Source organism: Ambystoma mexicanum, chromosome 4p (assembly GCF_040938575.1).
Source record: "Ambystoma mexicanum isolate Mex_15411 chromosome 4p, UKY_AmexF1_1, whole genome shotgun sequence".
NCBI lineage: Eukaryota > Metazoa > Chordata > Amphibia > Caudata > Ambystomatidae > Ambystoma > Ambystoma mexicanum.
In genome coordinates, this window is record NC_090927.1 from 84,182,222 (window position 1) to 84,326,400 (window position 144,179).

A 144,179-nucleotide genomic window follows, 5' to 3' on the forward strand; every position below is an offset into this window, starting at 1 on the left:
GTGCTAATAATAAACCATTGTAACATGGAAAATTAATACAAAATATTGATGATCTGGTCACCTCAAATGGGATGACCATCTACTGGAAAAAGATCAGGGGTCATTCTAAAGTAGAGGGACCAGACAAACCTGGAAATGATCTAGCTGATCAGCTGGACAAAACCAGAGCCATCCAAGGGGATCTACTTGAGATCGAGTGCCTGTTGTGGGAAATCCAGGTCACTGTGATCACTAGGTCCCAGACAAATGCTCACAATGAACTCTCAACTGCACAATGGAGTAAGGAGACCCCAGATGCTGATTTGATTACGGCTCAAAAAGGGGATCCAATAACTGGTAAGTTTTATCAACCCATTGAGGACCCTGAGAACTTTCCCCTGACGGATACCGATTACATTGGGAAAGAGGACCTCAGAGTGTTGATGAAATGTCCAAAAATGTTCTGAATCAAAGACTGTTTGTTGGTGAGGAGATCCATAGCTGGCCATGACCAGTGGGTGGTCCCCAACTCATTCCGAAGCCTGATGCTAAGTCACACCCATGATGTGGCCACAGCCGGTCATAGGGGGTTTTATACGACACTAGAAATCTTGTGAGAGGTTGTATACTGGCCACACATGGGGCAGGACCTTGACCAATACTTGAAGGGGTGTCTTGTGTGTTCACAATTTCAGCCAACATCACTCACACACTGTGCTCCCCTCCAAAAGAGATGGATGATACTGCCTTGGTCAGATTTTCAAGTCGATTTTATCAGGCCCGTGATTCGCTCCTCTAGGGGGAACAAGTACATGTTAAGCGTGACATGCTTGTTCACTAAATGGTTAGAATGTCTCCCGGCCCCAAATTGCAAGGCAGAAACAGCAGCTGCCCTGATGATCAATCACATCTTCTCGCGTTTTGGACTACCCCAGAGGATTGAGTCAGACTGAGGTAGCCACTTAACTAGCAAAGTGTTGACAAAGATGTGGGAGATACTAGGGGTCAAAAGGAAACTACACATTTCCTACCGGCTAGCCTCTAGTGGTGGAGTTGAGAGATACAACAAGACTATTGTGAGCATATTAAAAAAGTTTGTGACAGATTGTGGGCCAAGTTGGGACATTAGATTACCACTTGTCCTGATGGCCATCAGATCTACCCCTTCTTCTGCAAAAAAAATGTCTCCATTTGAGCTGATGACTGGACGAAGGATGGTGCTACCCCAGCATCTGCTCTACAGAACCCAAGAGCAGACCTTGATAAATGCCTCCACAACTCATGAGTATGTTGAGAATCTGAGAAAACACCTTCAACATGCTTTTGCCTATGCTCAGCGGAATCAAGAAAGATCTGCAGACAGTATGAAGACCCACTATGACCTTAAGACAACTAAAAAAGAATATCAAGTAGGAGACCGGGTCTACTTGTACAATTTCCAAAGGAACCAAGCCAAACAGTGCAAATTTCTCCCAAGTTGGTGGGGTCCTTTTGAAATTGAAGACAGAATCTCACCAGTCGCCTACAGAATCCACATCCCCAAGGGCAGTTTGGCAGAAGGGGAACACAAGTGGGTCCACAGAAACAAGCTGAAGAGTTGCCATCCCAGGTATACTTTGCGGCAAATAGAGGAGCCAACCAGAAACGCAGAGGGGGACATTCCGGACACCTAGAAGAATCCAACTGTTAAAACCATTCCACCTGTTAAAACCATTAGTAAATATAGGCAGGGAATATTGTAAATTATATTCAATGTATGCATCTGCCCCACTACATGAATAGTAGTGGGGACATTTCCATAACCATGCTCTGTTCTGTCTCATAGAACTGGAACCAAGAATTTCTAAGTACCAAGGAGGACCACTCGGGCCCAAAGTATCGCTCCATACTCCCATCCAGAACCGGCAAGGAGAACATGTCGATCCAGCACTGATGAAACAGATGACTTTCTCCACCCGGACCAAAGAAAGAACATCCCAATCTCCCAACTTCCCCTTAACGGGGGTTCAAACTCAAGTCGTGAGGGGGGCTCTGTGGGATGTTTTGACCCACTTTTGCTCTGCCATGCGGCACCATTGTGTTCTGATGGTGCCAAAAATAGTAAAATGGCTGCAAAAAACTTGTGCGCGCCGAAACCTCTGAAAATTGCGCTTTGCAAAGCACAAAAAGATGGCTGCCCAATCTGCCATTGTTAGGCAGAAACCTGTGCAGTTCCCTTTGGGAACACTGCAAAAGATTTAGGACTACAGGTGTTAGCATTAAACCCACTTGGTAGCAGTCTGTAAAACCCAGATTTACCTGGTAGCTGTGGCTGAGCAGTCAGACTTCTCTCAATAAGAGTTAGGCAGTATGCAAAGTATCCACAATAGGCACTCAGACACAATAGCACAAGCAAACACTGACCAGAGCTTTGGTATCAAAGTATATAATTATTTATTTAAACACACACTGTTTGAAACACTCCAGCACTCTTATTTGTAAAACACTCTAAACATAGTTACTATTATAATATATACAACCCTTATTCCTTATCAGACAAGCCTTAGTTAACACCACTTATTTCCAGACAGAGGTGAGAGCTTAACTATAGATGGCACTCCAATACATTCATGAAAAAGGGAGGGAAAAAAGACAGAATATTTGAAGATACACCACTCTAGGATTTAGGAACACTTTTAGCAAGGCAGAAGAACAAATGTCACTGGGGAGCCAAAGTCCATAGGCTAGTCCCACTCTTAGAGAGAGCAGAGCACAAATCCGCCCAAGATCACACAGTTACACTAGGCTTTGAAAGTCTTGCAGAGAGTTCAAAAAGAGTATAGAGAGGCTTTGAAAAGTTTAGCCAGGGTGTCCCAGGCTAACCCAGGTTCGAAAGCCGGGGGCTAAATCTACCCCGTACAGTCGGTGGCAAGGGAAGCCAGGCGGAACACGGTACCTTAAGTGGGAAGGATCCTCCAGCGGTGGCAGTTGTTCCTGGCAGCGGGTGCAAGTTTCGGCGTCGTCCAGAGGAAGAGAAGATCTCGACTTGGAGGAAAGTTGAAGGTCGTTGCACTGCCAGGGAAGAAGTTTTTCGGTTAAAGGTATTACCCTTTATTTTGCGGTCGTGGTAAAACGTGGTATTCCGGTTGCCGGGGTGCTTGGCACAGGCAAGGCGGCCACGAGATGCGTCGGGAAGGCGAAAAGACAGTGAAACTGGTTTTACCCACCAGTCAAAGGAAGAAGACTCTCCGGCGGGAGATCTCCTCTGTCGTTGGGAAAAGTGGTGAGACGGTCCAGCAGGGCTCCACCGGTGGTGTCGTCGTAGCAGGTCGGCTCAGCTTCTCCCTCGTCGGATTCTTAGGTCCTGTGGCGACTTCTGAAGTTCCAGTCCCCAAAGCCCTGCTGTTATGCAGAAAAACCCCATTCACTCAGCCTAGCTGTCACTCAAACATGCTAAGTGGTGAGCCGGCCGGCTCACCACTTGGGCCAATCAGGACGGAGTGCGACTTGAGTTGCCTAGGCAACTCAGTCCAGGGTGCCTAAATCCCCCTCCACTCCTCCTAAGTACCCCAGACAGAGTGGCACCACTTTGGAGGGCTTCTGTGGAGAAGCCTGCCAAAAAGTGGAACAAAGGGCTCGGCTTGGGATGGAGTCACAGAAGAGAACACAAACGCCAATTTAGAACCGAGTTTTGGAAAAAAATACCAACCGGAGAATTAATAATAATTAAATAAACCGGCGGTATGTTCGAGGCTATCGTAATTAAATAAATAAAGATAGTAGCCTCTAACAATGGGAAAATCCCATAGGGAAATATTTGCGGTTTAATATATAAAGTAGTATCCACTGCCACCAGCCAAAACCCGATCAGGGGGGACGGAGATGTGCCCCTTCGACTAACAGACCCCGGTGCAATCGAATTGCCCCAGCCAGTACGTCCACAATATGATGGTTTGCACTGGTTCTGTTCAGAATTCAAGACTAGTAAAGTCAATGGTGACTTTACATGCCCTGGGAGACAATAGTCAGTCCCAGGGTATGGAGTCTATACTGGGGGGTCACTATGACACCCCTGTGTTACTGCACTGAGGGTGCTGTGTAACACACATCACAAAAACACATGAAGCCCTATGGAGTAAAAGACCCCATAGCCCATTAAACACATCTAGAGTCAAAGGAATACACTCAAATCATGTCCAAGAGTGAGGGTAAGAGAGTCTCACTCTTGGCAGGAGAAATAAATAAGCCCCAAAAATCCAGCAAAGCTGCTGGGGGACTCACTAGGTTAGGAAATTCAGCCTAAACAGAGAATTCTCCCTAACAGCCATGTATGTTGTCAGTGGTGGAACAGAGATCTCACTCCTGAAACATGTCACTGGGCTCCAAAACATGTGAAAATGGAGTACAGAAGGAAAGAGCAGTGCTTTGCTAGAGGAAACCCCAAAACCTTGCTTTAAATTATTTTTCTTTGTTGCTGAAACTACAGAATGCCGGTACGAAACACCCTCAAACATCCAAAATTCTTGCTGGGTGCTACAATTGACTTAGTGTAAGAAATCATTGTGAACTTACAATGTCCTGAAAAGCTGAAAGCATCAAGGGATTTCCACAGCAAAAGTGGCCTGTCTGTGAATCTGTCAAAATCTGGGTGCAGTACCCTGGGCTGCCTGAATGACAGCTGTCAGTAGCCTGCCTGATTAAACTTTAAACATGTATAAACTGAAATCAAATGTTTGCAATCTAAGAGGCCTGTTATTGAGAGTAACCCATCTTGTAATTTCTCCAGCGTTGGTATCTTTCATGGATTCACATGCTTAGAATATTCCCCGTCATCAGGCTGGGAACCCTCGGTATATTTATTAAGACGTTTTCCATAGGAAAAGGTTTTGACACTTCTGTGTCCCATCTACGTCATTTTGGGCTGCGTACGACTGATCCAATAGGATGTAGGGGTATAAATAGCCCCGCCCCCGCGGCTCCCTTCAGATTTTAACCCCCAAAGTATAGGGGACATATAGAGTTTGTATTCAGGGGGGGCCGGCGGGCGCATCTGAATCCATGAAAGATACCAACGCTGGAGACATGGAGTTACAGGTAAGGAACTACTCCCTTCTCCAGCATTGGATCTTTCATGGATTCACATGCTTAGAATAGATCATAAAGCAGTACCCCTAAACTTGGAGGTGTACAATGCAAACCAAGACTATCCAAGCCACACATGCAGTTAGGTATACCAAAAAATCCCCATCACGGTACATTGACAATAATCAAACATATGGCATATTGACAAGAGCATACACCCCTTTGTGGGGCTTACCTTACTGAAACAGGTGCCGAAGGACTGCTAGTCCCATCTGCATATCTGCTGCATGCGGTTGCTCTAGGCAATAATGTCGAGTAAATGTGTGCAGCACCAACCAAGATGCCGCTTCACAGATGTCCACCAATGGAATTCCCGACCATAACGCCGCCGATGACGAGGTGAATCTTGTTGAATAGGCTTTTGGGCGTCTTTCCAGAGGCTTTCCTGCTTTAAAGTGACAAAAAGCAATAGTCGACGACACCCATCAGGCCAGTCCATGCTTAGAGATCTGCTTTCCCTTCACCAAAGGCCCATAAGCTACAAACAGCTGCCTCGAACGTCTAAAACCTTGAGTACGACTGAGATAGAACTTCAAAGCTCTTTTTACATCCAACGTGTGGACAGTTTTTTCTGCCACAGAAGAGGATGCTGCAAAGAACGCTAGTAGAACAATAGAAGAATGTTTGTGGAATGTGGTTGGGGCTTTAGGAATGAAGTGAGGATTGGTTGCCAATTCTACTTTGTCTTTGTAGAACAGCAAGTATGGTGGATCAATGACCAATGCCTGTAATTCCGAAAGCCTTCTTGCTGATGTAATGGCTACTAAAAAGGCCATTTTCCATGATAGAAACTTCAACGACGACGATGACATTGGCTCGAAAGGAGCCCTCATTAGCGCTGACAGTACCAGATTGAGAGTCCAGTTAGGTGGAAACTTTTTGGCTGGAGGAAAAGTCCGAAACAGGCCTTTCAGGAAATGTTTACCAGTCGATCGCTGAACAGCAGCGTTGAATGTCTTTTCCGAGTAAATCTCGAGATGGCCGCCAAATGAACTTTAATGGAGGAAAAAGTCAATCCTTGCTCCGCCAAGTGTAGCAAATATGGAAGAATCTGTTCTGCTCCGACGCTTAAGGGGTCTACCCCCGGATGATCCCTACACCACACACAAAACCTCTTCCTGGAATTAGTATCGCGAATTGTATGCACTTTAGGAAAAGTTCTACTGGCACGAGTAATCTTTTGCTTCAAATTTTTACTTTTTTTGAAAGCAAATAGAGGTCTGGGTATAGATATTCCTGATGTGTTAAGGATTCGCCAGTTTTTTAAGATGATACCTCTAATAGCATTGCTATGTTGACAAAAGGTTGAAACACATACTAATTCATCTTTCTTTTCAATGTCTCGCTTAGGTGTCAATAGAAGATCTCGGTTGGTATATCGAGCTCTCTTTTTGGAATTTTTTATAAGTTTCTTTGGATATCCCCGTTCTAATAGTCTTTTTTCCAAAATCGCTGCATGTTTAGCAAAATCTGCGATATCTGTGCAGTTACGGCGTAGCCGTAAGAACATCCCATATGGTAAATTACAAAGTAAACTAGCTGGATGTTGGCTCTCGTATTTCAACGTAGTATTTCTCTCTGTGGGTTTCCTATGTAATTCTGTGCAGAGATGCCCTTCTTTGACAAAGATAGACAAATCCAAGAAAGGAATTCTGTATGCTGAATATTCGAAAGTAAAATGAATATCTAAGTCTATCTCATTAAGCCATTGAACAAATGAAGTCAATGATGTTGATGAGCCTTCCCAAATCATAAATATATCGTCGATATATCGACGGTACACTTTGATTTGACCCCTAAATGGATTGAATGTTGACAGGATTTTTTCTTCCTCCAAAAGTGCCATGAAAATAATGGCAAGGTTGGGTGCAAAAGTACACAGAAGAGGATGCTGCAAAGAACGCTAGTAGAACAATAGAAGAATGTTTGTGGAATGTGGTTGGGGCTTTAGGAATGAAGTGAGGATTGGTTGCCAATTCTACTTTGTCTTTGTAGAACAGCAAGTATGGTGGATCAATGACCAATGCCTGTAATTCCGAAAGCCTTCTTGCTGATGTAATGGCTACTAAAAAGGCCATTTTCCATGATAGAAACTTCAACGACGACGATGACATTGGCTCGAAAGGAGCCCTCATTAGCGCTGACAGTACCAGATTGAGAGTCCAGTTAGGTGGAAACTTTTTGGCTGGAGGAAAAGTCCGAAACAGGCCTTTCAGGAAATGTTTACCAGTCGATCGCTGAACAGCAGCGTTGAATGTCTTTTCCGAGTAAATCTCGAGATGGCCGCCAAATGAACTTTAATGGAGGAAAAAGTCAATCCTTGCTCCGCCAAGTGTAGCAAATATGGAAGAATCTGTTCTGCTCCGACGCTTAAGGGGTCTACCCCCGGATGATCCCTACACCACACACAAAACCTCTTCCATTTACCTGCATATGAAGCGTTTGTGGACGGAGCTCGTGCTGCCTGTAAGATTTGACGACACTCCGAGGGAATGTTCAGGTCCCCAAACTCAAAGAAGTCAGGAGCCAGGTTGTCAGGTTGAGGGAGTCTGGATCGTGATGCCAAACTGCTCCTTTGTCCTGAGATAGAAGGTTCGAAATCTTCTGGAACTTCACTGGTTCTGCTATCGACAGCTGGAGAAGGTCTGAGAACCACGACTGTCTCGTCCAGTAAGGATGTGTTTCTCTGAAAGAGACAGGAGACCCCACACTTTGGATGGGAGTATTACTTTAAATTTGGATAACGGAAAGACATCCAAAGGAAACGATTCAAGAAATGTGGTATCAAGGATTTTATTAAACCTGATACTAATTTAATATATCAAACAAATCATGATTGAATCTGCACTTGTGAAAACAATTTACATAGCAGGAAACAACTTTTATTAAAAAGAACACATCTATATAATAAAATTCATCTTATTCACTCATCCAAGCATACAACCTCATCCATCCATTAGACAAACCACTCATACTAAACACCAATCAATATACAATGTAAAATCTATAAGAAAATTCATCACAGTTAATTCATCTGAAAAATTTATAGAAAGAATATGAAATCAGAGCCACAACAGGTAACATCAGTGGCATAGGCAATTAAGATGGGTCCCAGAGTTTTTTGACCACGACCTCATCTTAGTCCAAACTCAACCGGTTTCGACGTATATACTTTAGTGTAGTGACGTCTTCATCAGGAGTAACAAAAGTATATTCTAACATGAAAAAGAAAAAAACAAAAAAACACAGATGGGACACATCAATATATGAAACCCCTAAACTTGGAAAGAGAACATATAACATCAATAATAAAATTGATATATATAATGAAAAAATTAAATAGAACAATGGATAATCATATACAAAAGCCTGCTACCCCCCCGGGATAACTCTGGGATGGGCCTGAGGTGTCTGGTAGAAAGTAGTGCAACCATCTTATTTCGGTGTCTCTGGGAGGCAGATACGATGTAAAACCAGGTCATAGGCAGAGTCACAGATATACACACAAATGACAAGGCCAATGTATAGAACCTTCACTATTGCGACCCGTAAACAGAGCACAAAAGTCACATACTTGAGATTCTACTAAAAAAGAAGGGACCTATCAATGGCTGACAATGGACCAGTGGTGTAAGGCCATGACCGCAAAGAATATAAACTAACCTTCATTCATATAGTAGAAGGCTGTACGTCTCTGCCTTTAATTATACACTGGGTCCACTTGTATACACTAGATAACAACGTCCCAGTCGAAGTTCCTGCAGATAACGGAATGCGTGAACACCAAAGTTCTTCTCTGCAAAGTGTAAAAGAGCATTTACACATCATCCAATTGGCTCCCACTGTGCAGATCATAAATTTAAATTTTTAAAAAATATATACAAGGGTAAGCTAACAGGTCTTACCAGGAATGTCCAAACACTCGTTCAACCCGCGGCCATAAGTGTGAAGATGAATCCCCGGATCCAGGGAGGGCTGCGCCTGATATTATATGGGCCTAAACACGACACAAACATTTAAGTGTGTGAAAAAAGAGCCCAATTGTTCTTACAATTATATCATTGACTAGACCCAAAGGAAGCTACTGCAAATTAATAAAATAAATTCATAAACCAAAGCCAGCTGATATGTGCAATATCTAATTATTTACACAAATGCGGTTAATCGAATTTAGCTTACTGAAAAGATTGCTTTTTTAGAAATTTCAAAAACGAAAATTAAAATAAAACTAAAAATGCTCAATCTATCTAACTCCACACAAGTTTACTTTGCTGGGGTATCGCCTATAGAAGACCCAAAGATATGGGGCTCCCTTCTATATGCAGTAAAGGCAAAAAACGATTCGGAAAAACACCCACGCAGCTGAGTATTTACCTTAAGCGAAGGAACTCTCCAGTTCTCGCGGCAGCTAGTCACCCGTATAGCAGCTGGGTCCAATTGAAAGTAGCGTGCAACAGAGTATCACCGTTTCAAAGATGTTAATATACGCGTGTAAAACATCATGTGATCACGTAATCAACCACGTGACCACAAACTGAACTGGCCTACGTTCTACGTGGCCATACGATCTTAGAAGAAAGACGCGCGTAATTCAGCAGAAAAATAGTGTACTACACGACGTGTCCACACGATCGTGAGGAAAAGACCGTAATTAGAGCACGGCAGATATGGAAATAACGCGCGCTGTAGCAAAACACTTAGAAAAAGACAATCTCTGTTATGTATGGGCAAGATTTTAGTTTATGCACATTATAATAAGTGCTGAAAATATTATAAAAACAACATTTAATGTCTTTTCTCGAAGACAATATCTCATTTGCCCACACATGATAGATCAAATAGATAACGTAATAACTGCTGCCGATGGGCAAAATACAACTAACCAGGGGTAACTGTGGGAAAGCCCCACAGGAAGATTGTAGAAAGAGTGTGGGCCAAAAGGGTAATCAGTGATAAGATAAACCTCCACAGAAACCTGTTTGTGCAGTACTCTGGAGATTACAAATATATAAGTTCGCATTGAGGGACTCACGGTCCAAAGATGCCAAATATTATGACGAGTAGTGTTTAGTTACTCGAGTTCCATGGTTCCAGGGTATTAAGGCCCAATGTTAATGTTTTTAGATTAAATATCCACATTTGTTCTTTGTAATCTAAGTTTTTTAATAGTTGGGATTGATTTTGTGCATATACTTTTTCTATGCAAAACCATTCCACCTGGTCAGCCGTATGACCCATCTCAATAAAGTGGATTACCATTGGAGCATTGAGATTTCGAGTTCTAATCTTAGAACGGTGTTCGTTAATACGGGTACTCACTTCTCTAGTTGTTTTGCCTACATAAAGCAACTGACATGGGCAGCGAATGGCATAAATAACATTCTTACTTTTACAAGTGGTAAAAGTGCGGAGGGTCCACTTTCTGGTCTGTGATTCAAATGACATAGTTTTTTTGGAAAACTTACATGCGACACATGAAGTACAAGGGTAGTGTCCCACCACTGGGTTGGAATTAGTATCGCGAATTGTATGCACTTTAGGAAAAGTTCTACTGGCACGAGTAATCTTTTGCTTCAAATTTTTACTTTTTTTGAAAGCAAATAGAGGTCTGGGTATAGATATTCCTGATGTGTTAAGGATTCGCCAGTTTTTTAAGATGATACCTCTAATAGCATTGCTATGTTGACAAAAGGTTGAAACACATACTAATTCATCTTTCTTTTCAATGTCTCGCTTAGGTGTCAATAGAAGATCTCGGTTGGTATATCGAGCTCTCTTTTTGGAATTTTTTATAAGTTTCTTTGGATAACCCGTTCTAATAGTCTTTTTTCCAAAATCGCTGCATGTTTAGCAAAATCTGCGATATCTGTGCAGTTACGGCGTAGCCGTAAGAACATCCCATATGGTAAATTACAAAGTAAACTAGCTGGATGTTGGCTCTCGTATTTCAACGTAGTATTTCTCTCTGTGGGTTTCCTATGTAATTCTGTGCAGAGATGCCCTTCTTTGACAAAGATAGACAAATCCAAGAAAGGAATTCTGTATGCTGAATATTCGAAAGTAAAATGAATATCTAAGTCTATCTCATTAAGCCATTGAACAAATGAAGTCAATGATGTTGATGAGCCTTCCCAAATCATAAATATATCGTCGATATATCGACGGTACACTTTGATTTGACCCCTAAATGGATTGAATGTTGACAGGATTTTTTCTTCCTCCAAAAGTGCCATGAAAATAATGGCAAGGTTGGGTGCAAAAGTACACAGAAGAGGATGCTGCAAAGAACGCTAGTAGAACAATAGAAGAATGTTTGTGGAATGTGGTTGGGGCTTTAGGAATGAAGTGAGGATTGGTTGCCAATTCTACTTTGTCTTTGTAGAACAGCAAGTATGGTGGATCAATGACCAATGCCTGTAATTCCGAAAGCCTTCTTGCTGATGTAATGGCTACTAAAAAGGCCATTTTCCATGATAGAAACTTCAACGACGACGATGACATTGGCTCGAAAGGAGCCCTCATTAGCGCTGACAGTACCAGATTGAGAGTCCAGTTAGGTGGAAACTTTTTGGCTGGAGGAAAAGTCCGAAACAGGCCTTTCAGGAAATGTTTACCAGTCGATCGCTGAACAGCAGCGTTGAATGTCTTTTCCGAGTAAATCTCGAGATGGCCGCCAAATGAACTTTAATGGAGGAAAAAGTCAATCCTTGCTCCGCCAAGTGTAGCAAATATGGAAGAATCTGTTCTGCTCCGACGCTTAAGGGGTCTACCCCCGGATGATCCCTACACCACACACAAAACCTCTTCCATTTACCTGCATATGAAGCGTTTGTGGACGGAGCTCGTGCTGCCTGTAAGATTTGACGACACTCCGAGGGAATGTTCAGGTCCCCAAACTCAAAGAAGTCAGGAGCCAGGTTGTCAGGTTGAGGGAGTCTGGATCGTGATGCCAAACTGCTCCTTTGTCCTGAGATAGAAGGTTCGAAATCTTCTGGAACTTCACTGGTTCTGCTATCGACAGCTGGAGAAGGTCTGAGAACCACGACTGTCTCGTCCAGTAAGGAGCCACTACAATTACCCGACATGGGTACTTGTGAATCCACTGGAGTGTCCCCCAAATGAGTGCAAACGGAGGGAACGCATAAGCGAACCTGTTCGTCCATGGGAAGGAGAACGTCTCCCTCATCAATCCAGGTTGTGGCCACCTGCTCGCGTAATGTGTGCACTTCTTGTTCTCTCGGGTTGCAAACAGATCCAGGGATGGATGACCCCATTTTCTGAAGATGCTTGCTAGTTGTCGATCGTCCAGTTCCCACTCCTGCAGTTGATTCATTTCCCTGATGAACGAGTCTGCTTGTATATTCTTTACCCCTGGAAGATGGTAAGTCATTATGCTCATATTCTGTTCGGGGGCCCAATGCCATATTTTTTTAACTTCGCTCGAGAGAGCCCTGGAACATGTACCCCCTTGATTCTTGAGATAGAACATCGTTGTATTGTCCGTTAGTATTCTGACAACAGATGCTCATATGTGCGGTAGAAAGGACTTCAGAGCCCAATGCACCGCTCTTAACTCCAGCACGTTGATGTGAAGAGTGTACTCTGCCATGGACCATTGACCTTGAACTTGCGGGGACCCTAGATGGGCTCCCCATCCTTTCAGCGATGCATCCGTTACCACAGTCGCTTGAAAATCCGGTTCCTGTAGGGACACCCCTCTCGTCAAATTGTCCTAGAGCTGCCATCACTGAAGTGCCCGCAGAAGGTCGTTGGTGATGCTCACCTTGTCTGACCACAAGCCTCGACTCTGGGACCATCGGTCTGCCAGAAACTCCTGTACGGGCCTCATGAAGAGACAGCAATTGTTTACCAACGGAATACAGGACGCCAAGGCCCCCAGCAGTGACATGTATTTTCTGACTGACACCCTGGTTGTCACATCCCGTTCTTGTTGGAAATTGCCGTGGCATTTATATGAGCGCTCTTCAACACACAGAACCCGTTAAACTACAATTCCCATCTTCCTGCTACGTTAGTCACCTGACACGCACGCACCACGTTGCCGTGTCTTCTGAAGACCGTATTTAGTACTGTCTGTTCGAGTGCCCAGCGCTCCTAAACTGTGTTAGTTTCGAGCGTTGTTTCCTGACTCCTGTTTGATCCTGAATCCTGTGCTAAATCCAAACCTTCGCCCCTGCCTTCCCTTCCGTTTTCCAACACCCGCCCCTGTTCGACTGATTTCCCCGGAATCCTTGAACTCGGCTTGCATCTCGACCTCCACTTGTTAAAGTCCTTTGGCTGTGACGCTTAATATACTCGAACACGAAAATAAAGGAACTAGCGTGAAGTAACGCTTATTTCCTTTGCCCTTCATTTTGTTTACTTCAACATTCATTTTTTTTTACACTGTTTAATTTGGACGCTTTGCTGAATCTACAATTGGATTGCTTTGGACATTTTGGGACGCTTTGCTGAATTTGATTTGGATCACTTTAGGATATTCTTTGGGACGCTTTGCTGAGTCTATTTCGGAACACTGTGGATATATTGATTTGGAACGCTTTGCTGACTCTACTTTGGAACCCTGTGGATATCTTCTTGGGACGCTTTGCAGCACTGAAGTCCTGAGACACTGGTGCACTCCTCCTTCACCGTTGATATAAGAATCCCCCTTTGTGTCCATTACTAGTAGGTTACTGGTACATTTTGCTACGGAACAGGTAAGAGTGGGTACTTGGGGGGTGTTGTTTGCTGTTAATTCGGCAATACCTGGCTGCATTCTGAACATCTGCTCTGTTCTTCCCTCCTTTAGCTCTGCTGAGTCTGCTCCTGCCTTTTCATTCAAGCCCTCAGCCTGACAGGTGGAATAGATTCATTGTAGGCTGAGCTCTTAGGAGGGAAGTCTTTGGCATATCACGTTAGAGACTTTCGTGTTCGAAGACAGAAGGATACTTTTCCGGAACTGGGAGAGTAGTATCTGCGGCAACTGGGATACCATACCTAGGTTGTGACAGATTTAGGAGCCTCAATTATAAACCGTCTCTCGGTTATGGAGGCTGCGTCAGACCCATTGGCAGCCCTCATGCAGGCTTTTTCTGCTCTTCGTACCGATATGGCATCAGCACATGCGACATTACATCAACGCATGGATGTTTTACAGAGCTTTGTGCAGCCCTTACCCCATGACGAGGAATTCGGTGACGCCGCGGCTGCGGCGCCTCCTCCTGTACCACCTCCGGCTCCAGTTCCAGTAGTCCTCCCTGGGCCATTCCCTTTGGCCCCGCCAGAACGCTTTTTGGGTGATCCCAAAATGTACCGGACCTTTGTGAACCAATGTCGCTTTCATTTTCTTTGTCGTCCCTTGGCATTTCCAGATGCTACTACAAAGGCGGCATTTGTTCTTTCCCATCTGGGTGGCACTGCTGCAGCATGGGCTAATCCATTGCTAGAAGCAGATGACCCGGCTCTGTATGATTTCGATAGATTGATCCAAGCCATGAACAGTGTGTTTGATATGAGATATAAAGCACAGTCCTCGGATCTGGAATTCTTGGCTATCAGTCAAGGCAAATCGGATCTCTTGACTTATCTTGCCCGTTTTAATCAATTAGCGGCTGAAACCACATGGCCAGAACAGAAGAAATCGGCTGTGTTTTATAAAGGTCTGTCAGATGACCTGAAAGATGCCCTATCAGTGGTACCTGCTCTTCCTTCTGGCTTCCCTGAATTGCTAGACTTAGTCTTACAAGTCGATGCTCGACTCCGGCAAAGACGAGGCGAACGTCGCTATCCCGATATTCGCAACACCCCTCGACCAGATGGAAGTACCCCTGTTTCTCAGGGGGAAGTTGAACCTATGCAAATCGGGGCGATTAGGGGTCCATTGTCCAAAACTGAACGAGAAAGGCGGGTGGTGAATAATCTATGTTTCTATTGTGGACAGTCAGGCCATTACATCCGTCTGTGTCCTAAAAGACCCGCTAAGTCGTCGGGAAACGCCAGGACTCGCCCTTGAACCGGGCCTTCCGGACGAGTCAAATGATCCCAGGCCCGGGTGAGTGTTTTCCGTCTTCGCATGTTTACCTTGCCATGTCCTTTGCGGCTCCCGGCGTCATTACCTTTTCCAATCCGGTAATGATAGACTAAGGGGCTAGCGGGAATTATATGGATCTTAAGTTGGCCAAACGTTACGGGCTACCTATATTACCTTAAGAAAGACCTGAGGAAATACATGCGGTAGATGGTTCACGTTTAATATCCGGACATGTGACGGATCAAACAGGACCACTACAAATGTCTACATTACAAGGACATTCGGAATCCATCACTTTCGACCTTATCACGGCCCCTCAATTCGGCATCATTCTGGGGCTTTCTTGGTTGCAAAGTCACAATCCTGTAATTGACTGGGTTGAACAAACCGTACGGTTCTCCTCCTCTTTTTGTATACAGAGGTGCTTTACGTCCCGTAATGTAGCGTTATTGTCCCCTTGTTTGGCGATGGTAGATTGCCTCCCATCTATCAATGCCACGTCATCTAACCCCGTTTCGGTCCTCCCTTTGGAATACCAGGAATTTTCTGATGTGTTTAACAAAGGTCTTTCGGAAAGACTGCCCCCACACAGATGCTATGACTGCCCCATCGACCTGATACCTGGAGCAGCAATTCTCCATGGTCGAATTTACTCCCTTACACAGAAGGAGGAAGAACATCTACGGAGCTATATTGACAACGCCTTACGTTTTGGACACATACGTCCGTCCCGTTCACCAGCGGCCTCCCCAATATTTTTTGTGCCAAAGAAAGAAGGGGATCTGCGCCCCTGTGTTGACTACCGCGCCCTTAATAAAGTCACGGTGAAGAACCAGTATCCGTTGCCACTTATTACTGAGCTCCTCGATAAAATGACCTCCTCCACTATCTTCACCAAGTTGGACTTGCGGGAGCATACAATTTGGTGAGGATGCGAAAGGGAGATGAGTGGAAGACTGCCTTTAAGTCAAAATATGGGCTTTATGAATATTGTGTGATGCCCTTTGGGCTTTGTAATGCCCCTGCGACATTCCAGCATTTTGTAAATGACATCTTCAGGGATATGCTGGATTGCTATGTTGTTGTCTATTTGGATGACATTCTAATCTTTTCAGACACTTTGCCCCAACATATACAGCATGTGCGCTCTGTTTTACTTCGTTTAAGGGAATACTCTCTCTTTGCAAAACTGGAGAAGTGTGTGTTCCATGCATCATCTGTAGAGTTTTTGGGGTTTCAGATTTCCCAAAAAGGAGTACTCATGTGTACCTCCAAGGTTCGGGCAGTTTTGGATTGGCCCGTTCCGAGCTCAGTAAAAGCTCTTCAATCCTTCTTGGGTTTTGCCAATTTTTATAGGCGTTTCATTGCCTCATTTTCTGAAATAGTAGCCCCATTAACTCGATTGACTAGTCCTAATGTTCCTTTTTTGTGGGATGAAGAAGCGCAAACAGCATTCCGGAACCTGAAGGACGCTTTTACCACCGCTCCTGTATTACAGCACCCCAATCCAGCTCTCCCATTCATCGTGGAAGCGGATGCTTCAGCCATTGCAGTAGGGGCCATACTTTCGCAGGTTTGCCTCGCTACTCAACGCCTACACCCAGTAGCTTTCCACTCTCGAAAACTTACCCCAGCTGAACGTAATTATACGATTATGGAAAGAGAACTCCTTGCAATCAAGGTGGCGTTCAAGGAGTGGAGGCATCATCTCTTAGGCGCAAGACACCCGACAACTGTGTATACAGATCATCGAAACCTTCAGGCCTTGTCGCACGTGAAATGCACCAACGCCAGACAGATACGTTGGCATTTGTTTTTTACCATGTTTGATTTCACGGTGACATATCGCCCTGGTCCATTACATGGAAAGGCAGATGCCCTATCCCGCATTGGTACTGACACGGAAACTGTCAAACATTCCACCCCGGTATTACCATCAGGGGCTGTTATATGTGTTTGTTCGGTCTCTCCCTCAATTGTAGTCAGTTTACGGAGATGGGCCAAGGATCATGTTTCTGTCCTGAAGGAAATGGACGCTGAACTGATCTCCGGACTTCCCTACGTTAAAGGTCTGCTATACCTACCTGACAACCAAACCAGACGGAAGGCCCTTGAATGGTCCCATGACCTCCCGTTAGCAGCCCATCCTGGCCAGGCAAAAACCTACGATCTTTTGCACCGTTGGTGCTGGTGGCCTGGAATGAAGAAAGATACCGAACAATACGTCCGTAGGTGTGCCGTTTGTACACAATGCAAAAGACCACCTGGTAAACCTGTTGGTCTTCTAATGTGTATGCCTTTACCACCGCACCCATGGCACACGGTGACCCTGGATTTTGTGGTAGAACTCCCCTGTATCGGGGGTATGTACACAATTCTTGTGGTAGTGGACGTCTTTACCAAGATGGCTCGGTTCATACCATGTTCGGGAATACCAACTGCTCCCACATTAGCTAACTTATTCTTTGACCATGTGGTACGCTTTTTTGGTCTACCTACGATTCTGATTTCCGACCGTGGGTCTCAGTTTACCTCGCGCTTTTGGCGCGTTCTCACTTCCTCATTGGGTGTTGATGCCCGCTTGTCCTCGGCCTACCACCCCCAAACGGATGGCCAGACTGAACGTACCAATGGCACCATGGAACAGTTTCTTCGATGTCTGTGTCTACAACATCAATCAAATTGGCTGTCGGTTTTAGGTGCCGCGGAATTTGCCTATAACAACTCCCTGCACTCATCGGTTGGCTGTTCTCCGTTCTATGCATTATATGGGTTGCATCCAAGGACCCTTCCACCTGTTTTGCCTTCCCTACGGCAAGTTCCTGCAGTCAATGCAGTTAGGGATTCATTGATTGCCATCCGTAAATCTGTATTGGCACATCTACAAACTGCGCAACATCGCACCAAGATACAGGCGGACAAGCGGCGTGCTCCGGCTCCTCCTTATTCCTGTGGGGACCGTGTATGGCTCTCAACAAAGCACCTGGCCATTCGGGGTAAACGGAAACTTTTACCATGTTTTGTGGGTCCTTACACGATCCTGCGGTGTCTCAACCCCGTTGCTGTTCGTCTGGACATCCCAGCACATTGGAGAGTGCACCCGATCTTTCATGTCTCCTTGCTTCGGCCTTTTGTACCTGGCACCCGATTGCCTCCCATCCCGGCCCCACTTACCGTCCGTGGTGAGGATGAATACGAGGTGCGTGCCATTCTAGACACCCGCCTCTGTCGTGGGGTTCGGTCCTATTTGGTTGACTGGGTGGGGTATGGCCCAGAGGACAGGTCCTGGGAGCCAGCCTCTAATCTGAGTGCACCCCGTTTGTTGCGTGCTTTCTGGTTACATCGCTTGTGTGGGCACAGGAGTAATCGCCCTTTGTGGAGGGGTACTGTCACATCCCGTTCTTGTTGGAAATTGCCGTGGCATTTATATGAGCGCTCTTCAACACACAGAACCCGTTAAACTACAATTCCCATCTTCCTGCTACGTTAGTCACCTGACACGCACACACCACGTTGCCGTGTCTTCTGAAGACCGTATTTAGTACTGTCTGTTCGAGTGCCCAGCGCTCCTAAACTGTGTTAGTTTCGAGCGTTGTTTCCTGACTCCTGTTTGATCCTGAATCCTGTGCTAAATCCAAACCTTCGCCCCTGCCTTCCCTTCCGTTTTCCAACGCCCGCCCCTGTTCGACTGATTTCCCCGGAATCCTTGAACTCGGCTTGCATCTCGACCTCCACTTGTTAAAGTCCTTTGGCTGTGACGCTTAATATACTCGAACACGAAAATAAAGGAACTAGCGTGAAGTAACGCTTATTTCCTTTGCCCTTCATTTTGTTTACTTCAACATTCATTTTTTTTGACACTGTTTAATTTGGACGCTTTGCTGAATCTACAATTGGATTGCTTTGGACATTTTGGGACGCTTTGCTGAATTTGATTTGGATCACTTTAGGATATTCTTTGGGACGCTTTGCTGAGTCTATTTCGGAACACTGTGGATATATTGATTTGGAACGCTTTGCTGACTCTACTTTGGAACCCTGTGGATATCTTCTTGGGACGCTTTGCAGCACTGAAGTCCTGAGACACTGGTGCACTCCTCCTTCACCGTTGATATAAGAATCCCCCTTTGTGTCCATTACTAGTAGGTTACTGGTACATTTTGCTACGGAACAGGTAAGAGTGGGTACTTGGGGGGTGTTGTTTGCTGTTGATTCGGCAATACCTGGCTGCATTCTGAACATCTGCTCTGTTCTTCCCTCCTTTAGCTCTGCTGAGTCTGCTCCTGCCTTTTCATTCAAGCCCTCAGCCTGACAGGTGGAATAGATTCATTGTAGGCTGAGCTCTTGGGAGGGAAGTCTTTGGCATATCACGTTAGAGACTTTCGTGTTCGAAGACAGAAGGATACTTTTCCGGAACTGGGAGAGTAGTATCTGCGGCAACTGGGATACCATACCTAGGTTGTGACACTGGTGCCCACTTTCCATTCTTTCGCCTTTTGTGTTAGTTTTTGAATTCTTTCCAAGGAGGGCTTCACTAGCCCTGATTGAGTTTGGAATTCTGCGCCCAGAAGTACCAAGTTCTTTGAGGGCGTTAATGAGGATTTCTTGATGTTGATTGCAAAACCCAAGCGTTTCAGAAGTTGCATGGTGACCTTTAGGCTTGACTGTGTTATGGTCGGAGACGAGCCCCTTATCCGCCAATCGTCTAGGTAAGGGTAAACGTGGTGACCTTTTCTTCACAGCCAAGCTGCCACTGGAGCCAAACATTTCGTGAACATCCTGGGAGATGACTTTAGTCCAAAAGGAAGTACTTTGAACTGGTAATGGCTCCGACCGACTACGAACCTCAGAAACTTTCTGTGTCATCGACGCATAGGTATGTGAAAATATGCGTCTTGAAGGTCTAACGACGCCAGAAAATCTCCCGGCTGTACGGATCGAATGACCTCCTGAAGGGTCTTGTTGAGAGCCCAAAGGTCCAGAATGGGTCGCCACTTTCCGTTGGGTTTCTTGACCACGAAGTAACGAGAGTAAACTCCCCTGCCTCTCTCGGCCACCGGGACGAATTCTACAGCCCCTTTTTGCAGCATAAGCTCCACTTCTTGTTGTAATATGCAAAGATGAGGTTGCACCGAATACACAGGTGGAATTTGTGACAGCGTTTCCTTGAACTGCAACGAGTGGCCTAGTTTTATCGTGTCCAATACCCAGTGATCTGTTGTTATACTTTCCCACTCGTCGACACGACGAGATACCCTTCCTCCCATGACGTCCTGAAACTTGTCATTGTTGAAACTTTGACTGTCTGTCTTTTGCTGACGAGGAATATCCCCTTTTTCTCGAAGCCTGATAGTTTCAGCCTCTTTGTGTTGCCTGGACCGCATGCCTATAATTCTGGGAGGAGTGTGATGGCCTACTGAAGTTTCGGTCTCTAGATGCGGTAAAGCAGGAATTTCCTGATGCTGCGCAGAAGGGACGAAAAGATTGAAAGTTTCTTCCACTTTGCAGGGCTCCTAGCGACCTGGCCGTGTCCGTATCTTCTTTCATACCTTTTAAGGCCTCATCCACTTTCTCTCCGAACAGTTGGTCACCCTCACACGGCATATCGAGCACCTTATACTGGACCTCTGGTCTAAAGTTGGTACATTTCAGCCAGGCTTGCCTTCTCAAAATCACTCTGTTGTTTATTTGTTTGAACCCGGACTGCGCCAAGTCCACGGCAATATTAATCGAGTGGTTCGATGCCTCTTCCCCCTCACGGACCAGTAACATAGCTGACTTTTGTTAGGGAGAATTTCCTAACCTAGTGAGTCCCCCAGCAGCTTTGCTGGATTTCTGGAGTTTGTTTTTTCCTCCTGCCAAGAGTGAGACTCTTTTTCTCCCACTCTTGGACATGATTTATGGTATTCCTTTGACTGGTAATGTGTTTTATGGGCTATGGGGTCCTTTACTCCATAGGGTCTCATGTGTTTTTCCTATGTGTGTTACACAGCACCCTCCATGCAGTAACACAGGGGTGTCATAGTGACACCCCACCATAGACTCCATACCCTGGGACTGACTACTGTCTCCCAGGGCATGTAAAGTCACCATTGGCTTTACTAGTCCCAAATTATTAACAGAAACCAGTACAAACCATCATATTGTGGATGTACTGGTCGGGGCAATTCGATTGCCCCGGGGTCTGTTAGTCGAGGGGGCACGTCTCCGTCCCCCCTGATCGAGTTTTGGCTGGTGGCAATGGAAACGACTTTTTATATTCGACCGCAAATATTTTCCTATGGGATTTTGCCATTGTTCGAGGCTACCAACTTTAATTATTTAATTCTCATAGCCTCGAACATACCGGCAGTTTATTTAATTAATATTAATTCTCCTGTTGGTATTTTTTGCCAAGACTCGATTCTAAAATGGCGTTTGTGTTCTCTTCTGTGACTCCAACCCAAGTCGAGCCCTTTGTTCCACTTTTTGGCAGGCTTCTCCACAGAAGCCTCCAAAAGTGGTGCCACTCTGTCTGGGTACCACAGGGTGTGTTGGAGGGGGTTTAGGCACCCTGGACTGAGTTACCTTGGTAACTCAGGTCGCACTCTTGTGTGATTGGCCCAAGTGGTGAGCCGGCCGGCTCACCACTTAGCATGTTTGAGTGACAGCTAGGCTGAGTGAATGGGGGTTTTCTGCATAAAAGCAGGGCTTTGGGGACTGGAACTTCAGAAGTCGCCACAGGACCTTAGAATCCGACGAGGGAGAAGCTGAGCCGACCTACCACGACAACACCACCGATGGAGCCCTGCAGAACCAATTCACCACTTCCCGACGACAGAGAAGATCTCCCGGATGGAGAGGCTTCTTCCCCTGACTGGTGGGCACAACCAGTTTACCTTCTTCTCGTCGCACCCCAGACGAATTGCCCGTGCCAAGCACCCTGGCAACCGGATAGCCACTTACCACTGGACCGCGAACTAAAGGACCGTTCCTTTTAATTGAGAACTCCGCGGCTGGTTTCTTCCCTGGCAGTGCAACGGACTCCTGTCTTCCTCCCCGACGAAATCCTCTCTTCCCCCGGACGAAGCACCAACTTGCATCTGCTGCCAGGAACAACTGCCCCCGCTGGAGTATTCTCACCACTTTAAGGTACCGTGTCCACCAGGCCTCCCTTTCTAAAGATTGCTACAAGGTAATAATAACCCCTTAACCTTCTGGACTGGGCTGGCCGCCTTGACCTTCTAACTGGTCCCTTTCTTTGGGCCAACTCCTTTTTGAACCGTTACAAGACTTTTGTGCACTGCAACCGTGTGACCTTGGACACATTTCGTTTTGATCCTCTTAAAGTGGATCCGGCCTACTGACTCTAAACTCAAGGTGTTACTTTGCCTTCCTCTCTTGTTGTGTTCGTGAAAAAGTGTTGGGATCTGTTTCAATTTATTCTCTGCTTTTCTCTCCCTTTTAAAACACATTATTAGAGTGCCATCTACGTTAAGCGCTCACCACTGTCTGAAAATAAGTGGGGCTTTACTTAAGACTTTTCTAATATTCTTTGAAGGGAGTGTGTATCTTTTAGTGACCGTGTTTTTGAATTGCTTACTATTAGTGCCTATGTGTTTTTCTAGATGTGGTTTTAAATAAATAATTATATCTCTTTTACACCAAGCCCTGGTCAGTGTTTACTTGTTCTACTATGTTCTTTTGACCTATTGTGAATACTCTGTATACTGCCTAACTCTTCTTGAGGGAAGTCTGACTGCTCAGCCACAGCTACCAAGTGAATCTGTGTGGTACAGACTGCTACCAAGTGGGTTTACTGCCAAACACCTGTAGTCCTAAATCTTTTGCAGTGGTCCCAGAGGGAACTGCACAGGTTTCTGCCTAACAACTTTCTATGCTCCTCAGGAAGGGGGCCAAACGATGCTACATCACCCTGTTGTACCTTGCCATAATTGCCAGCGAGTTAGCTTCTTCAACCGTCGTCGCTCCTACGGATAGAACCTTCTTGCCAAACGTGTCCTGTCTCCTAGCCTCGTTATCCGGAGGACTAGAACATTTGTGCTGCGAGCTGGCCTTCCTAGCTGCTGCCGTCGCACTACCAACTCTGGAGAATGTTGAACGGTCAAGCATTTAGGCGTAGAGTCTGGAGCTTTGAATTTCTTTTCTAATCTGCCCTTTATTGCTGGTTCGGAAAACAGGTGGCGCATGGTCCTCAAGCCTTCTTGCCAGACGTGGTCCAGAATGGGAACTGAGAAGACTGGCTTCCTTCTTTTCCCCATATGGTCGAACAAGAAGCATTCCTTCTTTTCTTCTTCAGGGGTCAGACCAAACTCAATACAGGCTTTGCCCATCATCGGGTGAAAAGCGCTGATGTCGTCTGGCGACGACGCTTGAGCCGGGCTTCTAGGTGTTTCCATCTCCGCCTCTGACTCCCATGTAGGATCCCTCGAGGGGGATGATGAAACATCCGAAAAAGAGTCTCTAGGTTCTGACTCTGAATCTTGTAACTCCCCTTCCTCCGGGTATGTGCGTGGTGGTTCCTCGCTAAGTGGACGGGAGGGTGGATTCCCCGTCAACCGCGTAGAAGGACCCGGTTGGTCATCGGTAGGCATCGCCGGCATCCCCGAAGGTGCACCCACGAGGGGTAGCCTTGCATTCAACTGCTTCAGAAGGGACTGTAGCGTGGACAACACTTGCAAGGATAGTACAGATTGAGGGTTCAATAAAGATGATGAATCGGGGGCACTTTGCCCTCCCGAAACCGTCAACAAACCAATCCCTTGCAATCCTAGATCTGCTGGACCAGCGATCTGCTCTCGATCCTCCTCCATGGATGATATTGAGAAGGCCGCCTCTGGCTGTAATAAGGCCTCTGGCAGAACCACATCCTACACCTCCGCCTGCCATGCCTTTGGAGTGCCCACCGTTGACGATGTCAATGTGGAGACGTCTATTGTCGCTGTTGTATTCACCGGGGCCAATGCAGGTGTTACCTGCGTCGACGGTAACAATCTCGTCAATGACAGAGCCTCATTCGACGATGTTGTAGGCTGTGACGCAGCTTCTCTTGGCGATCCCGCCTTTTTTGATGAAGATCGATGCCTCGCCGAGTCTCTTCTCGAGGAAGACCTATGATGGTCTCCTGAGGAGGAGGTCTTCAGAGGATCTTTTCCTTTTTTCCAACGAAGATGAAGAAGAAGACTTTCTTAGATGGCGATCCTGCCCATGTTTTGACGAAGATTCCTTCGCCGGGTGTTTCTCTGAGGGTCGCTTTTCCATAGATCGCGTTTTTTTCGTCAGAGGTTCTGCCAGCACCGACCGGCAATGGGATTCTGCCTTCGATGACTTAGGCCTGGATGCTAGGCTGTGCGCTGATCCTACCTCCGATGAAGGGTAGGTTCCTTCATTTAGCCACGTCACCAGACGTCTAGTCCGATCCTTTAGCGTTTTCTGTGAGAAACCTTTGGAGATCTCACAACTGTCCGCCGAGTGGTGTGGGTGTAGACAGTACAAGCAATCCATGTGCCCATCTCCTTCATAGACTTTTTTCAGTCCGCACGTGGCACACGGGTGGAACAGCACCTTTCCTGACATTTTAACGAAAACACTCTCAAAAGTAGAATTCAACCTTGTACAGAAGTAGAAACAAAAACGAGGTGCTCCCGCTACTTTGGAGACGGTTGAAATCTGAAGGGAGCCGTGGGGGCGGGGCTATTTATACCCCTACGTCCAATTGGGTCAGGCGTACGCAGCCCAAAACTACGTAGATGGGATACAGAAGTGTTGACATTTTTTCCTATGTAAAACATCTTAATAAATATACCGAAGATTCCCAGCCTGACGACAGTGAATATTCTAAGCATGTGAATCCATGAAAGATCCAATGCTGGAGAAGTAACAATTAAAGTAAGCTGGCTAAAGCTACCAAACTGGAATAACAGCTTTCCTCACAGAGGCAAGGCCTCTCCTTCCACCAGGAAATCACACCAAAGCGATAATTATAGGGTTTGGGAAGACCCTGGCCTGCAGTGGGGAAGGAAACAATGGCAAACTACAAAGCAGGAAATGCTAGGTGTGAGGACAGTCATAAAATGGCCTCTGCCAAGAGAACAGGGAGCAGACTGCTTCTGAACTGCAGGGAGACAAAAAGAGGCGGACCCGAACAGCTTCTAACTTACCACTTAAAATTGTCAAAAATACACAAGTAACAGAATTGTAAATCTAAATTTTGGTTGCACATTTCAAGAGGCAGAAAGATCGTGTGACATGTTCTGGAAAGAAACGTCAGAAAATGTGATTTTACACCAAATGTATTTCTGCTAGAAGTATGAAACTTTATAATTTGTACACTTATGCCCATGTTATTGTCACGATCTCCTTACCTTCCACCTTGCACCACACGCAGGCATCTAACAAATCCAGGGGTCACACTGAATTCACACTACCTACAGCCTCCCTTCCTGCCATTCACGAGAGGAGGGTGTCACGTGAGCAGCAGGTTCACCCACAGGGCCACTGCATCTGTATTCAAGCGCACAAATGCAACATTCGTTCATGGAACTCTCCGTTCCTTCGTTGGTGTCTCGCATGGTGCCTGCGGGACGGCATTCCCGGACAGCCGCTTCCGCAACGTGAGATGCTGAACTCGCGATCATGTGTCTCCCTCGAGGGTCACGTGATGCACTCACCTGTTCCTCTTGCGGTTCACGTGACACGGAGGCGTTCTCTATTTTAACACTGAACTGCTCGCAAATCCTTGCTTCACAGCTGTTCTCAAGAGCTCTGTACGGCGATCTAGACTTACCTGTTTCACGGATTTACAACTCGGAATTCTTCACAGACTTGCTCTGGTTTTTGTCCTTTGGTTGTTTGCTACCTCAACGGATCATCAGACCTTGGATTGGTAACTTAAACTGCTTTGGATTACCCTTCTTGGATTTGGCGCTTTTCTGTTCTTGCTAACTCCGAACTTCTGGTCTCTGGTTTTGGTCCGTTCAAAGACTTCACTACAGGCGAGTCGGCTGGGGTTGGTTCCCAGGCCATTGTTCCTCGCCCATCTGTCATCGGGGAACCAGCTCACGTGCCCCTCCCACGGAACAATATACTAAGCCCCTGGGGGTACAGCCACACCATCTCCCTTGCTAGGTAAGCTGTTCTTGTATATTCAAGTGATCTTACTGGTACCGTGCTCATCTGGTGCTAATTAACGCTTTCCTTTGCAACGGCCTTGTGGCTATCAACGTTCCACGGTTCCGGGCTTCGAGGATCACCCACCTGTGGCCTCAAGACTGGATAGGGAGTAATCTTGTATTCTCTCTCTGCAGTACTTGTGGACGGAGGTATTCATACTCTTCACGACAATCAAAACCTGACAGTTATACGCGCACACTTATAGAAATTTGCTGATAAATTGGACATTGGGCCTCATTACGAGGTGGGCGGTAAGGGATCCCTTACCGCCCTACTACGAGTTCCCTTTGCGGGTCCTCCCTTAACTCCTGTTTTTTCCAGGCATTAAGGACGGGACCTGCAAAGGGACTCTGGAGCTAATAACATTACCGCAATTTGCAGTACCGTTATTAGCGCCTTCCCCATTCCCATTGAGCCCTATGGGGGCTCAAATGGGAATGGGGAAGGGCCCTGGTGAATGGGGAATTACCGGTCCCGCCAACCTTGGAATGGACCGGTAATTGCTCCATTCACCAGGGCGGAGTCGGTAGGGTTTTGGAGGCAGCCATGGAGCTAATAGCTCCATGGCTGCCTCCAACCTCGTAATGAGGCTCATTGTGTTCCTGATGAAAAGGGCGAAATTCGGTGAAAAGCAGACACAATATCCCACAGCGACGGGGTTTTGAGGAGTAGCTGCTATACAAAATATGTAATCTATCTATGTGATTGTTATAGAGGTTACTCACGTGTAAATATGTCTTGTGTCAAAAGTAGATTTTGTGTTCAAGAGGCTAGGGGTGGACTCTAAGCCTCATAAACCCACACCATAAAGGTGACACACTGTTTATCTCCTCCTATCAAGGCAGAGAGGAGACTCTGACCAATCTCCTGTCAAAGGGGCGAGCTTAGGCTAAACCAGCACACACACCCCTCATAGCATAAATAGAGACAGCAGAGGGCAGATAAGGACACACAGATTCACTCACTATCCCGATGCTGGCGGAGCACCCTGCTGCTGAACATTACATCTTCCTTGCTTCAGACTCCAGAAACTTGGCAAAGCAGGAAGACCCATTGCATAGCTGAACCACATTCAGCTAGGCCTCAAACTCCAGAACCAAAATCCCACAATTCTAAGGGGAACCAAAAGACAGCTGGGCTGTGCTGTACTGCTTACCTGCTGAAAATAATTTCCATCATAACCAAGAAGGGCAGATCCAATCCAATCCTGTGCCGTGCTGTGACCAGAGTGCCAATACAGATCCAATCCAGTCCGGTGCTGTGCGGTGAACAGAGCGCCTTGATGCTGCCCAATCCGATGTGCCCAGCAGTCTGTCCTAAAACCAGATCCAGTTCCCTGACCAGAATCCTGACGGTTCCTTTTAAAAACATATCTAGTGAGTATCTATAGAAAGAACTGTGTCACTAGCATATGTACCTTCCATAGTCAATCCCTATCTTAAACCCATCCTATCTTGTATTCCATACCTGTGTTGTTAGGAGTATTTTTGAATTGTCTGAACTCTCCATCCAAACCATCCTATCTTCCTCCTGTACTAGTATTGTTAAAACTATATTTGCGCTGAAAGTTTTTCATCTGAAGAAGGCAAGCTCCTCTGCAGGCAGTCACCCTGATCAAGTGGCTGTGTTCCTGTGTGGTATTCATGTATTCATAGTCATCCTCTAGTGTAAGAATAACCAGTTTACTGTAACGCTCACCTGGTATCCAGGGGGACGTCAGTCAGCCTGTCTGACCTCTTACGACCTCAAACCCTTCCCTGGAGTCCACTCAACTGGAGACTGGGCCTTGTTTTCTTGGAAAGTGTGCTCTCCGTCCTGCTTTCAGCGCAGGGGCGCGTTGATTGATGCGGGCTTGTTGCTGCCTAGTTACTTCACTGGCAAGAGTCCGACAGGTAAGTATAATGAGTCTTTTAAACAGTTCTCTAACTTCGTTGCTTTACTTCCTTAGATGATGGCCGGCGTCCGGGGATGCCGACGTGCTGCTAAGATGAGTAGCGCTGAAAGTGAGTGAGAGCACAATGCGCGATGCAACCCTTTTGTATTTGTATTGAACTGAGTTCTTTTTCTGTGTCTTTTAGGTGCCGCGACGTTTTCAGCTTGGATACTGGTTATGAAGAAGAAATGCGGTGAGTAAGCGCGGTATGCGGCGCCTCTAGATGATTCAACGCTAGCTTGGAGTGTCTTTTCCCTCTTGCAGATGGATGAGAGGTTCCAGAAACAGAGTTCCCCCAGAGCGGCTGGGATTCAGGTAAGCGTTTGAAGCTCGTACAGTCTTTAAAAATAAGCGAAGATTTGCTGAATACTTACTAATGCCTTTTTTCTGTTCTTTTCCCTTTTCCTTAGGAAGCGGCGTGCCGGGATGGGAATGACACCACCAAAGATACCCGCAGAACAGAAGAAGCGATGAATGATGGGCAGCAGAAGAGCCGCAAGGTAAGGCTGTTCCTAACAGTGTTCTTGTTCTTGCAGGAGCTGAACGCAGAAGAAAGATGCAGGCCTACTGGAGACAGATCCGAACACGGTGAGTGTCATGCTGCAGGTGCAGAAAACACAAAGCATGGGCATGGCTTAAATAGTCTCTGGGTATCCCAGGTGTCTCTGGGCTGAACCACACCCAAAAGACTAGAGTGCACATGCAGTTCTGGAAACTGAAATATGTGGGGGCATCCATCTTATCCCCATCAATGCACTAGAACTCCAATCCCCAATGTTATCCTATGAGACTGAGTGAGTCTGGTGCCACAAGCGCCAAGTCTGACTCCAAGTGGGTCTTTGGAGGGATGGAGAGGCCCTTGAGGGCCATGTAGGTGATGGTGGCCTGGCTCCAACCTGACATCTTGGAGTGCTGGGGACATGAGGGGCAGGAATCATGACAGCACTCCCCCCCCCAAGGCCCCCCTCAAGGTGGCTCTTCTGTCTGGTCCTGGTTTGTTTGGATGGTTTTGATGAAATCGTCTAAGCAAGCAAGGTGCATGGATGTACCCACAAGGCTCCCATGTCCTGTCTTGTGGACCATGCCCCTTCCAGTCTACTAAGTAGTATAATTTGGATCTGACGTAGTTTGAATCCAGGATGTCCTTGACTTTGAATTCTGGCTCCCCGGCGACTACTACTGGCTGCGGAGGCGTTGCTACCCGGGTCCCAGGTTGAACAGGTTTAAGGAGAGACATGTGGAACACAGGATGAATCTGCATGTTTGTCGGCAAAGCTAGTCTGACCGCCACAGGATTTATCACAGAGGTGACGGTGAATGGACCCAGGTATCTTTTCCTTGGACGGAAAGTTCAGGTTCCTTTAATGGACACGTGTTTAGAAGCCAGCCAGACTTTGTCTCCCACTTGGTAGTTGGGGGTCTTTGCGCGGTGTTGATCAGCAAACTTCTTTTGGCGATTCTTAGCTTGAAGTAGGTGTTCAACTGCCCTTTTAAAGGTTTGAGAAATGGTCGTGTGCAAGGTTTTGACTGCTGGCATTTCCAAGGTTGTAGGAACGTCCAACTCAGAAGTACGTGGGTGCCTGTGTCACACACCGCCGCGGTTGGCGTGTGTGGAGCCGATGGTGTTGGAACGGCCATTAGCCGCCCCGCCACGTCTCCACACAACGCCCCGCGGTGGTCTAGCTTCTCTGACGGCCGCTGGGGAGGAACCTTTTTCAGCAGATCCAACCCGGAAGCCGGCGCGTTGCAACCTACTTGCGTCAGGCTTTCGGGTTGGATTGCTCGCATGTTTTCCTCTCGGCTCGTGTTGAGCCTTTTTTCCCTCGCATTACACTTTGTCTCTCCACTCCTGCCTTGCATATTTTTCTGCCTTTCCCTCCTCTCCTGTAGGTCCTAGGACTCCCCCTTTATTCCTGGGTTTCACCTTGACCTACAGTATTCTCTAGGCTATTTGCATCGGCAGTTCTAGTTCCTACAGATTGGCTCTCTCTCTTACTCTCTCCTATCCATTCTCTCCGGCTGTTCCCCAGACTACTTACCATCCCATAAACTGCATCTCACCAAAAGAACCCATCAGGAAATATCGCCAAAGACTACTAGCCAGGTTTTATTTATGCCTAACAGCTTTTTCCCCTTTTTGGTCTGAACCGGAGGAGGGGCCCCTCGGACCATCTCTATTGGGGGTCAGGGTGGCTTCCTTTCGGGGCAGACCCTATCTACAAAAAAAAGAAAAGAAGGAGGAACTGTGGAAGAAGAGGTTCGGCGGAACTTCGGAGCTAGAACTCACAGGTGAGGAGGAAAGGGTTTGGAGTGACTTAGAACCGGGGGCAGAGGAGGCGGACCCTGATAGTTTGCGACGCCAATGGCTACTCCCGAGCAATTTCAGGAGCTGGTAGCCGCCGTTCAGGCTATGAACGTGGACTTGCAGAACGTTAAAGCTGAGAACGCTGCACTCAGGCAGCTGGTCTCCAACCGCGAACCTCAAGAATAAGACTTACCTCCCATGGCCTTATCCTCGGGCAAATTTGACAGAACCCCAAAACGTTTAAAGGAGTTTCTGGTAGCCTGTTCCGTCTACTTTGCCTTTCGCCCTCAGACCTACTCCACGGACCATACTAAGGTGGGTTTCATGGTGTCAAATATGACCTGAAATGCCCTAGCATGGGCTACCCCTTTATTGACATCCAACAACCCGGTCATCCGCGACTATGTCTTTGCTCAAGCAGACATTCGAACAACCTGATATTACCCATGTAGCAGCCGAAGAGCTCCTTGAAGTACAGCAAGGATCCAATGACCTACTTTCCTACATATCTACCTTCAAGCGACTGGCTACAGAAGCAGGATGGCCGGAACAGGCCCAGAATACTATATTCCACCGAGGTCTAAAGGAGGAGATTAAGGACGAGCTAGCACGTATCGCTCGTCCCTCAACTCTATCGGATCTGATGTCGATTGTATTACAGATAGAACATCGGCTGTCAGAGCGAAGAGCAGAAAGGAGGAAGCATAAGACCCCAGTCACCCATCCCCTTGGGACCTCCTCTCTACCTCCTGTGCCGTCCTTGAGCAGTAAGGAAGAACCAATGCAGATTGGATCCACCCGGCCCCCTCTGACACCCGAGGAGAGAAAACGAAGGAGAGATACCGGACTTTGCATGTATTGCGGATCCAATTCACATCTCTAACGGAACTGCCCAGACGTACCTCCTAGGCAGGCGGGAAACGACCAACCTCGGATTTAATGGGGACTAGTATCCGAGGTCTAACTCCCAGTCCCTATGTTACTGTAACTGTTACATCCCAAGTCACAACGATGGATTCACGCCTCATGACAGTGGCTATTCAACTCAAGACATGACACGCGGAACTTACCACTATGGCACTGCTTGATTGTGGGGCCGCAGGGGTGTTCTTGGACACGGTATGGGCCCACAAACAAGAACTCACCCTTCTGCAACGTGAAGATGCCCAGAAGGTTGAAGGAGTTGATGGCACCCCCCTTTCCTACGGACCGATCACCCAGTCTAAGGAGGTTCTAACTGTGACCATCCTTCAACATTCTGAACAGATGCAGTTTGATCTTATTCAAGCTGCTCATTGTCCTATTATTCTTGGAATTCCATGGTTTAGAAAACACAATCCGACCCGAATTTTTGTCAACAGAGTTGTCTTACACAACCGTAAGTGGAATCCGTACAAATACTTACTCCAGAACATAAGGAAGTATGTGAAGTCTATTGTATCCCTTCTGAACTATACGAATACCAAGAAGTATTCAAGGAAAGCTCCGTTATGGACCTGCATCCGCACCGTCCGGTGGACTGTGCCATAGAACTGCTACCCGATGCTTTGGTGTCCTTTGGGTGCATGTTTCCTCTATCCTTGGTAGAGAAAAAGGTCCTTCGCACCTACCTGGACTCTCATCTAACTAACGGTCTCATACGACCATCAAGATCCCCAGCAGGAGCTTCGTTATTTTTCATACCCAAACGGGATTCATCAGAACTTAGACCGTGCATTGACTATCGAGGCCTGAATAAGGTCACTATTCAGGACTGCTACCCGATGCCACTCATCTCCGACATCTTAGAGGCAGTTCAAGGCGCCTTAGTCTTCTCTAAATTGGATCTACGGAGTGCCTACCATCTCCTCCGTATTAGAGAAGGAGATGAGTGGAAAACGGCATTCAGGATGCCTTTTGGCCTGTTCGAGTGTCGGGTCATGACCTTTGGATTAGTCAACGCACCAGCCATCTTTCAACGCTTCATGGACCGTCTTTTTTCGGATGTACTTTTTTTAAATACCATAGTTTACCTTGACGACATTCTGTTGTTTTCACACACACCACAAGAACACACCCAGCACCTAAAGACAGTATTCAATCGTCTTCAATCCCAACATCTGTTGGTCAAACCGGAGAAATGTCTCTTTAATGCCACATCAGTTCTGTATCTGGGTTATATTCTTTCACCAGAAGACATTACCATGGACCCGAGGAAGGTCTCGGCTATCTTGGAGTGGCCCACTCCTGCTTCTCTTAAGGAGGTCCAGGGATTTATGGGGTTGGCCAACTTCTATAGGAGGTTTATCGGACAATTTTCTCAGATCGTTTTACCCATCACTGCCCTACTCAAGAAGGATTCACAACCCTTTCTCTGGACGGAACAAGCAAACCAAGCCTTTATGACACTCAAAGAGAAGTTCTGTACTGCTCCGGTCCTGTGCCAGCCAGACCAAACCATGCCTTTCATAGTAGAGGCAGATGCATCGGCTAGGGCCTTAGGAGCAGTTCTTCTTCAGGTCAGAGATGGGAAGGAACATCCAGTGGCATACCTCTCTAAAACCCTTACTACCAGTCAAAGAAATTATTCTGTGATAGAGAAGAAATTGCTAGCATTGAAGGCTGCCTGTGAGGAATGGAGACACCTACTACAAGGAAGCTCTCATCATTTTACACTACGCACGGATCATGAGAACCTACAAATCCTCAGGAATATGGAGTGTGTTAATTCGAAACAAGCACGCTGGGCTCACTTTTTTAGCCAATATGATTTGACCATAACGTATATTCCCGGTACCCTAAACAGCCTGGAAGATGCCTTATCCAGGCGTGATGCCCCTGAAGTACAGACAGTTCCTGCGCCAGAGTACATGTTTCCTATGAACCGTATTGTAGGCTTGGTTTCCTCCTTCCTCCAGGAGGTCAGGATGGTCACTACGCCCGAATTGGAAGCAAGGGTACCTCGGAATCAACAACACCAGGCCTGATGGTCCGACGGGCTGTTGTTAGTAGGACCGAGATTGTTCATCCCCACTAGAGCCTTGCAGTTGAAGATCTTAGGCTGGGGTCACGACCATGTGACAGCAGGTCATAGAGGAGTACGGGGTACTTTGGAACTTATCTCCCGTTCCTTCTTCTGGCCCACTCTCTCTCAGGACGTCAAAAGGTATTGTAGAGCTTGTCAGACTTGCGCCCGAAATAAGAACCCGACTCACAAACCCTAAGGCCTTTTAGAACAACCAGAGACACCTATTCGGCCTTGGTCCCATATCTCGACAGACTTTATTGTAGATTTACCTTTGTCTCAGGGTTGTACGTGTCTAATGGTTACAGTGGACTCCTTTACCAAGCTTGCTCACTTCTCCCCACTGCCAGGAGTGCCATCCGCTTCAGCCATGGCGGAAATATTCCTACAGGATATTTCCAGGTTACATGCGTTACCTGAGAATATTATTAGCGATCGGGGCAGTCAATAAACCTCTCCATTTTGGGCAGCACTCTGTCAGCGTTTGGGAATCGAACGTGCCCTTTCTTCTGGGTTTCATCCGCAGACCAATGGGCAGACGGAGCGCCTTAATGCCTCTCTCGAGCAATATCCTAGGTGTTACATTAATAGCGTGCAAGATAATTGGGTGGCCCTTCTACCTATTGCAGAATTTGCATATAATAATTCCGAACACTCAACTACAGGTCTCAGTCCCTTTTTCTGCACCTACGGAATACACCAGCGGGGATTGCTTCCCATGTTCAGGTCCTTCTCCAATATGCCCACGCTTGAGTCTAACTTAGCCGAGATAGCCTCTGCCCACAAGTCTGCCCAACAGAGTTTACGTTTATCGAGAAGGAGGTATAAGGAACAATCTGACCAATCTCGATTACCATGTCCCAATTGGACGGTAGGTGATCGAGTCTGCTTGTCCACCAGGTATTTACCTCGATGGGTTCATCCAACTAAACTCACTCCCCGATTTCTAGGTCCCTTCAAGATTACCAAACAGATAAATCCTGTGGCCTTTAGATTACAACTCCCAAAGAGTTTGCGTCTGATTCACCCTGTGTTTCACTCCTCCCTACTCCAACCTGTTGATAAAGACACCCCTTAAAAACAAAGGAGAACCATGCCTGTGGGTCAGCAGCCGCCCCTGAGGAGTATGAGGTATCCAGCATTCTAGACTCCAGGTATCAAAGGGGACGGCTTGAGTATTTAGTGGCTTGGAAAGGGTATCCCCGTTTGGAGGACTCCTGGGAACCTGAGTCCCACGTGCATACACCTAGGTTGACTCGTCGGTTCCATCGGCTCCATCTGGGTAAACCGGGTGGTGTGGGCCATGGAGGGGGGCATACTGTCACACGCCGCCACGGTTGGCGTGTCTGGAGCCGATGGCGTTGGAGCGGCCATTAGCCACCCCGCCACGTCTCCACACAAGGCACCGCAGCAGTCTAGCTTCTCTGACGGCCGCTGGGGAGGAACCTTTTTCAGCAGATCCAACCCGAAAGCCGGCGCGTTGCAACCTACTCGCGTCAGGCTTTCGGGTTGGATCGCTCGCATGTTTTCCTCTCGGCTCGTGTTGAGCCCTTTTTCCCTCGCATTACACTTTGTCTCTCCACTCCTGCCTTGCATATTTTTCTGCCTTTCCCTCGTCTCCTGTAGGTCATAGGACTCCCCCTTTATTCCTGGGTTTCACCTCGACCTACAGTGTTCTCTAGGCTATTTGCATCGGCAGTTCTGGTTCCTACAGATTGGCTCTCTTCCTTACTCTCTCCTATCCATTCTCTCCGGCTGTTCCCCAGACTGCTTACCGTCCCATAAACTGCATCTCACCTAAAGAACCCATCAGGAAATATCCCCAAAGACTACCAGCCAGTGTTTTTTTTATGCTTAACGGCTTTTCCCCCTTTTTGGTCTGAACCGGAGGAGGGGCCCCTCGGACCATCTCTATTGGGGGTCAGGGTGGCTTCCTTTCGGGGCAGACCCTATCTACAAAAAAAAGAAAAGAAGGAGGAACTGTGGAAGAAGAAGTTCGGCGGAACTTCGGAGCTAGAACTCACAGGTGAGGAGGAAAGGGTTTGGAGTGACTTAGAACCGGGGGCAGAGGAGGCGGACCCTGATAGTTTGCGACGCCAATGGCTACTCCCGAGCAATTTCAGGAGCTGGTAGCCGCCGTTCAGGCTATGAACGTGGACTTGCAGAACGTTAAAGCTGAGAACGCTGCACTCAGGCAGCTGGTCTCCAACCGCGAACCTCAAGAATAAGACTTACCTCCCATGGCCTTATCCTCGGGCAAATTTGACAGAACCCCAAAACGTTTAAAGGAGTTTCTGGTAGCCTGTTCCGTCTACTTTGCCTTTCGCCCTCAGACCTACTCCACGGACCATACTAAGGTGGGTTTCATGGTGTCAAATATGACCTGAAATGCCCTAGCATGGGGCCCCTCGGACCATCTCTATTTGGGGTCAGGGTGGCTTCCTTTTGAGGCAGACCCTATCTACAAAAAAAAGAAAAGAAGGAGGAACTGTGGAAGAAGAGGTTTGGCGGAACTTCGGAGCTAGAACTCACAGGTAAGGAGGAAGGGGTTTGGAGTAATTTAGAACCGGGGGCAGAGGAGGCGGACTCTGATAGCCTGCCATACATGGTATAAAAGGGTGTCTGCCCAGTGCTGGTGTGTAGGGAATTATTATAAGCATATTCAGATATCCATAATAGGTCGAACCAGCTTCCTTCAGCTTGGTGTAACATGCAACGCAGATACTGCTCGAGCGTCTGATTTGTCCTCTCAGTTTGATCATCCGTTTGGGGATGGTGACTGGTGGATAGCCGGATGTCGATCTGGGCCATAGAGCAGCATTTTCTCCAGAAGTTAGATACAAATAAGTACCTCGTTCTGAGACTAAAACTGAAGCAAACCCATGGAGCCGTACGATGCCTTCAAGAAATACCTTTGCCAGAGTGGAAGCATTTGGAAGCCCCTTAAGAGGAATGAAATGTGCCATTTTTGAAAATAGGTCCACAAACACAAGAATAGTGTTAAACCCTTGACTGGGTGGTAAGTCAGTAATAGAATCGAGGGACAACGTGTGCCAGGGTGCTGGTGGGATTTCCAATGGCTGTAATAGCCCAGCCGGTTTCTGCTCGGATGCCTTGTTTTGAGCACACACTCCACAAGATAGGATGAATTGGATAATGTCTTTAAGCCACGTGGGCCACCAATAATTTCATTTTACCTTGGCTAGGGTTTTAGCGATTCCGGGGTGGCCCTCAATCAAGGAATCATGATAACGGGACATGACTTGTTCTTGTAGTTCTTGGTTTGGTAAGAATAAACGATTCCTGAAGTAGGGCAACTGATATTTTATCATGTAATGTTCTCCTTGTGCACTCCACGCTTGTAATTGCTCCGGACTCATCAGGTTATGGATTTCTTCATGTAATTCTTTCTGAGTTATGGTTGCTGTGATTCCTAGGAGCTTGTCACTCGGGATGATTGCTATTGGGTCAGGGGTCTGATACCCCTGCTCTTCCCCCCATATGGCAAAGGGCATCGGCCTTCCCGTTTTTCACCCCTGGTCGAAATGTAATCACGTAGTCATATTCAGCAAAAAAAAGAGCCCAACGTAGTTGTTGTGAGGATTGGGCCTTTGCCGTTTTTAGGTACTGGAGGTTCCGTTGGTCAGTTATTATGGTGATTGTGTGTCTGGCGCCCAAGAGGTAGTGCCGCCATGCCTTAAAGGCTGACTTAATGGCAAGGAGTTCTTTGTCTGAGATAGCATAATTGAGTTCAAGGGGTGTGAATTTACGCGACCAGAAGGCTACAGGGTGTAACTGGCCCGTTTCGGGGTCCTTTTGTGAGAGGACGGCTCCCATAGCCATGCTTGAGGAGTCCGTTTCCACCAGGTATGGGAGATCAGGGCGAAGGTGGCGTAAGATTTGGGCAGATGTGAATCTTGCTTTTTGAGTTCCTGGAAAGCTTCCTCGGCTTCTGTTGTCCACTTGAACTTTTTATTGCTTTTCCTTAGCAATGACGTGATGGGATGCACGATTTGCGAAAATCCAGGGATGAACCGGCGGTAGAAGTTTGCAAAACCCAGCATACTTTGAACCCCCTTGAATGAATTTGGGGATGGCCAGTTCAGGATAGCATCTACATTGTGTACATCCATTCGGATTCCATTCGGGCTGAGAATAAAGCCCAGGAATTCCGCCTCAGAGACGTGGAATGAGCACTTTTCGAGCTTGGCGTAAAGCTGGTGTTGACAGAGTTTCTCCAATACGGATCAGACATGTTTAGCGTGGTCCTGCTTTGATGCGGAATATACTAGAATATCGTCGATGTACACTAGAGCACAGACATCAATCAATTCCCGTAGGACATCGTTCATGAAGTATTGAAATGCTGCAGGCGTGTTGCAAAGGCCAAAGGGCATTACTTGATATTCGTACAAGCCGTATTTGGTGCAAAAAGCAGTTTTCCATTCGTCCCCCTGTTTTATGCGAACAAGGTGATATGCCCCCCTCAGGTCTAGTTTTGTGTAGATTTGGGCATCTTTGACTTGATCAAGCAATTCAGGGATCAGTGGCAGGGGGTAGCGTTTTTTTACAGTAATCTGGTTCAGTGCGCGATCGTCGATGCACGTTCTCAAGTCCCCCTCCTTTTTCGGTACGAAGAATAGAGGACTGGCTGCTGGAGACTTTGAGGGACGGATGAACCCGTTGGCCAGGTATTGGTCAAGATAGGCCTTCAGGTGCTTGTTTTCTGGTTCCGTGAGTGCGTAAATTTGCCCACAAGGGATTTGTGTGCCGGGTATCAGGTCGATTTGGCAATCGTATGGTCTATGCGATAGCAGAGTATTAGCCTGTTCTTTCTGAAAGACATCTTGAAAGTCCTAGTATTCACTTGGTAGGGTGCCGATTGCCACAGTTGCATCTTGGCAATAACATGTGTGGGCGCAAGTCTCGGGAAAGGCCAATTATTTTGCTCGCCATTCGATTTGAGGATTGTGAGCTACCAACCATGGCATTCCCAAAATCAACCGGAACTGTGGTGCCTTAATGAGGTCGAAAACTATAGATTCTTGGTGTCCATCCTGGACGCAGAAGGGTTAAAGCTGCAGTGCATTGGGATACTGGACCAGAAGCTATTTCCGTGCCGTCGACAGTGGTAACAGTGTCGGTGGTTGATTTAGGGCGTAACGGAAGTCCCATCTTTGCCGCAAGATCCTGGTCGATGTAATTCCCAATGGCACCACTGTCAATGTATGACTCTTACTGCATGCATCCGAGATGGTTGTTGGTGATTGATCAAGACCAGAGATAGTGCAAAATGGGAGGTCTGTAGTTCACTTTCTTCGCTCGACAAGTGGACCCCTACACTTGCCGGGCTGGGGAGTTTTCCGATTCCTTGATGGTATCTTCCTTGTCCTCCTCGGTGGCTTCACAGGGCACTCTTTAAGGAAATGACCTGACCTTCCACAGTACAGACATAACTGCTGCTGTCTCCTTTTATCCCTTTCCGCTTTAGTCAAGGGGGATCTGACCCCCCTCCGATTTGCATTGGTTCTCCTGAACCTTCCGCTGTGCGAGCAACATTGTCCTTTGAACGCACATACATAGGGCGAGGGTCCGGTCTGGTTCGATCTGCTCTTCGGTCCTGCAACCTATGATCCAGTTGAACAACAAGGTCAATGAATTCTCAGCAGTCTTTCGGGGGGGTTCACTACTTGTGCGAGAACATCCTTGAGTTCCCCCCGCAACCCCTGATGAAATAACGTGGTTCTCTTCTCCACTGGCCATTCTGCTTCATCTATGAGTCTATTGAACGTGGCTATGTATGTTAATAGGTCTTGATTACCTTGGCGTAGGGACAGAAGTTTGTTGTCTAATGCCTGCCCGTGTGTACGACGGGCGAACAGCTTTTCCATCTCCTGCTGAAAGCCCCTGAAGTCATGCAGCAAAGGATCGTCTTGGGCCACAAAGGGTACAGACCAGTCCGCGGCGGTACCACTCAGGTAGGATAGCACAAAAGCGACCCGTGATTGGTCATTCGGAAAGGCCCCTGGTCTACAAAGGAAGTGCAGGCGGCACTGGTTCATGAATGTTGCAAACCTTTTGGGATCCCCCATAAATCGTTCGGGCGGGGCCAAGGGAACTGCCCCAGGAAGGGTTATCTGAACGGGATTGGCTGATGGTGCTGGCATCGAGGGCACGCTTCGCGACAATGGTGCATGCCCTGTTTGTGATTGGAGAAGTTGCCGGCTTAAATCATCAGTGCGTTCTTTGGCTACTATCAGCTCTCTCCTCAGGGTGTTGGTCTCCTGCCTGGCTGCATGAACTTCGGAACGTAGCTGCCCCAACATGTGGGCTAACTGGTCGGTTTCTGACCTTTCCATGATGCCCAGGTGGATTTTGATGTGAGGCTTTGTGTTCTGTAACGCTCACCTGGTATCCACAGGGACGTCACTCAGCCTGTTCTGACCTCTTAAGACCTCAAACCCTTCCCTCGAGTATACTCGACTGGAGACTGGGCCTTGTTTTCTTGGAAAGTGTGCTCTCCGTCCTGCTTTCAGCGCAGGGGCGCGTTGATTGATGTGGGCTCGTTGCTGCCTAGTTACTTCACTGGCAAGAGTCCGATAGGTAAGTATAATGAGTCTTTTAAACAGTTCTCTAACTTCATTCCTTTCCTTCCTTAGATGATGGCCGGCGTCCGGGGATGGCGACGTACTGCTGAGATGAGTAGTGCTGAAGGTGAGAGAGAGCGCGATGCGCGATGCACCCCTTTCGTATTTGTATTGAACGGAGTTATTTTTCTGTGTCTTTTAGGTGCCGCGACATTTTCAGCGTGGATGCCGGTTATGAAGAAGAAATGCGGTGAGTAAGCGTGGTATGCGGCGCCTCTAGATGTTTCCACACTAACCAGGAGTGTCTTTTCCGTCTTGCAGATGGATGAGAGGTTCCGGAGACAGAATTCCCCCAGAGCGGCTGGGATTCAGGTAAGCGCTTGAAGCTCGTACAGTCTTTAAAAATAAGCAAAGATTTTCTGAATGCTTACTAATGCCTTTTTTCTGTTCTTTTCCCTTTTCCTTAGGAAGCGGCATGCTGGGATGGGAATGACACCGCCGAACATGCCCGCAGAACAGAAGAAGTGATGAATGATGGGCAGAAGCGCCGCAAGGTAAGACTGTTCCTAACGGTGTTCTTGTTCTTGCAGGAGCTGAGCGCAGAAGAAAGAATCAGTTCTACTGGAGACCGATCCGAACACAGTGAGTGTCACGCTGCAGGTGCAGAAAACACAAAGCATGTTTCTCTGCCTGGGCGTGGCTTAAATAGTCTCTGGGTATCCCAGGTGTCTCTGGGCTGAACCACACCCAAAAGACTAGACTGCACATGCAGTTCTGGGAACCGAAATATGTGGGGGCATCCATCTTGTCCCCATCAATGCACTACAAGTCCAATCCCCAATGTTATCCTATGGGAGTGAGTGAGTCTGGTGCCACAAGCGCCAAGTCTGACTCCAAGTGGGTCTTTGGAGGGATGGAGAGGCCCTTGAGGGCCATGTAGGTGATTGTGGCCTGGCTCCAGCCTGACATCTTGGAGGGCTGGGGACATGAGGGGCAGGAATCATGACAGTTACTCATCGTAGTGACCACCTTACTCCTAGTCCATAGTCCCCTTTCCTCCATACTTATGGGACTTCTCTCCGTCCTGTGGGATGGGACCGGAGCACTTTGTAAAAAGCATAAAAAAAAGTGTTTTAAAAAATGTGTCCTTCCTCTCTTTCTGCGCGGGGCCCACCTTGGCTCCGCCCCGCACATCGCCCATCAGTCCTTTCCTATCGCCAGGTCAGAGACCTATTAGCAATAACAGAGGAACCTTATTAGAGGGGACGGCGGGCGTATGGAGGAAAGGGGACTATGGACTAGGGAGTAAGGTGGTCAGTACGGTGAGTAACCTGGTTATACCCCTACCTCCCATCCACTTTCCTACATACTTATGGGAGATTCCCAAGCACTCCTAACAGGAACGACAGGTGGATGAAAATACCCATTACTGAAAAAGGTTCTTCAGCACAGCCTGACCAAACTGACAATAATGCTTACAAAAAGCAGATGGGGAGGCCCAGGTAGCTGCCCTAGCGATGGACTTCCAGGGGACATATTTCTGAAAAGCAACCGCTGCTCACTTGCCCTGCACTAGGTGACCATGAATACCCCTAGGAGGCTTCCGCCCTTGGACGGTGAAAGACTCCACCGGGAAATCGTCGCCTTAGATGCCTGCTTACCCTGAGGGTTACCAAAAGTCACAAATAGTTGAGAAGAACTCCTAAGCTCGGATGTTCTGTCCAGATAGAGCTTAGAGCCCTCCTGACATCGAGACAATGCAGAACCCTTTCTGCCTCTGAGGCAGGGTTCGGAAAAAAGACTGGCAGGGAGAGCGACTGATTCGGATGGAACTCAGATACCACCTTCAGCAGGAAAGCAGGATTTGTCCTTAGGACTACTTTATCCTTGTGAAAGACACAAAAGGGGTGCTCCACTGACAAGGCCTGGAGCTCACTCACCCGCCTCGCTGACGTAACGGCGACCACAAAGGACACTTTCCAGTATAGGTACTTGAGGTCCACTGTGGTTCAAAAGGCTTATGGCACAACGCCGTCAGGACGATATTTAGATCCCACGGCGGGTGCGGACTACGAATTGGAGGGTAGAAGCGTGTCAAGTCTGCAAAATGCCTCTTAACCACTGGTTTACACAGAGAGTAAGAGCATTGGTCCGTAGAAAGGTAAGCGGAGACCGCTGAAAGGTAAGTTCTGCATGACAGAACATGAACACCCGACTCTGCTAAGAAGGATACGAAGGACAGCACCGTGTCAATCGTAGCCCCCCTTGGGTCCAACTGTTTTTCCAAACACCAATGATAGAATTTGAGGCGTTTACTTCTGCATTGGGATCTAGTCGAGGGTTTCCTGGCTGCCTGGATAATACGCATATCATCCGCAGACAAGTTGAGATGTTCTAAAGACTTGAACTCAGACACCATGCCGCCAAGCTGAGCGATTGTGGGGAGGGGTGCCACAGCTGCTGTTCTCCCTGGTGAAGAAGATCGGGGGTCACTGGCAACCTGATCGGCGGAAACACCGACAGGTGTTGAAGTTCTGATAACCAAAACCTGGCCGGCCACAACGGGGCTATGAGTACAAGGGAACAGTTCACCGAGTTCTTCAGCTTGCAAATTGCTCGGTGAACTAGAGGCAGAGGCAGGAAGGCATAAGCTCTCATGTTGTGCCATGGGATCTCGAGAGCATCCCCCAGAGAGGAGGCTCCCAGCCCCCCTCTGGAGGAATACTGAGGAAGCTTCTTGTTTACCACCGTAGCGAAGAGGTCCACCTCCGGTGTGCCCCAAAGCCAGAAAATCCATGAAAGGACCTCTGCCTTCAAATCCCACTCGTAGCTGACCACTGTCCGCCGGCTGAGGGCATCCGCTGTGATATTCAGCTGGCCCGGGATGTGCACTGCAAGCAGCCAAACACCATGAAGCACAGGTCACTCAAATCTGGATGGACAGATCCACGAGAGGGGAGACTTGGTTGCCCCTTGCTTGTTGATGTAATACATCGACACCACATTGTCTGTGCTTATGCGGACCACCTTGTTGGCTATAATCGGTCTGAACGCTCTGAGCACTTGGAAGATCGCCAGAAGCTCTAAATGATTTATGTGGAGGAGCCTGTCCTGAGGCGACCAGAGATCCGAGACCTGAAGAGGATCTAATGTTGCACCCCACCCCAGGAGGGAGGAGTCCGTCATGATCATCACCGTAGGGGCTGGGTCCTGAAACCCTGCACCCACTGACAGGTTGCTGAGAGATGACCACCATTCCAGGTCCACTCTCATGGAAGCCGGAATCATTATCAGCTTGGAGTCCGGGTCCACAGCCTGATGCCAAGAACTCAGAAGAGCCATCTGAGTCCACCTCATCTTGAGGCGAGCAAGAGGAAGAGCCAACACGAACAAGGCCATGAGGCCCAGAAGCCTCTGGAACCACCAGGCCGACATGCTGTTCAACTGCACAAACATCTGACACGTGGCTAGCAGATCCGCCATTCTATCCCCGGTCAGGTAGACTCTGCAGTCGATCATGTTCCAGTGAAAACCCAGGAAAATCAAGTCCTGCGAGACAGTCATGGAAGATTTCCGCCAGTTCACCAACAGCCCAAGATGGAACAGGAGCTGAAGGAGAGACTGAAGATTGCCCGCTGCTTTCAACGGGCAAGGACTGCGTAAGAGCCAGTCGTCCAAATACGGATACACATGGATACCCTGCAGACGAAGATAGGCCGCAATCACCGACATCATCTTCGTGAAGACACGTGGCGCAGAGCTGAGGCCAAAAGAAAGCACTCGAAACTGGAAGTGCTCCTCTCCCAAAGAGAAACAGAGATATTTCCTTGGTGGATTCCAAATCAGAATATGCATGTACGCATCCTGAAGATCCACCACACTGAGCCAATCGCCCCTCTGCAAGGAGGACCGTATCTGGCTGGGCGTGATCATCTTGAATTTCTCTTGGGGTAGGAACAAATTGAACTGGGAAAGGTCAAGGATGGTGCGCAGGCCAGCCTGGTTGGGTTTAGGCACCGTAAACAGCCGGGAGTAGAAGCCCTCCCCTCGTTCCCCGAGGGAAACGGGTTCCACAGCTCTGAGGTCCAGAAGTTTCTGAACCTCGCCTTTGAGGGCAGGCGAGCCCAACAGCTGAAAAGGAGGGTTGAAGGGTGTGGTAGTGGGTAGGGGTAAGCGGAAGCCCGCCCGACGACTGACAAGACCCATCTGTCTTCGGTGATGATCTGCCACGCCTCCCAATGAGACGCAATGCGTCCTCCCACCGGGGTCTCTTGCAAGCGCGGGGAACCCTCATTATGTAGGTTTTTCGGTGGTGTTGCCACCTGAACCTGAGGAGGAGGCTGAGGAGCGGGAGAAAAACCGAGTCCGTTGTTGCCTACGGAGGTTAGGGGTATCCACTCTGTGAGATTTCCGGTCTAGGAAGCCCCTAAAGCCAGAGGAGGGTCGGCTTTGCGACAACGGTCTCTGGGTTTTGAAAGGGGTCTTAACAAGGACCGATAAGGACTTAGCTGTCTGAGTACTATCCTTCGTCTTGGGGAGCTCTACATCTGTTGTAGAATGAAAAAGCTCCTTACCATCGATCGGAAGGTCCAACACCTTGTCCTGCACTTCTTTTGAGAATTTAGTGGCATGCAGCCACGCCTGTCGTGAGGTATCAACCCCCAGCATAAGGCCCTGAGCCGAGGTGTCTACGTGATGAGCCGCAGCCTCCAGGAGACCCTGGGCGAAGACCCTGGCATCGGATAATCCTGCTTTAAAGTCTTCCAGCTTCTCGACCGGGATAAAATCCTCACACTCTGACAGACCTTTCCACATCTGCAAATTAGCCCCCGCTAACACCAGTTCGGCATTGGCCTGCCTGAGCTGCAAGGCCGAGTTGGCGAAAAATGTTCTCCCAAGGGAGTCAAGGAGCTTATCCTCCTTTCCCAGAACCTGAGTAGCCGTCGTGGAAGAGGATGCTGCAGGCCTAGACTGCATAGTGGGCACAGCCACCATGTGGAGGAGGGGGGCGGACAAGACGACAGGGCCACCTCTTCCGAAGAATGCAGCCTGTATCGCGCATCAATTTTCTTATTGATGAAAAGTCCAGAGTGGACTTTTCCTAGACCCTGCGGACCTCGGCCAGAACGTCCTTCTGCCAGAACAGGCCGGTACGCTCCAAAGGAGACAGGGTGAACACCCCAGAAAGCACGCCCTCCTGTGGAGCGGGTGCCTCGGGCACCGGAACATCTAAGAAGCACATCATGTCCAGTACCCGGTCATGAAAAGCTCTAATAGAGCGGGGCAGGTCCTCGTTGTCCTGATAGCCTTGCGTGTCATCCGACAGGTCAGGATGCTGCTGAGCCGTGTCGGGCGCTGCCTTGTCCACGGGGGACAATGGGGGCAAAGTCGGAAGAGCCGGGGAAGGCACCATAGGCAAGAAAGGCACCGGCGGAACCACCAGAGGAACGGGTGGAGCCGGAGGCACGGGCGGACATATCTCCCTAAAAAGCCCTTTGAAATATTCCCTCATGGGGTCGGTATGCATGAGCGTTTCAAATTTACTGAAAAAGGCGTCCTCCCGGGACTGTTTTGGAACTAGAGGAGGCCTCTCATGAGGAGGATAATTCCAGGGACGTAACGGGGAATGGTCCCACACCGGCCCCTCCACCGACATATCCACATAAATCAAAGGTGCCGACCCCGCAGGCAACAAAACATTGTGCGTAAGGGGCATCCGGGCGTTCCAATCATAAACTGGCTGATAAGGATGCACACAAGGAACTTTATGTTCACCCACGGAACCAAGCCCTACACCTGTGGCCGATGGCGTCGTTGTAGGGGTAGCACCCAAAATGGCCACCGCGGTCGTGGCGGGAACGGGCGCCATTTTGTCATCGCCTGAGGGGAACTGCGGTACGTGAGGAAGTGAGGCAGGGTTCCCCGTCGATGGATCAGGGGTCTTAACATAAGGAACCTCGGCAGAGCCAGTAATATGAGAATTGGAATGTTTCTGCGACATACCAACCGCCAAATTAGCCTTCCCAGGAAGGACCTCGGCACTGCCGGTAAAATAAGAACTTTCCTTCTTTGCCCCCTCAACAGATCTGGTGTCGCCGCAAGAGCGGGAACGGTGAGAAACAACCTTAACCAATAAGGCCTTGTCAGGCCTCTCAGAAATGTTGGTAGCTTTAGCCTCTGTACGAGGGACCTCAGACCCAGGTCCGGTAACAGCCTTATTCGCGCGGGCCTCAAACATCCTTTCAGTGACACCAAGCCCAACCAAGGCCTCAGGGTGCACCCCAGTCTTATTCTTGAGGGAAGCTGATAGAGAGGCCTCAGAGTGAGCTCCGGTACCCCACGACTCATTAGAACTGGGTCTACAAACAGCCCCCACAGGAGGGGCCTCGGAGCGTGCTCCAGTATCCACAGGCCCCTTACGGAGACCCTCAGAGAAAACTCTGGTACAATTATTAGGCCCAACGGGCACCTCAGGGCAATCCCCAGTTACAGAGCGATCAACGCTCCTCCCGGCCCGGGAGGAACCTGGAAAGGTATCCCCCTGCCGGGGTGCTCTGAAAAGTAAAGAACTTACCCGGCGTTTTTTCTTTTCGTCGATTAATGCCTGAAAATGCGAAGGAGGAGTTCGTCGGAACACCTCCTCCCACCGCTCCAACCGACGTTGAAGTGCCCGGACCGAAAGGGAGTTGCAGTAAAAATAGGAGTCCAGACAGTGATCCGGACCCAAACACTCTAAACAAAGAGGATGGGGATCCGCCCTCGCGAAGCGTCAGTGACACGATGAACAATCTGGAAAGTCTTGTTTGAACGACATAGACAGATTAGTACACGATCGCTAGCGAGAGCCAGAGAGGAGAAAAGGGAAGAAAATCTTCCGCGGATGCAAGTGCGTCCAGTCCCGAATGAGCAGTGAAAAGGACTGTTGGGCGATGCGCGGGGCGGAGCCAAGGTGGGCGGGGTTACGGCCGCGTGCCGGGCCCTGCACAAGAAAGAGAGGAAGGACACATTTTTGAAAAAAAAATGTTGATGCTTTTTACAAAGTGCTCCGGTCCCGTCCCACAGGACGGAGAGATGTCCCATAAGTATGAGGAAAGGGGACAGGACGTAGGAGTAATCCTTTTTGTCATTTTAAAAGTGCATTCCTGTTTTCCCTTCTTGCGCCTATCTCGAAAAAACGACCTCCACTAAAACGTTCATAACTTCCTCAGGTTTTGTGCTAGAAACAATATTTCAACTTCTGCCTGTAGCTAACATTCACAGCTTTAAATTGCATCTAAAACCGCATCCCAAATCTATAGGGTTCGCCAGGTTATCGCGATTATCGCGCAGTGAAAAGGTTGCCGCAAATTTTAGTTTAGGGAAATTCTGACACGTGTAAAACAGTTTTTGAGTGCTTCCAACTTAAATTTTCAGATTTCAAATTGTTTTTTGGTATTAACTCATTGCTAGTGTTTGTGTGCAACTATCCAAAGCGGCTCTCATAAGAATTATAACAATTTCAACAATTTAAACCATATTTAGTGTTTTTACACAATCTATTCTAAGATAACTTTAAAGCCATTCTGACAGTTTGACAGTCAATTCCTTCTTTCTCTCGTGTTTGCTGGGGGGAATTGGGATTGATATTCTGTTTGAATTCTGCCATGCCTGAATACCTGTTCTCTCTCCCCCTATCTCTTCACATTACCTATTGGGTGGTCGAGGGGTGTGCAGGGGGAACCTTTAACCACAGTACTATTTAATCTACACGCACACACACACACACAAACACACAAACACACACACGTATTCTTTCTGTGCTGAATTGTTTGCTCACAATTACTCCTTGTGTATTAAAGAGATTATACAGTGTTACATCACCCCATTGGTGATTATTGTGTACCCATAGTGTGATTAAATTGTAAATACATAAATAAATATTTTAACTTTGCAAACCAGCCTGATTCCTGGTTCAGTGTGATCGGGGGGGTTGGGGGGGGGTCCAGGAGAGGGGCGTCGTTCAGAATAAAGAACTTTTAGACAAAACTAAATAAGGATTTCAGTTGTGCATTACATGCTAGGCGTTGACTTGGGTGTGTGCCGGATTGAAATCACTTACAGTACCTCTGGTCTGTACCCCTTCACAGAAGTCCTTACAATGTGACAACCTGTTCCACATCGTTACTCTCGCTCAGCTGTCAAACATTCCTCTGACATCTGCCGTCTTCTGCAAGAGCTTGAGTTGGATCTACTTGGTCTCCCTGAGACTTGGTTCACGGCCAGCTCTGTCACGTGTTTTGACACTCTCCTTCCTGATAGCTACAAGATCCTCTCCAGAGGGGTGGTAGCCTTGATTTTGACAGAGTGGATCCCTGCCTCTGTCATTCCAATGCAGGACTGCTCCTCTTTTGAAGGTCTGCTCTGCAGGTTCTCTATCTCTCCTGGCCTCTCTCTCACTGTGGCCACTATCTACAGGCCTCCTGGCCAGGTCACCCTCTTCCTCTCTGAGTGGGCTGACCTCTCCTCCTCTCCTTGCCTCTTGCTCTCAACTCCTCCTCGGAGACCTGAACATCCACCCAAGAGCTAGTAGCCCTTCTTTGGGACTCTTACGCAACCTCTGCGATTCTCTCTCTCAATTCTTCCCCCTGGCCAGACTCACACTGCAGGGTACACCCTGGATGTTCTGATCTCCTCAGACCGCCCCTTCTCTAACCCTCTCACCACTCCTCTCCCTTGGAGTGACCACTTTCTCCTTTCCTCCCACCCCGCTCTCTCTAACCCTCAATTCAAGCCGACTCCAGCACTGCCATCTACCTTCTCGGTCATACGACCCATGAAGGGTGTGTCAGTTGAGGCTTTTGCCGCTACTTTCTCTCCTCTTTCTGCTCCTTTGGCTGACTCACACACTGACACAGCCCTCTCTAACCTTCATCTTTCTATCTCTTACACTCTGGATGTACATGCCCCTGTCATGAGGATCCGTTTGAAGCCCAAATCCAAGTGCAACCCTTTGTACGATTCTGACCTCGCCAACCCTAAATGCAAGTGTACAGACCTTCTGTCCTCTCTAAGAAGAAAGCCTACATCCAAGCCTGCATCTCTGCGACTCAGCCGAACTTTTCAAAATCTGCAAGTAGCTGGCATTCCTGTTGCAGTCTCCACCTCCCCTGTTCCCTCCCAGACTCTCTGCACAGCCTTGGCTTCTCATTTCACTACTAAAACTCAGGACATCCTGTCCACCCTCTCTGTCTACATCTCCTCTTCCTCCTCCTCTACCACTCCTGGCCCACCTGTGGCTGTTATTCCTCCTCCTTTCTCCTCCTTTCTCCTACTTTCCCTTGTTCACCCCTGACTATGTTTCTAGACAAGTCTGATCTATTAGTGTCTCGTCAAAGTAGGTTCTCCCATGCTCATCCAGAGCCATCAAAAACCACATCGACACCCTTGCTCCAGCCATGGCCGATTTCTGCAATCACTCCTTTGCCACTGGAACCTTCCCCTTGCCCCTTAAGCACTCCCTTGTGCACCACCTTCTAGGAAAGCCCTCTGCAATCCTTCCTCTCTGGCTAACTATCGCCCGATCTCCATCACTCCTTTCCTGGACAAACTCCTGAAAAGCTGGCCATCTCCCAGCTGAATCTTCATACTTAATCTGTTGGTTGTCTCCACGACCACCAGTCTGGCTTCAGAGCTGCCAGAAGCACAGAAACTGCTCTCCTGAACACCTGTGATGACCTGCTCTCTGATCTTGACTCTAATCTTCCTTCTGTCCTCATTCTCCTCACTCTATCCTCTGATTTTGATACAGTCAACCATGCCATCCTGCTCAATTGCCTACGTGACAACCTGGGTATCACTGATTAGGCCCTGGCCTGGCTGACCTCCTTTCCCATCGAACAACCCTCTCAGGTCCAACTGGGGTCTTTCCTCTCTTCTATCTCTCTCTCTCTACCTGTGGGTTTTTCCAGGGGTCCAACCTTTCTCCCTAGCTTTTCAACCACTACCTGCCTCCACTTGCACACTGCATCGTTACTTTCTGCTCCTATTTTAAGTGTTATGCAGATGACACCCAGCTCTCTTTCAGGCTCCCCTCAGCCACCTCTGCTCCTTTTCTCATACCAGACTGTCTGGCTGCAATTCAGGAATGGTGCGCCGCCAATGATCTCTGCCTTAAAGCCAGTAAGAATGAGATCCTTCTCATCAGATCACCTGCTCCCTCTTTTCCTCTGTCGCTCTGGCCGCCCACGCTGGGCCCTCTTCCTGCTCCTTCCTGTGAGGCTAAGAACCGTGGTGTCATCTTCGACTCCGCCCTCTCCTTCTCTCCTCACATCCCTGACGTCTTTGAGAAGTCAAACTATCACCTCCTCAGAGGTATTCTTCCTTTTCCCACTTTCCCCCAGAAGCTCACTGTCTCCAGAGCTCTGGTCCTCTCTAGGCTGGACTACTGCAACAGCCTCTTTCTAAATGTGCCTGCCTATACTCTTCAAACTTTACAACTTATCCAGAACAGGACTGCGAGACTTGTCCTTTGCCTTAGGCACAGGGATCGTATCCCTCCAGCTCTGAACTCTCTTCAATGGCCCCCTCTGGCTGCAAGGATCAAGTTCAAGAAACTCTGCATCGTCCACAGGCCTTCTGGGGCCTGGGACCTGTAAGGAACTCATGGCGGCAGCAGTAAAGACAAACACAAGTGATCACTGTTCAAGAGTGTTGTCATGATCACTGCTTCCAAGGAGCCAGGATCAGCCCAACGTCCTTGGAAGCAGGCCCCTAACCCTGATCCTAGGCACCAGCCGGTCCCCACAGGGACCTTTTGGACCTTGTCCTGGCGCCGGTGGCACCAGGCTCATCAGAAGCCTTGGTCCCGGCACTGGAAGCGCCGGGCTCATCATAGGTGTGAAGATGCTTGGGTGGACTTACCTGCGGCAGACCATGCTGCTGACTTACCAGACTCTTAAAAGTCCTCGGTGAACCGGGACTACTTTTCTTACCTGGGTGGGGCAGCTCCACTCCACTGGAACTCTTCTGGAAGCAGGAACTCTTTTTTTTACCTAGGCGGGGCCGTGGAAGGAGACGCCTCATCACTCCAAGGCTATTTAAACCACACCCGATTGATGAAACGTGCTTCGCGTTATTCTGCATCTGCAGCAGAACGCTCACCGAGTCTGCTCCAGCTTTTCTTCTTTAGATCCTGAACCTGCAAGAATTATACTCACCATTCCGGTACTCGAGCAACATCAGCACCTGCAAAAGATCAGAAACAACAGGTTAGCAGAACGAACTTTCACAAGCAGGGTTTGCTTACCTGATCCATCGGCAGCGGCCGTGTCTCACGCTGCACCTTCGCCTGCAAAGACAAAACAGCATTATTTTACTTACCGGCACGCCGTGCCTTCCGGATTCTTCACGCTGCATCTGCACAAAGACAAACAGCATTATTTTACTTACCGGCACGCCCTGCATTGCGGATTCTTCACGCTGCATCTGCACAAAGATAAACAGCATTATTCTACTTACCGGCACGCTGTGCATTTCGGATTCTTCACGCTGCATCTTCACCTACATAAACAACAACAGTGTTACACTCACCGGCACGTGACGATCTCCGGATTTCTTCTTTCTGCATCGTCGCCTGCAAAGACAAAGAAAGAGACAGTAAGAACGCTTGCCATACTTACAGACTAAAGGTGTCCAGAAACTTACCGGTCGTGCAGACAACGACGGTACTAATCCTCTGAAGTCAAGAGGTTAACGTTTCACCAGTGAAGGAACTGGCAACGGCACCCTGCACTAGACGCAGATGGAGAGCCCAGCATTCACCTATCTAAGGTGAGCAAGTTGACCTGGGAGGGGGGTTCAGCAGACAAGCTGGGAGGAGAGAGATAGGGACGTTCCACAACCCAGACCTTTAATCCCCATATTATTTCACCTGCAGAAACCTCACCCTTCGAGTTCGACACACAGTGCGGAGAGGTTCGACCCCAGAAGCCAACCGAATCCTGCACATCACGTTTCGTGTTACGGACACCTTCCTGCCAAGACCCGCGCCTCCGTGGGAATCAGGTGAGCGTTACAGAACGCGAAGCCCACCACTAAACTCCTACCCAGGCGCAATGGAAACATCAGATACCGATCAACTAGCCCAGTTGCTTGGGGAATTAAGAGCAGAAGTACATGCAGCTCGCCAGGAAACGAGCTCTCTAAGAAGAGAACTGATAATTTCTAAGGAGCGAACAGAGGACCTTGCTAGGCAGTTGTTACAAACTCAGGCAGGACAGACACCTTTGCCCGTTCCAGGAGGGAGTTATCCTTCTGCATCAGCTTCGAATCCAGTGCAAATCAATCTGCCCGGTAATGTGCCCTTGGCTCCGCCCGAACGCTTTGCTGGTGATCCAAAGAAATTCGCAGTGTTCATCAACCAGTGCCGCCTGCATTTCTTATGTCGACCAGCTGCATTCCCAACGGACCAGGCTAAGGTAGCTTTCGTACTTTCTTATCTCAGTGGCAGTGCTGCAGATTGGTCGATCCCTTTAGTCACCCAGGATGATCCGGTTTTACACGATTTTCAAGCCTTCCAGTCCAGCATGGAGAAACTGTTCGCAAGACATGCACAAGGGCAGGCCTTGGACAATGAACTTCTCTCATTACGACAGGGTAACCAAGACCTCTTGGCTTATATAGCCTCTTTCAATAGACTCATAGTGGAAACACAATGGCCCGAGGACAAGAGAATAACGCTTTTCTACAGAGGCCTGCGTGGAGAGCTCAAGGATGTGCTAGCACAGGTTGTGAATCCTCCACAAGAATGTTCAGACTATATTGACTTGGTTGTCCAACTAGACCATAGACTACAGAACCGGAAGGCAGATCGTTCCAGATTTGATACCCGAGTGTTTTCCAAACCACAGACCTCGAATAAAGGGGCTGACACTGTGGAACCCATGCAAATAGGGGGCATGAGAGGACCTTTAACCCAGAAAGAGCGGGAAAGAAGAAGGCAGCTGCAATTATGCCTCTATTGCGGTAATTCAGGACACTTTCTTCGGGACTGTACCGTGAAACCAGCTAAGAAGACTGTAGGAGCCGCTGATACCTGTACCACAAGTTCTGAGCAGGGAAACGACCTTGCCCGACAAGAGTAGAGGTCCTCTTGCCGAGCGTTAAGATCTGTCCCGTGACCTCGCATTTCGTGATACCCATGGTCCTCATTAGTCCTGAACGTCCGGATCGTTTGCATGCAATTGAAGCTTACATTGACAGCGGAGCAATCGGTAACTATGTGGACCGTGAAATGGTATCAAGGATGAATCTACCCCTTGTCCCTAAGGCAGTAAAAGACGTCATCACTACTGTGGATGGCACGGAGATAGCCTCCGGACCAGTAACGCATGCCACCCAAGAAGTGACGCTGTTGAGTCATAATGGACACCGGGAGAGAATAGTGTTCGATGTAATCAAGGCCCCTCAGTTCCAGATCATTCTGGGAATCCCTTGGTTAGAGAAGCACAACCCTCAGATTGATTGGCGAGCAAAGACGGTTCAGTTTCCAGAGTGTTCTACCACTTGTTATCCTCGACCCGATGTTTCACTGGCGACAATCTCTTCTGAGGAGATTCTCAAATTGCCTCCCGAATACCAGGAGTTCCAAGACGTCTTCCAGAAGGATCAAGCTAACACCCTACCTGCTCATAGGTCTTACGACTGTCAAATATATCTAATACCTGGAACAACCCCTCCTTGCAGCAGGATCTATGCCCTCACCGAGCCAGAGAATATTCACCTCAGGCAGTACCTGGACCAATACCTAGCTAACGGGTTTATCCGTCCTTCAAAATCTCCAGCTTCATCGGCTTTGTTCTTCGTTCCGAAAAAAGAAGGAGACCTTAGGACTTGCATAGATTACCGCGCCCTGAATCAGATCACTGTAAAAAACAGATACCCGTTACCTTTGATCCCTGAACTCCTGGACCAAGTCAAAGATGCCTGTATATACACAAAGCTGGATCTCAGAGGAGCCTACCACTTGGTACGGATCAAAGAGGGCGATGAATGGAAAACGGCCTTCCGCACCAAGTACGGGCTATTCGAATATCAAGTGATGCCCTTTGGACTGTGTAATGCTCCTGCTGCTTTCCAATATTTTATGAACGATGTCCTCAGAGAACTCATTGACGTATGTGTAGTTGTCTACATTGACGACATCCTCGTCTATTCATCATCTGAAGAAGAACATCAGAGACATGTTAAAGAGGTTCTCGAGAGATTGCGTCAACATAGTCTTTTTGCTAAGCTTGAGAAATGCGTCTTCAACGCAACGGAAGTCGAGTTCCTGGGATTCATACTGTCACCTAACGGAGTCCATATGGATTCAAAGAAAGTTGATGCAATTATCAAGTGGCCTTCACCAACCTCTGTAAAAGGAGTTCAAAGCACGTTAGGATTCGCTAACTTTTACCGCAGATTCATTCCTGAATTTTCCCGGATAGTCCAGCCCATCACCGCCCTGTTGAAAAAGAACAAACGTTTTGAGTGGTCTTCTGAAGCGGAACAAGCTTTTCAAGACTTAAAAGCTAAATTCATTTCTGCACCTGTTTTAAAACACCCTCGTCCAGAACTACCTTACATCATGGAAACGGATGCTTCTAGTCTTGCTATGGGTGCAGTGTTATCACAAAGAGATTCGGTCACAAACCAACTACATCCGGTTGCCTTTTGGTCCCGCAAGTTTTCGCCTCCTGAGATCAACTATTCAATTACAGACAAGGAACTTTTGGCCATCAGATCGGCCTTTAAAGCCTGGCGGCATTATCTTCTAGGAGCCAGACACACAGTCACCGTAATGACTGACCACCGCAATTTACAATACCTAAAGACAGCCAAAGCTCAGTCTTCCAGACAACTTCGTTGGGCTCTGTTTCTAGCAGAATTTGACTTTATAATTACTTATCGACCAGGCAGTAAGAACGGAAAAGCGGATGCCCTCTCCCGGATGGGAGTAGATGAACATTTGATCAATCCAGATCCAATACCCATAATCCCAGAACAAAGGATTTTGGGTTTGGTCAGCACTCAATCTTTTGAAGACATCAAGACCACGGTGAAATCGCTCCTAACTGCGACCGATTTGCAGGACTGGCAATTAAAGGGAAAAGATTTCTCAGTAGATCAAGACCTACCATATTTCCGAGGACGACTGCACTTGCCCTGTGAGAAACTACAAAAACAAGTAATCTCCGGTTATCATGATTCTCTAATGGAGGGGCACCCTGGCATTACCAAAACCATGGAAAAGATTAAAAGACATTTCTGGTGGCCATCGTGGAAAAAGGATATTAGAGACTTTGTAATCTCCTGCGGTGTGTGTGCCCAGAATAAAAGTCAAAAGCAAAGACCAGCCGGCCTATTACAGCCACTTCACATTCCTCCCTGTCCATGGCATACCCTGTCCATGGATTTTATCACGGACTTACCTCCATGCTTGGGATATACTACCATCTTAGTAGTCGTGGATCTATTCTCGAAAATGGCTCACTTCATACCCTTGAAGGGTCTACCTTCAGCCTCAGTATTGGCCCGGGAATTCTTGGCAAACATTGTTCGCTTACACGGTTTTCCTTCGGTTTTAGTCTCCGATAGGGGAAGTCAATTCATCTCCCACTTCTGGCGCAGTTGCTGTCGTCTAGCCCAAGTTGATGTAAGACTTTCGACCAGTCACCATCCCCAAACTGACGGACAAACCGAAAGGACAAACCAGACACTAGAACAATATCTACGCTGCATGCTCCAACAAACAGAAAACCCCTGGAAGGACATTCTTTGGATCGCTGAATACGCGTACAACAATTCGACTCATTCTGGAACCGGGAAGACTCCTTTTTTCTTGTTATATGGACACCATCCTAGAACCTCCAACCTGGATCCTCCCCAAGAAATTGAAGCGCCTGCTGTGGAACACTTACATTCAGAGATCACCTGTGCTTTTAAGGAAGCCACTGCCCATCTGCAAAGAGCTAAAGCTCAATTCAAAAAGGCGGCCGATCGGCACCGTAAAGAGGCCCCTCACTACGCTGTAGGAGATCAAGTCTGGTTATCCACTAAGCACCTGCCTTTAAAAGGACCCCGCACGTTCATCCCGAGATACCTTGGGCCTTACCTCATATCTGCCATCATTAATCCGGTGGCTGCCAAATTGGAATTACCTACGCATATGAAAATACATCCAGTATTCCATGTCTCCTTATTAAAGCCAGTACAACCAGAAACCCGATTGACTGAACTCCCGGAACCCGTTTTGATAGACGGAGAACTAGAATTTGAAGTGAAGAACATCCTAGACTCCAAAATTTCCAGGTCTAAATTACACTATCTGGTTGATTGGAAAGGATACGGTCCCCAGGAAAGGTCTTGGGAACCTTCAGAACATGTCCACGCACCTCGTCTGGTCAAGAGATTCCATCTGAATCACCCCGACAAGCCAAAGCCCCCGGAGAAGACACACTTAGGAGGGGCCTTGAGGGGGGATACTGTCATGATCACTGCTTCCAAGGAGCCAGGATCAGCCCAACGTCCTTGGAAGCAGGCCCCTAACCCTGATCCTAGGCACCAGCCGGTCCCCACAGGGACCTTTTGGACCTTGTCCTGGCGCCGGTGGCACCAGGCTCATCAGAAGCCTTGGTCCCGGCACTGGAAGCGCCGGGCTCATCATAGGTGTGAAGATGCTTGGGTGGACTTACCTGCGGCAGACCATGCTGCTGACTTACCAGACTCTTAAAAGTCCTCGGTGAACCGGGACTACTTTTCTTACCTGGGTGGGGCAGCTCCACTCCACTGGAACTCTTCTGGAAGCAGGAACTCTTTTTTTACCTAGGCGGGGCCGTGGAAGGAGACGCCTCATCACTCCAAGGCTATTTAAACCACACCCGATTGATGAAACGTGCTTCGCGTTATTCTGCATCTGCAGCAGAACGCTCACCGAGTCTGCTCCAGCTTTTCTTCTTTAGATCCTGAACCTGCAAGAATTATACTCACCATTCCGGTACTCGAGCAACATCAGCACCTGCAAAAGATCAGAAACAACAGGTTAGCAGAACGAACTTTCACAAGCAGGGTTTGTTTACCTGATCCATCGGCAGCGGCCGTGTCTCACGCTGCACCTTCGCCTGCAAAGACAAAACAGCATTATTTTACTTACCGGCACGCCGTGCCTTCCGGATTCTTCACGCTGCATCTGCACAAAGACAAACAGCATTATTTTACTTACCGGCACGCCCTGCATTGCGGATTCTTCACGCTGCATCTGCACAAAGATAAACAGCATTATTCTACTTACCGGCACGCTGTGCATTTCGGATTCTTCACGCTGCATCTTCACCTGCATAAACAACAACAGTGTTACACTCACCGGCACGTGACGATCTCCGGATTTCTTCTTTCTGCATCGTCGCCTGCAAAGACAAAGAAAGAGACAGTAAGAACGCTTGCCATACTTACAGACTAAAGGTGTCCAGAAACTTACCGGTCGTGCAGACAACGACGGTACTAATCCTCTGAAGTCAAGAGGTTAACGTTTCACCAGTGAAGGAACTGGCAACGGCACCCTGCACTAGACGCAGATGGAGAGCCCAGCATTCACCTATCTAAGGTGAGCAAGTTGACCTGGGAGGGGGGTTCAGCAGACAAGCTGGGAGGAGAGAGATAGGGACGCTCCACAACCCAGACCTTTAATCCCCATATTATTTCACCTGCAGAAACCTCACCCTTCGAGTTCGACACACAGTGCGGAGAGGTTCGACCCCAGAAGCCAACCGAATCCTGCACATCACGTTTCGTGTTACGGACACCTTCCTGCCAAGACCCGTGCCTCCGTGGGAATCAGGTGAGCGTTACAGAGTTTATTGAACTTTATAATGGGTGAGATAAATGCCTAATCTAAACCTAAATCTTAGATGGGTGCAAGCTACGACCATCAAATAATAAGGCAGTCCTAGTGGCATCTTGTCAAATAAAAAGGGCCTAAACTAAAATAAACGTATTGCCAATCCTTACTGCTAAATTACAAAAAGAGTGTTGGATAATGTTCACCAGAAAAGAAAGAAGTATTCACAAAATGATAAGTCAGGATGGTAGGGCTGCTTCTCCCTTCCCCAGTTTGAAGCACGGGACAAGGGCGGGACTCTCAAGCATGGCACACTCCTTCGCCTCGTCAGCACGAGGTTCACAGTTCAGTTCAACGATATCAAAAACTTTCAGAGGCTAAGTCTCCTTCTTGCAAAAGCCTCTTGCGTTAGAAGGCCGGGGGTGTTTCACAAAGACAAACAAACAAAAAGTTCTCTTGGTTATCTTGCACCTTGGGTGGTTGCCTCTCGTCCTAGGATCTCTGTCTGTTGGGCTCGGATCCTTCTTGTAGTTTAGGCCTCGCTCCGTCGGGTTCACTACGGCTTTCTTTAAAATAGTTAATGTATTTTAACACAGTTCACGCATTGCTCGTTCTCATCGGAAAGCGTAGTTTCTTTCTATTTAGCTTTCTTTCGGCATCCCCTTTTCGGGTTCACACTTGCTAATTATCACAGTTCACAATCGTAGTGGAAAGCGGGGTTCCCTTCCCCTAGCTTTCCTCTGGCAATGGGTCAGAGACTTTCGATTCTATAAGGGATTTGGTGTAACCCTCATAGGACCACTGTGACGCCTCACTCCACCCTTTCTTAGGGCATTCTGGTTGCTGTAGTTTTCAAACAAAACAGGTCCTGGTCAGAGCCTTTTGAATGAGCGCCCACGTGGCGCCGGACCCTTCTGCACTTGGACCCCAACTGCGCTTTCTTTACAGTTCAAACATATATAGACGTTATTTCCTGTTGCTTTCAAAATGTTGCTACTCGCAACTTTGGGTTTAACACAGTTCGGTTTGACATCAGCTTCCTCCAACTCACCGTCTGTGCTGAACACGTTGGCTTCTTTTTTCTCTGGAGTCAAGGATATTACCACAGTAGCCTGCTTGCCTTTTCCGCCTGCGTTATCAAAGCGGGAGACCCCACTTGTATAATTGACCTCTGTTGCTCCGCACGGCAGCTGTAACTCCCGGTCTTACGATTTCCCTTCGGGAGGCTTCACGAGTCTGAGATGAAAAAGGCAAGGGCAATTCCCCCTTTGTCATCTGTCCAGGACTCACTGCTTTTCTTCTCCCTTTGTACTGCCGGTTTGGTGTAGCTGTTTCCTTGTGCGTTCGGCCTTCCTCGAAGTGTGCTTTTGTGCGTCGCCTTTTATCCCTTTGGGGAAGGGAAAGGGCCGTTAGGTGTGCGTGATTACTGTCAACTGCCTGATTGTGCCTGACCGGTGTGTTGGGACATATCAGGTAAAGGGCCCTGGTGTCCGTTGTCTGTTACAGTGTAAGAAATTGTTCATGCGGGAAATGGGGGTGGGGGTACAGCTTCTAAATATCCTACAGGTTAGGATGGGGAAAAGGTGTTACAGGGAAGGGGATACCGCGTCCCAACACTCTGTGTCCCACTTCCACTTCCTGAAGACCCCTCACCCGGGGGATCGTCCCCCACTGGTCTGCCCCCAGGAACTGGATCCAATAGCGATGGCTGTGTCCTGGCCACCTGGACGACAGATTTCTGGGACTAGCGGGTGAGAGACCTTCAGATTTCTCACATACTGCACTACCTCCAACTTTCACTTCCTAAACATCTTCCTTCCCGAGATCTGCGCTGATCCACCTCCAACTCTCTGAGGGTCAGACGCTTCTCCAAGCTGAGAGTGGGGGGCAGATCCCTCTCCTTGGTGGGGGCCTCCCTCTGGAACATCCTTCCGGCCTCTCTCAAACTTTAGCAGAACCACCTCCGGTTCTAGAAGCAACTCAAGACTTTTCTTTTTGCATCCGCTTTCTCTCTTCCTCTCCCCTGCTGATGTTCATGACTGCTCTGTGCACTGGTTACCTGGCTACCCTCTGAACTTGGGCCCAGGCTCCTGCATGTCCATTTGCCCTTGCACTGCTTGCGGGTTCCCCCAGCGCTTAGGTCTGTATTTGCAACCCTACAGTCTCTTCTCTCTGCATTTATGAGCCACCCGCTGCCAGAACGTATTGAGTTACCTGCACTTCTCCCTTCCCCTCCCCCTGGCACTTCTCCCCTCCGTCTTCTTGCGCGATCTGAATGACACAAGGCCTAGTAAGATCATTGTTGTGTACTCCCTTTGTTTCACCCTCCTTATCTTGTCGCGCCTAGAAACACTTGTGTACAGGCGCAGTGTCGAGAGACAGTAGAATGCGTCATCTGTTGCGTCAGCCCCTCCCCCGGCTCCATATTGAAGGAATGACGGTAGGGCATCATTCATGGAGCCTTTCCCCTTTCACTGCCATATCATGGAAGTAAAAGGAGGTATTCGCTCAGACAACTGTAACAGCCTTATTCTGAAGTTAACAGAGAAGAAGTGAACGTGCAGAATCAAGAAGAACTGGACCTGGTGTTACCCAGGTGTCAAAGCAAATGGCGACACTGTTGGAGTTCACACACGTAGACGCATCAGATACAAAACACATATACATCCATCATGAAGCTATGCAAACAATAGGTCAAACTGCACTTAGCCATGAAGAAAACACTCACACCCAATAGGTTAGAAAACATCTACACTCTATATGCTGAAACACAATACACGAAAGAAAATGCACATAAAAGCCTGCTTATAGTGCAACAAGAGCACCAAGGATGAGTGGTCATTTAAAACAAGATGGATGGAGAGGCTTAAGTCAAGTGGATGAAAGGCACTAGGGGAGAAGCGGAGCGCGCAAGTTCGACAGACCTGCTGAATTAGCTAAAGTCCCTGCGACAAGCAACACAGAAGCAAACTGTTCAAACCCCACCAGAGTTACAGTAGAAAGGGGAGTCTTGTGTCGGCCCGAGGAGAATGAAAGATAATGCCCATAATGCCCATGGGCGAAAACATTTCTCTTAGATTAAATCCAGGAAAAACAACTCATTGCAGACCAGATGCTCATTAATTAGAAGACAATATTGAAGAAAAGTAGCTTGACCAAGTCTCCAGAGGGCGGGAGGGGTAAAGACACCCAGAACCAAATAATCAGAAATCCCTGTAAAAGGTGAGCAGAATGATTCAAAACGTGGTCTCGCTGTACATGATCTAAGGGGAAGAAGACAGTACTTATTCATTAAGGAGGGGGACAGGAACTCACCTGTCAGCGACTCCTTAAAAGTTCTCGGAATCACGGTATGGGACACGTCTAAGTTCAAAGCTGGAAGTCCTGGCTCATGGCCTAGGGAATTAGAGACTGGAAAAATCATACGTGAATATGTCCCATATTGGCAGAGTAAACAGGCCCAGTGCCATGTTAGCCAGTACGTTTTCATTGGGGAAGTAGCCTCCCGATGTCTCTCCCCAGGCCTGTACAGTTACTCATGTGTTGATGACCCGCCAAGTAATCAAGGATGGTAATGTCAACGCCAACCAATCCTTAGCCGCTATTCATACCTCATAAGTAAATGCCCTGGCCAACCCAGAGGTAAAGAAATTACATGTATTCTCTATGATCACTTTAGAGGTGGTCTCAGGTGGAGCCAGCAGATAAAGCATAATCAATGAAAAAACGAACTCCTATAGCTTCTGTTTGTATACAATTCACTTAACCAATCTCCTAACCTTGTAGGTTGTTGTAACCAAGATTGTGATGTGGTGTTAATAACAACCTATTTTCTGTTTTTAAACCATTGTCATGCTCGACAAAGTTGAGAGCACTGATGATTTTTACTTATGGCTGACCCTGTTTCACATAACTGATGAATAAAACAGGCCTTTGTACTTTATTTTGACTTGTCCGTTTATTGGGTCTGGGATTTACCAGACTACATGGTCTACTTAAGGGTTTGGATTTCGCGCTCTTCCATTACATATGGTAGTAGGTTGATGGTTGCCGAGGACCTTCAGAATTGTATCTTGCAGTCGCAAGCCCAAAGACTGCAAAGGTGACCCGTGGAGACCAGAACAATCACGCATGAATAAAAGACAGTCGTCATAAACCCTCTTGAAGAAATTCCTGTGCAATCCCACAGGGCAGAAGGCGAGTGGCCGATTGGGGTAAGAACGATATCGGGGACCTCAGACGATCCACAGAATGTAAGTATACAGCATTGACCTGACAAAGGAATGTTTCTTTTTGCTGTTATTTATGAGAGAGATTGAAGAAGTGAATAGCATAGGACAAGGGTTGTGGAAGATCTCATAGTAAACTCCGGCACAGGGTATTGATTATTAATTATTGGTTATCCTCTGGTAACGGCTCGGGAAGACTACTTGATGATCGATCGCAGTGGGGTTGGAAAAAATAGAGGAGATTACCTTCCTTGAGGGAGTGTTAGTGCTAGGGGAGAAGGTGAACACGTGGGTTCAGTTAGAATAACGAGACTTTGTGGACAGTTGCTTTATGTTGTAGAGCGTGGAGTTGTGGTTTTGACCCAAGGAGAGGAGTCCTGAGCACATAGTTACATGATGTATATAAGGGGAAGAAATTGCAGAAGAGATTGGCCATTTTAAAGTTATGGAAAATGTTTGGGCACAAGGTAGAGGAGCCACCATGAAAGGAGTGGCTGCTTAAACAACATGAAGGAGAGAGCATGGCACCCTTGGCTCCTCCTCCCCCTCCCCAGAGCATCGGTCCGCCAAATGAAGGACAGGAATTCAACCCACCCAAAGAGTTAAAATCAGCAGCAGGGTATACTAACACCACATATGCACCACCCACTTATAGTAATCAATATGTCTTTATGGGGCTAAATTAAGCACCAAAACCCTGAAAAAATGTGTGTATGCGTGATGAATACAGCGAGCGGCGACTTGTTGCAGGCGAGGTTTACCCAGGCAGTGCAGGAAATCCATAGACAAAAAAGCTAGCTAAAGGACAAGAGGGAAGCAGCGATTACACTGAATGAGTGGTTGGAAGGACAAATATTACTCAAACTGGGTAGAAGAAATGTGGATGGGCTGAAGGATGAAGATGGGGAAGAAAAGAGACAAAGGGAAACGAGGGAATCAGAGGGACAGCAGAGAAGGGAGTTGGAAGAGGAAGAAAGGGAATGGGGAAGGATAATGAGTTAAGTGAACTAGAGAGACAGCGTAAAATGAACCGACAAAGAGAGAAGAAACAACAGGAAGGAATAAAGAAGGAAGTAGAAGAAAGGTAACAGGAGAGGGAAAACAGAGAGAGAAAGCAACGGGAAGTAGAAGAAAAGAAAGTGAAGGAAACAGAACAAAAAGAGAAAGGCAGATAGAGCAAAGTAGAAAAAGCAAGCAGAAAGAAGTGTGAAGGCTCGTTAAGGATTGCATACTTCAAGGTAATGTGAAAAGTATGGGTCAGGAATGGGCAGGCACGAGAAGTTTAGAGAGATGCACTCAAGAGATGGAGGACATAATGAGGAATCATAATCTTCCAGAGGAAGAAAAAGGAGTGTAAATATGCAGGAGGATTGGCATAGGAGCAGAAGGGATTGTGGGGACACCCATAGATTGAAAAGGAGTGTAGTAGGATCTCCACTAAGCAGGCAGAGTCTACACAAACAGGCGCTGAAAGGAATATATGGGGCAAACACTGCGAAACAACTAGACTTTCAGAATAACGAGGGGGAAGAAAGTGATGACAAATGTGGGACAATATGTTCTGACGAAGAGAGATATGGGAAATGTCTTTAATTTGGTAGCTGACATACTGCGTAGAGTGGTAGGTCGTCCTTCCCAGCCCTGGTTTACTGATGAGCCGAGCGGAAGTGGCGACTTTCAAACTCTACCCATGATAAAGTTGTTTTTTGGAATCGTTGAAGTCTTACCATTTAGCTATTCATCTTGCTAAATGCACCTTTTGGAAAAGGCCCTTAATCACCCAAGGGAGCTATTCTCTCTGGCACAAACACTATCTTCTGGTCCTACCATAACCTCCAATGTGACTCATTCTCAAACCTTCTGTTTTGAGCTATCCAGCTTCTTTACAATCAAAGTCAGTAACATACGTGACCAGATATGTTTTTCTGCCCAGCCGGACACAGCGTCTCAGTTTAGGAGTTGCCTGGCAGTGGTGTGTAGGTGGATGGGTGACAACAGGCTGAAACTCATCAGGGACACGACATGGGTCCTGGTGGTGTAACCCCTTATGGTCCCCGCTCTACTCTATCACCCTCTGCCTCGGCCTAGTCTTTGTTCTTTTGGCTCTCTGAACTTTGCCCTACACTGGTGCTTGAGGTAAGAAATCTGGGATTCTAATTCTCCTCTTCTCTATCCATCTGCACAAAGGTAGGTGCTATTTGTAAAGCCGGATTCTTTCAATTTAGAGTCCTGCATAAGGTTTTACCATTCCTTCCGACTCATGTTCGCCCTGTGGCTACAGCCTCTCTGGGCTTCTGGTGTCTAGACTATTGTAATTCTCTATTTCTTGCTCAGCCTCTCTATTTCACCAATTACAGCTACTTCAGAATCTTGCCGCCCGGATCTGCACAGTCATTCTGTATGGCTCTCATATTTCACTGGTTTTCCACTCACTTCATTGGCTACTGGTACTGCAACGGGTACAGTTTAAGTCACTGTCCTTGGTCCACTGAGCTTTCTACGGCCTAGGAGCAGAATACTTTCAGGAAAAATTCAACCCCTACCAACCGTCCGAGCGTTCCGCTCCAAGAACGCTTATCTCCTTCCGGTGCCTCAGTATCTTTTTGTGCAGGGTGGTGGCCGATCCGTTTTGGTGGCAGCTGCCAAGTTATGGAACTCCATCCCCGTTCAGTCTTCGTTCCACAAGCAATCATCTGGCCTTCCAGCGTGCCCTAAAAACCAATTTGTTTTAAACATCTCAATATTGGCCTACAAAATTCCTGTTATACTCCTTCTAGCGCCAAGATACTTCGGCGTACGTGTGCTTTATAAATAAAGATAACATAACATCACAAGGAAGGAGAGTTAGCAGGGCCCAGCCCATCAACGGGAGTGGATCTAGAAAGAAGGCTAGAGTGGTTAGATTTATACGAACAAGACGAAATGACAGCCGAACGCACAGTGCACCCCAGGCAGCCGAAGGAGCGATCACATAATGTAGACGAAATAACTGCTTACGCGAATAGATTAAGGACACTGTCACGACGCAGGAAAATTAGCATGACAGGTGCATTTACTGAACCCCGAGACAACATAGCTGTGACACAGTTCCTATTATTAGAGAATGGAGAAGGGCAGCCACAATACATACCATGGCCACAGATTGACAAATATAACTTAAGATGTAAGTTGCTGACGTTAATATTGGGGGCGGGAAAGTGGATTTACGAACTAGAAATAATGACAGCAGGGATGACACTGGCAGTGGACGACATTAAAAGTCTTCTTGCAGCCACCATTGTGGAAAGGGTTGATGATATATGGAGATGAGCCAGGTACACCTACCTGACCTCACTTATTGCAGCTGGAGGAACCGGAAGGCGATAGCCGGCCCTCCACTTTGAAGGCCCGCCTTTAAAAGGCCCTAGCCTGTCCGTGCCTGTCGAGGCCGTCACGGCCGCAGGGCACATTATTCTGCCCAAATCCCACCAAGCACACCGCAACAAACTCTTCTCCCCCTGCAGTTCTCTACTATGGTCACGCCTGCCATTTGGACTTGCTACGCTGAGCTACAGACTTCGAGTAATGGACTCACACCCAGAGGCGACACCCTCAAACACGCAGAGCCACAACACCTCTGATTCATCCGGAAAAAGTGTAGTTAAGCTCCTGCACCCACAGCCAAGCGACATTTCACTTGACCGACATGAGTGGCTGCCTGAGAGGACACATTGATAAATATCAGGTAAGAAAATGTGCTCAGAGGGTCTGAAATGCAACCTAACATGGCACAACTAACAAGGTGCTCAAGATATGTGTTTCCTCATATATGTACTCACGGATAAATAACTACTTGCATGTATGCATTATTCACCATCTATTTAGCCCAAAATTGCTGCGATTCCGACCTTGCTCCTTTGCCCTAAATTGCACTCTGTATGCATTAGCATACAGGGTATCCTGCCTAACCATTGTCATAACCATTGTCCTGCAGCCCTGACTTGCATCCCATTTGTACCTAGCAGCCCTGATCTGTATTTCAAATTGTATCTCATTTGTACCTAGCAGCCTTGATTTGCATCTCACTTGCACCTAACAGTCCTGACTTGCATCTAATTTGTACCTAGCAGCCCTGATTTGTATTTCAATTGTATCTCATTTGTACCTAGCAGCCTCGATTTGCATCTCACTTGCACCTAACAGTCCTGACTTGCATCTCAGTTGTATCTAGCAGCCCTGACTTGCATCTCATTTGTATCTAGCAGCCCTGACGTGTATTCATTTGTACCTAGCATATAGCGGCATCTTGCCTGACCACTGTATTCCCCTGCCCACTGTATTTCAGCCTAAACAGCTTCTTGATAGTGCACCAGCCTACAGTTATATCCTGTCAAACCACTGTATCGTCCCTGTACCAGAAGCTTTGAACCAGCATCTTAAAGGCACTCACCTAGCCTCAGTATGATCACTGTCAAAGTCATCAGGCAACTTATTTGCTTCTCCCTGTTCATATTTAGTCTCACACTCTGCCTCGTCAGTTGCCACACACAAGCCCCTAGAGACTTACCCGTAACTACACTTGACTCTCTCAACATCATGACAACCAATCAACCTTTAGCCATGGACAATTATATACACCAAACCCTGAGCAAGCCTTGCTCCACAGAATCTAGGAACACTCGCCTTAGAGCTAGACTAGCTAAAATATACGAGCCACCTAGAAGTTCTCTAGCCACCTCTATATGGAAAAGGACTCCCAAAATGCTGGCTACTACCGAGTCAGCAAATAACCACCCTCCTAAGTCAAAAAGCTGCACACCCCAACACGTGAACCTCAGAGACCAACCAGCCCCCCACCCAGCAACTACAGCCCCCACTAGCCTGCCTATCAGAGGAGTTCTAATAAACTCCAGATCTCTAGTAGCACATGCCACTGAGATTGCAGACCTGATCCTGAGGGACAACCTAGACTTTCTCGCCATCACCGAGACATGGTTACATGCCGCAGCAGGCTCTATGCTCATGCTAGCATACGCAGACTCCTATACTATTTTGAGACAAGACAGACAAGGAACTAGAGGAGGAGATATTCCCATTATCTGCAAAAGTAGATGGAGTATTGCAGCGGCATGTGGTACGGGTGGTGATGGAGTATTGCAGTGGCATGTGGTATGGGTGGTGATGGAGGATTGGAGAGGCATGTGGTACGGGTGGTGATGGATCTTTCCTGTTCTCTCACTCAAATGAGGTGGTAATGACAGCAGTACTCACACAGAAGAGTCTACACTGGGACACAAACCACTGGCCTATTACAGCAGACTTTAAGACCCAGTAATGAGAGGTCATTACTCCTACGATTAGTTGCTGGCTGCTGCAGCCTTTCGCAAATTGAGAAATCGAGAGCTATCAAAATGGGCTGTGGAGTACTATTGTATGCATAACATGCCTTGTTCGCCATTCTTAAAAAAACAAAAAGCACACTAAAGATGCTAAGAGCGTCGGTGTATGAAGTTATTATATCAAACCCAGCAATCATAATTATCAGGTGTAGGGTGGTAAACCCAGCAACGTTCATAGCAGAACCAGTGGAAGAAGGAGATTATGTACATGCCTGCACTAAATACACAGAACATTATGTTGACATACCCCATGTTGGAGAAAATGCTCTTGGGGGCGAAGGGGTGATTCTTTATAGAGGGGTCTTCAACTATTGATCAAAGCTCTGGGGAAAGACATACTGGGACTGCAGTAATAAAAAGGCAACAAAAAACTGCATCCTAGTAGTGGCAGGTGCAAGATTGTCTTTACATTTTTCAGTGCAAGAAGCAGAATTAGTAGCGCTCATTGCGGCCCTCGAAATACATGCGGATGAGGAAATAACAGTGTATTCTGACTCTGCCTAAGTGATGTCAACAGTACATGCAGGTCTATCACGCTTGAAGAAGCGGGGCATCCTACGGGCAGTGCCGCATGCTCCTTTGCTAGCCAGACTCATAGATTGACTACAGCTACCATTGGCAATCGCCGTAATGAACTTCTGTGGCCCATAGAATAGGAAGAGACATAGGGCCTCATTACGCCATGACTACCCCCTTACCGCATTCCGGGTCCATGTTCCCGGAATAGGGACTTACCGGGTCATTCCGACCTTGGAGGACCCGCTAAGTCCCCATTCCGGGAACCATTCCCCATTCCCATTCGAGCCCCCATAGGGCTCAATGGGAATGGGGATGGAGCTAATAACGGCCCCGCTGCTAGCGGGCCCGTTATTAGCTCTGAAGTCCCTTAACGGGTCCCTTCCATAACGCCTGGTAAAACCAGGCGTTAAGGAAGGGACCCGCTAAGGGACCTCGGAATAGGGTGGTAAGGGATTACCAGCACCGGTGTCCTTACCGGTGCCGGTAATCCCTTACCACCCACCTCGTAATGAGGCCCTATGGGCCTCATTACGAGTTTGGAGGTAAGGGAAAAACGATGCTGGTAAAGGATTACCGGCATCGCTTACCGCTACGGGCTATTCTGACCAACCAGACTGCTATTAGCGGTATCATAAAGTACAATGCCGTTAATAGCAGGCGCACGCGACCCACCATGCTGGCGGCATGCCGTAAACCGGAGTAGATCACAAGTGAGGCGGACATGCAAATAACGGCCCCATGAAGGCGGAAAAAGTGCCTTTCGCCATGGCGTAAATACCGGCATCGCTGACCTGGCGTAAAGAGCCCTGAGCAGTGTTTCCAACTGCCACAGGTGCACACAATCAGCACAGGTGGAGGCAATGGAGTCAGACCCAGTGCAAAAGGAGCACACCTACACACCACACTCCCTCCCACACCAAGATGATACCAATAGTAGTAGCATAACTGGAGCTGGAGGACTTGCTTGCAATGCCTCAACATCAACAACAACAACAACGACAACAACAGCCGCCACCACAGAGGAGATGCAGGAGGAGAAGGAGGGTGAGACAGGCACAGCATGCCCCACCAGTGCAGCCACCGTTACCCGCCGGCAGCCCCCAATCCCTCGCATAAGAGCCACTCCCTTCACCCTAACCCCTGAGCAGATCCACACCCTGGACCGTGGGGACCGGGACACCATCACCAGCATAGTGGACCTGATACACAACGACATAGTGAGCCTCATTGAAATACGCACCGCCATCCCCCCTCTAGTGAAGGTAGTGTCTGTGCTCCACTTCCTTGCTACAGGCACCTAGCAGCACACAGTGGGGCACATGCTTGGCATATGACAACCCTTATTTTCCTAGATCCTGAACCAAGTGCTGGATGCCCTCCTCAAGCACACAAGGGACTACATATCCCTACCATGTACTCCCCAGGAGATATTTGATACAAAAGTTGCCTTCCATGCACTGGCAGGCATGCCAAATTGTGTAGGTGCCCTCGACTGCACCCACGTGGAGTTGGTGGTCCCGCATGCCATGGAGATGGTGTACCGCAACTGCAAGCAATACCACTCCATCAATGTGCAGATGGTATGCGACGCCAGCAAGGTCATCACACATTGTTGTGCCCGAAATCCCGGATCAACTCATGACTCTTTGGTCCTGCGGAACTCCACGCTACCACGCTTCATGGAGCAACATGCTGGACAACGTGCCTGACTGCTTGGTAAGTAGCAGGACTGGAACATTGCATTGAAAAGGGGGGAGAGATGCACACACCACCATGCTGCCAATGTGGATGAGACTGCACCATGTACACATCACCAAACATTGTGCCCCAAACCATCACATACCGTACAAGACACACAAATCCAATATGAATGAAGTAAGGTCCACACCTATCATGACATGACTAACAGGAAACCACCCCACATCCCACGACACGTGCACCACCCATCGGCGACCCTCACCCTCCGTAACGCCATCCTGCACCATGCAGTGCGTATTCACCATGTTGATGTCTCCAGCATATGACCACACAGGACAAGCATCCCTGGGAGTGCATCATACTGAACCTACTAGGGAATCCACAGTCCGGCACAGGGCCGGCACAATCACAGGAGTGCTGCATGTCACCATGGGAATGCCAATGCTGATTGCCCAATATTGCACAGACTACTGCCAATTCTCACAGGACACAACACCTCACTATTTTGACACTCACACATCCGTATGCATACACCATGCATGTGCAACTAGATGTCAGTGCACACCATCATCTTGAAGATGAAACCCACACCATTAGAACATGGCACAGGACACATGGAGGAACAGTAAATGGCGCCAATGCATCCAGGGACATGTGCATATGGGCAACCATAAAATGCAGGCATGTGTGACTAGTACAACTGTCCTTCATGATTACCCTGACATTTACCTTTATTTTTCTCTCATACAGGTGATAGTGGCTAACCCTTGAAGCTGTGGCTCCTCACCCCTGCCCGAAACCGACAGAACAGGCACGAGGAGGGCTACAATCGTTCCCATACCCGTACACGTGTGGTCATCGAGCAGACCTTTGGCCTGTTGAAGGCACGATTTCGCTGCCTCAGCCGGTCGGGTGGGGCACTCCTCTACAGGTATGAGAAGGTGGCCAAGATCATCATGGCATGTGTCATGCTGCACAATATGTGCATCCGCCGGAACGTGCCCCTGCCCCCTGACATGGAACTGATACCACCTGATGATGATGAAGGGGAGGAGGAAGATGTGGCAGGACCTCATCACGGTGCCGATGCACAGGAGGGACGTGCTGTGCGGCAGTCATTGATCGCACAATATTTCTGACACACATGTCAGCAGAGGGAGACATAATGCTTGGACATAGGGCACTGGGTGTGGGGGTACATGTACAGTATGCACTGTGAATGATTAAATGACACATGCGCAATGATGAATGTCCACTCAGGTCTTCTTTTTCACACAACTGGTGTATTGAAAGTAACAATATTAACGTAAGTGTCAAAAACCACCCTCACCCCCCTCCCCTTCCCCCAGAGCTCCCCCACACACCCTTACCCCTTCCCCCTCCCCCCACACACCCTCACCCCCTCCGCCTCCCCCCATAATTCCTCCTACACCCTCACCCCCCTCCACCTCCCCCACAACTCCCCCACACAAGTCCCATTGAGTCCACGAAGCCTACATAAGGCTGCCATAACATTCACTCGGCACTCCCAGAGCCAGGGGGTGGCATGTCCCGTCGGCGCAGTGCACGGACCGACCGGCGGAGCGGGCTGGGTTGGGTTGAACTGCTGGAGGATGGTGTGGCCTCCTGCTGAGGTGGTGGGGCGGGACAACCTGCCTCCAAGGCATCTGCGATGCGCCCTAGCACCTGCCGGAGGCCTGAGACCTCCTCACAGAGGCGGTTGGTGTTATCTGTAAAGACCGGCCCAGTGCTGACATCTCTGTATGCCACTCAACTCTGGCCTGACGGTTGTCCTCTACAAATTCTCGGATGAGTGCAGTGAGCATGTCAGCCCGCTGTGGACCTGCGGCTGCTCCTGTGGGTGTGATGGGTATGTGGCTGGCATGCCCAGCCTGCTCATCCTCCCCAACATTGGATACTGGACTGATATGTCCCTGGGTGTCATCATGGGCAAACTGCTCTGGGTGTTGGTGTTAACGGTATCGCTCGTAGATACCTGGGGGGATGCAATTTGGGTTGTGGTATGGGCAACATCCATTGTATCATCCTCAATGGTGCCCCAGATGTCATCCTGGCTGTCTTCCACTGTGAGGGTGCTGTGGCTGCCACCTCCCCAGCCACACTGGACTCCTCCGAATGGGGTGTCTGACAGGTGTCTCCAGCCAGAACAGTGGGTTGGGGTGTGGGGGTGGTGTGCCCTCCACGGGCCTTGGTGGTACAGCTGCTATGTGTCCCTGCGGTGGCTTGCTTGCTGGGAAACAGCACCCCCTGGCTTGTCCCCTGGAAGTTGACGGTCGGTTGATGTCCTCCTGGGACCTCTTACTGGGTGCGGCCTGTGCAGAGGCGGTGTCCTGCTCTTCGCTGTCATGCTCACTGCCTGTGGGGGTGGAAGAGAGGGACGGCATGAGTGATGTTTGGATAGGCATCATACATACATTGGGACAATTGCTCATCCACACAATTTTGGGTAAGGGGCATATGTGTTGGGAAGGGCACGTCATTTCATACATGGGTGGTAAATGCAGCCATATGCCGGAGTCACTCATGTTGGCCAGGAACAGTGCTGTCTGACATGCTCACTATTTTGGTCATGCACGCTGTGTGCCTCGTGGAATTTCCTACTTTGTGTGGTATGCGTCATGTACGATATGGCCTTGCAGAAGGCATCAGCATGTGTCTCACTTGCTTCAGCCTACTTTACAGGGAGTGTGTGTGTGGCCGACCATGGCGTGACTCTTTGGACAGACATTGGCACTGACTTTCATCAGATTTGGCTTAGCAGTGTTTACTTTGGACACTCACCTCCATCAGCAGATGTCGTGGCGCCACATTCCATCTCACCTACGCCTTCAATCGATTCAGACCCAATCATGCTTGCACATGTGTCCTCCCACGGGGTGAGCTTTATGGGTGAACTAGGTCCCCCTCCAGTTTCCATGGCCTGGGTGCGATTTACAGATAAAATGTTGCGCACCCTTAGCCACAGATCATCCCACCGCTTACGGCAGTCCTTCACCGTTTGAGGTGTGTTGCCCACTGCACTAACCTTCTGGGCAACAAGTGCCCAGATCTCTTTTTTACGCAGCACTGCCTCTCTCCTCATGTTGCTGCTGAGGACTGTGGCTGCATGCTCATGCAAAGTGTCCACAAGCATCTGCAGTTCGTCCTGGTTAAGTCTCTCCTTTCGGGGCGGACAGATCCCTTCTTCAGAGCTTTAGGCATTCTTGGCTTGTAGGGGGTACTTTTCAGTCAATCAGCAGTGTCCCAGGGGTCCTGTGTGCTGAGGATAGCAATGGATTGTGTTTTTAAAGATGGCCGCCGTGCTCCTTCCTGTTCCTTTGCGATGACGCTTTTTCCGGTTCCGTTATTTAGCAGTGACCATAAATAGCGGTGTTCACTAATTACGGTCACCACTATTTACGGTCACCGGTAATGTCACATTGCACTATGTCGGAAGTGTAATCTGCGCCTAGCATCATGCCGGTAAGGGCTTTTTGGGAGCCTTTTGCGGCATGGCGCTAGGTACCTTACCGGCATGGTGCAAAGCTCGTGCCCGTGAAGTCGTAATAGTCCTTAATTAGCGGACTGGTGCCAGCACGGACACGCTATTCCCGCCATGCCGGTAAGGGACGTTACTTACCACCAAACTCGGAATGAGGGGTACTGAATGCCACATCGGAGTAGGATACACTATTACCTCCCCCCCGTAGTTAGGTTAGATCGGATACTGCTAGGGCGGTATCCCCTGCTGGGCCCTATAGTAGGTTACTAGGATAGGGCCAGATGCGGGATAGCCTGAAATCCAGGGATGGAGCTGGGCGCCAGTTGGGGTTAGTTGGGGAGGGATGGGGAGCTGGGCAACAGTTGGGAGGGAAGGGAGTTGGGAGGAGGTTAGTTGGGAGTAGAGTTTGGGTTGGGGGTGAGAAGGGTGGGGGGGGGGGAGTATTGATGATGATACAGGAAAACAACACGGTACGTCCACAAACACAACTTAACCCATACAGGAGGAGGGCGGGGAGGAGGGCGGGCGGAGTAGGATATGGCTAAAATGGGAGACCTGAGAATAGTGACCTGGAATGTGCGGGGATTATCAAGTGTAATAAAATCATGATGTACCTGAAGCGGCAAAAAATAGATGTAGCAATGCTACAAGAAACCCACTTGACCAAAGAAAAACTAGAGTTGATGAGGAGGAAATGGAAGGGGACCACAATTGGAGCCACGTATTCAGTGTATGCAAGGGGGGGTCCTCATATGGATAGCACCTCATGTTCCCTTTAAACTGTTACAACAAGAAGTGGGATCGGACGGGAGAATGGTGTTGGTTAAGGGGTTGGTGGGCAATAAAGTAGTCAACATGATTAATATTTACGCCCCAAATAATGACACCGCACAGTATTTCAGAAATGTATATACCACTGTCAGCCTATATATGGATGGAACGGTTATAATTGGAGGAGACTTCAATTGCACACTAGACCCCGTGATGGACAGGTCTGATGACAAAATGACCAGACCGAATCCCGCGGCGAAGGCCCTAGCTACATTCATGCGAGATTTCCAAGTGACCGAGATTTGGAGGGAGCTCCACCGGCAACGCCGTGGGTATTCGCATTATTCAGCACCACATGATCTACACACCAGGTTGGACTACATATTAGATTAAGGATGCAGAGTACAAAGCAGCAATCCTGTCAGACCACGCGCCCTTGGTCGTGACGTGGCAGATCTCGCCGCCCAGACCGAGGATTCCGCTGTGGAAGCTTCGAGCGGAGGCGCTCAAAGAAACTATCTTTAGAGAAGACTTGAGAAAAGTTATTCGATAATATTTTGAAATTAACATAGGAAGTGTCGAGTCAGCTGGGACGCTGTGGAAAGCATTTACGGTAGTGGTGAGGGGGAGGCGATCTCAAAGGTGGCTAGTCTACAGGGGGGCATAGTGGCGGACTTGCTAACTACAGAAAGGGAGATTGAAGAAATAATGCATGAGGGGTGGGATACCGCAGAGAAGGTGGAGACCATACGACGCCTAACTGAAAAATGTAAAGCCCACTGGGAGAGACTGTGCAACCTAAACTACAGATAATATATAGAAAGACAACATGCTGAAGGAGACAAACCAGGCAGACTGCTAGCCTGGCTGTGCAAAAGCGAAACCCTGAGACAGGTGATACGGGAGATGAGCCGCGAAGATGGCGCACTCGAAGATACCCAGGAGGGGGTGAATGAGTGCTTCTATAGATATTATCGCAAATTGTACATGGACAAGATAGAAGGGGAGGGACTCGATATGAATGAAGCATTAGAAGAGATAATCCCGCACAGACTAGGGGAAGCAGACAGAGATAGGTTGGAGGCGCCACTAGAGCTAGAGGAATTGGAACATGTAATCCGCACCCTGCCCACTAGCAAGGCCCCAGGAGCAAATGGTCTCCCAAGCAAATTTTATAAAACATACATAATAGACCTGTTCCCGCCTCTGCTAGCTGTTGTGAATGAAGCGTTCGAAAGGGGTATGCTACCTGGGATTCTAAGGGAAGCGGTCATCATCCCACTTCTCAAACCGGGTAAAACAGACACAGACTGTGGATCCTATAGACCACTATTGATGCTGAATCAGGATAGTAAGATCCTTACCGCGGTGATGGCAAACAGGCTGAGACCATTGATCAGCGCCCTAATACACCAGGATCAAATGGGGTATGTCCCCAAGCGGTGCATCTCCTGTGATGGACAGGTCTGATGACAAAATGACCAGACCGAATCCCGCGGCGAAGGCCCTAGCTACATTCATGCGAGATTTCCAAGTGACCGAGATTTGGAGGGAGCTCCACCGGCAACGCCGTGGGTATTCGCATTATTCAGCACCACATGATCTACACACCAGGTTGGACTACATATTAGATTAAGGATGCAGAGTACAAAGCAGCAATCCTGTCAGACCACGCGCCCTTGGTCGTGACGTGGCAGATCTCGCCGCCCAGACCGAGGATTCCGCTGTGGAAGCTTCGAGCGGAGGCGCTCAAAGAAACTATCTTTAGAGAAGACTTGAGAAAAGTTATTCGATAATATTTTGAAATTAACATAGGAAGTGTCGAGTCAGCTGGGACGCTGTGGAAAGCATTTACGGTAGTGGTGAGGGGGGAGGCGATCTCAAAGGTGGCTAGTCTACAGGGGGGCATAGTGGCGGACTTGCTAACTACAGAAAGGGAGATTGAAGAAATAATGCATGAGGGGTGGGATACCGCAGAGAAGGTGGAGACCATACGACGCCTAACTGAAAAATGTAAAGCCCACTGGGAGAGACTGTGCAACCTAAACTACAGATAATATATAGAAAGACAACATGCTGAAGGAGACAAACCAGGCAGACTGCTAGCCTGGCTGTGCAAAAGCGAAACCCTGAGACAGGTGATACGGGAGATGAGCCGCGAAGATGGCGCACTCGAAGATACCCAGGAGGGGGTGAATGAGTGCTTCTATAGATATTATCGCAAATTGTACATGGACAAGATAGAAGGGGAGGGACTCGATATGAATGAAGCATTAGAAGAGATAATCCCGCACAGACTAGGGGAAGCAGACAGAGATAGGTTGGAGGCGCCACTAGAGCTAGAGGAATTGGAACATGTAATCCGCACCCTGCCCACTAGCAAGGCCCCAGGAGCAAATGGTCTCCCAAGCAAATTTTATAAAACATACATAATAGACCTGTTCCCGCCTCTGCTAGCTGTTGTGAATGAAGCGTTCGAAAGGGGTATGCTACCTGGGATTCTAAGGGAAGCGGTCATCATCCCACTTCTCAAACCGGGTAAAACAGACACAGACTGTGGATCCTATAGACCACTATTGATGCTGAATCAGGATAGTAAGATCCTTACCGCGGTGATGGCAAACAGGCTGAGACCATTGATCAGCGCCCTAATACACCAGGATCAAATGGGGTATGTCCCCAAGCGGTGCATCTCCAGCAATCTCAGGAGATTACACCACATCATAGATCAGACTGAGGGGAGCGCCCAAGAATTGGCAATAGTCTCACTAGACGCAGTCAAAGCTTTTGACTCAGTTAAGGTGCCATGGCTGCTAGCGGTCCTAGAGAAATATGGGATGGGACCTGGATACTTGCGATGGGTGAAATTAGTGTACAACGAACCAACCGCCAGAGTCTGGACAGGATCTGTGGTTTCTGAACGATGGACGCTGTGCAGGGGAACCAGACAGGGTTGCCCCTGGTCTCCGATGTTATTTATACTGGCGTTCGGACCATTAGCAGCATACCTTAGATACTATTATGGGGAAGTGGTTATTAAGACACAAGGGGAGCAGCACTTGGTATCGCTGTACGCAGATGACATGCTACTGTATTTGCAATACCCGGAAGAAAATCTGCAATATATACTTGAGGTACATGGACGGTTTGCACTACTGTCGGGCATAGCGGTAAACCCACGAAAATCCAGCATATTCCCTCTGGGTAGGTATATAGGTGTACCAAAAAGCGCATTACCTGTGTTACAGATTGAGTGGGTGGTGGACACCTTTCGATACTTGGGGATCGATGTATACCATAAAGTGGAAGATGAACATGAAAATAACATGGTAAAGGCAGTGAAGGGAATTCAACGAATTATGACATTCTGGACAAGGCTGCCTCTGACCATGATAGGGAGAACAGCATTGCTCGAAATGATATTATTACCAAGGTTGCTGCACAACTTTGCAAACATCCCATATTTAATACCTAAAGGTTTTTTCTCCAACATACACAGTATATGTAGAGGGTTCATTTGGCATAACACCAAAAATCAGATAGCTCTTTGGAAATAACAAAACCGACATGATCAGGCAGGGATAAGACTGCCCAACTTTGAGGTGTGTTAAGTGGCTGGCCAACTCCAATACGTAGCAATATGGCTATCAGACGACACCACATCAGAGTCCAGGCTACTGAGGGCGGAATACGCACCTTACTTTCTAAATGAGTGAATGTGGGTGACTGACCCCCGAAAGGGAAAAGGTCGGCACTGCTGACCCTGGGCAGAAAGATCGGCATAAGACCTGCATTGTAATGGGGAGCCTGCTGCCATGCTCCCTTAAAAATCCCCCTTGTAACACTGGGCGGTATAGACGAACAATTGATGCGAACCATTCGGGAACACTGGGAACCAGTGGGAGTGACAACAGTGGGAGATGCGTGGCGGGATGGAGAAAGGATGAAGTTTGATACACTAATAGAAGACACAGGCTTACACAGTGGGTAGTACATTACATAAGCTAGACTGACAAAGCTATTAACGAAGACATGGTCAGAAACTGAACTGGCCCAACAGCCAGATGCAGCCATAGAAACATTCCACGCAGTGTTAGAAGGAGGTCACGTAGTCTCCAGAATTTACGAGATATTGATGCCCAATGTGGATAAAGAGGTGGCATAGGTCAGGCGGGGTTGGGAAGAGGAAAGTGGGGAGACCATAAGTGATGGATTATGGGGGAGGATGCAAGGATATCATAAGAAAGTGTTGAGGAATACCAGATTGCAACAGATTCAGCTGTACATCACCCACCAAGCATACATGACGTCTAAGAAAATTGTCAAGTTTGCGAAGGCGGTTAAGCAATACCGGCCAAAATGCAGGGAAGAAAACGTGGGGATGGTACACATGTTTTGGGTTTACCCTGAAATCACAAAATATTGGGGGGAAGTAGCGGGCCGATTGGTTGACAGGGGGATCAGACTGGTGGTGGACTCCTTGAAGGCATGTATGGTGGGGTGCTTCCCTAGACCGCGTAAACTTAAGCATGCGAGCAAGCTCAAAGATTTAGCTTACATTTTGGCTAAGCATTGGATAGCCATGGGATGGAAGGCACCGGAGAGGCCGAATATAGAAACCTGGTGGAGGGACCTCTTAAAATGGGCTGAGGCATTCCAAGACGGCGGCCGACCCGAGTGGACGTGCGTGAGCGGAGCTCTGTCCCTCAGCTTGGGCCGCAACAATAAAGCACCACACATAAACGCTCACCGTGCCCAGCGGAGTGCTGCCTCCCCCTAAATTCAGGCGAGAAGAGAAGTCCCGAGTAGCGAGGACCTTGCACGAATTGCGAGCCCTTCCAGAGACGCCGGCGCGGAGGACGGGCGAGATCCGGAAGCCCGGCCCCAGAGCAGCCCAGAGACGCGCAACAGACGGGGGAGCCAACCGCCAGCGGAGCCAACCGCCGACGGAGCCCCTCCACCCCCCGCCTGCAGCAAGGAGAAAAGGGCCGATCGACGAAAGGATGGAGCAGAGACTAGACAAAGAGGTCTGTCTTAGAAGACCCAGGAGCGGCTCCGGTGAACTCCCAACCACAAACGGGGAGGACGCCAGCCCGACACAGAGAGCCCAGCCGCGGACGACGCAGCAATCCAGGCGAAGCCGGGACCCGGAAAGAGGAGGCCGCCGTAGTCGAAGTGGGAGAAGACCTGCTCTCAGACGACCCCGATCGGAGGAACGAGGGAGATCCGGCCGCGGCAACAATCCACCGGAGGACGACGGGGCTCTGCAGAAGCGCCAGACCCACGGACACTCAGGTACGAGGTAGGGGGGGGGGGGGAGCCTAACATCGGCAGACCACCCCCCCAAGAAAATACTGAAGCGCTCCAGGGTACCACAGCGGGCAGGGAGATCCAAGTAGCAAACGACCCCGGCGCCACGAAGAGGGGGGAGCAAGGCCCTAAATATAACCGATCAAACTACGTGCAGCGGCAGGCCGGGGCCTACCCCCGCGTCAGTAACGTAACACTTCTAGGACGCGGTGCGCCAACCCATCCCCCCCTCGAGACTCATACCCCGTCAAAAGCATCGGGGGTGCTGGCCCTCCACTTCGCCAAACGAGGGGGAAAAACCATTGAATAAATTAAGGGATAATGAGAAGGACAGAACATACGAACAAAATCCCCAAATAGAAGGGGCAGCATCGAGAAGCAGATTGGCAAGGGCCCACTCTGACGCCCCAGAGCTCTCAAAAACAATAAAGAACCCCCCCACACAAATAACAAACTTGCACCGAGACCATCGAAAACCCCACACAGATCACGCGTAAAACAGGATAAAGGGTCGCAGAAGCGGACACCCCCGCAACCGCAAAGGAAATACACGCGGACCGGCGTGGCCTAGCTGCAATTCAAATCAACACTAAACATTCACGAAAAAAACAGCCAAATGTCACCTAAAACACATACATGTCAAAAGTCAGGACCAGACACGGAGCTCAGGCAGCTTTAACGAGCGAATAACAGAACCAAAAAGGCTCAGGACCTGATCCAAATATGGGGTGCAGGAAAAATAGCGCCTACACAAACCGACAAACTAAGAAACAAGGGGGAAAGCACGCCAGACCAAGAAGGGAAAGCAGGCATGGCCTCGAAGGACGATATGAAAACCTGGTTCAAGGAATTTCAGGAGCAATTCATATCCACAACCCAGGCACAATTTGGGAACATGAACGGGGAAATGAAGCAAGCGGTCCAAGAATTAAAGAGGGGCATAGAAAATCTGGAGGAGAGAACGGACACTTTGGAAAGGGCAGTACAAAACATAGACGAGGAAACTCTCCAACACGCAGAAGGGCAAGACAGACTAGCGCGACTGGCGCAGGAACTAGAAGCACAATGTGAAGACGTGGAAAATAGATCCCGGAGGTCGAATATAAGGATTAAGAATATGCCGGAAACGGTGAAGGACAAGGACCTTCGCACAGCAACACAACAGGTTTTCAAAGAAATACTTGCAGATGACACCGGGGAAGAAATCCAGATAGACAAGATACACAGAGTGGGCCCAAAAAGAACGGGCGAACCCGGAACCCGCCCGAGAGATGTTCTAGTGGCAATGACACAATAGGCCTCATTACACGGACGGCGGTAAGGGTTAACGGTCACCGTTAATGGCAACGGTGACCGTTAACCCTTACCGCCGTACTACGAGGTCCCTTTGCGGGTTGGAGGATTTAACGCCTGCTTCTTGCAGGCGTTAAAATCCAACCCGCTAAGGGACCTCGGAGCTAATTACGGCACCGCAAAATTGCGGTGCCGTAATTAGCGCCTTCCCCATTTCCATGGAGCCCTATGGGGCAGAAATGGGAATGGGGAAGGGCAATGGCGGAAAGGGGATTTACTGCCCCTCCAACCTTGGAATGGGGCGGTAAATCCCCTTTCCGCCAAGGCGGTGCCAGTATTTTACTGGCATGAGCCATGGCGCTAATAGCGCCATGGCTCACCGCCTACCGTGTAATGAGGCCCAATATATGCACAAGGAACAAATCCACAGGAAGGCTAGGTCAATAGAACACATAAGAATGAACGGCAAAGAAGTCCAGCTATATCAAGACCTGGCACAATCCACACTCAGAAAGAGAAGAGAAATGCTCCCAATAACAAAACTCCTAACAGAAATACAGATACGATACAAGTGGACCTTCCCGTTCGGCCTACTATTTACATGGGAGGAGCGTCAACACTGCATCATAACTTGCAAGGAAGGCCTCAAGATCATAGGATGTCAAGAACATGAGCCAGATCCCCCAAACGATGGAGAAACAAATAGAAGAAGGAGTGAACCGAAGGGATGGCAGACGGAGAAAAGAAAGACAAGACTCCAATCCCGCAGATAAGAGGGAAATGGACATGGGCTCGGACACGGATGACAGACGTAAGTAAAAACGCTGGGAGCCTCAAGGAAAAGAGCGATGAAAAGGAAATAATCCTCCATCTGGGCAGGAGCCCACCTAAGGACGCGGCAGAGCAGGGGGACACCCTTGGAATCCACAACTCAAGCAGGGTTTAGGACCCCCTGCGGAACTGTACACCTGAGATGTTAGAGGGCATGGGGCAAAGGCAGAACGCCCGAGCAACCATAGGGCCCAGAGCCCTCCTCAGGGAAAAAGTTGGGAGGGGGGGGAAGAGAGGGAGGGAGGGGGATAGTTGTTGGGGAAGTTCAGAGGGAGATAGACACAATCACCGGACCTTAAGCGCAACACTGCGACCAACGAGAAGAGCCCCACCTGCAGAACCGACCCCAAAAGAAAAGATGGGGCTAAAAATCCTGACGTATAACATCAGAGGCCTGAACACGCCAGTAAAAAGGAAAAAAATCGAAAACTTCCTGCACAGAGAAAAGTTTGATATGATAACGTTCCAAGAAACACACATACCAAAAAACAGGAAGACCCTAACCTGCATAAGAGGCTTCAATCAAATACTCCAATCCAACGACACGGAAAAAAAAAGGAGTCTTGATAGCATTTTCCAACCACCTCAACGCACAAATCAAAGAGACAATGGCGGACAAAAATGGTAGATACCTGTTCACAGTGGCCCAGTTGGAAAATAGACTACTAACCATAGCAACCATATAGGCCCCAAACACGGGCCAGGATGGATTCATCAAAGAAACGATTAACAAATTAGAACATTTTGCAAAAGGTGAAGTGATACTAACAGGGGACTTAAACATCGCATGGAATCACCTGGTAGACCGATCAGACCCCAAACACACCCATCAAGGGACCCCTTCATCAGCACTAAAACAGATCATGAACAGGATGGCACTAGAAGACGTTTGGCGTAGACTCAGAGGAACGACCAGTGGATACACTTTCCACTCGCATGTACACAATACAAGCTCCAGAATAGACTACATATGGGCCTTGGGTAGCTTGATGGGCGAGATTCAAGATATAGAGAAAGGACATATATCTCTGTCAGACCACACCCCATTGTGGATCACACTCCCCAAAATACGTAAACGGTCAGGTCTCTGGCCCTGGACACTCCCCAGAGATACTCTACAAGACCCGGCCCTGAAGGAAAAAATAAGGGAAAAGATAGTGGACTACTTCGAACACGACACTCCAGATATATCACCAAGTACAATTTGGGAAGCGTTTAAAGCGGTGATAAGAGGTCAAATCATAGCACTAAAAGCTCAAAAAGACAAACAACTCTAAAAATGGGAAAGCGAATTAGAAAAAAAAACTGGAAGAGATAAGAGAAGAGATGTCCAAGAACACATCCCTGAAAATAAAGAGAGCATACTGACACGTCCAGAGCCAGATTGACATGCTCAGAACTAAAAGAGCGGAAACACAACTTCTCAACACAAAGCACTGGTATGCGATGAAATCAAATAAGGCAGACAAACTACTGGCGAGACAATTAAAGGGCAAACAGCAAAACCAAATGGTGCAAACACAGAAAGACCGGCAGGGGTCAATAAGAACGCAATAAAAAGATATCAAAGAAATATTTAGAGACTATTACCAGGAACTCTACACATCACAGAACCCGAACGAACAGGAACAGGCAGCCTTTTCAAAGGAAGTCACGCTCCCAACCATAACAGCAGACGAAAAAACAACACTGGACGAACCAATAACACCAGAAGAGGTCGCAAAGGCAATCAGAGACCTTCTGTAACGCTCACCTGATTCCCGCAGAGGCGCCAGTCTTGACTGGGTGAATGCCGTATCTTCAACGGTGATGTGTAACACATGGTTGGCTCTTTGGGCTGGACCTCTGTGCACTGTATGTCTGACTCGAAGAGTAAGATGTCTGCAGATAGAAAATATGGGATTAATGAACTGGGGTTATTGGGTGCCTCTCTCCTCTTCCCTTTCTCTTCTCCTGTAGAACCCCAAAGGTTAACGCCCTCACCTTAGGTAAGTGAACGCCGAGCTCTCCATCTGCCTCGGGGCAGGGTGCCGTAACCAGTTTCTTCACTGGATAAGGGTGCAGGCCTCTTGACCTCAGAGGACTGCTGTCCGTCGTTAACTGCACGAACGGTAAGTTCTGGGCACTTCAAATGTCTTAAAAGTCTTTTGTAATGATATCTCTTGTTTTGCAGGGTTCCGGCGATGACGGATGGCGGGCTGATGAGAGTTGAGGATCGAACCCGCGTGAGGAATAGAAGCGCCTGGAAGCACGTAAGTAAGCGCTTGTAGCCTGCTTCACGATGCGCACTAACTGTCCCTTTTATCTTGCAGGTACAAGTTCGGAGCTTTAGAGAAGCTGAAGGGTGCTGGAATACCCACTGGATTCGGCGTGGGAAGGAGTAATGGCACGTGAGTAATAAAGTTGCCCAATGTCTTTAAACGCACCTTCTTTTGTCTTTCAGATGCGGGATGCAGCGCCGAAGGCCTCCGCAGCGTGCGAAGAGCTGGTAAGCTTTTGTCTTTCAGATGCCGGAATGCAATGCGAAGACCTCCGGAGCATGCGAAGAGTAGGTAAGCCTTTGTCTTTCAGATGCCGGAATGCAGCGCGAGGCGTTGGTGACAGCCGATGGACCAGGTAAGAGATGCGCTGCCACTGAAGACTGTAGTGCTAACCTGTTCTTTCTTTGTCTTTACAGGTGCTGCTGAAGACTGGATTCCAGGATGGTAAGCCTTTGTTCCCTTAGGCCCAGGATCAGAAGCAGAAGACACGATGAGCGTTCTGCTGCAGAGAATTCAGAATAACGCAAAGCAAGATTCATCCATTGGGTGTGGTTTAAATAGCCTCCTGTAGTGCTTAGGTGTCTCCTTCCACAGCCACGCCTAGGTAAGAAAAGAGTTCCTGCTTTCCAGAAGAGTTCCAGTGTTCTGAACCTAGGGAGTGGCTCCTGCCCCACCCAACAGGAAAAGTAGTCCCAAACAGAAGAGGATCAGGGGTTCAACTGGCAGGTAAGTAAGCAGCATGGTCTGCTGCAGGTAAGTCCACCCAAGCATTATGAGCCCGGCGCTTCCAGCGCTGGGGCGGGGCATCTTTATGAGCCTGGTGCCACTGGCGCCAGGACAGGGTCCAAAAGGTCCCAATTGGGACTGGCTGGCACTCGGAACCGGGGTTATGGGTCTGCTTCCAAGGGAGTCGGGCAAGTCCTGATCTTTTGGAAGCAGAGATCATGACAGCACCCCCCTCAAGGCCCCTCCCAAACCGGGCTTCTCCGGGGGTTTGGGCTTGTTAGGAAATGTTCGATGAAATCTTTTGATTAGACGAGGCGCGTGGACATATTCTGCAGGTTCCCAGGATCTTTCTTGGGGACCGTAGCCTTTCCAGTCAATCAGGTAAAATAGTTTAGATTTGGAGATCTTGGAATCCAGGATGATTTTGACTTCAAACACGAGTTCTCCATCAACTAGAAAGGTTTTGGAGATGTAGTTAGTCGGGTTTGAGGTTGCACGGGTTTTAATAGAGAGACGTGGAAGACCGGATGTATCTTCATGTGAGGGGGCAAGTCCAACTTGACCGCTACTGGATTTACTATGGTAGTGATGGAATAGGGACCAAGGTATCTTGGGTTGAATATGCGTGGTCCTTTTAGAGGTAGATATTTGGTGGATAACCAGACTTGATCTCCTACTTGATATTGGGGGGCTTCCTTCCGATGTTGGTCTGCTCCTTTCTTGTATTGCTCTTTAGCCCTTTGAAGGTGAGAAATGGCTTCCTTAAAGGCTTGAGTGATTGTAGAATGCAGGTGGTCTACTGCTGGTGTTCCAAGATCTTGGAGTGGATCCAACTCCGAGGTTCGAGGGTGACTACCGTATAAAAGAAAAAACGGGGTCTTCCCAGTTCCCAAGTGGACAGAGTTATTGTAGGCATATTCGGCTATCCAAAGGATATCTTTCCAAGTTTTTTCAGTTTGTTGTAGCATGCAACACAAATACTGTTCCAGAGTTTGATTGGTCCTCTCGGTTTGTCCGTCGGCTTGAGGGTGGTGACTGGTCGATAGTCTCACATCAATTTGAGCCGACCGACAGCAACTTCGCCAAAAATGAGAAATAAATTGACTACCTCGATCCGAAATTAGAACTGAAGGAAAACCGTGCAGTCGGACAATGTTTTAGAGAAATTCTCGGGCCAGAGTTGCTGCTGTTGGTAAGCCTTTGAGTGGAATGAAATGCGCCATCTTGGAGAATAGGTCCACGATTACTAGGATCGTATTGTATCCGGAGCATGGAGGTAGATCGGTGATGAAGTCCATAGAAAGCGTATGCCAAGGGCGAGGCGGGATGTCAATAGGGCGTAAGAGGCCGGCTGGTTTTTCCTTTTGACTCTTGTTTTGGGCGCATACTCCACAGCACATTATAAAGTCTCTGATATCTTTTTTCCAAGACGGCCACCAGAAGTAGCGCTTGATCTTTTCCGAGGTCTTGGTCATACCGGGATGTCCTTCCATTAAAGAATCGTGATAACAAGAGATTACCTTTTTCTGTAAATCTGTGCTGGGCAGGTATAACCGTTCTTGGAAATATAATAGGTTGTCCTTCACCGTAAAGTCCTTTCCCTGCAGATGCCAATTCTGTATGTCTGCTGGAGTTACCAGTAGCCTGGCTTTATCCTTAACTTCCTCTATGGATTGTGTGGCGATTACACCTAGAATTCTTTGTTCGGGAATGATAGGTACAGGTTAAGATTGATCAAATGTTCTTCCACTCCCATCCGAGAAAGGGCATCAGCTTTACCGTTTTTTGTACCAGGTCGATAGGTAATTATGAAGTCAAACTCGGCAAAGAATAGTGACCAACGGAGTTGCCTAGAGGATTGAGCTTTTGCGGTTTTCAAATATTGCAGGTTTCGGTGATCTGTAATCACAGTAACGGTGTGTCGGGCCCCCAGAAGATAATGCCGCCAAGCCTTAAAGGCGGACTTGATAGCTAGAAGTTCCTTATCAGTAATAGTGTAATTGATTTCAGGAGGCGAGAATTTGCGGGACCAAAATGCCACGGGATGCAACTGATTGGTTACTGGGTCCTTTTGTGATAGAACTGCCCCCATGGCAAGGCTCGAAGCATCAGTTTCAACGATGTAGGGGAGTTCTGGGCGAGGATGTTTTAAGATCGGTGCAGAGATAAATCTAGTCTTCAAATTCTGGAAAGCTTGTTCCGCCTCGGTAGACCATTCAAAACGTTTGTTTTTCTTTAACAAGGCGGTGATGGGCTGGACTATTCGAGAGAATTCGGGGATAAACCTGTGGTAAAAGTTAGCGAAGCCTAACATGCTTTGAACACCTTTTACGGAGGATGGCGATGGCCATTTGAGAATTGCATCGACCTTCTTTGAATCCATACGCACTCCGCTAGGTGATAATATGAATCCCAAGAATTCAACTTCAGTCACGTTGAAAACACATTTTTCCAACTTAGCGAAAAGTTTGTGTTGCCGCAATCTCTCGAGGACCATTTTCACGTGTTTCTGATGTCCAGTTTCCGATGAAGAATAAACGAGGATGTCGTCAATGTAAACAACAACACACACATCTATGAGCTCTCTGAGGACATCGTTCATAAAATATTGAAAGGCGGCCGGGGCATTGCAAAGTCCGAAGGGCATGACCTGATATTCAAATAGCCCATACTTGGTGCGGAAGGCCGTCTTCCATTCATCGCCCTCTTTTACTCGTACCAAGTGGTAGGCTCCTCTAAGATCCAGCTTTGTATATATGCATGCTTTTCTGACTTGGTCCAGGAGTTCAGGGATCAAAGGTAACGGATATCTATTTTTAACGGTGATCTGGTTCAGGGCGCGATAATCTATACAAGTTCTAAGGTCCCCTTCTTTTTTTGGAATGAAGAACAAAGCTGAGGAAGCAGGGGACTTGGAAGGACGAATGAACCCATTTGCTAGGTATTGATCCAGGTATTGTCGGAGGTGAAGATTCTCAGGCTCGGTGAGGGCATAAATTCTACTACAAGGAGGAGTAGATCCAGGTATCAGGTCTATCTGGCAGTCATAAGACCTATGAGGAGGTAGAGAGTTAGCCTGATCCTTCCGGAAAACATCTTGGAATTCTAGGTATTCAGAAGGTAACTGGGGAGCCTCCGAGGAAATTGCTGCCAGTGCAAAACCAGGTCGAGGGTGACAAGTAGAGACACATTCTGGAAACTGAACCGTTCTTGCTCGCCAATCGATCTGAGGATTGTGCTTCTCTAACCAAGGAATTCCTAGAATAATCTGGAACTGAGGGGCCTTGATCACATCGAACACGATCTTCTCATGGTGTCCATCTTGACTTACTAGCGTCACTTCTTGGGTGGTATGCGTTACTGGTCCGGAGGCTATCTCCGTACCATCCACCGTAGTAATGACGTCCTTTACAGCCTTTGGACAAAGAGTCAGATTCATCCTCAAAACCATTTCATGATCCACATAATTGCCGATGGCACCGCTGTTGACGTAAGCTTCAATCGCATGTAATCGATCCGGATGTTCAGGGCTAATGAGGACCATAGGTATCACGAAATGCGAGGTCACGGAACTGGTTTTAACGCTCGGCAAGAGGACCTCTATTCTTGTCGGGCGAGGTCGTTTCCCTGCTCAGAGTTTGTGACCCTGGTAACTGCAGCTCCTACTGCCTTCTTGGCTGGTTTCACCGGACAGTCTCGAAGAAAGTGCCCCGAGTTTCCGCAATAGAGGCATAATTGCAGCTGTTTTCTCCTTTCCCGCTCCTTTTGTGTTAGTGGTCCTTTCAGGCCCCCTATTTGCATGGGTTCCCCGGAGTCTACTCCTTTGGTAGGAGTTGGTGGTTTGGAAAAATACTCGAGCATCAAACTTGGAACGATCGGCCTTCCTGTTCTGCAGTCTGTGGTCAATTTGAACGACTAAGTCAATATAGTCCGAACAGTCTTGCGGGGGATTCACTACTTGGGCTAACACATCTTTGAACTCTCCACGTAGACCTCTATAAAACAGCGTAATCCTTTTGTCCTCAGGCCATCGAGTTTCCACTATCAGTCTGTTGAAAGACGCAATATAAGCCAAAAGGTCTTGATTACCCTTTCGCAATAAAAGGAGCTCATTGTCCAAGGCCTGCCCCTGTGAATGTCTTGCAAACAGTTTTTCCATACTGAGCTGAAAAGCTTGAAAATCATGGAGAACCGGATCATCTTGATTAACTAGAGGGATCGACCAGTCTGCCGCATTGCCACTAAGGTACGAAAGCACGAAAGCTACCTTAGCTTGATCAGTTGGAAAGCCTGCTGGCCGGCATAAGAAGTGCAACCGGCACTGATTAATAAATACTGCAAACCTCTTTGGGTCACCAGAAAATCGTTCGGGCGGAGCCAGAGGTACATTCCCAGGTAGGTTGATCTGCACTGGGTTCGTAGAGGATGTTGAAGGAAGATTTGCCCCTGATGCGGGTAACGGAGTTTGTCCGGCTTGTGACTGTAGCAATTGTCTAGCGAGATCGTCTGTTCGCTCCTTGGAAATAATCAGTTCCCTTCTTAGAGCATTTGTTTCCTGACGGGCTGCATGCACTTCTGCTCTTAGTTCCCCAAGTAACTGGGCTAGCTGGTCGGTATCCGAGGTTTCCATAGCGCCTTGGTGGGAGTTTTGCGGTAGGCTTTGCGTTCTGTACGCTCACCTGATTCCCGCAGAGGCGCCGGTCTTGACTGGGTGAATGCCGTATCTTCAAAGGTGATGTGTAACACACGGTTGGCTCTTTGGTCTGGACCTCTGTGCACTGTATGTCTGACTCGAAGAGTAAGATGTCTGCAGATAGAAAATATGGGATTAATGAACTGGGGTTATTGGGTGCCTCTCTCCTCTTCCCTTTCTCTTCTCCTGTAGAACCCCAAAGGTTAACGCCCTCACCTTAGGTAAGTGAACGCCAAGCTCTCCATCTGCCTCTGGGCAGGGTGCCGTAACCAGTTTCTTCACTGGATAAGGGTGCAGGCCTCTTGAACTCAGAGGACTGCTGTCCGTCGTTAACTGCACGAACGGTAAGTTCTGGGCACTTCAAATGTCTTAAAAGTCTTTTGTAATGATATCTCTTGTTTTGCAGGGTTCCGGCGATGGCGGATGGCGGGCTGATGAGAGTTGAGGATCGAACCCGCGTGAGGAATAGAAGCGCCTGGAAGCACGTAAGTAAGCGCTTGTAGCCTGCTTCACGATGCGCACTAACTGTCCCTTTTATCTTGCAGGTACAAGTTCGGAGCTTTAGAGAAGCTGAAGGGTGCTGGAATACCCACTGGATTCGGCGTGGGAAGGAGTAATGGCACGTGAGTAATAAAGTTGCCCAATGTCTTTAAACGCACCTTCTTTTGTCTTTCAGATGCGGGATGCAGCGCCGAAGGCCTCCGGAGCGTGCGAAGAGCTGGTAAGCTTTTGTCTTTCAGATGCCGGAATGCAGTGCGAAGACCTCCGGAGCATGCGAAGAGTAGGTAAGCCTTTGTCTTTCAGATGCCGGAATGCAGCGCGAGGCGTTGGTGACAGCCGATGGACCAGGTAAGAGATGCGCTGCCACTGAAGACCGTAGTGCTAACCTGTTCTTTCTTTGTCTTTACAGGTGCTGCTGAAGACTGGATTCCAGGATGGTAAGCCTTTGTTCCCTTAGGCCCAGGATCAGAAGCAGAAGACACGATGAGCGTTCTGCTGCAGAGAATGCAGAATAACGCAAAGCAAGATTCATCCATCGGGTGTGGTTTAAATAGCCTCCTGTAGTGCTTAGGTGTCTCCTTCCACAGCCACGCCTATGTAAGAAAAGAGTTCCTGCTTTCCAGAAGAGTTCCAGTGTTCTGAACCTAGGGAGTGGCTCCTGCCCCACCCAACAGGAAAAGTAGTCCCAAACAGAAGAGGATCAGGGGTTCAACTGGCAGGCAAGTAAGCAGCATGGTCTGCTGCAGGTAAGTCCACCCAAGCATTATGAGCCCGGCGCTTCCAGCGCTGGGACTGGGCATCTTTATGAGCCTGGTGCCACTGGCGCCAGGACAGGGTCCAAAAGGTCCCAATTGGGACTGGCTGGCACTCGGAACCGGGGTTATGGGTCTGCTTCCAAGGGAGTCGGGCAAGTCCTGATCTTTTGGAAGCAGAGATCATGACACCTTCCCAGGAATAAATCTCCAGGACCGGATGGTTTTACAGCTGCCTTTTACAAAACATATGCGGGAACATTGACACCTATCTTGACGGCTCTCTTCAACAACTTCAAAGACATTGCCAACATCGCTCCCTCCATGAACGAAGCAAAGATCCTAGTCTTCCACAAGAAAGGGAAAGACCCAGAAAACCTGAGCTCCTATCGCCCAATAGCCCTGATTAATATCGATGCGAAACTCTACACCAAAGTGCTCACCAATAGACTCTCACCACTACTCCCGAAGTTAATTCATCAAGAAAAAGCAGGATTCATCCCGAATAGGAAAACCCATGATAACATTAGACGAATAATTCATCTTATAGAGAAAGCCGGAATCACAAATATCCCCTCAGCAATACTATCAGTGGATGTGGAAAAGGCCTTTAACCGGGTAGAATGGACAATGCTCTTCGCAACACTGAAGAGAATGGGCATGGGCAACTCATACATAAATATGGTTCGGGCCAATTACAATTCACCAATGGCCAGGATAGCAGTGAATGGAGAACTTTCGGACCCGATCCAAATTGGACAAGGTACCAAACAGGGTTGTCCTCTATCACCCCTGCTCTACGCAGTCTTCCTCGAACCACTACTGGCAAAGATCAGAGAGACACCCACGATAAAGGGCATGGAAATGGGCGGACAGACCCACAAGACAGCGGCATACGCAGATGATATGATGATGACCCTAACAGACCCAATCAATACACTCCCTCACCTCATCCAACAAATCGAGGAATACGGCGCAATCTCAGGCATAAAAATAAACAGGCAGAAATCATCAGTGATGGCTCTGGCAGGAGACAAACAAGCAATCTACAATAAGACGAAGGATCTCCACTTGCAGACAGCTGAAGACGGGGTGAAATACTTGGGAATCACCCTAACGGACACAGTAAAGAACACGGAGCTCATAGAAAAAGTGAAAAGAGACCTTTTCACTTTTTGTCAAAATGACAACACTCCCAAGACTTCTCTACTACTTTCAAGCACTCCCGATTCAGATACCGCCGACATTCTTCAAGACCCTAGCCAAAATAGTCACAAAATATATCTGGCAAAACAAAACACCTAGACTGTCACAACAGGCCACTCACGGCACAGAAACTAGACGGGGGCATGGCACTCCCTCACTTCAAGAAATATTACGAGGCAGCCCAATTATGGGTGCTGAACGAATGGATCACCAACACGTCAGACAAGTGGTGGGAAGCACAGGATAGAGCTGTAGCGAGGTCTGATCTGCGTCACCTACTATGGATTAAACCCAAGCACAGACACCAGAACATCAAGATAAGTAAGATCATGAGCTCCATAATGAACGTATGGGACAGATCGACCAAGAAAGAATTACTCACAATAGATCCAGCCCCTTTCATTCCAATCCTAGACAATCCAGACTTCCCCCCAGGGATGGGAAAGGGAGCATTCCAGAAATGGCGAGACCTCGACTGCACAAAAGTAGGAGACATGCTGAACGGACAACGAATCAGAACATTCAAACAATGTCAAGACTTACTGGGCCTCACAGAGAAAGAATGATATCAGTACGAACAGCTGAACCACTGGCTCACAACTCCAAGAATAACACAGTCATTGACAAGAACACTGACACCGTTCGAAACGTATATAATGTCCCAAACCGGCGAAAGGAAATTTGTCTCCACCCTACATAAGTTCCTGAACGCCCAGACGGAAGCCATGACGTGGCAATACATGAAAAAACGGGAAAAGACCCTACGGAAACAACTAACGAGGGAACAATGGATTTACATGTGGCAAATAATCCCCAAATGGACTAGGTCGATCCAGACGAGAGAAGCCTGGACGAAAATAATGTTACAATGGCACCATACACCGGAAAAACTCCACAAAACTCCACAAAATGAACTGCAACCATTCTGGTCAGAGGTGAAATCACAAATGCAGAATCTCTTCAAAGAGACGGCAAACCTAGGAGAGGAAATCTGGATGTGCGGCATGTGGGACCCTCGAGACAGGTCTCTCACAAAGACACAAAAAAGAAACTTTATGGGATTCCTCATAGCAGCATAGCTAGCGATAGCTCAAAACTGGAAACGAAAATCACCTCCAACCAGTCAAGAATGGCTGCACAGGATATGGACATATGTGGCAATGGAAAGAATCACATACAATATACAAGGAGACAGACAGAGATTTGCAACAGACTGGGGGGATGCGATAGAGTATTTACAAAGCGACTACATGCTCCAATGGTGTCCACATAAACTCTGAATACTGGACTTGTTCACAGGATAACTCTGAAGCGGGAAAAGAGACTCAGTGGGACAGCGAAGAACGATGCGGCCGGTGCAGGGGTAGGGGGGAGGGATGGGGGTTGATACGGGACACTGTTGAGTCCCCATGTTTATGTTTAAAGAAATGCCAATAAAAATACTTTAAAAAAAAAAATGGGCTGAGGCAGAAATAGTGGTTTGGAGGGAGTGTTGGGGAGAATTCTCTGTTAAGGCTCATTTCCCAAACCTAGTGAGTCCCCCAGCAGCTTTGCTGGATTTTTGGGGTTTATTTTCTTCTCCCGCTAAGAGTGAGACTCTTTTTCTCCCACTCTTAGGCATGATTTGAGAATGTCCTTTGACTTTGTATGTGTTTTATGGGCTATGGGGTCTTTTACTTCATAGGGCTTCATGTGTTTTTGGGATGTGTGTTACACAGCACCCTCAGTGCAGTAACACAGTGGTGTCATAGTGACTCCCAAACATAGACTACATACCCTGGGACTGACTACTGTCTCCCAGGGCATGTAAAGTCACCATTGGCTTTATTAGTCCAAATTTGTGAACAGAACCAGTGCAAACCATCATATTGTGGAAGTACTGGAAGGGGTTAATTAGATTACCCCTGGGTCTGTTTTCAAGGGGGCACTGTGCAGTCCCCCCTTGTCGAGTTTCTGGCTGGTGGCAGTGGTTACCACGCGAAATATTCCTTAAGAATATTTACTATGGGATTTTCCCTTTCATTTTAAACGCACCACTTTTTTTGGTGCAATGTTAAAGATACCGCTGGGTTATTTATTTAATATTTATTCTCCGGTTGGGTCTTTTTGCCAGGACTCCAACCCAAGTCGAGCCCTTTGTTCCACTTTTGGCGGGCTTCTGCACAGAATCCTCCAAAAGCGGTGCCACTCTGTCTGGGTCTAAAGGATGTGTGGGAGGGGGGTTTAGGCACCCTGGACTGAGTTGCCTGGGCAACTCAAGTTGCACACTTGTGTGATTGGCCTAGTGGTGAGCCGCCTGGTTCACCACTTAGCATGTTTGATTAGTTTAGTTTAGTTTATTTGTTTATATAGCGTTAAAGCCCACGGGCATCAGAACGCTTACATATAGACAGGACAACAAAGAATGAAGACGGGACTAGGCAGAAGAGACCTGGATTAATTCAACGTGGTACAGTGTGTTTCCAGGATTTACTTAAAAAGTAAGGTTTTCAGTTTTTTCCTGAAAATGAGATAGTTAGGTTCAAGTTTTAGTGAAGTGGGTAGGTCATTCCATTTACCGATGACTATTGTCGGGAAAGCCTTGCCGAGACCATGTTGTTTTTTAGTGGTAATGGTTTGTAAATTGCCTATATTTGATGATCTGAGGCTCCTGGATGGTTTGTACCATTTAAACTGTTTCATAAGGTAGGCCGGGGCTGTGCCATAAAGACAACGATGTACTATGGTGAGAGACTTGAAAGAGATTCTCTCCTCCATAGCCAACCAGTGGAGGGCTTTCCTTTCTCCGGAGATGTGTTCTCTCCATGATTTTCCAGTGATCGTTCTGATGGCGTTGTTTTGGATGGTTTGGCATCTTTTCAGGCACTTGCTGTTGGCTCCCAAGAGTAGGGAGTTTCCGTAGTCCAATCTGGATAATATAGTGGCCCTAGCAATGATGGTGCTGTTCTTTTGGTCTAACAGTGGCCTGATCTTTTTAAGGAGGATTTGGTGGTACTGGCAGTTTTTTTTTAGGTAGCTTGTGTGTGCTTCAGCGCCAAGAGAAGCTTGAAGATACACACCTAGGGTCTTTACTTTTGCTGATATTGGAATCTGGATGTTTTTGATGGCGAATGAGTTAAAGGCAGGGCTCAATTTCTTTCTGGCTTGTGGGGATCCGAAGATCATGAGCTCAGTCTTAGAGCCATTTAAGCACATCCAGTTTTCTTTCATCCAGTGTTCGATGGTATTGTAAAGGATATTAAGTTTATCGTTGTCTATTTGATGGTTTCCACTGAGTTCAAATACCAGTTGGGTATCGTCAGCGAAGTTGGTAAAAAATATGCCCATCTGGGATAACATGGTGCAAAGGCATCGCATGTAGAGGTTAAAAAGTAATGGGGAGAAGCTGGCTCCCTGAGGGACCCCGCAGTCGACTAGCTTAGCGCTAAATGTTTTATCTCCCCAAACAATCTTAGATTGTCTATTTTGTAGAAAAGAGGCGATCCATTCAATGGCTTCCTTTGAGCAATTGCCTGATTTTTCAAGGGCCTCGCGGAGTTTGACATGATCTAGCAAATCAAATGCTGCCGAAAGGTCCAGCAGTATCAGCAGCCCCGACTTGCCTCTGTCCAAAATGGAAAGCATTTCAGTTTGGAGGTCCAATAGTGCTGACTCGGTGCTATGACTGGATCTGAACCCAGATTGTTGTGGGTGAAGTAGATTGTTTTCATCAATATAGCTTTGAAGTTGGTCAGTGGCTATTTTATCCATAATTTTCAGCAGAAAATTGCAATTTGTGATGGGCCTGAGATTGGCAGGGTCCTGTTGGTTAAGGTCTGGTTTTTTTGGTAAGGGAGTGACCGTAACTGTTTTGATGGTGTTGGGTACAGTATGGTCTCTAAATGAGGCATTTACCATTCTTGTGAAAAAGGGACAAAAGATATCGGGGTTTTCGAGAATGAGCTTAGGGGGAAGAACGTTTTCTGAACACGAGGTACACCTCATGGTGGATAGCGTTTTCTTCATTGTGTCGACTGTGATGGGTCGAAATTGAAATTTAGGGGCTTCTGTCTCGATGTTATGTTCTATAGAGAGAGTCTTAGCTGAAGTATTTGTAGTCTGGCAGTTAATGATGGTTTCTCTGGCTTTGGTTATTTTGTTTTGGAAGGCAGTCTGGACATTCTCACAATCTGTGTCCGTTGGTTGGAATGGTGGTGTGAGTGTTGTAGGCTTATCTATGGATTTAAGGATTTGGAAGAGTTTTCCGGTGGAGTTTGCCGCGGTACTTATGATGTCATTATAGTGGTTTTTCTTCAAATCCACTAGTTTTGATTTATATAGTTGGTCTGCTGTCTTCCAGTTGCTTTTATTTGTTTCGGAAGGATCTTTTAACCATTTCCTTTCAAGAATTCTTTTGTCCTTTTTAAGCTTAACGGCTTCTGCGGTGAACCATTTTTGGTGATTTGGGTTAGGTCTAACTTTTTTGTCTTTCAGGGGGGCATGAGTGTCTAGTAGTTTTAACATGCCTTGGTTATAAGTCCGAATTATATGTTTACTATGGTCTTCATCCTTGGTGGAGCTCATGATTGTCTGCATTTCCTCAGAGAGCATACTACTCGTGATCTTTTTCAAATTTCTGGCCATAACTGGTTTAGGTAAATTAGCTGGTTTTCCCTTATTGAATTTCAATGGTAGAGAGATTTCGATTTTAAAATGATCTGACCATATGCAGGGGTAAGTGCCGAGCATAGTTACTTTGGGATTGTTTGTAACGATCCAATCAAGTTGATTCCCTGTATTTGCAGTAGGCTCTTTATTGATGATAGTGAAATCACTGTTTTCTAGGTCCTCTTCTAGAGTGATGGCTAGCTGATCCTGTAAGTTCCCCCTCCATCTGTTTATGTCGCCTAGCATTATAGTCTCTGTGTTGGTTGATTTAGTGCTATTTAGTAATGTCATGATTTCATCGTTGAAGTCGGATACTAAAGATGGGGGTCTATAGATAGTGATTATGTTAATGCAGTTATTTGGGGTGGGTGTGAGTTTGAGGTGGATGACCTCACAGCCTAGACATTGAATAGGAGAGGCAAAGAGTTTAAGTGAGTTTTTTGCGATGATCGCCACACCTCCACCCTTTCCTGTATCTCTATTTTTTGTGTAGATGTTGTAGTTTGTGGGAACTGCTGTGTCTATCGTGGGTCCAACAGGCTCTTGTAGCCAGGTTTCTGTAAGGCATAGGATGTCTAAGTTTTCGTCCGTGATGTAATCATGGATTTCTTGTGCATGTTTAGGCATGGACCTGGTGTTTAGTAATGCAATTTTGAGATGGACTTTGTCGTCTTCTATTTCTGGTTCGGGTTTTGTGTTAAGGGCGGCTTTAGGTGGAGTACTACTTGTCAATATGGCATTAGTGGGTGCTATCTCTTGTCTGTGTCTGAGGTAATTTTGTACTATTCCTAATTGCTGTAAAGTTTCATTTTGGGACAGTAACTCAGTTAGGTTTAAATAGCCCATACCTTTATTCTTGCTGTGTCACTCTTATTCCGAAATTGCAGCGTTTCGGGCCGTGAGCCGTCGGACGCCGGGACCGGCGTAGACCGGCTTCGTTGCAGAAGCGCCGGCGCTGAAGCGCCTGACGTTTCTATATATGGGCGCGAGAGCACTCTGGGACTTGTAGTCCTGTCTGCTTCCCGTTAAACTGACAAATGAAAGTATTTAGGGATACAGTTGCTTCAGTCTTTAGGAGGCTGAGCTTCTATTTCACAATACAAATACAAGCAGTAAGTCACGTACAAGCGGCGTGACGGAATGAGATTGACAGCTAGGACTGGTGAATGGGGGTTTTCTGCATGAAAGCAGGGCTTTGGGGACTGGAACTTCAGAAGTCGCCACAGGACCTAAAGAATCTGAAGAGGGAGAAGCTGAGCCGACCTGCAACGACGACACCACCGGTGGAGCCCTGCTGAACCGTCTCACCACTTCCCAACGACAGAGAAGACCTTCATCCAGGAGAGTCTTCTTCCTCTGAGCTGGTGGGGTTAACCAGTTCACCTCTTTTTCCCCTCCTGGATCATTCGTGGTCGAATCCCCCGTGCCAAGCACCCCGGCGGCCGGATAGCCACGCTTCACCACTACCGCGAATAAAAGGATCGTACCTTTTAATCAGGAAACTCCACGGCTGGTTTCTTCCCTGGAAGTGCAACAACCTCCAGCTTTCCTCCATGTTGAGATCTTCTCTTCCCCTGGACGAAGCACCAACTTGCACCCACTGCCAGGAACAACTGCCCCCGCTGGAGCTTCCTCACCATTTCAGGTACTGTGTCCCGCCTGGTCTCCCTGGCAACAGACTGTTCAAGGTGTCCCGTAAATCCTTGATTCTCTATCCTGGGGTGACCTGGGACCTGCTAACTAACTTTTTCCGAACTGATCCAACTCCTTTTGAACTATCTGCAAAGACTTTTAAAGTACAAATCAACTGTGTGATCTTGGACACATTCTTGCTCTCCAGTAGACTCTGCCTTTCTTGCCTTGCTGTAGTTCTTTTAAAAGTGTTGGTATTGTGTGCTTTCTGATTCTGCCTTTTTCCCTCCCTTTTTAACTAACTTATTGGAGTGCCATCTTAGGTTAAGCGCTCACCTCTGTCTGCAAATAAGTGGTGTTTTAACTAAGACGTGTTCAATAAGTAATCAGGGATGTATATATATTGATAGTGACTGTGTTTTGAACTTGCTTGCCATATTAGTGTTAGTGTATTTTACAAGTGTGTTTTTAAATAAATAATTATATACTTTTATACCAACGCTCTGGTCAGTGTTGCTTGTGCTAATGTGTCCTTGTACCTATTTTGTATACTCTATATACTGTCTAACTCTTCTTGAGAGAAGTCTGACTGCTCAGCCACAGCTACCAGGTAAATCTGGGTGGTGCAGACTGCTACCAATTGGGTTTCCTGCCAACACCTGTAGTCCTAAGCCTTTTGCAGTGGTCCCTAAGGGAACTGCACAGGTTTCTGCCTAACACTGGTGTAGAGCGGTGGGATTTGTAGTGAGTATACATTTTAGTGTGCTTATAGATACCTTAGTGCAACTAACCACAAAGCTTAGCACTAAAAAGTTTATTTTCTAAACCTGTCTACTATGGAAACTTATAGTCAAGAGTCCCTTGCTACAAAAACGGCTGATTGTTTAAGAGTTCTCTGTAAGCATAAGAATCTCCTGACTAAAGGCAAGAAAATGGAGCTTGTAGAAAGATTGTTAGCAAACCAAAGTCTGGATGGTGGTTCAGAGGAACCTACCACTCCAGCAAATGTAGATAACAGTAATCATATTGATCAAAGTATTGATAATCCTGGGTCAGAACCAGAAGAGGAGGGCGAGGATGATGAAGTTGTTCCCCCTAGGCCTCTGTCTGCTCTGCCAGCTGTACCTACTGGACCCTTACTAGGTCCCACATTTAATCCTCAATATCTGGAAATAGAAAAATTAAGCTTGAATTAGAATTAAAAAAACTAACTGCCCAATCTGAACTAAGACACAGAGAACTGCAGCTCAAACATGAGCAATCTGAACTAAGACGCAGAGAGATAGAGCTTAACAATGAACTAGAAATGAAAAAATTGTCTGTGAAAAATGCTTCTCTCTCCGGATCCTCTAGGAGTTCCAGTCCCAAAAGACCCCGGATGCCTAAGGAGTTGGTGGGTATGTATGAGCCTATGTTGGATGTGTTGGATTGGTTGAGTCTGTTTGAGTATAATCATGGGCTCCAGAATATCACAGGAAATGAGTTACTTTCCTGGTTGTTCTCTAGGCTCCCCCCTGTTGCAACTGATGTGGTAATGGAGTTGGGGGAGGAGGATAAGAAGAATTATGAATGAGTGAAGCTATCCTTGATAGTGAGATTTGGGAAGAGCCATTCCCAGTACCTTAAGAGGTTTAGGACCCTCAAAAAGCATGATGGTACCCCTTTGGCTACCTGGGTGAGTGAAAGTTTGAAGAACGTAGAGGGATGGATTAAGGGTTACAAGGTGAACACTTATGAGGGAATGAAGAATCTTGTGATGTTGGAGTCAATTTATGATGCCTGCTCTCCTGAGCTCAGACAGCACTTAGCTGATTCAAAGGAATTAGATTCCAGAAAGCTAGCTAAGGCTGCTGACTTGTGGGTTGCCAACAGGGCTACTCACAAGGACTCTGGGGTAACTCAGAAAAAGGATGAGGGGAAACAGCAAAAAAAGGACTCCAAAGAGAATTCTAATAATTCCAGTTCCAAAGAGGGCCCCAAACAAAACAATAAGGGTAAGCCACAAGGGAAACCAAATCAGAGTAGTGTACCTTCTAGTGGTAAACAAGAAGGAGGTCAGAGCAAGCCACCATTCCAAAACGCATTTGGTAAATGCTATGTTTGTAGCTCGCCTGACCATGTGAAAGGAGATCCCAGATGTAAGGGTAAACCTTCAGGGATCCAGCTTGTCTCCTTAGCCTTCGCTCCAGAGGAGGAAGTACAAATGGCAAGTGGAAACTTTCTACTACTGGCTGATGAACCCATCGGAGTCTCAGCCAGTGTTTCCTTAGTGTCTCTGGGTTTGTGGGAACAACAGAATTTAGATCTACATAATTCTATCCCAGATAATACTAAAGAGTATTAAGAGACAGTGTCCAGGTGAATGGTCAGGAGACTCCTGCCATTAGGGACACTGGGGCCAGCATAACTGTGGTAGATAAATCTTTTTTTCAGGCAGAGGATGTTGTAAGGCACCCAAACGCCTCACCAAGTTAGCTGGAGGGCCTGTGCAGATGCTTCCCCCAATTACCAGTTCTCATCCAGTGTAATGACATGACTGTGAAGATACCTGTCAGCATACAAAGTGAGGTACCAGGAAGGGTTCTGTTGGGTAATGACCTGAAGACTATTGGAGTAGTGTCACATACCCCCAGACCTCCTAGTAAAAGGTTACAGGAGCTCACCAGACCTGCAAGGGAGAGAACCATGAGAGGTACTCCCAAGGAGATGATGAAGAAGGATATCACTCCTTCTCCACTGGAATTACAACTTGCTATATCTGAACAACCTGAAGCAAAGGGGAAACCTAAGGCTTCAGGAAAGAAACCAGCAACAATCACTCCAGTGCTTCCAACAAGGACTTCCCCTAGTTTGTCCAGAGTTACACCTGTAACTACACCTCCAGCTGAGGCTGAGAGGGAGGTACAACCCTGCATGGTTGAGCTAGACTCTGAAGAAGAGCTAGTGGAAGGCCAGGAACTCATTGGAGATCTGGATCCTGTTGACCATCCTGAGCTGCAGTATTTACTGGCGGAAGGTGGACCCAACAGGGCAGACTTCTGTAAGGGGCAAAGAGAATGTCCAACTCTGGAAGGTCTTTGCCACCAGGCAGCTTCTCAGGCTGATGGACAAGAGCCTGGGAAGTATAGGTTACACTGGGAAGATGGCTTCTTCTACAGTGAACCGACTGAGTCTGCACCTGGAGACTACAAACGCCTTGTAGTACCCCAAGAGAACAGACAACAGTTCTTGCAACTAGCCCACGAGATTCCTTTGGCTGGACACTTGAGTTTCAAGAAGACCAAGGAAAGGCTCTCACTCTACTTTTATTGGCCAAAAATGGGGGCTGAAGTAGATAAGTTCTGCAAGAGCTGCCACACCTGCCAGACTTCTGGTAAGGTTGGCTCCAAGAATGTGGCACCTTTAGTGCCTACCCCAGTAGTGGGAGTCCCATTTGAGAGAGTAGGGATTGACATTGTTGGTCCCCTTAATCCTCCAACCTCCTCAGGCAACAGGCTTATCCTGGTTGTAGTAGACCATGCTACTAGGTACCCTGAGGCAATTCTTATGAGGACTGTTACAGCTCAGGCTGTGTCTAAGGCCCTCCTTGGTATTTTTACCAGGGTTGGGTTTCCTAAGGAAGTAATCTTTGACAGGGGGTAAAATGTTATGTCCCACTACATGAAAGCCATGTGGAAAACCTGTGGAGTTACTTACAAGTTCTCAACCGCATTCCACCCTCAGACAAATGGATTGGTAGAAAGGTTAAACAGAACCATGAAGAGCATGATAGGTGCTTTAGAGGAACCCCTTAAAAGAAAGTGGGACCTTCTGCTGTCATGCCTTTTCTTTGCTTATTGAGAAGTCCCTCAGGAGGGAGTAGGTTATTCTCCCTTTGAACTTCTTTATGGCCATCCAGTCAGAGGTCCATTGACCCTGATTAAGGAGGGGTTGGAGAGTGCTCCTTCCCCCAAGCCAGGCAGAGTGACTGACTACGTGATAGGTCTCCGGAGGAGAATGTCACATATGATGGCAGAAGCTAGTGATAACCTGAAGGCTGGTCAAGCTTTGGTCAAGCATTGGCATGATCAAAAGGCTAACATGGTTGAGTTCACTCAAGACCAGCTAGTTCTAGTTATTATCCCAACAAGGCAGAGGAACTTGCAAGATAAATGGATGGGACCCTTCAAGGTTGTGGGTAAACTTGGACAGGTGAACTATCTGGTGGACCTGGGCAACCCCAAGGAGGCTCCCAGAGTCTTCCACACCAACAGATTAAAGGTGTATGTCTCCAGGCCTGAAGTAGGAACCTTGCTTCTAGCTTCAACAGAAGAGGAAGAAGAGAGTGAAGCTCTCCCTGATCTCCTCAGAGGCTTACCCTTAGATGAAAATATTGAAGGAGTAAATCTCTCTTCAAATCTGACACCTGAGCAACAAGAAGAGTGCAAATCTATGTTAAATCAGTTTGCCTCTCTGTTCTCACTTTCACCAGGCTTGACCCCTTGGGGACAGCATGAGATACTCACTGGTGACTGTCTGCCAGTCAAAAGCAGAGGATACCGAATGTCAGAGAATGTAAGGACCCACATCAAAGGTGAGGTCAGCAAGATGCTTGACCTCGGGGTAATAGAGCCCTCTCTAGTCCATGGTCTAGCCCAGTGGTGTTAGTACCAAAGGCAGGATCCAAAGAATTGAGATTCTGTGTGGATTATAGAGCTCTTAATGCAGTCACTAAGACTGATGCCCACCCTTTGCCAAGGACAGATGAGTTGGTGAATAGACTTGGGTCAGCCAAGTTCCTCAGCACATTTGACTTGACGTCAGGCTATTGGCAAATAGCCCTGACAGACCATGCCAAGGAGAAGACTGCATTTTCTACCCCAGTTGCCTATACCAATTCAAGGTTATACCTTTTGGACTGAAAAATGCACCTGCTACATTCCAAAGGATGGTAAATCAGGTTCTGACCGGGATGGAGGACTTCTGCATGGCATATTTGGATGACATTGCAGTGTTCGGCCAAACCTGGGAAGAGCATGTGAACCATCTAAGTTATGTTTTGCAGGCTCTTGAGAAGGCCAATCTGACCATAAAGGCAAGTAAATGCCAGATTGGACAGAGTAAAGTGGTCTACCTTGGGCATGAGGTAGGAGGTGGAGAAATAAGGCCTTTGCTCAGTAAGATTGAAGCTGTGAAAAATTGGACAACACCTACTACTCAAACCCAGGTGAGAGCGTTCCTAGGCCTCACTGGGTATTACAGGAATTTCATTGAGAACTATGGGACCATACCTTCTCCACTGAATGTAATCTCCTCTACAAAATTCCCAAAAAAGGTCAGATGGAATGAGGAGTGCAATCAGGCCTTTGAAAACCTGAAAAGGCTCTTTGCCAAGCTCCTGTACTCAGAGCTCCTGACTACCACCAAACTTTCATTGTGCAGACATATGCTTCAAATGTAGGTATAGGTGCAGTCCTTAGTCAACTGGATGGGAAAGGTAGGGAGCACCCCATTTGCTTCATCAGCAGAAAGCTGAAGATCCTGAGACAAGGTAGGTAACAATTGAAAGAGAATGTTTTGCTATTGTGTGGGCACTGAAGAAGTTTAGGCCATACTTGTATGGTTCTACTTTTGTCATTCAGACTGACCACCAACCCTTGAGATGGTTAATGCAAATGAAGGGGGAAAACCCAAAACTATTGAGATGGTCAATCTGCCTGCAAGGGTTTGATTTCACCATTGAGCACAGGTCAGGGTGTCACCACCAAAATGCTGATGGTCTCTCTAGGATGTATGTCATCAACTAGAGGTATGAGATTCATCCAGGAGTGGATTAAATCCTCCTGTCCCTTAGTCTGGGGGGGGGGGGCGAGTGTTAGGGAGAATTCTCTGTTAAGGCTAATTTCCCAAACCTAGTGAGTCCCCCAGCAGCTTTGCTGGATTTTTGGGGTTTATTTTTTTCTCCCACTAAGAGTGAGACTCTTTTTCTCCCACTCTTAGGCATGATTTGAGAATGTCCTTTGTATGTGTTTTATGGGCTATGGGGTCTTTTACTCCATAGGGCTTCATGTGTTTTTGGTATGTGTGTTACACAGCACCCTCAGTGCAGTAACACAGGGGTGTCATTGTGACCCCCAAACGTAGACTGCATACCCTGGGACTGACTACTGTCTCCCAGGGCATGTAAAGTCACCATTGGCTTTATTAGTCCAAATTTGTGAACAGAACCAGTACAAACCATCATATTGTGGAAGTACTGGAAGGGGTTAATTAGATTACCCCTGGGTCTGTTTTCAAGGGGGCACTGTGCAGTCCCCCCTTGTCGAGTTTCTGGCTGGTGGCAGTGGTTACCACGCAAAATATTCCTTAAGAATATATACTCTAGGATTTTCCGATTCATTTTAAACGCACCACTTTTTTGGGTGCAATGTTAAAGATACCGCCGGGTTATTTATTTAATACTTATTCCCCGGTTGGGTCTTTTTGCCAGGACTAGGTTTTAAAATGGTGTTTGTGTTCGCCTCTGTAACTCCAACCCAAGTCGAGCCCTTTGTTCCACTTTTGGCGAGCTTCTGCACAGAAGCCTCCAAAAGTGGTGCCACTCTGTCTGGGTCTACAGGATGTGTGGGAGGGGGGTTTAGGCACCCTGGACTGAGTTGCCTGGGCAACTCTTGTGTGATTGGCCTAGTGGTGAGCTGTCCGGCTCACCACTTAGCATGTTTGATTGACATCTAGGACTGCTGAATGGGGGTTTTCTGCATAAAAGCAGGGCTTTGGGGACAGAAGTCGCCACAGGACCTAAAGAATCTGAAGAGGGAGAAGCTGAGCCGACCTGCAACGACGACACCACCGGTGGAGCCCTGCTGAACCGTCTCACCACTTCCCAACGACAGAGAAGATGTTCATCCAGGAGACTCTTCTTCCGCTGAGCTGGTGGGGTTAAACAGTTCGCCTCTTTTTCGCCTCCTGGATCGTCCCGTGGTCGAATCGCCCGTGCCAAGCACCCCGGCGGCCGGATAGCCACGCTTCACCACTACCGCGAATAAAAGGATCGTACCTTTTAATCAGGAAACTCTGCGGCTGGTTTCTTCCCTGGCAGTGCAACGACCTCCAGCTTTCCTCCACATTGAGATCTTCTCTTCCCCTGGACGAAGCACTGACTTGCACCCGCTGCCAGGAACAACTGCCCCCGCTGGAGCTTCCTCACCATTTCAGGTACTGTGTCCCGCCTGGTCTCCCTTGCAACAGACTGTTCAAGGTTTCCCGTAAATCCTTGACTCTCTATCCTGGGATGACCTGGGACCTGCTAACTAACTTTTTCCGAACTGATCCAACTCCTTTTTGAACTATCTGCAAAGACTTTTAAAGTACAATTCAACTGTGTGATCTTGGACACATTCTTGCTCTACAGTGGACTCTGCCTTTCTTGCCTTGCTGTGGTTCTTTTAAAAGTGTTGGTATTGTGTGCTTTCTAATTCTGCCTTTTCCCTCCCTTTTTAACGAACTTATTGGAGTGCCATCTTAGGTTAAGCGCTCACCGCTGTCTGCAAATAAGTGGTGTTTTAACTAAGACTTGTTCAATAAGTAATCAGGGATGTATATATATTGATAGTGACTGTGTTTTGAACTTGCTTGCCATATTAGTGTTAGTGTATTTTACATGTGTGTTTTTAAATAAATCATTATATACTTGTATACCAAAGCTCTGGTCAGTGTTTGCTTGTGCTACTGTGTCCTTGTACCTATTTTGTATACTCTATATACTGTCTAACTCTTCTTGAGAGAAGTCTGACTGCTCAGCCACAGCTACCAGGTAAATCTGGGTGGTGCAGACTGCTACCAATTGGGTTTACTGCCAACACCTGTAGTCCTAAGCCTTCTGCAGTGGTCCCTAAGGGAACTGCACAAATTTCTGGGAGGGAGCTTGTAGAGGGGGTGAGGAAGAAGCAGGAACACTGACAGATTGGCAGCACTTGGTTGCATCCTTAACGGGCACAGAGCCTGAAGAAATGGATGTGGAAAACTCCTTGGATGGTGACACAGGAGAAACAGTTGTGGACTAAAATGCAGTGGTTGTTGTTCTGAAACTGTAAGAGGGGAGAGGGATGGGATTGTGGTTATATGCACCATGTTGAGGTGCACTTTTTGTTGTTTGTTGTGAAAACCAATAAAACATTTTAAAAAAAAAAGCTCTGGCATTGCTCTGGGCAACCCTCCAGACCATCATTCTTCTCCTGCCAGGCCATTACAAAAGAGAAAAGACCATATGCAAATCAGGCTTAGTCCCACTCTCAAAAGGGGTAGTCCAGCCAGAACTGCTAGGTCACATCCCTTCTGCACGAGACCACAAGCATCCCCAGACATGTTTCAGCCTTGTTGGGCGTCATCAATGAGGAGTAGCTTGGGTCTCTAGGCCCAGCAGGCACGGACCCAGGTCTGGGCATACCCAGCCCACTCGGGGTGACAAAAGCAAAACAAAAGAGTTGATGGTTGGAAGGTTTAGAATACATCTTAACCTCTGGCATTGCTCTGGGAAACCCTCCAGACATCATTCTTCGCCTGCCAAGCCATTACAAAAGAGGAAAGACCATATGCAAATCAGGTTTAGCCCCATCCCCAAAGGGGTAGTCCAGCCCAAACTGCTACGTCACATCCCTTCTGCACGAGACCACAGGTGTTAGGGAGAATTCTTATAAATGGCTGGTTTCCCTTACCTAATGAGTCCCTCAGCAGCTTTGCTGGATTTCTAGGATTTATTGTTCTCACCTGGTAAGAGTGTGAGCCTTTTTCCCACTCTTACATGTGTTTTGCTGTGTGTGCTTTCACTTTTTGTGTGATCTTGAGCACTGGAGCCTCACCTACACAATGGCCTCATATTTTCATGTGTGTTACACAGCACCTTCAGTGCGGTGACACATGGTTGTCTTTGAGACTTCCCCCCGACTCCATTTTCTGGGGCTGACAACTGTCCCCCAGACAAGGGTAAAGTTGCCATTAACTTTACTTTAGTCACTTTAAACCACAGACCCAGTACACCCCATCTTACATGCAGTATTGGCAAGGGTTCATTCTTATCCCTTTTTGTCTGTGTCTCTTGGAGCATTGTTTCGCTCCTTTTACATCAAGACTTGGTTGGTGGCAGTGGTATCTACCCTAACTTTTCTACCTCGGTTATCTTATATAATCATGTTATTGTTTTAGGCTATTATATTAGCCTCAAACATAAACCCGCTTGACCAAATACATTTTATTTTTGATCCGGCTGGGTTTATTCGCCATTTCTTTTTGTTAAAGTCTTTCTCGTGTTTTTCTCTGTGTGCCAAACCTGGGATAATTCCTTTCTTCGCTGTCTTTTCGCGGGCTTCTGCACAGAAGCCCTCCTTAAGGTGCCTGAAAGTCTGGGTAGGCAGGATGTGAGGGAGGGATCTTCGGACCCCTGCCATGGGTTCCCTTGGTAACCCAAGTGGCACTCATGTTTGATTGGCTGGGGGGACTGTCCTTGCCAGGACAGCCACCCTGCTGTATGATTGACAGCCAGGCTGTATGAATGGGGGAAAACTGCATAAAAAGCAGGTCTCTGGGACTGGAAAGACAGAGTCGCCAGTTGAACGAAAGAATCAACGAGGAGCTGATGGAAGAGAACCCCTACAACGACTGAACCGCCTGGTGAAGCCCTGCTGCAGGTCCGAATCTTCAGAATCCGACGACAGAGAAGATCCTCCAGGAAACTTCTTCCCTTGAGCTGGTGGGACCACCCAGTTCACTCAAACTGCAAGCCAGGACCTCTCCTCTGGTCGAATTCGCTGTAGAGAGCTACAGTGGGCCGGATAGCCAGGAAGGTTGAACCCTGCATGTGTTTTAAGGAGCGCACCTTTCATCCGTTGTTTTGCTCTGCTGCTGGTTTCTTCCCTGGGTAGTGCAGGACCCTCCAGTCTTCCTACTTCTCGTCAGTCCAATAGTCGCTTCAGGAACCGTGAGCCTGCAGGAACTACCAGGAACGTCTGCCTCAGCTATAGCTTCCTCTCCATTTTAAGGTTCTGTGCAATTCCGGTTGCTCGTTTCGTTCAACCGGGTGAAAGTGTTTGATATCTTTCTCCAATACGATGGCTTGTCCTTCTCTTCTTTTTGAACTAACTTTTGTATCAACCAACCTCGTCTGGAACCTGTGCCACAAACTTTACTGCAAACTACCCTGAACTGTGTCATCTTGAGCAAAAGACTTTTGACCCATTGACTTTGGCCCTAAGCCTTTTCTACCTGATACTATCTCTGTAGTTCCTCTTGTTCAATTGCCCTGAGTACTTACCTGTTGGTTTGATTTAATTTCTATTAACTTTGTCTTTCCCTCCCTTTTAAATTGCTGGCGTGCCATTTTGCTCCCACTTCATTTTGTGAGCTTAACTTGTCTGGAATTTAAGGGAAGTGGTGTGGTGTATTAAGAGTGTGATTTCTAAACTGCTTATAACAGTGTAATGTTATAAAACTGAAGAGTGAAATAAGTGTATATTGTTTTACTTGAAAACATTGAGTCAGTGTTTGCCTGAATCATAGTAATTGCTGTCCTTTGTGTAACTATTTGCTACTGCTCACTTTCTCTTGAGATAAGTCTGGCTGCTCAGCCATCGCTACCACTTTCATTGTGTAGAACAGGCTTGTACCAAAGGTGAATTTGTACTGTCACTTGTCTTAATTGTGTGTGGTGTTCCCAAAGGGTACTGCATATAATTTCTGCTATTACCTTGGATCAACTAACCACAAGGCTAACATCACTAATAAGCAATATTAATCATGTCTGATATGGAAAGCCACAGTCAGAAGACCCTCCTGAGTTACAATGCTGATTATTTAAGAAACATGTGTAAAGAAAAGAAACTCTCTGCCAAAGGCAAACGATTGAATTAGTTGAAAAGTTGTTAAAGAACCAAAGTCTGGGGAGTGGGTCTGAAATGCCTGACCCTCTAGCAAATGTGGAAAGTATTGAGGATGATAATATGTCTGTCAATGATGAGTTGCAAGAGGTACAGGTGTCTATGAATGTAAGCCTCTGTGCCACCTTGCCTGCTCAGCAACCTCAGCCCTTGTCCACTGGGACCCCCACAGGTCCTACACTCAGTCCTGAATTCATTACTCTACAGAAAATGAAGCTTGAACACAAATTCAAACGTTTAAATGCTCAAACTGAACAAAAACACCAAGAACTTAAACTCAGAGAACTGGAGTTGAATCATGAACTACAAATGAAAAGATTGTCTCTTGAAAATGCTTCTCTCCCAGAGTCTTCTAGGTCTTCCAGTCCTAAGAGACGCTGTATGCCTAAAGAAATTGTGGGTATGTATGAGGTTAAGCTTGATATTTTGGATTGGTTGGCAATGTTTGAATATAACCATGGTATCCAAGGTCTTACAGGGAATCATTTGCTTCCCTTGCTCTTCTCTAGGCTACCCACTGTTGTATCTGATGTTATGATGGAGTTGGGGAGGTGGATAGGATGGATTATGAATGTGTGAAGCTGGCTTTAATTGCTAGATTTGGGAAGACCCCTTCCCAGTACCTTAAGAGGTTTAGGACCCTCAAAAAGCATGACGGTACCCCTTGGGCTACCTGGGTATGGGAGTGTTGAAAAACTTAGATGGTTAGATTAAGGGTTACAGAGTAAACACTTATGAAGGAATGAGAAATCTTGTTATGTTGGAGTCTATTTTTTCTGTCTGCTCCCCTGACCTCAGACAGCACTTGGCTGATTCTAAGGAGATAGATCCAAAGAAGCTAGCTAAGGCTGCTGACTTGTGTGTTGCCAACAGGGCTACTCACAAGGATTCTGGGGCTACTCAGAAAAAGAATGAGGGGAAACAGCCAAAGAAAGATAACAAGGAGAATTCTAATACCTCCAATCCAAAAGAGGGCCACAAACAACAACATAAGGGTAGACAACAAGGGCAACCAAATCAGGCTAGTGCACCATCTGGGCCCAAATCAGATGCAGGTCAGAACAAACCCCCATTCATCAAGATATTTGGGAAATGTTATGTTTGTGGGTCAACGGACCATGTGAAAGGGGATCCCAGGTGCAAGGGTAAACCTTCAGGGGTCCACACTGTCTCCTTAGCCTTCTCCCCACAGGAAGACCTACCTATGGCAAGGGGAAACTTTCACCTACTGGCTGATGAACCCATGAGAGTTTCAGATAGTGTTTATTTAGTGTCCCTGGGCTTGTGGGAACAACAGAATCTAGGTGTGTATAATTCCATCCCAGATAATACTAAAGAATATTATAAAGATAGATTTCTTGTTAATTGTCAGAAAACCCCTGCCATCAGAGACACTGAATCCTTTTCCAAGGTGAAGGATGTTGCTAAGGCACCCAAACGCCTCACCAAAATAGCTGGAGGCCCTGTGCAAATGCTTCCCCACTTATCAGCTCTCATCCAGTGTAATGATATGACTGTCAAAATACCTGTTAGTGTGCAGAGTGAAGTGCCTAGGAGATTCCTGTTGGTTAATGACCTGAAAACTCTTGGAGTTGTGTCAAGCACCCCCAGGCCTCCCAGTAAAAGGAAACAGGAGCTCACTAGGTCTGCAAGGGAGAGAACCTTGAGAGGCTCTCCAAAGGAGTTGGTAGAGGAAACTATCACTCCCACTCCACAGGAGTTGCACATTGCTATTTCTAAGAAAATAGAGGCAATGGGGAAACCCAAGACCTCCAGGAAAAAGTCAGACAGCACCCCTGTGCTACCAACAAGGACATCCCCAAGATTGTCCAAAGTCACACCTGTGACTACTCCACCTGCTGAGGCAGAGTGTGAGGTGCAACCTTGTGTGGTTGAGCCAGTATCTGAAGAATCAGATCTGGAAGAAGACACTGCCTTAGTTGGAGATCCTGACCCTGTTGACCCTCCTGAGCTGCAGTCTTTACTGGCAGAAGGTGGACCCAACAGGGCAGACTTAGCAAAGGACAGAGAGAGTGTCCTACTCTTGAAGGTCTTCGGCAACAGGCTGCTAACCAACTTGATGGGCAAGAAGTTGGAAAGCACAGGTTAAGCTGGGAAGATGGCCGCTTCTACAGTGAACCAACTGAGTCTATCCCTGGGGACTGCAAAAGAATTGTAGTGCCCCTTGCCAATAGAATCCAGTTCCTAAAGTTAACCCACGAGATACCTTTGGCTGGTCACTTGAGTTGCAAGAAGACCAAGGAAAGGCTCTCTCTCTACTTCTACTGGCCTAAGATGGGTGCAGGAGCTGACAAATTATGTAGGAGCTGTCAGACTTGCCAAACCTCTGGCAAGAGTGGAGCCAAGAATGCAGCACCCCTGGTGCCTCTCCCAGTGGTGGGAGGTCCTTTTGAGAGGGTGGGCATTGACATTGTCAGTCCCCTTGACTCTCCCACATCTACAGGGAACAGGTTTATCCTGGTTATAGTAGACCATGCTACAAGATACCAAGAAGCCATACCTATGTGAACTGTTACGGGTCAGGCTGAGGCTAAGGCTCTACTTGGTATTTTTACCAGAGTAGGGTTTCCTAAGGAAGTGATATCTGACAGGGGATCCAATATTATGTCCCGCTACATGCAGGCCATGTGGAAAAACTGCTGTGTCACTTACAAGTACTCTACAACCTACCATCCACAGACAAATTGACTGGTAGAGAGGTTTAATTGTGCTATGAAGAGCATGATAGGTGCTTTAGAGGAACCCCTTAAGAAAAAGTGGGACCTTCTACTGCCCTGCCTTCTCTTTGAATATAGAGAAGTCCCCCAGGAGGGAGTTGGTTACAGTCCCTTTGAACTTCTCTATGGCCATCCAGTCAGAGGTCCATTGGCCCTGATCAAGGATGGGTTGGAGAGTGCTTCTTCCCCCAAGCCAGTCAGAGTGACTGACAAAGTGATAGGTCTCTGGAGGAGAATGTCACACATGATGGCAGAAGCAAGTGATAACTTGAAAGCAGGTCAGGCTCTGGTCAAACATTGGCATGAACAGAAGGCCAGCATGGTTGAGTTTACACAAGACCGCCTTGTACTAGTTATGGTACCAACAAGACAGAGGTCATTGCAGGACAAATGGATAGGACCCTTAAAGGTTGTGGGCAAACTTGGAGAGGTGAACTATTTGGTGGACTTAGGCAGACCTAAGGAGGCTCCCAGAGTCTTTCACACCAACCGGTTAAAGGCTTATGTCTCAAGACCAGAAGTAGGAGCTTTACTTCTAGCTTCAGCTCAAGAGGAAGAGGAGAGTGAACTTCTACCTGACCTCCACAGAGGCCAACCTTTAGATGAACAAATAGAAGGAGTTAATCTCTCTTCTCATCTGACTTCTGAACAACAGGAAGAGTGCAAAGTTCTGTTGAATCACTAACACCAGGCTTGACCCCTTGACCCCTTGGGGCCAGCATGATATTCTCTCTGGTGACTGTTTATCTGTGAAAAGCAAGGTTACAGAATGTCAAAACATGTGAGATCCCACATCAAAGCAGAGGTCAACAAGATGCTTGATCTTGGGGTTATAGAGCCATCTACAAGTCCATGGTCTAGTCCAGTTGTTCTAGTACCAAAGGGAGGTTCCAAGGAGTTGGGATTCTGTGTGGACTGTAGAGCTCTAAATGCAGTCACTAAGACTGATGCCCTTCCTTTGCCAAAGACAGATGAACTGGTGGATAGACTTGGTTCAGCCAAGTACCTCAGTACATTTGATCTGACGTCAGGCTATTGGCAAATAGCCCTGACAGAGCATGCCAAGGAGAAAACTGCATTTTCCACCCCAGATAGGCCTCTACCAGTTTAAGGTTATGCCTTTTGGACTAAAGAATGCACCTGCTACATTTCAAGGATGGTTAATCAAGTTCTGGATGGGATGGAGGACTTCTGCATGGCATACATGGATGACATTGCAGTGTTCAGGCATACATGGAAAGAACATATTGATCACCTAGGATATGTTTTGCAGGCTCTTGAGCAGGCCCATCTGACCATAAAGGCAAGCAAATGTCAAATTGGTCAGAGCAAAGTGGTCTACCTTGGTCATGAGGTAGGAGGAGGTGAGATAAGGCCATTGCCCAGAAAAGGACACGCTGTGCAAAACTGGCCCACCCCTACTACTCAAACCCAAGTGAGAGCTTTCCTAGGTCTCACAGGGTACTGCAGGAATTTCATAGAGAACCATGGGTCCATAGCTTCTCCCTTGAATGTGATCTCCTCTCCAAAATTCCCTAAAAAGGTTAGATGGAAGGAGGAGTGCAATCAAGCCTTTTAAAACCTGAAGAAAGCCCTCTGTCATGCTCCAGTCCTGAGAGCTCCTGATTATCACCAACCCTTCATTGTGCGGACAGATGCCTCCAATGTAGGTATAGGTGCAGTCCTTAGTCAATTGGATGAGAAAGGTAGGGAGCACCCCATTTGCTTCATCAGTAGGAAACTGAAGGAACCAGAAACAAGATGGGCAACCATAGAGCGTGAATGTTTTGCCATTGTGTGGTCTCTGAAGAGGTTTAGACCATACTTGTATGGATCTACCTTTGTGATTCAGACAGACCACCGACCCTTGAGATGGTTAATGCAAATGAAAGGGGAGAACCCAAAACTTCTAAAATGGTCAATCTGCCTGTAAGGGTTTGATTTCACCATTGAGCACAGAGCAGGATGTCACCACCAAAATGCTGATGTCTCTCTAGGAGGTTTTTAACCGACTAGTGGTAGAGATTCATCCAAGAGTGGATTAAATCCTCCTGTCCCGTGGTCTGGGGGGTGGGTCGAGTGTTAGGGAGAATTCTCATAAATGGCTGATGTCCCTTACCTAATGAGTCCCTCAGCAGCTTTGCTGGATTTCTAGGATTTATTTTTCTCACCTGGTAAGAGTGTGAGCCTATTTCCCACTCTTACATGTGTTTTGCTGTCTGTGTTTTTAATTTTTGTGTGATCTTGAGCACTGGAGGCTCACCTACTCCATGGCCTCATATTTTCATGTGTGTTACACAGCACCTTCAGTGCAGTGACACAGGGTTGTCTTTGAGACTTCACCCTGGACTCTATATTTCTGGGGCTGACTACTGTCCCCCAGAAAAGGGTAAAGTTGCCATTAACTACTTTACTTTAGTCACTATAAACCACAGACCCAGTACACCCCATCTTACATGCAGTATTGGCAAGGGTTCATTCTTATCCCTTTTTGTCTGTGTCTCCTGGAGCATTGTTTCGCTCCCTTTACATCAAGACTTGGCTGGTGGCAGTGGTATCTACCCTATCTTTTCTACCGCGGTTATCTTATATAACCATGGTATTGTTTTAGGCTATTATATTAGCCTCAAACATAAACCCGCTTGACCAAATACATTTTATTTTTGCTCCGGCTGGGTTTATTCGCCATTTCTTTTTGTTAAAGTCTTTCTCGTGTTTTTCTCTGCGCGCCAAACTGGGGATGATTCCTTTCTTTGCTGTCTTTTCGTGGGCTTCTGCACAGAAGCCCTCCTTAAGGTGCCTGAAGTCTGGGTAGGCAGGATGTGGGGGAGGGATCTTCGGACCCCAGCCATGGGTTCCCTTGGTAACCCAAGTCACACTACTGTTTGTTTGGCTGGGGGGACTGTCTTGCCAGGACAGCAACACTGCTGTGTGATTGACAGCCAGGCTGTTTGAATGGGGAAAAACTACATAAAAAGCAGGTCTCTGGGACTGGAAAGGCAGAGTCTCCACTGGAACGAAAGAACCAACGAGGAGCTGATGTAAGAGGACCCCTACAATGACTGAACCACCCGGTGAAGCCCTGCTGCAGGTCCGAATCTTCAGAATCCGACGACAGAGAAGATCCTACTGGAAACTTCTTCCTTTGTGCTGGTGGGACCAACCAGTTCGCCCAAACTGCAAGCCAGGTCCCCTCCTCTGGTAGAATTTGCTGTACAGAGCTACAGTGGGCCGGATAGCCAGGAAGGTTGGACCCTGCATGGGTTTTAAGGAGCGCACCTTTCATCCATTGCTTTGCTCTGCTGCTGGTTTCTTCCCTGGGTAGTGCAGGACCCTCCAGTCTTCCTACTTCTTGTCAGTCCAACAGTCGCTTCAGGAACCGTGAGCCTGCAGGAACTACCAGGAACGTCTGCCTCAGCTACAGCTTCCTCTTCGTTTTAAGGTACTGTGCAATTCCGGTTGCTTGTTTCGTTCAACCGAGTGAAATTGTTTGATATCTTTCTCCAATCCGATGGCTTGTCCTTCTCTTCTTTTTGAACTAACTTTTGTATCAACCAACCTCATCTGGAAACCGTGCCACAAACTTTACTGCAAACTAACCTGAACTGTGTGATCTTGAGCAAAATACTTTTGACCCATTGACTTTGGCCCTAAGCCTTTTCTACCTGATTCTATCTCTGTAGTTCCTCTTGTGCAATTGCCCTCAGTACTTACCTGTTGGTTTGATTTAATTTCTATTAACCTTGTCTTTCCCTCCCTTTTAAATTGCTGGCGTGCCATTTTGCTCCCACTTCATTTTGTGAGCTTAACTTGTCTGGAATTTAAGGGAAGTGGTGTGGTGCATTAAGAGTGTGATTTTTAAACTGCGTATAATAGTGTAAATTTATACAACTGAAGAGTGAAATAAATGTATATTCTTTTACTTGAAAACCTTGAGTCAGTGTTTGTCTGAATCATAGTAATTGCTGTCCTTTGTGTAACTATTTGCTACTGCTTACTTACTCTTGAGATAAGTCTGGCAGCTCAGCCATCGCTACCACTTTAACTGTGTAGTATAGGCTTGTACCAATGGTGAATTTGTACTGTCACTTGTAGCAGTGGCGTAACACAAAATGTGGGGGCCCCCCTGCGAGACCTCCCAATGGGGGCCCCCTAAGCTCCGCCCCAACATAGGTATGCCCCGCCCACCAGTTTAGACCACGCCCACCACGATATGCTCCGCCCATACACATTTGCTCCACTCGTATATTTACGAGCCATTCGTCCCACTCATAGCATCTGCACTCAAGTACAATGTTCTCACTCTTATTTCGTAAACATTGCTACCAATTAATGTACAATGTATTGTATTTAATGTATAGCACAGTCAGTATATAATGCAAAACATATATTATCCTACGACACATACGAACTAAGCAAATATATATAAAGAAGTGATAAAGATAACAAGCTCCAAATCAGAGTATAGTGATGGAAGTCAAATATTATCAAATATGTTTCTGCTTGGCAGCAACACAATATAGTCATTATCCCAAATCAAGTAATGGAAATTTGGAATTGCAGGTATCCAAAAATAAAACAATCTTAATGACATATGTATATTCACATAAAAATACAAAGAAAAGGCATGTGTGCATGTCAATAGACAGTGTATTAACATCAGTGGGAAACAAAAAAGGCAATTGAGCAGGATGAAGAAAGAGCAAAATGGTCTCACCAGCTAGACAGTGTGACAGCCCATCGATTTAGTGAATGAAGTCCCATCAATTAAAAATGTCCCAGTGACAGATCCTTGTACCTGGAGTCCAGAACTATAATTTGAGGAAAAAAACAAGAATGAAATAAAGTGCCTTGCCAGTAACATACACATCATAGATTTAACCATCTAGCAAACTACCCAATAATTAGAAAGTAGTAATGTACCTGTATATGAACTGCCTTTAGATTCTTTTCCTAACACATAATCCGAGGCCCTACTTCACTGTTAAAAATGCTAAGTGAACGGTTGCTTAAAACAAAACTGCTTATTAAAGTAATTTCAACATCACTTGTAAAAGACATTTTCAGAGAAAAAAGGAACATTACAAATAATGAATACCTCATATCTATGAAACACTTGGCTGTCACGCTGGACTGAGACTGACTGCTTGGCTGGTAAACTTGACTGTCACTGATGAAAGCTTGGCTGACACACTGAACTAGAGCCTGGTGACAGCTTGGCTTGCAAACTGGACTGTTGACTGCTTGGCTGGAAAACTTGACTGTTGACTGCTTGGCTGGCAGACAAACTGGACTACACCAATTACTGCTTTGTTGTCACACTATACTACAGACTTGTGGCTGCTTAGCTGGCAAACTTGACAGATGACTGTTCGTCTGGTAAATGTAGACTGATGACTGACTGGCTGAAAGAAATTATGACTGTTGGATGGCACACTGGACTAGAGCTTGGTAACTGCCTGGCTGGCAAACTGGTCTGCACACTCATGACTGCTTGTTTGGCAAACTTGACTGTTGACTGCTTGACTGGAAAACCTGACTGTTGACTGCTTGATTGGCAGACAAACTGGACTACATCAATTACTGCTTTGCTGTCACACTGGACTACAGACTCACGCCGCTTGGCTGGCAAACTTGACTGTTGACCTCTTGGCTGGAAAGCGTGACTGTTGACTGCTTGATTGGCAGACAAACTGGACTACATCAATTACTGCTTTGCTGTCACACTGGACTACAGACTCATGGCTGCCAAACCTGACTGTTGACTACTTGGCTGGAAAGCTTGGCTGTTCACTGCTTGATTGGCAGACAAAATGGACTACACCAATTACTGCTTTGTTGTCCCACTGTACTACAGATGTGTGGCTGCTTAGCTGGCAAACCTGACAGATGACTGCTCATCTGGCAAATGTAGACTGATGACTGACTGACTGAAAGAAATTATGACTGCTTTGCTGGCACACTGGACTAGAGCTTGGTGACTGCCTGGCTGGCAAACTGGACTGCACACTCATGACTGCTTGGATGGCAAACTTGACTGTTGACTGCTTGACTGGAAAACCTGACTGTTGACTGCTTGACGAAGACAAACTGGACCACACCAATTACTGCTTTGCTGTCACACTGGACTACAGACTTGTGGCGGCTTGGCTGGCAAGCTTGACTTTTGACTGCTTGGCTGGAAAGCTTGACTGTTGACTGCTTGATTGGCAGACAAACTGGATTACACAAATTACTACTCTGTTGTCCCACTGTAATACAGACTTGTGGCTGCTCAGCTGGCAAACCTAACAGATGACTGCTTGTCTGGCAAATGTAGACTGATGACTGACTGGCTGGAAGAAATTATGACTGCTTTGCTGGTACACTGGACTGATAATGTCTTGGCTGGCAACATGGACTTCAGACTTTTGAATGCTTGCTGGCACATTTGACTGTTGACTGGTTGACAAAATGGACTACACCAATTACTGCTTTGCTCTCATACTGAACTACATATTGATGACTGATTTGCTGGTAAATTAAAGTTGTAGAGTATTAGGGCAAAATACGCTTTTTGTACCGTTAGTCAAGCACTGTCGTCATACCGTCATTAGTTATGCACTTTCATGTTGTTAGTCAAGCACGCTTTAAGCTCTGCAAGTTTGAAAAATTACTGTTTTGTTTAACTTTTCCACTACTTAGGTTTGTGGTTTTCTTAACATTGTTTTTTCTCCAGGTATCCATGCATCCAGGACCATGTTTTTATGACTAGATAAAAGATGCATTTTATTAGACAGTTTACCCCACTTGCAATCAAGAAGGAGAGGTTATGTTGATCTGTGATTTTGAAAAACACCTTGGATTAGAATTTAAAGGTTGCTGGCACCTTTTTTCGAAACTCCGATACCGTGTTGGAATAAAGTTTGTCTGCTTGCCTTTCTTTGTGCAAACTCCTCTGTTAGCTCTTTAACATCTACTTTCCTTGCTCTTGCGCTCTCTATACTCAAAATGGACAGTCCTGTGAGTCTCTCCTGTGTCATGGAACTTCTAAGATCATTTTTTATTACTTTTAGCTTAGAAAAAGATCGTTCCGCAGTAGCAACAGTTACTGGAATGGTTAGGAAAAGTTTAATAGCTGTTGCAACATCCAAAACACTAGGCAGTATTCCACTATTTTTCAAAAATAAAAGATCTGCCAAATCTTTCATTGTTCCCCCTGACATGTTTTTGATTTGCCCTTTCAATGCAGTCCTGAATTTTAGAAGTTGCAATGGGAAGTTTGAGGATAGGTCATCCTTGTATTGAGCTGCAAGGGATTCTGCCGATTTAAAAAACAAATCATCATTTGCTTTTAGAATTTCAGATGGAGTCATGAAATTAAATCTTTGAACAATGGTATCTATGCCTGAAAATCTTTTTTGTAACTGTGTTAGAATGATATCAATATTGGTGTAAAATACTGATACCCTAAAATTATCTTCAGGGTTGGATAATCGGTTGTCTTCGCACAATTCGTAAAAATGTTTTTTGTGTGCCGGATTCTTTTTTCAGTAAATTTTGGTTCAATTCCCCAAGCAGTTGCAAGAGAACAGGCAGTGTTTTTAATATCGTCAAAATGTCCTCTAAGACTTACAAAAGTTGTAGTTGTGCTCTTCAACATACCAACTGCTTGCAAAAGGTCCACATTCTTAGATTGTAGCAGTTTTGAAACTATGTTCACATTTTCTAAAACTTTGCTTTGTACTACAACCATAACAACAAACTCAAATGTCTCCATGCATTTCTTAAGCCCAGTAGCTTTGGTACGTTCATCTCCTTTTTTAGACAGCAGAATTATTTTAGCCAGCGCTTTCATGACATCCAGAAAGCAAAAACGTAGCGCATGAAGAGCATCATGTCTTGATGCCCAGCGTGTTGGACACAGTTTTTTCAATGTGGGATTTGAAGATGAAGCTACTTCCCTTAAATTGGTAAGAAGTTCCCACCGTTTGATGCTGTCACTGAAGAATGTATAAACTCGCTGCACAACATCATAAAATGTTCTAATTTCGGAAATATTCATGCAGGCATCATTTAATACTAAATTTAAATTATGCGCAGCACAGTGTACATAGACAGCATTCGGCTCTCTAGAGCGTATCCTAGTTTGGACACCTGAGTTTATCCCACTCATAGTGCTAGCCCCATCATATCCCTGGCCTCTACATTTTTCGATTGACAATCCTTTATTTTCAATAATTTTTAGAATTTCTACTGTAAGGCCTTCTGCACTGGTCTTTTATAGTGTGAAAACCTAAAAAACATTAATTGATTTTCACCTCAATTGGTTTTTCATTCTCATCATGGATAACTGTAATGTACCTGAAAAACGGACTTAGCTGGTCTTGTTTTTTAATGTCCTGTGTCGTATCCATGATGATGGAGTAAAATTGTGCATCTTTAATTTCAGCAACTATTTCATTTTGTACTTTATGTGAAAGCAATTCAATTAGTTCATTTTGTATTTTTGGGCTTAGATATTTTATTCTTGTGTCTTTTTCAATTAGTTCATTAAGAACTGGGTCATACTTGCTTAACAGCTCTATGATTGACAAAAAATTACCACTATCAATCTCTCCTATTTTTTCCCTGTGTCCTCTGAAAGCTAGATTACATGTAGCCAATGTGAGGGTGACATCAATAATTCTTCTCATAATTTTAGTCCAAAAGTTAACCTGTTCTCGGAATTCAGATTGCAATTTTGTGTCAACTGTGTTATCATTTTTCCACATGTCATAAACAACACAAGCCCCTAAATGGGATTGTGTCATTTCATGCTCTTTAATTTTCCTCGAAATTCCTTGCCAGTCTTTTATTCCGACAGCCCATGATTGTTGTTGGGAAGAAAGTTTTCTGTCACCAAACAACCAACAGGGCTCACAATATGCGCAATCCAATTTAACTGAGTAGCATAGCCAATTTCGGGGTACCCTTTTCCCTGCCCTTGTTAATATGTAATAGTACTCATTTGAAAAAGACCTCTTCTTTAAATCTCTTGGGAAGGGTCCTGTTGGTTTGCAGGGACCATTTTTAAGAATTAATTTCTTTAAAGCAGTATTATGGTCAAAGTTATTAGGAAAGTTTGCTCTATCTGTAGGGAATACATCTGGGAGAGTCAATGGAATGATTTCAACGTCAATGTCAGATTCCATTACAGTCACTGTCTCAGTCCCTCCATATTCATCAACAGTTAATGGATCTATGAACCTCACTGACGTAGCTGTGTTTACAGAAGGCAAAGCAGGCAAATCGTGGCCAGAGCAGGATGGCTGCTCTGTTGCCACTTCAACAGCAAGAAATGAAGCAGTATTTACAGAAGGCAAAGCAGCTAACAACTGGCCAGAACAGGTTGGTTGTTCTACTGGCACTTCAACCGTAGGCAAATTAGCAGTAATCACTGGAGGCAACGCAGCTAACATTTGGCCCGAGCAGGATGTTGGAACTTCAGCAGCAGGAAATGAAGCAGTATCTACAGAAGGCAAAGCAGCTACGTTTTGGTCAGAGCAGAATGGTTGGTCTGATGGCACTTGAACTGTAGGCAATATAGCAGTATTTACTGGCAGCAAAGTAGCTATGTTTTGGGCAGAGCAGGTTGGTTGTTCTACTGGCACTTCAACTGCAGGCAAATAAGCAGTAAGTACTGGAGGCAAAGCAGCTAAGTTTAGACCACAGCAGGATGGTTGTTCTGCTGGCAGTGGCATCTGTGGTTGTTGCTCTGCACAAGATAATGCATGAACACTGCTTCTAGGCTTAAATAAAGATTCCATTTTTGGCTGTTTGCTCTTAGGAGTTTCATCACTAGCTTTACGTCGCTTCTGAGCACCACTTAAATACTTCCTTGGTTTACTCATTTTCTTACTTTATGAATTTGTAAATGATTGTAGTTAATTTAAATGGTGCTTGTGGTGTCCCTTGTAAGCTACCTCCTCTATTCTGGATATTTGTTGGCCTAAGTAAGGAAAAATATTTGAAATTATTCATGCATATAATACATGCCAAGTTGCCAACATTCAAAATGAAGAGAGCATGCAGTATTAATCACCAGCAATATTAAACGTGCAATAGAAAAATAGAAATGAAACAGTTATTTTACCTGTGTAAAAGTATGAATGGAATAAATGTGGCTCTTTATTTCCTGGTGTTTCATTTTACTGTCACTGATATATATAGTGACCACTGCAAAAGCATTGCACTGGGAGTGTCTGTGGGCCCCCCGCTAAGCCAGTGCATGAACAAAATGTTTTCCACGTTACAGGCTAAATGAGAAGAGCAGTGAAAAATAGTAGTGCAAGAGAAGCAAGAGAAGTGGGAGGGAGTAGTGAATGGGGGGATGCAAGGAGAGGGACATTAGCCACAGATTAGACAATATAAAACACCTTCCTCTTTACATTTTTGACAGTTAGACTTACCTTGAAATATACTTTCTGCAAGATGTTGGTCGCAGAGTCAGTCACAATTCTCTTGTTCAACACAAGTGTCCTCGCTGCCTGGCGATGTACCTTGAAGGCTGTAGAGACATAGATGAAAAACTACTGTAAATAGACTGCTGTATACTACACACCATTGTTTTAAGTCATTGTTTCACACAGGCATTTTGTGAAAAAAATGTGCAAGCAGCACAATGCATTAATAGCACACTGGTTTCATACTAACAAATTAGACATCACAGACTAGCATTGGTAAGCTAATAAAATGCTTATGTGATGGAGATATTTACTGTGGAGTTAGTATACACGGTCAGGGACTGCTGGGGTGGGATGGCTGTGAGCTAATCACGCCTGTTGAAGCAACTTTTTAATCTTGTCAGAATTAAAGTGTTTAGTCCGAGCTTTCATGGGCATGCAGATGTGATCTGACTGATTAATGGAGCGTGTACGATTGTTGTGGTGAGAAATAAAAAAATGATTACATACGTAATAAGGCTGCAGGGCAAATGCAAAGCTTGCCAATCGGGCCATCATGGAAGCATTGGGAATTCACTTCAGTACCCCATATATATATAGCAAGCATTGGTAAAGCCAATAAGCCTTGTTTTGCAAATGTAAAGGATAACCTTTTTTTGTTCTGTGGACTTTATAAAAAAAAGGTCCTCTTCATTTACACAACCTGGCCAATTCGCTTTGCAAATATCCATGTGCACGGCAGTAATAAGTGATGTAAATGTGAGCCCCTATTTTTATTTTTCACAACTCGGTGGTGCCAAAGGGACATCTACAAGCCAAAACGATTGCATTTTAATACATAGGTGGGAGGTGAGATATGAGGGACACAAAGCAGGTAGGTGTTTGTTTATTTACCCACCCATTCACTGTACCTGGCCATAATGACTATGGCTATTCGTACCCACTTCCTGCCTCTCCCCCCTCCAAACACATCCTTCTAGTGTCTGTGTGAGCTAGTTTTATCAAGCAGTAACATCAAACTGTGTGCTCAAAGTGCCTCACATGGGTTATTTCAAAAAGGTTATCTGTGAGGTAAAGGTTTATTTGGAACTGTACATGTGCTGCTGGTGTAATAAAAACATATTTAACTTAGTGCTCCTTAAGCTGCTTGATTCATAAGCAGAGTGCTTGTTCTTCACGGAAGTCCTGTTAAAACGAGCATTGGCTTCACCAAATGTCCTGATTGTTATGCCTTTCGATAGGCTAGACCAGTTTGAAGTAAATCAGGAATTGTGATTGATTTTTGTATTGGGTGCGCTATGAACTTGTGGGCTGTGATGAAATGTAAAAATGCTTCCAGGATTGATGGCTGTGGGCGCTGGCATACATTATTATTTTTGTTAGTACTAGTTTTTCCCCCTCTCTGTCTCAGATTGAACATTTGGTTAATGAGATGAGTTTTATTGAGTGGTTTATGGATTTTAGAGAAAATGATGGCTGTGCATATGGAAATACACATCATGAATGCAATCGTGTCAGAAGTGTGCGATGTCTCACTTTAGCTAATGCACATTATGTGGAATCTGCCATCCCTTAATGCAGCTTGATCGGCGCGCAATAGCTGATAATGCAGCCCTGAGCCCTTTTTATCAAGCAGCCACAGCATAGTTGCAAGAGGGAAAAAGGACAAGAGCCGCCGCAGCAAGAGAAGCAAAGCAGTTTTGAGAATGGGCTCCTTACAAGAAATAAGAAAACATGGGCTAATTTCTGGGCCTGGTTTCAGGCTACCTGGAAATGCCCTCGAGTCACTGTAAGGTGATAACAGAAAAGAGAGGATGTGTCAAGACTTTAAAAATGTTAGTCAACTTGCAGCAGCCTTTTGTGTGTCACATTTCAGGCCAGCGGAGAGTGCAATGGATTCATTTATCTCAGTTTAACCTGGTATTCTGGGCCCAAAGTGACATGCACCCACACAAGATACCCAATTATGAGAGTGAGTGGCACACATCAAATATATTTCAGCCAAATGGCACATGATTATTCAACTCTAAAATTCAAAATGTATACCTGTCAGTGGGAATGAGGTACCGTACAAAATGTTCTTCTACATCAGGCCGCAAACTGTAGCGGCCCGGGAGTGAAACATGATCTAGGAGCTTCTTTATATGAGCCAGGATGGACACTGACTTAGTGTGGATGGTACTTCAATACCACAGTTCTTAAAATCTCTGTAGGAATGTGGACACCCGGGTGGAATGTTGTCATTGGTACTTTTATCTTAAAATACCCAGGTTACCCTCCAGCAAAAATGGGGCTTATCTAGAGTTCCCTTCTCTGACTTCACACTGCCTTCTTCGCTGCTCCCACTTTCCTTTCATATCCCCCCTCCCTCGCCGGATCCCTCGCTGTGCTTTGAGACATAAGGGATTTGCACGCAACTGATAATTTTTCAGTCTGCGCTGTCCCTTAGTGGTTCTCATGCTACAGCTAGGCTGTTGCTTTGTAGACAAAACAACAATGTTGAAAGACTGTTCCCTTTTTTCTCCTAAGCAAACCGTGTTCCCCCATTAGGCTCTGTGAGTCTAGCCCGAGGCACAATCCCTCACACCGAGGCTGACAGCCCTATCCTGCCTATTCCCTGCAGCGGGTGCTAAGAAGAGAATACCACCAAAATAAAGGGCTCCTATACGAGGGATGCGTGCGCAAAACCTCTCCACCTTATCACACAGGAGGCTTCCCTGTACTATGATGGTGGTGCGTCTGTGCCTGTGCATGGCCCATACAAAACACGCCTGAGGCCGTGACGGTATGGCCCATGCCAGGCCGCACCCAGCAGACAACATGTAGGATAGCACACTCTGATAGTCTCCAAACCATGACGGTCCATGGTTAAGGCGTGTGCCGTGATAGATTTACTATCAGCTATGAGTATAATCAATCCAGCCCAACCACCTCATCCTGTGCCCTGTCAATGGCTGCTTATAAGGGCTGGCTCCTCCGTGACATGCACCGACTGACACATACTGAAATACCTAGAACACTTTGCAAGCGGCCACCACTAACTATAATAGGCTTATTAATCAATTAATTTACATTTGTGTTTAGTGTGCACCAAAAACCTGAAATGCACTTTTCAGGTAGGGTCCCATCAGTTGTGACATATGTGGGGCGAGCACCCATTTTAACGAAACTACTATCTTCTAGCAGCCTTTGATCCACCTTCACCACACCCCCTGTGTCCCCACGCTCTCTTCTCCTGCACTTCTCCCTCTCCCCGTTTTTCTCCTTCTCACTCTCTCTCTTCTCTTTCCCGCCCTCGCTCTCGCTCCCCCACCCACTCTCTCTCGGTTTCCCTTTCTCTCTCGCTGTCTTTCTATCAGGCCAAGAGGTGCCTTTCCGGTGCACCTCGTCAGCCGGTTCTAAACTGCAGACCCAGACTAGATGTTCTAGTAGTCAACCCCACCAGAGGAATCAGGCCGGTAAATAAATGAAGAAACACGTCACATGCGCAAAACTAGCAGTCCCATGATTACATGATTGTCTTTTGAACTTAAGCGCGTGCCTGCTCTTCTCCGCGCTTGGCTTTGTCGGTATACCTACCCTCTGCTACACGTGGCTCTGCTTCATCAACTTCTACTGTCCACACACCCCACCCTACCATATACGTCATATAAGGTAAAAAACAAAGAACATCTGGTTTCCTAGCAACGAACCCATTCACATGTGTATCAAGTCAAGTCCTACAAATTAAAGTGGGGGACTCATGAACAAATGCAATAGGAGGTGATGTCACCAGAAATTAGCATATCAAGGTGAAATATGCACATTTCATTAAATTGGCTTTGCATAACCACCCAAATTAAACAGGACAAATGGCATTTGTCTTTCATAAAATCAACAAACACACAAAAGATAAGAGGGGATATTTTCTTCGAATAGTGTTTTTGAAAATTTTAAAAGGTGTGAATGTTTTAAACTTCAAGAACCAATACAAATGTTTTCCCTGGGACTTGCAGTACCGAAATGAAACATTTCATCTTTATTTCTTTGCCATTTTTCATCAGATGATATAGTGCAGTGGTGAAGTGTCTGGCCTACAAACCTGACAACTGTGGTGTGATCCCTAAGGTCGGATTTAATTCATGAATTCAAAGAGGAAATTCAATAGCTGGGGGGGACTGAGTACACCACCTGAATAAAGTGGGTGGACTCCGTCCCCCATAGTGGTTTTTAAAACTTTAAATGGTGTGCATGTTTTAAACTTCAAGAACCAATACAAATGTTTTCCCTGGGACTTGCAGAACCGAAATAAAACATTTCACCTTTAGTTGTTTGTCATTTTTCATCAAGTTATAAAGTGCAGTGGTGAAGTGTCTGGCCTACAAACATAATTAACAAAACTGATTAAGTGCGTGCAGCATGTCCTTTGCAATGATTTGCAAAACGTTTTTTTGGGGGGTGACGTTTCCCCCTGTAAAACGTTTTTGTGAATCAGGGCAGGGCAGCAGGCCCATAATATTTTACACTCTCAACCAATAAAAAGCACCATTTCCAACAGGCTTACGTTACACATGTATAGTAGACATGGTTGTCCCTTAACTCAATGTACAGTCATAATTTACTACCACACGTAGGAGTAGCTTTTGCATGGCACCTGTAACAGGCTAATTTCAAATGACGCTCTCAATAGCACGACGCAGACTGCCTTTGTGACCACGTTTGTCTCCACCGCCTGCTCAACCGCATATGAGGTATTTTCTGGGTGGTGTGGAAAAATGCATGCGACTATGTGCTATTTGTAGCTCCCTGTCCCTTTTTAACTGCCTCGGTCAGAAAATACTCCTCAGTCACTGCGTGCAATCAGTAACGACGGCCGTCATGTGGGAATATGGCGCCAATATTGCGCCCATCCTTACAGGGATTCCTGATGGATTATTAAAGGCAGTGAGAATTCCGTAGGCATTCAAGCCTCTCCACATTCACCAAAATAGATGGGATATACATGCTGTTGCTTGAGGAAACCCAAAGAGCGTATTTCCCACTCTTATCCCATCAAAGAAAGCTTAAACAAAATGGCTCTGATCATCGAAAATGCACCGAAAATGTGTACCCGCATTTTTTTACTGATCCCTGCAATTTTAAAGCACTATTGAGAATGTTAATTTAAAATGAGGCTATACATCCTTACCTTTGCCAACCATAGCCATGAAGTCCGTGAATATTGTTGCGGGTCTCCTATTTGACAACCACACGTCATTCGCTATATAATCACGTAAACATAGGCAGATGCATGGTAATGGTGATTTAAAAAAAAGGATAATCTCGGATCGAATTTAGATAATGCGTGAGGAATAATCAACAGTGTTAATGCATCTTCTTCGAATAGGTGTTGCCAAGGTACTTTTCTCCGCAGGGCCTGCACTTTCTTTTTTATTTTTGATGTTTTTCTGGTTTCATATTCTAATGGCATTTAGTTACGGGAGGTAATATTTCTCAAGCAGCTATTGATAATTGCACACATTCAGAAGCGCACAGACCGAATAATGTACAGCATTAAAGGCGTAAGATCAGTTGAGTTTTCAAACGGATGAATTAACATGAGCTGCTCTGGCGTGCTCTGCTAACCGTGGAGCGTTATTTAAAATCACGCAAGATTAAAAGGATGACCCCGTGAAATTCCACATTAGGCCTATGGATTTGGAACAACATCAAAGGAAATGTAAAATAAACCCCATATCAGACAGGTCATAGGCCTCAGCAAAACACTGCATGTCGGAATGTGCTGTTGTGACTTGTGCTGTGGCAGATAAACGTGGACGGTGCTTGCGAGCACCCCTCCCTATCCTAGCCCGGCCAATAGAGTCACGCATGCACCATCATAGTAAGGCTGCCCCTGCTGCTAAGTTAAAATAAAAAAATAACTTACCTTAGTTGACGACGAGTCGACGTTAGTGAAGTCCCGAGTTCCGACCTTTCAAACTGAAGCCTCAGTAGATCGTGCCTGCCGAATTACAATGGATTACCACCCGGGCCGGCAACACACACTATAATCCAGTATCTCACTACAATCATGCGTAGTGTGTCAGGGTGCGGGCCGTGTGACTCGCTCTCGGCTCGTGCGGAGGCAGGGCTAGCTTGCCAGCTGCGCATGCGCTTTGCAGCAAGATGCAGCCCACGCGCAGGCTCAGCTCAGCAAATCTGCAAGGCAAGTTAGCGTGCCTGCCTGAGCCTGCCGAGCAACAGTAACTTCACGTGTGAGTGTGACCACTGCATCCCAGGCGCCGGGTCCACTGCAATGCAGACAGTCAGTGCAGCACCCCAACGGCACCATAGACCCAGAGACAGAGGGCCAGACTGTAGTCTCTCTGGGTTATATGGTGCCACTGAGGGCTGCTCTGACTGAGAGAACACAGTGATATTGCTGTGCTGGGACTGGGAGAGGCGGCCCCTCTCAGTGACGATGGCGTGGGGGCCCCCGCAGCCCCTGGGCCCCCCGCACCGCGGGGGCTGCGGGGGCCCTTGTTACGCCACTGACTTGTAGTCTTAATTGTGTGTGGTGTTCCCAAAGGGTACTGCATATAATTCTGCCTAACACTGGTGCAGCGGTGGGATAAAAGTATAGTAATTACACTTAGAGTGCTGCTATTACCTTGGATCAACTAACCACAAGGCTAGCATCACTAATAAACAATATTAATCATGGCTGATATGGAAAGCCACAGTCAGGAGACCCTCCTGAGTTACACTGCTGATTATTTAAGAAACATGTGCAAAGAAAGGAAACTGTCTGCCAAAGGCAAAAAGATTGAATTAGTTGAAAAGTTGTTAAAGAACCAAAGTCTGGGGAGTGGGTCTGAAATACCTGACCCTCTAGCAAATGTAGAAAGTATTGAGGATGATAATATGTCTGTCAATGTTGAGTTGGAAGAGGTAGATGTGTCTATGAATGTAAGCCTCTCTGCCACCTTGCCTGCTCAGTAACCTCAACCATTGTCCACCGAGACCCCAACAGGTCCTACACTCAGTCCTAAATTCATTACTCTAGAGAAAATTAGGTTTGAACTGGAATTCAAACGTTTAAATGCTCAAACTGAACAAAAACACCAAGAACTTAAACTCAGAGAAATGGAGTCGAATCATGAACTACAAATGAAAAGATTGTCTCTTGAAAATGCTTCTCTCCCAGAGTCTTCAAGGTCTTCCAGTCCTATGAGACGCCGTATGCCTAAAGAAATTGTGGGTATGTATGAGGTTAAGCTTGATATTTTGGATTGGTTGGCAATGTTTGAATATAACCATGGTATTCAAGGTCTTATAGGGAATCAATTGCTTCCCTTGCTCTTCTCTAGGCTACCCACTGTTGCATCTGATGTTGTGATGGAGTTGGGGGAGGTGGATAGGATGGATTATGAGTGTGTGAAACTGGCTTTAATTGCTAGATTTGGGAAGACCTCTTCCCAGTACCTTAAGATGTTTAGGACCCTCAAAAAGCATGACGGTACCCCTTGGGCTACCTGGGTATGTGAGTGCTTGAAAAACTTAGATGGTTTGATTAAGGGTTTCAGAGTAAACACTTATGAAGGAATGAGAAATCTTGTTATGTTGGAGTCTATTTTTGATCTCTGATCACCTTAGCTCAGGCAGCATCTAAGGAGATAGTTCCAAAGAAGCTAGCTAAGGCTGCTGACTTGTGGGGTGCCAACAGGGCAACTTTCAAGGATTCTGGGGCTACTCAGAAAAGGATGAGGGGAAACAGCCAAAGAAAGATAACAAAGAGAATTCTAATTCCTCCAATCCAAAAGAGGGCCACAAACAACAACATAAGGGTAAACCACAAGGGAAACCAAATCATGCTAGTGCACCATCTGGACCCAAACCAGATGGAGGTCAGAACAAACCCCCATTCATCAAAACATTTGGGAAATGTTATGTTTGTGTGTCAATGGACCAGGTGAAAGGGGATCCCAGATGCAAGGATAAAACTTCAGGGGTCCACACTATCTCCTTAGCCTTCTCCCCACAGGAAGAAGTACCTATGGCAAGTGGAAACTTTCACCTACTGGCTGATGAACCCATGAGAGTTTCAGCTAGTGTTAATTTAGTGTCCCTGGGCTTGTGGGAACAACAGAATCCTTGTGGGAACAACAGAATCCAGATGTCTATAATTCCATCCCAGATAATACTAAAGAGTATTATAAAGATAGTGTTCTTGTGAATGGTCAGAAAACCCCTGCCATCAGAGACACTGGAGCCAGCATAACTGTGGTGGATTAATCCTTTTTCAAGGTGGAGGATGTTGCTAAGGCACCCAAACGCCTCACCAAGTTAGCTGGAGGCCCTGTGCAAATGCTTCCCCAGTTACCTGCTCTCATCCAGTCTAATGATATGACTGTCAAAATACCTGTTAGTGCGCAGAGTGAAGTGCCTGGGAGATTCCTGTTTGGTAATGACCTGAAAACTCTTAGAGTTGTGTCAAGCACCCCCAGGCCTCCCAGTAAAAGGAAACAGGAGCTCACTGGATCTGCAAGGAAGAGAACATTGAGAGGCTCTCCAAAGGAGTAGTTTATGGAGGAAACTATCACTCCCACTCCACAAGAGTTGCTCACTGCTATTTCTAAGAAAATAGAGGCAATGGGGAAACCCAAGACCTCCAGGAAAAAGTCAGACAGCACCTCTGTGCTACCAACAAGGACATCCCCAAGATTGTCTAAAGTCACACCTGTGACTACTCCACCTGCTGAGGCAGAGTATGAGGTGCAACCTTGTGTGGTTGAGCCAATATCTGAGGAATCTGATCTGGAAGAAGACACTGTCTTAGTTGGAGATCTTGACCCTGTTGACCATTCTGAGCTGCAGTCCTTACTGGCAGAAGGTGGACCCAACAGGGCAGAGACAGAGAGAGTGTCCTACTCTTGAAGGTCTTAGACAACAGGCTGCTAACCAACTTGATGGACAAGAAGTTGGAAAGCACAGGTTAAGCTGGGAAGATGGCCGCTTCTACAGAGAACCAACTGAGTCTATCCCTGGGGACTGCAAAAGAATTGTAGTGCCCCTTGCCAAAAGACTCCAGTTCCCAGAGTTAACCCATGAGATACCTTTGGCTGGTCACTTCAGTTTCAAGAAGACCAAGGAAAGGCTCTCTCTCTACATCTACTGGCCTAAGATGGGTGTAGAAGTTGACAAATTCTGTAGGAACTGTCACACTTGCCAAACCTCTGGCAAGAGTGGAGCCAAGAATGCGGCACTCCTGGTGCCTCTCCCAATGGTGGGAGGTCCTTTTGAGAGGGTGGGCATTGACATTGTCGGTCCCCTTGACCCCCCCACATCTTCAAGGAACAATTTTATCCTGGTTGTAGTAGACCATGCTACTAGATACCCAGAAGCCATACCTATGAGAACTGTTACGGCTCAGGCTGTGGCTAAGGCTCTACTTGGTATTTTTACCAGAGTAGGGTTTCCTAAGGAAGTGATATCAGACAGGGAATCCAATTTTATGTCCCACTACATGCAGGCCATGTGGAAAAACTGTGGTGTCACTTACAAGTACTCTAAAATCTACCATCCACAGACAAATGGATTGGAAGAGAGGTTTAATCGTGCTATGAAGAGCATGATAGGTGCTTTAGAGGAACCCCTTAAGAAAAAGTGGGACCTTCTACTGCCCTGCCTTCTCTTTGCAAATAGAGAAGTCCCCCAGGAGGGAGAGTTGGTTACAGTCCCTTTGAACTTCTCTATGGCCATCCAATCAGAGGTCTATTGGCCCTGATCAAGGAGGGGTTGGAGAGTGCTTCTTCCCCCAAAGCCAGTCAGAGAGACTGACGATGTGATAGGTCTCTGGAGGAGAATGTCACACATGATGGCAGAAGCAAGTGATAACTTGAAAGCAGATCAGGCTCTGGTCAAACATTGGCATGACCAGAAGGCCAGCATGGTTGAGTTTACAAAAGACCAGCTTGCACTAGTTATGGTACCAACAAGGCAGAGGTCCTTGCAGGACAAATGGATAGGACCCTTCAAAGTTGTGGGCAAACCTGGAGAGGTGAACTATTTGGTGGATTTAGGCAGACCTAAGGAGGCTCCCAGAGTCTTTCACACAAACCGTTTAAAGGCTTATGTCTCGAGACCAGAAGTAGGAAATTTGCTTCTAGCTTCAGCTCAAGAGGAAGAGGAGAGTGAACCTCTACCTGACCTCCTCAGAGGCCAACCTTTAGATGAACAAATAGAAGGAGTTAATTTCTCTTCTCAGCTGACCTCTGAACAACAGGAGGAGTGCAAAGCTCTGTTGAATCAGTTTGCCTCCCTGTTTTCACTAACACTAGGCTTGACCCCTTGGGGCCAGCATGATATTCTCTCTGGTGACTGTTTACCTGTGAAAAGCAGAGGTTACAGAATGTCAAAACATGTGAGATACCACATCAAAGGAGAGGTCAACAAGATGCTTGATCTCGGGGTTATAGAGCCATCTACAAGTCCATGGTCTAGTCCAGCTGTTCTAGTACCAAAGGACAGATGAACTGGTGGATAGGCTTGGTTCAGCCAAGTACCTCAGTACATTTGATCTGACGTCAGGCTATTGGCAAATAGCCCTGACAGAGCATGCCAAGGAGAAAACTGCATTTTCTACCCCAGCAGGCCTCTACCAGTTTAAGGTTATGCCTTTTGGACTAGAAAATGCACCTGCTACATTTCAAAGGATGGTTAATCAAGTTATGAATGGGATGGAGGACTTCTGCATGGCATACTTGGATGACATTGCAGTGTTCAGCCCTACATGGAAAGAACACATTGATCACCTGGGATATGTTTTGCAGGCTCTTGAGCAGGCCCATCTGACCATAAAGGCAAGCAAATGTCAAATTGGTCAGAGCAAAGTGGTCTACCTTGGTCATGAGGTAGGAGAAGGTGAGATAAGGCCATTGCCCAGCAAAGTACTGCTTACATTCGGTATTATAGGACATATCTCAAATTGCGGCATGCACTGGCCTTGCAGGAAGTCTGTATTGGCTTGAACCTGGGCATGTGACTTACTTTTTTTCCATGTTTTGTGTTCTCAATAGTTTGACAGTGTGCCTGAAGCAAGCCAAGAATGATCGTTTGTCTTCTCTTGCTTCTTCTATTAAATTGATTAAGGTTTTGAGAATGACACTTTCGGATTCCTTCTCTCTTGCTCTCTTCCCTCTCGCTGCTTCAATATGTGATTCAACAAATATTAATTTTGATTGCATCAGAGCAATAAGTCTTGTTAGATCGTTATAGTTTTCATGAAGAGATTCGTATAGTTGGGGACAGTGTTATGGTTACCATTGAGACTAGTTCTGTTTGTAGGTTGGCGCACTGATATTCCTGTGTCAAAAAAGTGTCGTGCTTCCCACTTTTTGAACCGGGGCACAGCTCTTCAAGGGCCTGTCCCCTTTATCCCAATGTTTTTTGCTTTAAACTTTATTTTTTAGTATGCTTGACACTGCAACAAGAAAACAAGCAACCTACGGGATAATTGTAGGTAAACATTCAGTAAGCGCAGGCTGGCAAGAGATTGTATAAAGCTATAAAGAACCGGCTGATGGCACAGCAGTCAGAAATTGACAGAACATAGTGACAATTAACGCAATTGAGCTAAACAACTGTAGTGGCTGTGGAAGCCCGGTCACTGGCATCATCATCTGTGTCAACAGTTAGGGAAGAGATATAATAACGAAATGGGGCCCATACATTCCTGGGTCTAGACACCATTGGTTGCAGGCCTACCCAGTACTCCTCCGTATCCGAGGCCCACGTGACGGCCCAAAGCCACCGAGTGTGTGTGGGGGCCATGGGACGAGAGCCAGAACAATAGAATGAAATGAGTTGCCAACATCATACATAACCCAGCCAATTTCCTGGAGTCCCGCCCAAGCCGGGGAAGTTCGTGAAAAAGACAGGTCAATGGAGTTGGGGTGATAGTGCAGTCCAGTATTGCAGACATAGTAGTACATACTTTCTCCCAGAACAGGAAGAGGTGTGGGCAGGACCACATCAAGTGCATGTAGTTTGCTTCATCTGAACCACATCTTGGGCATATCGGTGGGTGGTCCTTTGACATCCTATGTAATCTGATCGGGGTGTAGTGAAATCAGTGGAGTACCTTGAATTGGATTAATTTAAATCGGGAGTTAAATGAGATGCCATGGATACGGGCACACATGCTGTGCCAGCGTTGGTCTGTTATTTCAATACCTAGATCCACGCCCTAGGTGTCTCTAAGTTTAACAAAAGGGGGGACAGCCTTAGTCTGAAGGAGGGTGTATAATCTGGAGACCTTTCCTCTAAAGGTTGTGGTGTTCAGGACCTCGGATAATATCAGGTCATCAGAAGAGATTGCATTGAAATCCGGGAACCTGTTTTTAAGTGACCGGCGGAGACGGCCATATTGCAACCAATGGGAAGGCTTACCTCGTAAGGACACCAGCAAGTCTGGCCATTTCTGGAAGGTGACCTGGTCGAAGACATCTCGGACGACACCGAAGCCTGCGTTGGACCCAGGGACGTATTACTGTGGAGTCTATACGGGGAGATTCCAGAAGGAAATTTCAAAAGGGAAAGTCACCATGAAAGGGATGCGAGACATCAGACTGTTTCCACAGCATGTTCAGGGCCATGTTCACCCTCCAAGAATGAAAACATCCAACTGATTTCCTCAGCATCACACCTAACGCTAGGAAGCAGCTATCATGAAATAACCACACCAGCTGCACACATATCCGGTGCACCCACGCACCATACAACACTCTCTCTCTCTACTGACCTGAACTGCGGTTCCAAAGGGCGTTCAACCTACCAGCACTTTGAGGTCATACCATTGATACATTAGGCGCTATATAAATGCCAAGTAACATAGCATGACATAACATAATGTGGCATGTGAGGCTCCCCCTGTGGCCACGCTGAGATAAGGGTGTGAAGGCCCAAAGAATGGGGAGGAGAAGCACTTCGGTCTGTGAGCCCCTCCCAGTGGACACACATCTCAGGACGGGGAAAGAAGGCCCAAAGGACACCCCTCCCTCCTAGAACAACTGGGTGAAGTCCACCCACATGTGGCACCAGCATGGATCAGCACTCCAGACAGCAGGGGGAGCACAGTGTGACTAACAATGTCAGAGGAAGACATCCCGGCCAGTTTATAGTAATTCCATTGAATTCATACCATCGACAGATCGTTCCTTCGTATAAAATGCATCGAAAAAAATTGGATCGAATACATTTTATTTTTATATTTATTTTTAATGGCCCCCTTTTTTACACTTTAAAACCCATTAAAATTAAACGAAACCCTTTACCTTCAAAAAACATGCATTCGATGCAATGTCCAGATACCATCCCGGCCACCGGACTTTTCCCCATTGCCAGGGAGATGTTACCCCGTGGCACCTACCCCAGGGATTCGACTTAGTAGACACGGGTATCCTCGTGCCCCGGTGGATCCAATGGATGAAAGACTTTCGGGTGTACGAGGGGGCGATGGACCCCATGAATGAAAAAAGAAAAAAAAAAGATTATCACCTTAGCAGTGGGGGCCACTGTGAAAGACATCATCTAAGAATTGGGTTATGAGGAAAAGGCAAAGTACCAGGAAATACAAGAAGCACTTAACATCTACTTTGCACCACACACCTACGTGGACTATGAGAGACATATAATTCATACAACCATGCAGAAGAGAGGGAAAACCATGGACAATTATGTCATGCAGCTCTGCATCTGAATGAAGCACTGTACCTTCCACCGGTACTCCAATGATGAAGCACTACGCTCCCAAGTCATCGTGGGGTGCGAAACTGCAGAATTCAAATGGAAATTGCTTCAGAAACACAGGAGCCTCAACGAAATCGTAGCGATGGCCTGCACTGACTCAGCAGTCACGCAGCAGGTGGTCAGCCTGGGACGAGTGAAGATCTCATCGGACACAAGAGATCAGGAGGTCGCCCAGAAACTAACACCAGCTCAACCCGACAAACCCATCCACTCATTGAAATCGTGCTGCAGGTGCAGCTATGAGTTTCCCCATGAAGGCACGTGCCCAGCACTTGCCCAGAAGTGTGCAGCATGCAGGGGTGACAACAACTTCACATCAGTCTGCAGAAATGCCCTGGCAGCAACCGCCCAGGCTGCCTCCCTGAGGAGCAGCAGACGCCATCCTAATCACTGATCAGACGACAGGAGATCGAGCAACAAACATAGAAGGTACCATCCCACGGAAAGCGAGAGCAGCCGCCGACCACCCAGAAGATCGCCCCGGTCTCCTGACAAGAGAATCACTCACAGACCCCGACGGAGAGTCTGCTATGTGGAGATATGCTCACCATCAGGAAGTGATTCCTCATCCTCACACGAAAGTCAACAGAGGAAAGGATATGTATGGGCACTTGGAAATGAGACGGAGTGGGAACATAGCCCCATCTTAACCCTCCAAGTGCACAACATACCAACATAATTTCTCATCAACACAGGTGCAACAGTCAATGTTCTGAGCAAAGAGGCCTATAATCGCCTCTCCCACCCACTAAAAACTGCAGCCCTCGAAGGTTGACTTTTTCCCCTTACGACTCAAACACACCCTTGCTGTGCCGGGGCACTTTTACCACGGCCTGCGCACACAAATCGCACACGGCCGTCATACGACTACATGTTCTCTCCACAGAAGCCAACAGTGGATGCATTTTGAGTTTCAAAACGGCCGTTGACATGGGATCATTCACATTTTATACCATATGATGGCCGACAAGTATATGGCCCCTGAAGGAGATGTCACTAAAACATATCTGAACCTTTTCAAAGGTCTAGTCAAACTGCGCAACTGCAAAGTGAGACTTTCGCATTGATCCAGAAGTCAAGCCAGTTGCCCAACACTACAGGGGTATCCCATTAAACATTCTAAAACAGGTGGAGGAGGAACTGAGATGCTTACTAGACCTCCACATCATCGTGCCCGCGGTGGGGCCCACCCCATAGGTCTCCCCGATTGTACCAGTTCCCAGGAAATCGTCTGAGGGCTCCATTCGCCTGTGCGTAGATATGTGCCACCCCAACATGGCCATCTAGCGAGAATGAAACCAAGCCCCAAGAATGACGGACATGATCCACCTCCTCAGTGGTGCAACAGTGTTCTCGAAGATCGACCTCAACAAAGGCTAACATCAGCTGGAGCTAGCCCGGAAGTCTAGATACATCACCACGTTTGTGACTCACATGGGCTATATCACTACAAGCGCCTGAATTCTGTAATATCTTCGGCTACAGAGATCTTCCAGGAGGAGATCCACCAGCGACGACATCCTGTTATTCGGGAAAATCAACGACAATCTACACAAGGATTGCAGCGCCGTAGAAGCAGTCAATATCACTCTTAACAAGGACAAGTGTGAGTTCGGAACACAAACCCTCAAATTCGTTGGCCACATATTTTCGGACCAAGGCATGCAGCCGGACCCAAAGAAGGTCAAGACACTACAAGAAGCCCCTCACCCAATGGATGTGTCGAACCTCAGGTCATTCCTGGGCCTCGCCAGCTACTGTTCGTGCTACCTGGAAAACTTTACGACAGTGAGCGCCCCACTCAGAGAACTGACCAAGATTGGTCAATAATTCATCTGGAACACAGAATGTGGGGCTGCTTTTGCAGAAATACACACTCGCCTTGCCTCAGCCTCTGTCCTGGCATACTTCAGCTCTGCTAAAAACACAGAAGTGACTGTGGACACCAGTCTGGTGGGACTGGGAGCGATACTGGCCTAATATGACCCCAGAGCCCTGCACATCAATAAAGTTGTGTCATATGCTAGCCACAGCCTCACCACCACCGAACAGAAATATTTGCAGGCAGAAAAGGAAAGCCTGGTGGTCATTTGGGCCTGCAAGCTCTTCCAACTATTTCTATTTGGAAAAACATTTACAGTGTTCACTGACCACCAAGCTCTTCTCACCATTTATGGCAACCCCCAAGCTTAGATTACACCACAGATAGAAAGATGGGGACTTTGTCTCCAGGATCACACATTTTCCATATGCCACAGACCGGGCAAGGACAAGAATCCATCCGACTATCTCTCACGCCACCCCAAAGGACCATCACTCCATGAACACTCAATCGCTGATGCATATCTGCAATACATCATCCACCAGCTAATACCTTTCCCGATAGTGTGGAAGACGCTTCAGCAAGAGTCAGCAAGCGACCCAGTGCTGGCTAACCTCACCCAATGCATCAGCCAAGGCAAACTTAGACATGCAAGGGAAAGAGCAAAACGCTTAGCGGAGACATTGCAGAGTGACATCAAAGCAATGTTGTAGGTCCAAGAAGAACTCACCACCACCGAAGACCAAATAGTCGGAAGTGATGCATAAGTGGTGTTGACGGTGGGAGACCCCTGCCAGCAGCACAGTGACCACTGCATTATTTGCAACATTTGTAACTTTGCCATTTTTTTCCTATAGGATTTTCCGTGCTGCGCTGTGAGCCTGTCCCCTTAAGGCTCCAGAGGAGGAGTTTGAAGCAGCCTACCTCTGGGGGCGCCAGCGCTGAGGAAGGCTAGCACCTGAACTCTTCATCCCGCTGCATTGTATTGTCATCTAGAGGAGCTGAACTATGGGACCAAGAAACTGCGCGATGAGTGACTCGACGGCATCAGAGTCTGAATCCAGGATAAAAACTCGACAACAGGTAAGGAAGCGCCTTGCCTCCTGCCCTGCTTCCCAACCCATGCAGTCGCCTACCACCCTGCCAAGTCACAAAGTCCCTTTGCCCTTGAGACAATCCCACCTCCCTTTTTCTAACAAAAGCCTAGATAAAGGTGCGAGGGTCGGGACATCGACCCGCGAGGGGGAAGTGGCCAACACTCCATCATTGGATATTCTGGAGGGGAGGGAAGTTGACTCGCCCCATGTGGAACCCTCATTATCGCCAGAAAAAATGGCCCCCTCATTATCGCCAGAAAAAATGGCCCCCAGAGAAGGAGAGGGGCTGAAATCAGCTGTCCAGCCGCTGTTGACATCAGACGACCTGACGGAAGAGAGAGTCGTTGACAACGCCAGCCCCCCCCATTGCACTGGAGTCAAGTGCGACGGTGGACTTTCCAGCACTTCCTGATGGTAAACTGGAACGTGTAGAGAGTCTGGCTATAGAGGAGACTAGTCTCACTCTAAGACTCCCAGACCAGCCCAACATCTTGATCGACTGTTACGCTCACCTGGCTCCCACCGGGGCGTCGGTCGGACCCGGACAGCTGCGGTCTCCACCCACGTGATGCGTAGTGTAGCGATGACTGACTGGATCTGCCCTCCTAATCTTGTCTGCTTAACCCGTAGAAATATTCTCCTGCAAGTGGAGAGATGGATTTAGCCCCTTGTGGATTCAAGTGATGGCACCCCCATCCCTCCCCAACTAATCACCGCCGAAATGCCCTCACAGCAATCTCACCTTATATTCTTGAAAGATGAGCTCTCCATCCTGCGTGGATTTGCAGGGGCGCGTCGATTCCAGTTACTTCACTGGTTTGAAGGCTCGGGAGAGTTCCGGAGAGTATTGACTCTGAGGTTCCTGGTGAGGACCAGTAAGTATTAAGTTCATAGAGTTCAATATGTCCGATGTTCATTCTTGTTCCCCCCTTCCTTTCTTGTCTTGCAGCTGGTTCGTGAAAAGATCCTCTTGTGGCAGCTGGTGGCGCTCAGGTAAGAGTCTGTATTACCCGGCGCTGTCCGGTAAATGTTGCACGAGGAAAACATGTTGTTTTGTCTCTCTTTACAGATGTGGCACGTGAAAATATGGAGAGTCACAAAAGGATGCCTCCAGTGGTAAATCTGGTAAGTCTATGGTGGTAAGAATTATATTTGTTGGTTCCCTCGGCTCACCTTGTGGTTTTCTTTTGTCTCCTAGGTGCCGAAGTTCGGCGAAGAAATGATGGAGGCAGCGCCGACCCGAAGGATGCTGTGAAGACTGGTGAGTATGGAGCGGCGCTGCAGCTGGAGGAGCGGCGCGTGCAGAACTGATGTTCTTTACAGGTCCGGAGACGAGATGGATCCAGAATCAGGTGTGGAATAGAAATAAGTTTGTTTTCTAACCTTGTCCCCTTCTTTCCTCTTTGTTTTAGGAGCTCCGGATTCAAGGCGGGCGTGGCAGAAGACTGGATGCAGGCTGCAAGCACGGTGAGCGTTACGCTGCTGGATGCAGAATAACGCGATGCACGTGTTGCTGGTCGGGCGTGGTTTAAATAGCTTCAAAAGTAGTCCCAGGTAAGAAGTCCCTAGAACCACACACGAGTAAAAAATAGTCCCTGTAGAAAAATAGTCCCTTTCAGGCTTCATGTTGGATTGGAGTCATTTGCAGCATGGTCTGCCTGAGGTAAGGAATGACTATGAGCCTGGCACATTAGGCGCCAGGACTGATTTCTACTATGAGCCTGGCGCCTAATGCGCCAGGACTGAACCCAGATAGCCCCTCCCGGGGCTGATGGGCCTGGTCCGGATGCCTGGGGGTAGGCATCATGACAGCAGGCTGCTATTGGGAACTCAGTTTAAGAGCTACCTGCTGTACATTTCTTTTTTTGAATTTTTTTTTAATGTACATTGTGACTGTCCGAGCCTGCTCCCCTCTCTCTCTCTCTCTCTCTCTCTCTCTCTCTCTCTCTCTCTCTCTCTCTCTCTCTCTCTCTCTCTCTCTCTCTCTCTCTCTCTCCGGCTCCCTCTCTCTCTCACATAGATACATTTTGCCCTGTCTGCCACAGAGCTCTGGGAATTGGCAAATGTGCAACGGGGGAAGTGTAGAGACTCCACTCATTACCATATGCTAGCTGCTAAGGCTGATGGGAGGCAAGATGTTTTGGATGAGAGAAGCAGATCCCTGAGGACCCCATGCCCCCATTCAACTGCCATAGCACTAAGGTTGGCAGGCTGAGCCCTGAGTCAAACCTCACTCTAATTTCCTCAGGTACTGCGTTCAGTGTCCACCCGGGGCATTTGCCCGCCAGGCGTTTGTAAGGCGGTCATAAGGCGGCAGGGGCCAGAATTTCTGGCGGTTTCGCCCAGAAATATGTTCCAGTGTCTTTCTCAGTCCTCCAACTCTTCTGACACTGCACACACAGCCAAAGGCCAAAATGAAATGGAATGAAACCCTACTGCCGCGCCATTCCCCTGGTTTTGTAGCTGTTCCATGACTTCAGTTTCAAAATAATGTTGAAATGCTGCCAGAGGTTCTTCGTGGTGAAATGAGGAACAGGACAGATAAAAGGTGGAGACTGGTGTCCCATCCTTTAGGCCTGGAGTGGTGCTGTATCTGCAGGAAGGTAAGGAGAAGCATGCTGACAGTCAATGTGAGAGGTTTGGGGCAGGGGGATAGGACGGCGATCCAGTAACAATGCAATCTGGAGGCGGCCCTGCAGGGTCTCCAGTATGTGCGATGCAGAGGGATAGCTCTGCTGGCCAAAGCCTAACCCTTTAAAGTGCAGTTTGCGCAATGTAGGAGGCTTGCTTTGCTGTCTGTAGCCAGACCATGTGCGAGTGAAGCTTGCAGTGTTGTTGATGTGCCCATTCTCTGTGACAGCAGTTTGTCCTGCTGCTGCACCTGTTCAGTAGGAGGGGAGCCCCTGCTGTAGCACTGTGTGAGTGAAGCTTCCCCTGCTGTGGCCCTGGCCGGACCTGTCATGTAATGTGACACTCAGAGGTCTGTTAAAGCTGGGACAGTGAAGCAGATTTGTCAGGGCCCTGCACTTTTCTTGGCTCATACTTGATGGCTCAGAAATATGCTGAGGAGGGTTTTAGTGGAGCTAGACATGTGAACAGCATGTCCCAAATGGCATGACACATGTTACTTTTGTATATGTACAGAGCTTAAAATGGTTTGTAGGAGGCACCAAGAAGAAAAGGACATTCCAATAAAACGCCCTTCCCTGCTCTCAGCACCAGCCCTGGGGTCCCGGGGCCCCGGGGGGTCGAGCTCAGGAGCAGCTCAGCAGGAGCTCAGCTGAGGTGTGTCTTTGCCTTGCAAGCGCCCAGCCCTGGGCCCTGGGTCCTGGCCCCGGCGGGGGAGGGGAGCCTGTAATTTCACAATGCCCTGCCCAGCCTGAGGGTTCCGTTGGCATGGCGACGGCAGCAGGTGAGCCCTGGAGCGGGGGCAGGGAGAGGTCCAGGCAGACAGAGCTGGGAGCCCCGGAAACAGGACCCAGGCCGGAGGAGGTGACTCTCAGGAGCACTCCTGCGCGATAGAGGGCCACTCCTCACAGGGCCTCTGCTGCTGTCAGAAGCCCTGGGGCCCTGCTACTGTCAGAAGCCCTGGGGCCCTGCTACTGGTGAAGGGAGCATTCAGGCCTCAAAGGGCACCGGCCTTCTCTGAGGCCTGTGACTGGGCTCAAAAACAGAACATGTGAAAAACAGGGCCCAGACACTGCAGTGAAGAAAGGTAGGGTACGGTGTGAAAACAGAAGCACCAATAAGAAAGGCAAAAGCATAGCTCTCGACACAGCACCCTCATTTGGACTTTGTGGCCAGTCCCTGTAGATTCATGTTCAGTCTCCTAGTCAAGGCTAGGGATGGGCAAAGTTACCATCACTGCTGGTGAAACGATAGTGCCTAAATTAGCCTCCAGCTCTGTTCTGCCTGCAGGGACTTTATTTTAGCTGTTGTGCCAATTTTCTATGCAGATTTTGCTTCATGAAATGTGTTTTTTCCCCTGAAATATCATGTTTTTGACCCCTAAAACGAAATTTAATAGAAAAAATAAATGTCTTCTGGCAAACCATCTGGAATGTTTTTTTCACAAACTTAATTTTTAGTCTGAAACTTTTTGTGGCCACCGAAAAACAAAATTCCCATAAAAAACTGAATTTCAGGGAGAAAAAGCCTGAAATTGGCAATTTCGCTGAGCAAATTATCGGCCGTTTCAACCACCTCTAGTCAAGGCCATGCCATCTATGGACTTCAAAGTGAAGAAGCTTGCAGCGCACAATCATCACCGTTCTAACACCTTCTCTATTTCCATTGACTTCATTGGGATCACCCACCCAAATACATAGCTCTTGCCGACTGGGGGACTCAACAAGATGAAATGTGTAAACTAAACCGAATGATAGTGAGTAAAAAGGGCCGACAAAGGACGTCTTTCTCTTGTAATGTAAAGTGGAAAAACCAAAGATAAAGTAGTCCCTTGGTTTTGTAGACAGTAGGGGAATAGTTCTATTTTAAAATTTGTGTTTGTACTAGGCTCCGCTGCCACCATTTCCAGGGTCTCTACGCACTCAGCAAATCCTGAAAGAGAGGAGGGTGGGTGAGGTTAGTGGAGAGAGTGGTGAACACGCAACATAACTTTGCTGTTGTGTTGATGGGTTCAGGGGAGTGCTTGAGGGGATCAGGCCCAGCTCCAGGAATTTTCATCTGGGTGGGCCAGGGTTGTGATCAGGGGTGACCACATTCCATTGGGCCTGGGTCTAGGAGTACCCTAAACAAAGTGCTGGCGTTGATCCAAATTTCCCAAAACCGTGATCCAGAAAAAAATGCCTTCCCAGATCTGCAAAAATACATTTAAACCCTGCTATAAAAAATTGTACATAGCAAAAGAGAAGCAAGGAAAATAGTGTTGCGACATCAATCTACCTATCTTTCCTTCCCATCTGCTCTCCCCTTTCTGTTATATCTGATCCTCCTTCACCTTTCACCGTCCAGTCACCTTCCTTCAGCTGCCCTAACCACCATTCCCATTTACCTCCCCTGCCACCTATTGTTACGCTCACCTGGCTGCCACAGAGGCGTCGATCGGAAATGGACAGCTGCGGTCTCCACCAATGTGACATGCAGGGCTGAGATGATGGACTGGCCCACCTAGCTTCGTTTGCTTGGCCCGTAGGAATATTCTTCTGCAAATGGACAAAGGGAATTAACCACCTGTGGAGTTGAGCGTAAATCCCCCACCCTCGCTGTTCTCCCCACAGATCACCTTTGATGTCCCCGCTTATAGTCTCACCTGATGGTTTGAAAAGATGAGCTCTCCATCCTGCATTCAGCGCAAGGACGCGTTGATAACCAGTTGCTTCACTGGCTCGATGGAATTGGTGATTTCCAGAACAATATTGATTCCGAGATTCCCAGCAAGACGCTGTAAGTATAAAGTTCGTAAGAGTTCAAATGCCTGACTTTCACTCTTGTCCGATTCCTTGCAGGTTGCAGCTTGACCCTAAT